The sequence below is a fragment of the Lissotriton vulgaris genome, chromosome 9 (genome assembly GCF_964263255.1).
Source record: "Lissotriton vulgaris chromosome 9, aLisVul1.2, whole genome shotgun sequence".
Taxonomy (NCBI): domain Eukaryota; kingdom Metazoa; phylum Chordata; class Amphibia; order Caudata; family Salamandridae; genus Lissotriton; species Lissotriton vulgaris.
Window position 1 is genome coordinate 914,533,918 of NC_141697.1, and position 144,179 is coordinate 914,678,096.

At 45.2% G+C, this 144,179-nt stretch overlaps 1 protein-coding gene across 1 annotated transcript; it reads left to right on the forward strand.

The window, feature by feature from the left end:
- The first annotated feature begins 45,817 nt into the window (after nt 1–45,817).
- LOC147692507 (uncharacterized) lies at nt 45,818–109,195 on the forward strand. The gene is made up of 2 exons (XM_086939533.1): nt 45,818–47,047; nt 109,103–109,195. Exons 1-2 carry the CDS (start codon nt 45,818–45,820, stop codon nt 109,193–109,195), a joined length of 1,323 nt encoding a protein of 440 aa, XP_086795659.1.
- Nucleotides 109,196–144,179: the final 34,984 nt, after the last annotated feature.

Sequence of the window (144,179 nt, forward strand, 5' to 3'; positions counted from 1 at the left end):
GGGTTGGTCCTCGCACCATTCTAGGTACATTTAATCTGTGTGGTATGTCCTTGTGCCGATTCCCTTTCTCACCCTTCCTAGGTACCAATGTCTAAAGGTATTCTCTTAAAGTCCTGCAAGATTTATGCTTTAATAGTTAATTTCATACTTGCAAAGTCCCTAATCTCACTATTGTGGCACCTGACTCACAAAATATTGCATAGATAAATTGTTTAAAAACGTACCCGAGTCTGTGGTTATTTTATGAAGGTAAATGTCAAACGCTACCTTATTTAAAAGGTGAATAAAATTCTGATAGGCAGGAAGCATAGTTGGATTACCGCTTCAAGGTGTGAATGTTTTATGGGCTCAGGTGAGTATGGTAAACTGAGCTGGTAATCCTGCGCCATTAGCACCTACATTTTGTTTGTCATTTTCAGTGAACACATTATAACATGAGATAAAATGTTTGCAACTTTTCACATGAAAATGTATCTACTACACATTCATTTTCTTTAGTGTAGCTACTATCATATTTATAATCATAAGAATTATACCCATTAGTTCTTGGTTAAGAGTCATATCTAATGAATTTAGCACAGTATATGTTTCAAACTATTTTCCCATCTGCATGCTTTTATGATGCAGTCTCTGAATTATAATTGTATGCCATTTTCAGAAACGTAAAACTCGACACACGTTTGTCATCATTTGTGTAAAGGTTGTTATAATTATCTCTTTTGTCATTTAATTCGTCAGAGGTAATCTCTGCTCCATCAACACCTAGCATACTTCTTTGTGTTATCTGCATACTGGTGGGAGGAAATGTCAGAATCGTGAAATTGTTCACTGGGTGTTTCCATGTACAGGCTGAATAGATTCCGTGCAAAGAGAGAGTCTTCAAGCTTCACTTTTTTAGGAGGAGGTTTCAGTTAGAGCAGAAAAGTGCACTTTCACACAGCACAGTTTTTCTGGTGCTGAATAACACATGTTTATTGTTACCCAACTCAATGGTACTCATTTTATCGACCTCAGAAAGATGAAAGACTGAGTGAACCCGCCAGGCTTTTAACCTATGACCATGAGGTTGAACACAGTCCCCTACAGTAAACGCATTCATCCACTAAGCCACCAGACTCACCATTACTTGTCTTTCGGTGTCCAAGAGGGATTGATCAAAGGGTATTAGGAGGAATCTGATGTTCAACAGTACTGAAAGCTGGACACAAGTAAAGTAGATCAGAAGGCAAAGATTACACTCCTCAGTGAAAAGAAGTGAATCATTACGAGCCTGTAACATGGCAGCCTCTGTAATACTCTTTACATACTGCAATATCTAAATAGTCAGACCTCTCTAACAAGGTTCAGGCTGAGACCAACCTATCTGTGAGAAATTGGAGTGTTAGTTGGGGTGAGAACGAAGTGCAGCTTGATGACGACGGGTTGATGAAGAGCGGGGTCCTGGTGCAGTTGTTGACAGAGGCATCGAAGCTGTGAGTGTGTGGACTCTAAGTATGTGCCCAGGAAGGCTTGACATTGACGGGTTGCTGCTCGGCATGTTCCCGATGGAGCCCCCTACATTTGGACTTAGAAACATTTCTGGGAGTCATATATCCTTCAGTGGAGCAAACCAGCAAGCCGAGACTGACCAGCAATTCGTCATCGACAGCTGTGGCTTTGGCCATGACCTCGGTTTCCATTGGTTCTCCAGGCAGAAAGTTTGCAAAAAGTTTATAACTCCTACTTCTTGCAGTTTTGGGGCAGGAGGAGTACACTCCAACACCAGCTGAGACAGGAATTGGGGGACAGTGCACCACTTGGCATTAGGACTCACTTGAACAAAGCCCAGCAGCAGGGTCCAGGGCTGATCCAGTTGGTACTGGTCAGCTGGGAAGTTGCAGGAAATCGTCCTCTGGAAGGATGGTGTGTCCTTGTTGCTCAAACAGAAGGTCAACCAACTGACCCTCGGAGTCACTTCTGGAGTCCTGGGTTGAAGGCAAGCTATTCGAGCTTTCCTTTAGGTTCTTCAGACAGCAAGGAAGTCCTTCTCCTGATTCTCTACAGATCCATTACTGTTCTTAGGAAAAGTCTGTGGTGTGCGCTTTTCTGCTCACTGCCGGTCTGTGGGGGGAAGTCAAATCTTTGATCACCCCCTAAACCACTTTTGGTCAGTCCCTTTACCCTCATTGAGTTTGGTGCCTGCCTAACTAGAGCGACATGAGGGAGGCAGTCCTAGGTGTGAGCTTCATCTGCCAGTGTCAATGTAGCCATCTTTGAGGCTCAAGAATGGGGTGAGAATAGCACAAGTAATCCTGTCAAGGGTTGATTCCCCTGCATAACTCCCAGGGACCTTTGGCCCCTGTCTGGGAGTAATACATGTTTCACCACAGGGGGGCCGTCAGGTGACAGATGCACACATTGTGGGAGAAGCAGAGGACCAGGGTAGGTGCGACAAGTGGCTCACACTCTGGGATCTTGAGCATGCCAGAGAGCGACACCTCTGTCTCATCCAAGGGGGCACCTCGTTTCACAGTCTGAGGTTGGACAGCCAACACCAAGGCAAGTAGGCACTACTCATAGGGTACTTGTATCAACACTTTTGTGGGGTAGGAAAATTCACACATTATTTTTGTCCTGAAGAAGCGGCACAGATCCTTATTTGACCACTTGGGGCGCAGAACATGTTGACCGGTGCTTGTCCCTGGCAAGGGTGCAAACGTCAAGCTACTAGGGTATAATATTACCCCATTAGTAGCACCAACCTATGAAGGTTTTTAACCTGACAAGGGAATCAAGGTATTAAAAGTTTCTGTGATATCCCCAATCAGTTTTAACTCACATCACAGCACACTCAACACCACCTCACTTAGACATCACTTGCACACATCAAACGGCTAAAGTGACCCTTTGGGGGACCGCTAGGGCATTGAAGTGAAAAAAACACCTATGAAGCATGACATCCCTCGGGATGTGTGAGGGCAACATGAAACAGTCTTGTTGACTGTTCCTCTCAACCTGTCCAGCCTTGATAGAACTCTTTTTCCCCTTTCCTATTTAGGAACAATGACCCCTAGTTTTTGTATTTATGACAGATGGTCACTGCCAGAAAAGCCTTTTGGGTTTAGGCCAGAAAATGACAACTTTCTAAAATTGTAATTTCCAAAATAGTGATATAAAATCTGACTTGACCATTAATTTAGATTTTAAATTACTATTAAATTAGTGCTTAAATAATTTTTCTAGCTGCCCCCAAACTGACTTTAGCACATACTAAATTGGTTAGTGTAAACCACTGTTAGCTTATGGGAAAGCCTGCCTTTGCACAGTGAAAAACAGCTTTGGAGGTTTTTCGCTGCCAGGACAGGTGAAACATTAAACATACATGTCTTACTTCTTAAAGACTATGCACCCTGCCCTATGGGCATTTAAAATAGCACAGGTGCCTCCAGAAGCCCTAGAGGTCTCTCAGTGCATGCACCCCTGGGAATAGACCATACATTACAGAGTCTGCTGTGATGTTTATCAAGGGTTTGATGGCCTAAAGCTTCATACTTAGATCCTTCAACAGGTCCTAGTCATAGGCGGATCTCCCGACGAGGTCGTAGACCATCTTGTCTGCAGTGCATCCTCTCAGGCAGGATTTGAAATTGTTGAGCCCTCTTGCATGCATAAACGCTCTGACTGGTAGTCGAACTTGAATTGCCATCCAGGTGATATCCTTGTGTTTGTTGATCAGGTTTCTGGAAGCTACCTTCTGCCATATGTGGTCCACTGTTGTTGTTGGATGCCCTTTGGAGTCCACTAGTCTGGGGTTGCTGTTTCCAGTATTAACACCTCCATGGGCTTCTCTACTTCGTCATAATACCAAGGAATGGTTCAATTGTAGGGAACAGCGTTCACCCACTCTATCTGTCTGAGGTGCCTTCATGGGGGTAGTCGGATGAAGCGTGCCAGCAGGAAGCTGGCATGGCTTTCATCTTCATTCAGTGGCACATGAAGATCCACCTCAGAATTGAGGCAATGTCTGGCACTCCTTTGTCTACCTTCATGTGAGTATTGAACATCACCTCTGTCTTTACACTTAGAGTTCCAGATGAAGTAACAGATTATTCATATGATGGCCTTTACTGATCATTGCTGCAACTGCCAAGCTTATGATATAAACCGAAACACACCAGCAAGGGCTGGTTCTGGTGAAGCAGTGTCTTCCCCTTGATTGTCAGGCACCAGTGTCTCAGTTTTTTCAATGTATTTGCCAGTTGTCCATCCCATGTCTTCTCTCCCACCCCATCACCTCCAATCCAGACTCCTGCTTTATGGGGAATGGCATGGTGTCTCAGGTGAGAGTCTAGGGGCCGAAGATCAGGATTTCCAATTGGGCACTGTTGATCTTTGCTCCAAATATTTTTTCCTAAATTCGATGCATGTCTTTTGTGGCGCCTTCACCGTGTGCACAACCACACATAATCCAAGACATTGTCCATCACTGGTAACATGGTGTCCTGCCAAATGGTGAGATCCAGCACCCCTACCTGCCAAATGCAAGCAAAGCTTTCACCAGGTGCAGCAGTGTCTGCGTGGACCCCAGTCTGAAGAGTCATATTTTCTTATGGCACCCATGCCACCCGAAACACAGGTGTGCCTCTCATAACGGTCTGCAGGCTGAGGCAAACACCTGCTGTGAGAAGGTGAGCTAAGCCCAAGCTGCCAGATACCAACCCATGGAACCTTCCAACTTCCCAAATGAAAAGTCATAAATGTATATTGGTTTATTTAAGTTTTGTGTATAGTATTTGTGGTCTTTTTGTATCTATAATGGAACGTACTGCCAATTTATGATTATTTATTCATATTTGTTTATTAGTTTATGTATTTGTTTATGAATTAATTATAATACAAATGGGAACTTGCAATCACCTAATGAGCATTATATGATTGTACTGATTTTAGGTTTAAAGCATTTTATTCAACATAACACATTGGGACAAGACATATCATCAAAGAGCAATACGGTAGGGCGGAAAGGACCCACAAAGTGCAAATGCATCTCCAGCCAAGATCATCCTAACGGGTCATGCCCCCATGGAATTGTACATCATGTTTCGCCACAATATGAAATTACTTTCCCCACACCCCCCACCCCGAACCCCAACTACCCAACTCCCTCCCTTTCCACCAACTCCCTTCCCCCCTCCCCTCCCACCCCACGTCCAGTGCACTGTCCCAAAGCAAAAGGAAAATACAGCAAGCTATGCCTCACGTGGGAAAAGGGACCAATAGCAAAGCATTAGGCAGGCTCCATTGGGCCCAGGAGCCGCAGAAGGCGGAGGTACCTAGGGCAGGTGAGTTCTCTAAATTCCGTGAGCAATAGGGAATGGAATGGCCGCCAAAGCTCCCTGAATTGGTTCACATTCCCCGCTACAGTGAGTGACATCCTCTCCATCCCTAACACATGCCACAGCCTATGGAGCCAACCTGTTGTGGACGGAAGCGTAGCCGTGTGCCAGTGTATTAGAATGTTCTGGACTGCAGAGCCCAGGGCTATCGCAATCTGTCTGCCCTTACTGGATCTGAGGGGGTACATCAGGCCGTTCGGAAGACCCAATAAGGTGTAAGCAGGGAAGCGTGGTAATTCGATGTCGAAGTGTGCGTCAATATTATCCAGCACTTCTTTCCAGTAAGGGTCCAGCAGCGGGCATTCCCATAAAATGTGTGTGAGTGTCCCCCGGTGCCCGCACCCCCTCCAACATGTGTCTTCCTTGTTATGATCAAATTCGTGGACTCGTTCAGGTGTGTAATACCAGTAGGTGGAGCCCTTGGTCAGATTAACAGAGAGCCCCATGTGGTATGCCGAGTGCCGTGCCCTGTAAGATATGTGTTCCCATTCCTTAGGGCTTAGGGTCCTCCCCAATTCCCTTTCCCAGCGCTCCCTCCCGGGGTGATAACTGTGTGTTGCAGGTGGTTGCAGAAGCTTGTAGAGATCTGTGATCAATTTGGCATCTGATGTGCGGGATAACAGCCATTTTTCGTAAGGAAGGAAAAGCCAATCAGCCGACTCTCGTACTTGCGGCTGGAGGGCCCAGTGGCGGGCCTGCATATGATGGTATCTGCCGCTCTCCGGTAATGAAAACTCCTGGCGAAATTGGGAGAAGGGGACCACCCCCTCCGGACCATACAAATGACATAGGGCTCGACACCCCGCCTGTCTCCAATGTGTGAACGCCCCTCTTTCTAGCCCTGGCGTGAAATCTGGATTGTCTACTAGCGGCGTGAGCGGGGACGGGAACGTGGTGAGACCGTATAGGATGTTAGTAGCGTCCCATACCCGTAGGGGAACTCTCGTAATAAAAGAAGCGTAGAGATTTTTAGGCCTATGAGGACGGCGCAAGAAAGGAATCTCTTGTAGGGGTCTCCCCGCCACCGCCTGGTCCTGGAAGAGCCAATGTTTATCGGACTCCCACCTACTCCACTCCACTAGATAACGGAGCTGCGCAGCCTGAAAATATTTGCGGAAATCCGGTACCCCCAAACCGCCTGCCTTGGGGGCCAGCAGCGAGAGGGCTCTGCGCATTCTGGGGTTCTTGCCTTGCCAAACAAAGTGTGAGACATCCGCCTGTAGTTGCGGTATCCACCCAACCGGCGGTTGGAGCGGCAGGGCCCTGAAAAGATAAAGTACTTGTGGCAAAATCGTAATTTTGACAGCAGCTATCCTGCCAAGCCAGGAGAGCGTCCTGCGATTCCACCGCCCTAATTCGTCCCTGATTTTTGTTCCTAGTGCTTGGTAGTTGGCTGAAACCATGGCCGGCAGAGTGGGCGCAATCTGAATCCCCAGATAAGGTACCGCACCCAAGGACCAAAGCATAGGAAACCTATGTTGTAGGTGGGCTCTGGTAGCCGGCCTGAGGTAGACATCTAAGGCCACCGACTTGCCCATATTCATTTTAAACCCTGCTACCGCTCCGAAGGAGTCCAATTCCGCTATACACGCCGGTAGAGCCGTCCGGGGTTTATCAATGGACAATATGACATCATCCGCGTAGAGGCTAATAGCGTGTGTGAAGCCCCCCATCCGGATTCCGGCCATCGCAGGATTATCACGCACCCGTTGAGCGAATGGCTCCATATATAAAGCAAAGAGTAAAGGTGAGAGCGGGCAGCCCTGCCGGGTAACGCATTCAATGTCAAATGTCGCAGACGTAAACCCGTTGACCCGAACTACCGCTGAAGGTTGCCTGTAACAGTTAAGAATCATGGATCTGAACTTGTCCCCTATCCCGGCTTTCATTAAAACTTGCTCCAGGAAAGGCCAGTGGACTCGATCAAAAGCCTTCTCGGCGTCTACCGCCAGCATCATTCACTCACCCGGGATCCGGGAAGCTTTCTCTAAAAGGTGGACAATCCGTTTCGTATTGTCCACTGTCTGTCTCCCAGGGACAAACCCTGCCTGGTCGGGGTCGATGAGACCGGGCAAGTGAAGAGCAAGGCGTGCGGCCAAAATCCCTGTGTATAGCTTCAAATCGATGTTCAAAAGAGAAATCGGTCGATAGGACCCACAATATTTTGGATCCTTCCCAGGCTTAGGGATAACTGTGACTGAGGCCCGGAGTAAATCAGGTGGAATAGCTCCGGGGTCAGCGAAGGAGTTAAAGAGATGTGTGAGTATCGGGGCCAGAGATGTGCAGAAGGTTTTATAATAAAGGGCCGTGAAGCCATCTGGGCCAGGCGCTTTGCCATGTTTAAGTCTGGCAATAGCAGAGATCACCTCTTCTATCCGGATGTCTCTATCCAAATACTCCGACTGCGAAGACACCAGGGATGGCAGCGTAACCGAATCTAGATAAGCAGTCGTAGCTGCCTCATCCGGTGGGTCTCCAGTGTAAAGATCCCTATAAAAATCACGGAAGACGGCTGCGATCCGAGCGTCCTCCGTCTCTAGGTTCCCTGCTGGATCCAAGATTTCCTTGACTAGCTGATTCTGGCGTGTCACCCGAAGCTTGTGAGCCAGCAATTTGCCACAGCGATCACCTCCAGTATAGAAGGTGTGACGCAGCCGAAGTGCCGCATACTCCGCCCGATCGAGATCCAAGGCCGCCAAAAGCTTCCTCGTTTCCTTAAGCTGCCTCCAAATCCGAGGAGCCCCAGTCCTACGATGTATCTGTTTCAATTCTCTGACCTCCGGGTCTCTGAGACCCATTCCTGAACTGGTGGCTCATCGAGGACCTCTCCCATCTTAATATCAGAAGAATTTAAAGAAACAGAATCCAGGATTACCTAGAAGCAAAATCTGTCAGACTGGTCCAACAAAGAAAAGTAAACAATATTTACTTCTTGAGGTCAGATAACAATGTCATTCTAAAGACAGACCTGCACAGCGTTATGGGCAATCGGATATCAAAACAGACTATAACTGAAAAAGGCAGTATACTTGACGGATCAATCTAACTAGATAAAGGAAGTGACGTTTGTACCTAGAACTCTCCATTGGATAATATAGAGGTAGTGTTGTCACTTTGGACACAAGACGGGGATATACTGTTCCACGGTCAATGACAACCGACTAGAGATAAAAAAGCCCAGTTCCATGCCAAATCTTGCATAATTGCTACAAAGAAATTGATTGGAAGCCAAGAAGACCTTATAATAAAGCCACGGGTATAGCAAAGAACAAAGGCAGATTTCCTGAGGAAGGCGACCGCCGAAGCGCGTTGAAGGAACTATTTCTGCGTTTATATTAAGTTTCAAACAGGAATGATGTGGTTTTAAAGAATATAGATTTTATGTGAAATTATCCTATTGTTTTGTATGTAAAAATGTGGTTTGTAAACTAAAAAAGTGAAAGTACATATAAGAAAAAGATAAAATAGAAAAGAAAAAAAGAAAGAAAATAAGAAAAACTATAAATATAACTAAAAAGAAGAGATATCAAAAGATGCATAAAGAATAAATAACATCAATCAGATCTTTATGAGTGGAAAATGAGTTATTATAAAATACATGTCTAATTTATTCATGATTTACCAGTACACATAACCCGGTGTGCTCATTTCATTTTCCAAGAAACCCATGATGCATTGGGCCAGGGACAGACTAATTTGCATGTAGCCAGGTTCTGAGCTGGGATGGTGCAGTGAGCTAAAAAACGGTGATGGATCAAGCCCTGATCTGTTGACTGGGTACGAGTGTTCTGCTTAATTCAGATACTCTGTCCATCACCACCCCCTTTTCTGAATCGTTTTGTCCACCATAAGCGTGGAAGGGTATGCTCAGATGTGAGTCCCTTGCTCACTGCACCATCAGGATTCAAGCAAGCCGGGCCGAAGACGGCTGTAATGCCAGAAACCGGTCCCCGGAAGCTTGTTTCCTTTCCAGTAAAAGAATTGGCTTGGTAGTTTGGTCTGCCCTGTTCCCATGATGCATTGGGCCAGGGACAGACTAATTTGCGTGTAGCCAGGTTCTGAGCTGGGATGGTGCAGTGAGCTAAAAAACGGTGATGGATCAAGCCCTGATCTGTTGACTGGGTAAGAGTGTTCTGCTTAATTCAGATACTCTGTCTATCACCACCCCCTTTTCTGAATCGTTTTGTCCACCATAAGCGTGGAAGGGTATGCTCAGATGTGAGTCCCTTGCTCACTGCACCATCAGGATTCAAGCAAGCCGGGCCGAAGACGGCTGTAATGCCAGAAACCGGTCCCCGGAAGCTTGTTTCCTTTCCAGTAAAAGAATTGGCTTGGTAGTTTGGTCTGCCCTGTTCCCATGATGCATTGGGCCAGGGACAGACTAATTTGCATGTAGCCAGGTTCTGAGCTGGGATGGTGCAGTGAGCTAAAATACGGTGATGGATCAAGCCCTGATCTGTTGACTGGGTACGAGTGTTCTGCTTAATTCAGATACTCTGTCCATCACCACCCCCTTTTCTGAATCGTTTTGTCCACCATAAGCGTGGAAGGGTATGCTCAGATGTGAGTCCCTTGCTCACTGCACCATCAGGATTCAAGCAAGCCGAGCCGAAGACGGCTGTAATGCCAGAAAACGGTCCCCGGAAGCTTGTTTCCTTTTCAGTAAAAGAATTGGCTTGGTAGTTTGGTCTGCCCTGTTCCCATGATGCATTGGGCCAGGGACAGACTAATTTGCATGTAGCCAGGTTCTGAGCTGGGATGGTGCAGTGAGCTAAAAAACGGTGATGGATCAAGCAAGCCCTGATCTGTTGACTGGGTACGAGTGTTCTGCTTAATTCAGATACTCTGTCCATCACCACCCCCTTTTCTGAATCGTTTTGTCCACCATAAGCGTGGAAGGGTATGCTCAGATGTGAGTCCCTTGCTCACTGCACCATCAGGATTCAAGCAAGCTGGGCCGAAGACGGCTGTAATGCCAGAAACCGGTCCCCGGAAGCTTGTTTCCTTTCCAGTAAAAGAATTGGCTTGGTAGTTTGGTCTGCCCTGTTCCCATGATGCATTGGGCCAGGGACAGACTAATTTGTATGTAGCCAGGTTCTGAGCTGGGATGGTGCAGTGAGCTAAAAAACGGTGATGGATCAAGCCCTGATCTGTTGACTGGGTACGAGTGTTCTGCTTAATTCAGATACTCTGTCCATCACCACCCCCTTTTCTGAATCGTTTTGTCCACCATAAGCGTGGAAGGGTATGCTCAGATGTGAGTCCCTTGCTCACTGCACCATCAGGATTCAAGCAAGCCGGGCCGAAGACGGCTGTAATGCCAGAAACCGGTCCCCGGAAGCTTGTTTCCTTTCCAGTAAAAGAATTGGCTTGGTAGTTTGGTCTGCCCTGTTCCCATGATGCATTGGGCCAGGGACAGACTAATTTGCATGTAGCCAGGTTCTGAGCTGGGATGGTGCAGTGAGCTAAAAAACGGTGATGGATCAAGCCCTGATCTGTTGACTGGGTAAGAGTGTTCTGCTTAATTCAGATACTCTGTCTATCACCACCCCCTTTTCTGAATCGTTTTGTCCACCATAAGCGTGGAAGGGTATGCTCAGATGTGAGTCCCTTGCTCACTGCACCATCAGGATTCAAGCAAGCCGGGCCGAAGACGGCTGTAATGCCAGAAACTGGTCCCCGGAAGCTTGTTTCCTTTCCAGTAAAAGAATTGGCTTGGTAGTTTGGTCTGCCCTGTTCCCATGATGCATTGGGCCAGGGACAGACTAATTTGCATGTAGCCAGGTTCTGAGCTGGGATGGTGCAGTGAGCTAAAATATGGTGATGGATCAAGCCCTGATCTGTTGACTGGGTACGAGTGTTCTGCTTAATTCAGATACTCTGTCCATCACCACCCCCTTTTCTGAATCGTTTTGTCCACCATAAGCGTGGAAGGGTATGCTCAGATGTGAGTCCCTTGCTCACTGTACCATCAGGATTCAAGCAAGCCGAGCCGAAGACGGCTGTAATGCCAGAAAACGGTCCCCGGAAGCTTGTTTCCTTTTCAGTAAAAGAATTGGCTTGGTAGTTTGGTCTGCCCTGTTCCCATGATGCATTGGGCCAGGGACAGACTAATTTGCATGTAGCCAGGTTCTGAGCTGGGATGGTGCAGTGAGCTAAAAAACGGTGATGGATCAAGCAAGCCCTGATCTGTTGACTGGGTATGAGTGTTCTGCTTAATTCAGATACTCTGTCCATCACCACCCCCTTTTCTGATTCGTTTTGTCCACCATAAGCGTGGAAGGGTATGCTCAGATGTGAGTCCCTTGCTCACTGCACCATCAGGATTCAAGCAAGCCGGGCCGAAGACGGCTGTAATGCCAGAAACCGGTCCCCGGAAGCTTGTTTCCTTTCCAGTAAAAGAATTGGCTTGGTAGTTTGGTCTGCCCTGTTCCCATGATGCATTGGGCCAGGGACAGACTAATTTGCATGTAGCCAGGTTCTGAGCTGGGATGGTGCAGTGAGCTAAAAAACGGTGATGGATCAAGCCCTGATCTGTTGACTGGGTATGAGTGTTCTGCTTAATTCAGATACTCTGTCCATCACCACCCCCTTTTCTGAATCGTTTTGTCCACCATAAGCGTGGAAGGGTATGCTCAGATGTGAGTCCCTTGCTCACTGCACCATCAGGATTCAAGCAAGCCGGGCCGAAGACGGCTGTAATGCCAGAAACCGGTCCCCGGAAGCTTGTTTCCTTTCCAGTAAAAGAATTGGCTTGGTAGTTTGGTCTGCCCTGTTCCCATGATGCATTGGGCCAGGGACAGACTAATTTGCATGTAGCCAGGTTCTGAGCTGGGATGGTGTAGTGAGCTAAAAAACGGTGATGGATCAAACCCTGATCTGTTGACTGGGTACGAGTGTTCTGCTTAATTCAGATACTCTGTCCATCACCACCCCCTTTTCTGAATCGTTTTGTCCACCATAAGCGTGGAAGGGTATGCTCAGATGTGAGTCCCTTGCTCACTGCACCATCAGGATTCAAGCAAGCCGGGCCGAAGACGGCTGTAAAGCCAGAAACCGGTCCCCGGAAGCTTGTTTCCTTTCCAGTAAAAGAATTGGCTTGGTAGTTTGGTCTGCCCTGTCCCCATGATGCATTGGGCCAGGGACAGACTAATTTGCATGTAGCCAGGTTCTGAGCTGGGATGGTGCAGTGAGCTAAAAAACGGTGATGGATCAAGCCCTGATCTGTTGACTTGGTACGAGTGTTCTGCTTAATTCAGATACTCTGTCCATCACCACCCCCTTTTCTGAATCATGCTGTGTGGTGGCCATTCTAAAATCACTAACATTTTTGGGGCTTATTCATAAGCTCCTTGCGCCGCTAGTGCGTCACTTTTTGTAACGCTCCGATGGCGCAGGAGCTTGCTCCATATTTACCAGGCAGCATCAAGCCACTTTTCTTGGCTTAATGCTGCCTCGTAAATATTGTTCCTTATAACACAGTTTTCTGCGTTAAAGGGGCTTGCAATGGGTGTTGCTGGGGGCGTTCCCAGCAACATCCATGGCTTTCTGACACTGCCCCAGATTAACAAAAAATCGTAACTCTAAAGGCAGCGCCAGAAACCTATGCCGCCCCTGGGGACACAACAAGGAGAATTATCTTTAGGCATTCTGCAGCACACAGAAATCGAAAAAAGCCTCTTGTGAGTGTTTTTGTGCAGGAAGGTTTCCCTTCTTACACAAAAATATTCATCCCCGCAACGCAGGCACCCTTGCACCATGGTGCAAAGGAGCCTGCGTTGGCGCACGGCAACCCATTGTGCGCCAGTGCAGGGGAAAAGGAAAGGAATGTGGCGTATCTGATAGATACCGTGCATTCTTGCCCTTTTCTTTTGCCATAAGGCAGCGCAACAGGAAGGTCTGCACACTGCCCTTAGCAAAAACTCATAAATTAGGTGCTTTGCTCCTATCACGCTTCAGGTTTAAGAAACTAGGGGCAAGATTATTATTTTGAAACAACAGTGGATGGATGCAGTGTGGTGCTGACATACTAAATGATTTTAGACCCTATCAAATGAAGGGCATATAGGAACCCTGTGAGATATCATTCAGGCCTAAGTAGGAAGCATTATACCGACATTGTAGGTTATCCCCTAGTGGTGCTAGAGATTTCACGACGAAAAAAGGACAATGAGGCTAGCTGTTATTCAAATTTGCATTTCGTATTGATCCTTATACAAGGTTTTAAAAAAAATATTTTCTGGTGTTTTGGAGAAGCATTTAATATTCCCTAACATGGAGTTTCAGGATAGAAGTGAATTCTGCACTTTGGTCAAGCTACTTTTTAAGATATCATCAGAGACTAATATCTTTAGTCTTGATAAAGATGGTTTAAATCAAGATACTACCATTGAAATGTATCGCCGCATTAGAACCATAATCCGCACAGTGGGCTGCCAGACTAGATAATGATTGTCTTTTGAAAATCAGGGTCCAGCACCAACGTTACCTCATACAAATATGGTCCCTTTAGGAGAAAGTGTAGTGTCTTTTTAATACTTTCGCCTAATTGTCTTTGTTATTCAGTCTGTTCATTTATTTATTTAAAGTGTGATGTTTTTTGATTTTGAACATAAATATACTATGTATGATTAACTGTTTTTTAATTTGCTACAATTGTTTTATATACTTTTAATAAATTGATACATAACATTTCTAATATTTTTCTTGTGTACTGGCACACTGCTTTTTCAATTGGTACTGTATCCGCCATGATCGAATGTGTGTGATTTAGGTGAGTGAATGAGTAAGAGTTCTCTCAGTATTTGCCACCAAAGGATATATTGTTATTTTTCGCATATCTGATAGATTCCTGCCCTTTTCATTTGCCATAAGGCAGCGCAACAGGAAGGCCTGCAGCGCTGCCCTACTTGCAGAAACTCATAAATTAGGTGCTTTGCTTCAGGTTTAAGAAACTAGGGGCCAGATTTTCAAAGTTTTTTGTTTGCAAACAGCACAATGCATACAGCTTTTTTCGTCTGCAAACAGCACATTTTTCAATGTACAAAGGTATTAGGAAGGGGCGTGTTTAGGGCGTCCCTTCTTATTTGTGAATCGCAGTGGTGTGTGTGAATGTTTAGCGATCGAAATGTTGTCGCAAAATATTTGCATTTTACCACCTTCTTCTAGTAGGTGGTAACCCATTCACAAATGGGGATCCCTTCCCCTTTGTGAATGTTTGTAAAAACATTTTTTAAGAGCAAGTAGTGGTCCCATGGACCACTGGCTACTATTAAAAAATGTAAAGAAACATTTTCATTTTTCTTTTTTGAAAAGCATCCCGTTGTCCTTTAAGGAAAACGGGCTGCATTGGAAAAAAATTGCTTTACTGTAAAGCAATCACCAACATGGTGGTCTGCACACCCCAGCAGGCCACCATCCCTGTGATTTTTGGAGTTCCCAATGGGTCGCACACCGAGACCTTCCTCTTGAATATAAATAAGGTAGGTCTATTTGCAACCCACTAGGAATCGCAAAATGTGTTGAACACACATTTGTACTTACCTGTTTGTGATTACTAAATAGTGAATTGAAAAAAAGTGCTATTTGAGAATCGCATTTACGAAACACAACAAGGGCACCCAATCGAGTCAGTACAGGACCTCGGGGAACATATTAATGTGAACAACAGTGGTCCCATGCATGGAGGAATTTCAAACCAAGGTTAAATATAGACACAATGGAAACTATATTGTATATTGACTTGTCCAGCTGGGCAGCGGTCCAATATTTAATTTTCAACAACAATTTTCAGAAAGAATACCTTCAACAATTTCTTAGAGACGGGCACAAGCCTGTACCCAAACATTTACAAATTGTTATAGTTAGCAGAGTGGACAGAAGATAGAGCGAGATTCTTAGGCAAGAGCTATTGTATTCTGTGAATATAACAATAACAGAATTTTCAATCACACCATTACTGAAATTATAGTAATTAATACACAACACAGTATATGGTGTAGTAATTGTCGACGGCGTTTCGATCCCATTAAAAGGTTACAGGGATCATCATCAGGACTGAATAAAGCCTAATTATTCCTAGCCATGGTAGCCTAAAGGAAAGGGGAAAAGTAAAGAGATTTGTCCAAGGGAGGACGCATATTAGGGAAAGCTTCAAGCTTACACTGTACATGGTCTTAAGATTAGGACAGGAGTGACATTCCGTGTCGCCTTATGGGCCTGTATCGACGGTGTTGTGCACAGGACATGAAGTGCAGTTTATATACAATTTAAAGAGAGTTAAAAACTGCCACTGTGAAGCATACCCGTCAAGTATCATAAAAATTGAGGAAATACTGTTTCTCTTACAGGACTAAACACATAGCATTGCTGGTGAATTTTATATAGCAACAACGTTCATGCGGTACCCGCGCTTTTCCAAATGGACACAGTGAAAACACGGAGTCTCATACAGGGAATACATAATGCCCTACGGGCCTACATGCAAAATGTCAGCCATAAATTAAGCAATTCCTACATATTGAAGATCCTGATGTGGTTGTGAAAAGCCCCATGATAGAGACTAAGGGATGAACAGCAATTGTGCAAGATGCGGCGTGGGGAGTACCCAATGGTGCATGAGGGGTGATTGAGACCGGAAAACGGCGCGTCAAGATATTGAATAGTGCCTGGGGAGCCCGTGAAAGCATGCCGCCCGAATTACAATCTTACCGCGATAGTCAGCTTGCACGCTGTTGGTGCCGGCCGGTACAGGGTAAATAAATTATGGTTGCAGTCATGACCTACAGGAGACCAATGTGGTCTGTTAGCAATGTATAATCGCTAGGAAAGAAAGAAAGCCAGCGGGGTCGCGAGCGCGGATTCTTACCCGTGAAGGAACTCGTCGTTCCGTTTTAATCCGGGCAATGTTTTCAACAATGGGACGGAGAACAATCTCCTAAATATAAAACAGCAAGTCAGTGTCGGGGATTACGGAGGGCCATGCAAAATGGGAAGGAATTGCGCTGTAAGTGGGCTTACCCCGTTTTTTGATAAGACGCGCCAGCAGTAGGCTTGGTCGTGTCACTTGGAGCCTGGGGGGAAAAAGGAAGGCGTTTTAAGGATATCATTTTGTTCTTTATATTCCTTTCTCACCTCTTTCCCTTTCTATTTGTGAAGGCTAACATTTTGCATGCAGGCCCGTAGGGCATTATGTATTCCCTGTATGAGACTCCGTGTTTTCACTGTATCCATTTGGAAAAGCGCGGGTACCGCATGAACGTTGTTGCTATATAAAATTCACCATCAATGCTATGTGTTTAGTCCTGTAAGAGAAACAGTATTTCCTCAATTTCCTCAATTTTTATGATACTTGACGGGTATGCTTCACAGTGGTAGTTTTTAACTCTCTTTAAATTGTATATAAACTGCACTTCACGTCCTGTGCACAACACCGTCGATATAGGCCCATAAGGCGACACGGAATGTCACTCATGTCCTAATCTTAAGACCATGTACAGTGTAAGCTTGAAGCTTTCCCTAATATGCGTCCTCCCTTGGACAAATCTCTTTATTTTTCTCCTTTCCTTTAGGCTATCATGGCTAGGAATAATTAGGCTTTATTCAGTCCTGATGATGATCCCTGTAACCTTTTAATGGGATCGAAACGCTGTTGACAATTACTACACCATATACTGTGTTGTGTATTAATTACTATAATTTCAGTAATGCTGTGATTGAAAATTCTGTTATTGTTATATTCACAGAATACAATAGCTCTTGCCTAAGAATCTCGCTCTATCTTCTGTCCACTCTGCTAACTATGACAATTTGTAAATGTTTGGGTACAGGCTTGTGCCCGTCTCTAAGAAATTGTTGAAGGTATTCTTTCTGAAAATTGTTGTTGAAAATTAAATATTGGACCGCTGCCCGGCTGGGCAAGTCAATATACAATATAGTTTCCATTGTGTCTATATTTAACCTTGGTTTGAAATTCCTCCATGCATGGGACCACTGTTGTTCACATTAATTTGGTAATCGCAAACACTTTCCTATGTACATCTGGCTCATTATGCTTCATTTATATTTCCCACGTACTGATCCATATTTTGAAATATTTGTACTTTAGTTTGTAAAGCAAACTTCCACCTTTATTTACTAGTGTGTTGGAAAAGCATTTCACATGCTGGAGTGTCTCTAGAACCATTTTACATAATGCCTCTAATGTGTAGTACAAGAAAGGAAATTAAAATTCAGATTTCCATGTTAAAACGCTCCGAACTTGATGTAGCTTGCCTAGTACATTTAAGGCACTATGGGCCAGGTGTTCCGTTTTGTGATATACCAAAACATAAATTGCGACTTATACAAGCTCACAAATTGCAATTTGGTAAATGAAATGTACTTCAGCTTACATATCACAAATACTGATTTCTTAGGAGTTGCTTCACTAAAATACAGATTCTGTAAAAGTGTATAGTTTGCAAAATGCGAACGCTGCCCAGACATACCCTGAAACCGGTCGCAGGATGCTTGTTTCCGGTCCAGGGAGGACCTGGCCTGGCAGTTCGGTCTGGACTGTTACCATGGGGCACAGGGTCAAGACTGATTTGCATATGGCTGGGTCCAAACTGGGGTGGCGTAGTGGGCAAAAGAACGATGGATTTAACCCGGATCTTTTGACTGGGGAGAATGCTTGTATTGTCAGCATTCCGTCCATCATTTGTTTGCTGTAACACAGACACAGACTGATGACATCACAATCAGGAAGTACATTGTAGCACTGCCATTCAGAAGCACAGAAGCTTGCACTAAGAACCCGTTTGGACTCACAGGTACAGCTTTCCGGTGCAGTGGCAAGTCAGGATGAGCAGGTCGAGGAAGGAGACTGCAGAAGTTCTCAAATGAGGACATTACTATACTAGTAGAGGTGTGTTTAGCAAATAATTATTACATTTTTTGCAAAGCCTCCCAAACCATCTTAGAAGCCTCCACAATAGGATATGGAGCCATATTCAAGATGGTTGTTGAAATCTGTATAAGGTGGTACCACAGTCGCGATCGAGGGAGAAGCTGGCAAGTAGGAGAATGGAAGCTTCTGTCACTAGAGGGGGGGCACTACACTGCCAGCATCTACAGCGATGGATGAGGCCATCAAAAGCACTCTGACCACTAAGGTAATATGTGGCCTTACCAATATTGACTTCTCAGCAAAATCCAAGTTAGTGTATTTTGTTTTAATCAATACAATAGTAATGTAAACGTTTTAAAGATCTTTTTTATAACTCTGTCATGTAATTATATGCAGACAGATTACATTTCACTGTGGCTTCTTTCACATTCCAATGATTTTTTTTCTTAAATAATGCATAATGGGAGTTGTAGTCGAATAAAAGTACAGCAGATTTTCAGAGTGAAAATGAATGTACAGCATTCAATTGCATTAGAAGAGAATTACTTTTCAAATTAAAATAACAATAATATGTTAATCCTCAGTAGAAGAAACCTGGAAGTATATATAGGCCCAGGAAAATAAAAGTGTCTTACTCCAGCAGCTTTCGTGTACGTGTCTTCTTCTCTGGGAGCAGGACTGTTTGGTTATGTGTATATGTATACCTTCATTGAAAACTGTGGAACTATAACGTAACCAAAGAAATATATCAGCAATGCCCAAAGATCACCACAGTGAAAACAATTATTGTTTAGATTAATGTTGATCAGTTTTAACACATTCTTTTGCACTATGAGGTTCATTCAGCACTTGCACTGTTATAAAATATCAGTATTGCACTTTTTTAGCCCAATACAACACAGCTACTCGGGCAACAAATATTGCCAGTCATAGTACAGTAACAATGCAAAATAGACATATCTAAGAAAATAGCAGCGAAACTTATGATCTAGTTACAAACTGCTCTTTTTGCGCATTTTTGATAAATAATTATTTATTGATTTTAAAACTGCGCAATGAGAATCTATTGTTTTAGCACAACAGACTCATATTTGATTTTATGATGTTATTTAATCGTATTGGCAAAAGGTATTTAAACCATGATATGAATAAGGTATGCTATTAATGCTATTTTGAACAAAGAGATTATGTGAGGTATTGACACCAATATGTGAAATCCGTACATTGCTAAAGTTATTTTGCACAATGTGAGTATACAAAAACAAACAATTCTGGTTCTGTTCAAAGAATGCACAAATTTAGATCGTAAACATTGTTCACAGGTACATAAAAGAATTGGGCGGCATATGTTTGCATTTGGGCTTATGAATTTACCAGCACTGTCACTTTATATGTGGTGTAAAAAAACGATTAAAAAACGGTATAAAAATCACGTGGTCAACAGAGAGCGCGTCATGCGATCAAGACCCTTCGGGATTGAAACGCCTTATGGCTGCCTTATAATTTGTGGGTAATAAATAAGTATTGAAACGCGCCTGTGAAATCTTAACCATTTATTAAAAGGACACCAGCAGCTTCAGTCCGGTATTTTGGATCCATTTCTTTTTTACTTTTCCTCATTTGGATCCATCTCTTTGCTCTCTTCCTGACGCGTTTCGAGGCTTCAGCCTCTTAATCATAGGAAACTTGGGAACTGCACGGCAGGACTCTTGATGCTATACTTATTTGCATACTTTTAAACCCTCACTGGGCAGTGTCATTAGTCCCTGTGTTGCATGTCGGGACTTGTAGTCCATTCCAGCCAATTTTCATCTTTTAGTAAGTTCTGTTTTGTTCCCAAGAATTGCAGCATGTACTTTACCCTTCGTGGGCCCCCAGAGTGAGTTGCTGGTAATTAAAGTCCCATCTCCTGCGCTGAAGTCAGGCTTAGATAGATTTCATCAACTGGGAGTGCGTCCTCGTGCTTCTGGGCCTTTGTTTCACATAAACTTACACAGTAGTTCTGCCGTGGAGGGCAGCACCATCGATGAGAAGTGAATAGCGAAGCTGTGGCTGGAACTACATCCAAGCCTGTCCAAATGAGGAAAAGCAAAAAAGAAATGGATCCAAAATACCGGACTGAAGCCGCTGGTGTCCTTTTAATAAATCGTTAAGATTTCATCGACTGGGAGTGCGTCCTCATGCTTCTGGGCCTTTGTTTCACACACACACACACACACACACACACACACACACACACGCACACACACACGCACACACACACACAACTCCACACACACACACACACACACACACGCACACACAACCACACACACACACACACACACACAGAGACACACACACATATATATATATATATATATATATATATATATATATATATATATATATATATGTATATATATATTACGCTCGACTCTCCCAAATCCAAAAGAAAGAGGCAGCACTCGCGTACCAAGGTCATACCAGGTTTTAATTAAAGGGAAAAAGAAAAGCACAGACGCGTTTCGGCGTGAGCCTTCGTCAGTGTGTCTATATATATGTATATTAATGTGGGGCCTCCCTCCTGAGACTCATTTAAGCCCCGGGGACCACCACCTCCTCAGGCTTTTATAATATAACAGATGGGGGGCACACAGTCCCCCCCCATGGACTCTTTTGAGTCACAGGGACCACCACCTCCCCGGGGCTTTATTCTAAATTTGGAAGGGGGCCTTACAATACCCCCTCCTGGGACAGGTTCAAGTCCCAGGGACCACCACCTCCCCGAGGCCCACCTGTGAAGTCAATGCTGACTCTTGCAGGAGGCGGCGAGCAGGCAGGGAGCATGGAGGCTTGAGGCTTCCTCCGCAGTCCCGGGGGAAAGAGGCAAAATGAAGGTGAGAAATGATCAGCAAGAGGCAGGCTAAAGGTCAGAAACTAGCAGAAAGAAGCATAAAAAAGGGGAGAAACTAGCAGAAAGAGGCACCATAAAGATCAGCAACGAACAGAGAGAGGCAAAAAAAGGTTAGAAATGAGCAGAAAGAGCCTGAATAAAAGTCAGAAAAGAGGAAGAAAGAGGCAGATTAAAGTTCAGAAATGATCAGAGAGAGGCAAAATAGTGGTCAGCAATGAGCAGAAAGAGGAAAAAGTGAGAAACATCCAGGAAGAAGCTGAATAAAAGTGTGAAACACGCAGAAAGAGGCAAGAAAGATGTCAGAAAAGAGCAGCAAGAGGCAGAATAAAGGTCAGAAACGAGCAGCAAGAGGCAGAATAAATGTCAGAAACTAGCAGAGAGAGGCAAAATAATTGTGAAAAACGAACAGAAAGATGCACCATAACGGTCAGCAACAAGCAGAAAGAGGCAAAAAAGTTGAGAAACGAGAAGAAAGAGCCTAAATAAAGGTCAGAAACTAGCAAAAAGAGGCAAATTAAAGTTCAGAAATGATCAGAAAGAGGCAAAATAAAGGTCAGCAATGAGCAGAAAGAGGCAAAAAGTCAGAAACAAGTAGGAAGAGGCTGAATAAAGGTGAGAAACAAGCAGAAAGAGGCAAAAAAGAGGTCAGAAGTGAGCAGCATGAAGCAGAAAGAAAGGTGAGAAACAAGCAAAAAGAGGCACAATAAAGGTCAGCAACGAGCAGAAAGAGGCAAGATAAAGGTTAGAAACAAACATAAAGAGGCAGAATAAAGGTCAGAAAACAGCAGAAAGAGGCAAAATAAGGAAAGAAACAAGCTCAAAATAAAGGTCAACAACTAGCAGAAAGAGGCTAAATAAAGGCCAGCAAAGAGTGGAGGGAAGCAAGATAGAGGTCAGCAACGAGCAGAAAGAGGGAAAATAAAGGCCAGCAATTAGCTGAAAGAGACAAAAAAGAGGTGAGAAATGAGCAGAAAGAGGCAAAATAAAGATCAGAAATTATCAGAAAGAGGCAAAATAAATGTCAGAAATGTACAGAAAGAGAAAAAACAGATCAGAAACGAGCAGAAAGATGAAAAATTTAGGTCAGGAAGGAGCAGAAAGAGGCAAGTTAAAGGTTAGAAATGAGCAGAAAGAGGCAAGATAAAGGACATGGGATTTTTGGAAGGCTAGGCCGTGGCCCAAAGCCAGGCAAAAACCACCACTCTAGTCAAGATAAGGGAGTTACACTTCTAAAATAACCCCTGCTCACCCCCTTGGTAGCTTGGCACGAGCAGCCAGGCTTATCTTAGAGGCAGTGTATAAAGCATTTGCACATAACCAACAGTAATACAGTGTACACACTACAAAAGGACACCACACCAGTTTAGAAAAATATCCAATATTTTTATATAATTAAGACAAGACCAAAAATGATAAAAATCCACACTACTATACTTAAAAGTCCAGAGTTCCAAAAGTACTCGGATTAAAAAGAGTTCCTTGTAGGAATAGCTCCGTCCGGGCTACCACGGCGTAGTGAACAACAAAATCCAACAGCTCTGGCTGGTCGCAGGCCAGCTACGGTGTCAGGAAGACCTGCAAAACAGTACCTGTTAGAAATGCAGGGCGTTGAGGCCCTGGAATTCACTCGCGTTGCAGGTCAAGCTCCTTTTTGCTGGAATTAGGAGCGCTGGCGTCGGCAGGCATTGTGTGCTGCGGTGCAAAGTGCAGTGGTGCGGCGTGTGGTGCCCTCAGGTCGCAGTGCGAGCAGCTGCGTCAGATGGTGTCATCGGTGAGACCAGGGTCACTGTGCAAGATGAAGGCGGTGCTTGTCACATTGCTAACAGGTCACGGTGCAAGCAGCTGCGTCGTCGTTGCTGGAGCGATGCCGTCGGCTGACAAATTTGAGTTTATGGCACCGGCGTCGGTAGGCCGAGGCTGCAGTATGGGATGAGGGCAGTGCATCGTGTGACTTATGAGCAGGCCCTTGAACCACGGTGCAAGCAGCGGTGTCGATTTTGACGGGAAGAGGAGGATCAGGCCGGCCAGGGCGTCCTCATGAAGCAAGGCGGTGCAGAGTGCGGTGTCCACAGGTCGCTGTGCGAGCAGTGGCTCGGTGGCGGTGTTAACAGGTGTCGTCTGGAAGACCAGGGTCACGGAGAGGCGTTGCGGCGGTGCCGTCTGGGGTGCCAATGCTTTGGCATGAACCGAGGTGGTGCGGAGTGCGTTGCCCACAGGTCGTGGTGCAAGCAGCGGCTTAGTGGCTGCGTCAACAGGCGTTGTCGTGAGACTGGGGTCGCGGTGCGGCATTGGGGCAGTGCCCTCTGCGGTGCCAATGCTTCGGCGTGAAGCAAGGTGGTGGGGAGTGCGTTGCCCATAGGTCGTGGTGCAAGCAGCGGCCCGGTGGTGGTGTCAACAGGCGTTGTCGGTGAGACCAGGGTTGCGGTGTGGCGCTGCGGCAAAGCCTTCTGTGGGGCCTTCAGGACACAGAGTCGGCAGTGGCGTTGTAGACGTCGTCTAGTTGGTGTTCTTCGGGTTGCAGCACAAAACACCCAGTCCCCCATGCTGCGGGTCGAAGAACTTGAAGTCTTTGCTGTTCCTGAGACTTCGTGAAAAGGTGGCAAGCTCTACCTCAAGCCCTTGGAGAGACTCACAAGTTAGGTTGTAGAAAGTCCAGTCCAGGCCTTTCCCTGCCCTAGACAGAAGCAGCCACTGCAGGTCAGCCCAGCAAAGCAGTCCTTCCTTTTTGCAGCTTCTCCGGCTCTTCTTTTTGGCAGTCTTCTTGATCCAGATGAGTTCTAAAGTTCATGGTCTGGGATCTAGTATTTATGTCCAAAAATCCTTTGATCTTTCAGGCAGAGGGTGTCGGTGCCCGGCCACATCCAGTTGGTCCTTCTCTGGTATGAATTCCTGGCAGGAGGTAGAGACAGCATTTGTCAGAGGCAGACCAGGCTCTTTGAGGTGCAAGGAAATCTCCTCCCCCTTTCGCCCTCGTAGCCCAGGTCTGTTCAGCCTTTTCCTGGCCTACTTAGACTATATGGAGCCCCATCAGCCCCCCAGCCTTCTTTCATCCAAAACCCAGACAGGCAATCAACTTTAGAGCAGAGGTACACGGGATGACTGAGCAAGAAAATACACACTTTCTAAAAGTGGTATTTTCAAACGCAGAATGTAAAATTCACCTCCACTAAAGATGCAGGCATACTAAATTTTATTTTCTTACCAAATTCCCTGGGCCAGTTATGTTTATAAGATGTTATAAACAAAACTTCCCATTTTGTCCTATGGGGAACAGGTAGCCTTGCAATAGTGAAAAACGAAATTGTCTGTAATTCACTATTAGAACATGCCACACACACCAGGACATGCCCTACCTTTCACATACACTACACCCTTTCCACAGGGCTACCTCGGGCCTACCGTAGGGGTGCCTGATATGTAAGAAAAGGGAAGGTTGGGGACTGGCAAGTGTTTGCACTGGCCAAGTGGACATGGCAGTTATAAACTGCACGCAGATTCTGCAAAGGCAGGCCCGAGGTACTTTTTCAGGGCTACTTAGATGGGGGTCACACAGTCCCCCCCATGGACTCTTTTGAGTTACAGGGACCACCACCTCCCCGGGGCTTTATTCTAAATTTGGAAGGGGGCCATACAATACCCCCTCCTGGGACAGGTTCAAGTCCCAGGGACCACCACCTCCCCGAGGCCCACCTGTGAAGTCAAAGGAAGGGAATCATGCATGGCCCTGGGGATCACCACCCCTCAGGGCCAACGACTGCTATGTCCTGGGGTGCCCACTCCCAGACATAACTGTTTGCTGTGACTTGGCAGGAGCTTTGACAGCTCCCACCAAGTCGGAGCAAACACTGCGCTTCCAGCTAGCGGGAGCTGACAAAATGCCCTTGCTTACTGGAAGTGGAGATTTTGCCTGTTTCCATGCCCGATGTCAAGCGGGTAGGAAAACAGCTAAAACAATTGCTCTCACAGACAGTGAGGTGCATGTTTAGCAATTTCCTGTCTGTGAGAGCAATGCTGACTCTTGCAGGAGGCGGCGAGCAGGCAGGGAACATGGAGGCTTGAGTCTTCCTCCGCAGTCCACAGGTGTTGTCTGGAAGACCAGGGTCACGGAGAGGCGTTGCGGCGGTGCCCTCTGGGGTGCCAATGCTTTGGCATGAACCGAGGTGGTGCGGAGTGCGTTGCCCACAGGTCGTGGTGCAAGCAGCGGCTCAGTGGCGGCATCAACAGGCGTTGTCGTGAGACTGGGGTCGCGGTGCAGCATTGCGGCAGTGCCCTCTGCGGTGCCAACGCTTCGGCGTGAAGCAAGGTGGTGGGGAGTGCGTTGCCCACAGGTCGTGGTGCAAGCAGCGGCCCGGTGGTGGTGTCAACAGGCGTTGTCGGTGAGACCAGGGTTGCGGTGTGGCGCTGCGGCAAAGCCTTCTGTGGGGCCTTCAGGACTCAGAGTCGGCAGTGGCGTTGTAGACGTCGTCTAGTTGGTGTTCTTCGGGTTGCAGCACAAAACACCCAGTCCCCCATGCTGCGGGTCGAAGAACTTGAAGTCTTTGCTGTTCCTGAGACTTCGTGAAAGGGGGCAAGCTCTACCTCAAGCCCTTGGAGAGACTCACTAGTTAGGTTGTAGAAAGTCCAGTCCAGGCCTTTCCCTGCCCTAGACAGAAGCAGCCACTGCAGGTCAGCCCAGCAAAGCAGTCCTTCCTTTTTGCAGCTTCTCCGGCTCTTCTTTTTGGCAGTCTTCTTGATCCAGATGAGTTTTAAAGTTCATGGTCTGGGATCTAGTATTTATGTCCAAAAATCCTTTTATCTTTCAGGCACAGGGTGTCGGTGCCCGGCCACATCCAGTTGGTCCTTCTCTGGTGTGAATTCCTGGCAGGAGGTAGAGACAGCATTTGTCAGAGGCAGACCAGGCTCTTTGAGGTGCAAGGAAATCTCCTCCCCCTTTCGCCCTCGTAGCCCAGGTCTGTTCAGCCTTTTCCTGGCCTACTTAGACTATATGGAGCCCCATCAGCCCCCCAGCCTTCTTTCATCCAAAACCCAGACAGGCAATCAACTTTAGAGCAGAGGCACACGGGATGACTGAGCAAGAAAATACACACTTTCTAAAAGTGTTTTTTTCAAACGCAGAATGTAAAATTCACCTCCACTAAAGATGCAGGCATACTAAAGTTTATTTTCTTACCAAATTCCCTGGGCCAGTTATGTTTATAAGATGTTATAAACAAAACTTCCCATTCTGTCCTATGGGGAACAGGTAGCCTTTCAATAGTGAAAAACAAAATTGTCTGTAATTCACTATTAGAACATGCCACACACACCAGGACATGCCCTACCTTTCACATACACTACACCCTTTCCACAGGGCTACCTTGGGCCTACCGTAGGGGTGCCTGATATGTAAGAAAAGGGAAGGTTGGGGACTGGCAAGTGTTTGCACTGGCCAAGTGGACATGGCAGTTATAAACTGCACGCAGATTCTGCAAAGGCAGGCCTGAGGTACTTTTTCAGGGCTACTTACATGGGGGGCATAATCAGTGCTGCAGGCCCACACGTAGCATTTGATTCACAGGCCCTGGCATGATCAGTGCACTTTACTAGGGACTTACAAGTAAATCAAATATCCAATCATGGAAAAAACAATCCAGGGTACAATTTACACAGAGCACCTGCACTTTACCACTGATCAGCATTGCAAAAAGTGCGCAGAAACGTTGCACCAGCAAAAACAGAGCCAAAATCCGGAGGTCAGAAAGCAAAAAAGTCAGGGAGAACACGCCAAAAGATGCCAAGTCTAACAGGTCTCACCAATCTTACTGTGGGGGACTTACTGGTGACAACAATGGGGGTTCTTGGTCTCCAAGGATTCTCAGCAGCCAAGGGGATTTCATCCCCCAACCAGTAGGGCACCAGGATGCATGTTTGCAGATTAGTTGAGAAATGGGCGGGCCTCTGACAAGGTCTAAACAATCGCACTATAAGGGACATACTGGTGACAACAATATGATTTATTGTCCCCCAAGGACCCTCAGAAGCAAGGGGACTTAATTTCCTAACCAGCAGTAGCAAAAAAGTCAGGGGAACACACCAAAAGATGCCAAGTCTAACAGGTCTCAGCAATCCTACAATGGGGGACTTACTAGTGGCAACAATGGAAATTATTGGCCCCCAAGGACCCTCAGCAGCAAGGGGACTTTGGCCTCCAACCAGTAGTGCACCAGAAGGCACGTTTGCAGATTGGTTGAGAAAGGAGGCAGTGCCTCCAATGAGGTCTAAGCAATCCCGCTATGGTGGATTTACTGGTGGCAACAATAGGGGTTGTTGGCCCCCAATGGTTCTCAGCAGCCAAAGGGTCTTCATCCCCCAACCACTAGTGCGCCAGGAGGTGCGTTTGAAGAGTGGTTAAAAAAGGTGGTGGGGCCTCCAAAGAGGTCTCAACAATCCTGTTCTAGGGGACTTACTGATGATAACAGGATGGGTAATTAGCCCCTAATCACTCTCAGCATCCAAGGGAACTTTAGGGGTGTCGGAGCAATACGCCGCCTGCTTACAGAATGCTACAGAATTTGGCAGAGTTTTTTGGTAACTCACAGAATGAACCTCTGCGAGCTCTGCCCAGGCCTAGCAGAAAGAGGGAAATTAAAGGTCAGCAATGAGCACGAAGAGGCAGAAAAAAAGATCATAAGTGATCAGAAAAAAGGCAGATAATGAGCAGAAAACAAGCAGAACCCACTCAGGCATTCATTGACCAACTCACAGAACAACTCAGACACTCACACACCTACTCAGATGTCCAGGGACATTATAGTTAGGCTCAGATTTCACTTGTACAAAACCATTTAAATTCAGCAGTTATAAGTATCTGAGCTAACTATAACTAAGGCCCTGCAATGCACTACTTATGACCTCACATATTACAACACTCATGACATGGTCAATGACATTACTGATGACATCACTGATGGACTCACCGATGACATCATCCACAGAACCTCTCACACACCCACTCACCCTCATGCAACATCTTTTACACCCCCTCACAGTCCTACACTACCATTCACATGCCCATTCACAAGCCCAAACTTGAGTATAGAAATAGAGCCACTGTCATACCCACTCACTCACTTGTACAGGCATTCACACAACAAGTCACTCACCCATACCAATACTCATACATCCACTCACTGACAGAGATACTAACATATTATCATCTGTACTCAGTCACCTAAACAGTCACTGAGAGACAACCACAAGTCTATATAGAGCCCCTCGCACACTCACTTACATACCCATACAGACACTAACACACCCACTCACCCATATAGCCTCTCACATACCCACTCACCCATCTATACACCCACTTACACACACAGTCACTCACCCATACAGCTACTCATGTAATCATGTACCCGCATACTCACCCATACAGACAGTTGTGTGCCTGCTCACTCACACATACAGCCATTCATGCACACTCTCTATCACCATTTACAGCCATGTAGACATCCACTCACTCACTCTACAGCCACTGGCACAACCACTCATTTACTCATACAGCCACTGACACATCAACTCACTCACCTATAGAAAAAACTCACATAACCACTCCCTTATCCATACAGTCTCTCATACACTCACTCACTCATCCATACACTACCTACACACCTTCTCACCTACTCACTCACCTATACACACACTCACACAGCTCACACGCCCATTCAACTACTCGCACACCCACTTATTCATCTATACAGCCACACACACGCACAGAGATACACAGTTACCCAGACACTCACATAATCTATGTTTTTCAAATAGAATCACTTAGCAGTACATAAAGTAAACTAATGTAACTTTTGTGATACCTTAGTATATATGTTTTACCCTCATAAACCTTTAGAAAACACTGGATAATGTTATCACTGATGTCATCAGTGAAGTTATTTGAGAGGTTATTTTGCCTCTATCTCTTCTTTTCACCCCAGGACCATGGGGAGAGGTTCAATTCCCCTGCAGTCCCAGACGGTTCCCCACCTCCTGCGGGGGCCAGCATTGCTCTCACAGACAGGGAGCTGCTAAACATGCAGCTCCCTGTCTGTGAGAGCAATCCTTTTGTCTGTTTCCTTGCCCACATGACAGCAGGCTGGTGTCCTGCCACCACTCACTGATTGTACCAACACTGCAGTAGCGAAGAATGTCCCAATCCTCTGCCCATACCTCAATCACAATTGCCTGGATAGAAAGCCGCAACTACTGAAGAAGACAACGGTAGAAGGTGGGGGGAAAAATAATACGAGAAAATATGATCAGGTGGACAGTCTGTCTAGGCTCTCCTTCTCTGTTTGTAGAAGGAACTACGAAAGTAGAACAGGGAGCATTGATAGAAAAGAGAAAATGAAGATAGTATTAAACAGTGTGCTAAGAACAATTCACCATTCATACATCAAATATATCCATCCATGAACCAGGAGACATATCTTTCTTACCCCTGCTCAGGACAGTCTAGGTCCCTAAGTAATAACACCACCTCTGTTCCAGTTTCTTCAAATGCGGTGATGTCTTGATCCAAAAAATAACTTGGGAATCCCAAAATAACTGTCCCGAGAGGTTAACCTCAAGGCCACCTTCTATACAGGAGAAACATGCTGTAAGAGGCAAAAAACTTGTTTATTAAAAAACGTAACTAAAGGGATCCCTTTTTTGTTTTGTGGTTTCCTGGTGCTTCGTAAATGCACCCGAACACACCCACAATGAAAACGATAGTTACAAAAGGGAAACTACACTAAATGTGGCAACGAAAAAACAGGAAGGTCCCCAAGGAGCTACTTGTGACTCTCTCGCTACAGTGTCCTGCTCAATATTACTGATTCCAAGAAACAGATCCAAACAGAGATTCCAAAACACAGGAAAAAGGTCCCAAGAGTTGAAGGTACCAGAGTTTGTGGGAAGCCATATAGCCTCTCACATACCCACTCACTCATCTATACACCCACTTACACACACAGTCATTCACCCATACAGCTACTCATGTACTCATGTACCCGCATACTCACCCATACAGACACTTGTGTGCCTGCTCACTCACACATACAGCCATTCATGCACACTCTCTATCACCATTTACAGCCATGTAAACACCCACTCACTCTACAGACAGCCACTCATTTACTCATGCAGCCACTGACACATCAACTCACTCACCTATACAAAAACTCACATAACCACTCCCTTATCTACACAGTCTCTCACACACTCACCTACTCATTAATACACTACCTACACACCTACTCACTCACCCATGCACACACTCACACAGCTACTTACTCACCCGTACAGCTACTCGCACACCCACTTATTCACCTATACAGCCACACACACATGCACACAGATATACACAGTTACCCAGACACTCACATAATCTATGTTTTCAAATAGAATCACTCAGCAGTACACAAAGTAAACTACTGGAACTTTTGTGATACCTTAGTATATATGTATTACACTCAGAAACCTTTAGAAAACACTCACAATCACTGGATGATGTTATCACTGAAGTCATCAGTGAAGTTATTTGAGATGTCATGAGTGACGTCATTTGAGATGTAATCAATGATGTCATCAGTGATGTTACTGACCATGTTATGAGTGATGTAATATGTGAGGTCATAAGCAGTGCATTGCGGGTGCAAGTTATAGTTAGGTTAGGTAACTATAACTGCTGAATTTCAATAGTGAGCCTAACTATAACATCCTTGTAACCTTTGTTTTTTTCTGAGAATTTCCAAGGTTTTTAAAATTCTATTTCCTAACTATAACATTCCTGTAAGCAGTGTTTTTTTAGTGAATGTCTACGTTTTTTTTATTCTATTCCCTAAATATAACGTCCTTGAAACCGTTTCTTTTGTATGAATTTCTATGGTTTTCTAATGGCATTTTCTAACTATAAGTCACTGTAATCTTTGGTATTGTAAGTGAATTTCCAAGGTTTTTTAAATTGTATTTCCTAAATGTAACCACTAACCTTTGACAGTGAGTATGTGAGTGAGTGCATAAGGGTGTCATATGTTTGTGAATGGGTGTGTGAGTCTCTGAGTGGGTCTTTGACTCAGTGCGAGAGTATCTGAGTGGCTCTGTGAGTGGGTGTGGGTGTGTCTGAGTACTCTCTGTTTTGCCCTCTTCTGCTCGTTCTCTGCACGTTTTCTGCCTTCTTCTGCTCACTCCCAACTTTTATTTTGCCTCACCTGCTCATTGCTGACCTTTATTCTGCCTCTTCGGCTCATTTCTCACCTTTATTTTATTTTGCCTCTTTCTACTTGTTCCTGATTTTTATTATGCCTATTTCTGCTAGTTTCTCACCTTTATTTGACCTCTTTCTGCTAGTTTCTGATCTCTATTTTCTTTCTTTCTGCCTGTTGCTGACCTATATTTTCCCTCTTTCTGCTCGTTTCTGATCTCTATTTTGCCTCTTTCTGCTCATTGTTGACCTTTATTTTGCATCTTACTGCTCATCTCTGATCTCTATTTTGCTTCTTTTTGCTCATTGCTGACCTTTATTTTGCCCAAAACGGAAGATAACCGATTGATGCAACAGTTATAGCATAAACTTGTTTAATCATACTGCATAAGGTGGTGAATGAAGGAACCTTAAATGGAATTGTCATTATTTCCAAAACCCAAATCATCTAAGAGTGTGAAGATAAACTTAATAACATGTCTCGCCACTGTTCTTTTAAATCATTTGTTTCAAAATCAAGGGAGGACAAAAACGGTGTACTGTATTGGCCCCCAACCGCAAGGCCATATAAGCTTATAGTTGCTGTATCTTGTACCTCCCTCTCCCCATATTTGGAACTATTCTCAGCCTCAACAAAACTCTTTATTTTACTGATAATGGGGGAAAAAACTATCAAATCAGGAACATCAGAAAGGTGACAGCATCCTGTCGAAAACAACTGTACCGTTCAATATTAAATCAATCCACTTTAAGTTTACGGCCCACAGCCACTCCCACATGTGCAGTTTATGTAAAAAACATTTTAATTATTCAAAACACCCTTAACCCTTTAACTATTACAACAGGAAACATAGTTATTCAATGCATACTGTTCTTTTGCATTTGAATGCAACCAAAACAGTAACTAAAAACGACACAATGTTCTTTCTAAATTATCCCTAGCGAGTGCACTGCATCAAAATGCATTATAGCACACCCGCTCTCAATCTAAGCCTTTAGAAGAAGTATTGCCAACCAGCCAGTTGTCCCTAAAAAGGAAAGCATTAATATGCACACATATGTATCTATGTGTAACGTTTTAGCACTAATACGTTAAAATCTTTAAAATCACTGGTGCTAGCCGTGGTATGTGTGCAATTCTGAAATACATTTTATCTATTGTACAGTCCTCTGTATTTCTTTCTTGTATATTATTTAGTACCACTCTTGTATTGCATTTCTACAACTGGTAACAACTGTCACAGTGCATAGACACAAATGATAACGAGGGGCAAGAGCAGAGCTTAAAGAATAACCTGTTTTATTAACTCAAAAAGGCCCTCTGGTGCACAACTTTCCATGCTCAGGTCTCCCGTTTATTGTGTACTGTCTTAAAGGCACTCAGTAACAACAAGAGAGGGAGGAATATAATGGAGCTTGTCCCTTTCCCCAAAAATATATATTAGAACAACGAGGACAAGACCTCAAGCAGGTATAGGTCAGGGATATTACCCTGGTGCCTGGTCAGTCAGCTGATATTAACAACAAGCTCTTGTTGTTAAGAAACCCCTCACCCACCTACCTGGTAGGTGGCATGCTTCATCATCGGGGCCCAGCTGGATCACCGAGTGCGATCCAGCTGTGCTGCAACGCCTGTCTACAGCGGAGCGGGATTTCGTGTATTAGTGAACAAGTGCTATGTGTGGTGAGTTATGTGCTAAAAATGCCTAGAGGAAATACCCTTATAAAAGTTTTAATGGAAAGGTCCTATGGCATGGGTAAAAACATAGATAGGATATAATTGAGGTAAAAATTGTACCTCTATATCGCAGTCAAAACAGTGTAGGTCTACTAGTTTCAGCCTTCTACGATAATCGTGAGGCTTTCTTCAGGACCTCTGGTGAGCTGAGCCAAACAAGGGCACAGCCGTGTGTGTATATATCTTCTCAACGCGCACCTTAAAGCGCGTTGTGTATGTAGTGGATCAATATACTCACAGATCCGGTTCATAAAGTATCTGAAAAAGAAGCAGAACAATGCGAGGCATATATAGTCATAGTCCTTAAAATGATTAATATTGTGCCTATGGTGAGCGGAAGTTGCCCAGGTGGAGATACCTGCTATGTACATACTTCATGCATATCTGGAGCTTGTGCAGCATGCACGGGAACACTAAAAATAATAAACCTTGCGTGGTTACGATGTGCCAGGTGGGCTTTTGTTAACTATTACAGCGAAATTGTAATTGTGCTTAGAAATATAACTATGGCACATCCTGTGTAGCTATATCTCTAAGTTAAAAATAGCGCGTGGTATGGGGTATTGAGAATCAATTATGCATGTGCAAGGAAACCACGAGACATTACAACATGTAACATAAAGAAGGAACGTAGGCCACGTTGTCTTTACGGGTACGAGGCTACATGGATCACGCCTCACGTTGGAGTGCTAGGGGACCCTGTAAATAGAAGAGGATGCCATAAAGTTCTGGATATAGGCGTTAAACTGTCTACAGGGAATTCACACTGCTGTTCGAGGGGAGAATGGATCGTAACTCACGTTTGTCACCACTAGCTTAGCTTCCAAACCTAGTACGTGGAGCTCATCCGATAATGCAGCGGTTCAGGGAGTTGGTTGTATACGGAAGTCGGCAGAACCACATGATCGCGGGTGCGAGTTGCGTGGTTACAAAAGACTAGAATGCTAACTGAAAGCAGCGTGGTGGCTGCACAGGAATGTACAGCGCATGCGTAGGCGATTGCTAATGGAAACAGCGTGGTGGGAGTGTACAGCGCCTGCGTAGGCGTTGCTACTTTATTGAGATGCACACAAAAAATCTTTTTAATAGTGATGCACCTAAAACGGTAACAAAGTAATAAACAATGCCTGTGTATGCATAAGAACTAGTTATATGAGGGAATTGAAATATCATCATGATTGCCAGTGTAGATCATATGATAGCAGGGAACTTGTATGGTAACTAGGTCCGCTACAAAACTAATGAAATGGTGAATGTGATGCCTACAACGTGCTGGTTTGAATAAATCATACACGCCTGGTTATTTGAGGCAGGTGGGTGTATGTTTTAATAGTGGAACTACGAATGTGACGCAAGGGTGAAGCGTTTCAATATCGGTGACAGAAATAGGATAGTCTGGTATGACGGCCTTAAAACACTAGGTATAAAGTATTACATTACGCATAGAATAACTAGCGTGCAAACTATATAGCTCTGTATCGGGTAAATGGGCATCATGCTGCTAAGTGGATGTGGGAGCAGCATAAATGTACAGTGCTGATACTGTACTGGGCCCCCTATACGTTAAACATGGCATGCCACACGGGGTTTGCCATACCGACAGGACAGGTGGACTAAGGTGTCAACAATAAGAATAGGAGTGTCTGATCTGATCTTAGTGGTAGATCAATGTCCAGTTCATGGTTTTAATATCGAGTTCCAGGGCACATTATCATTGAGGCCAGTAATGTGGGTCTGAAGTCTATACACCCAACGCTGTTCCTTCTCCAAGAGCGCATTCTGCAGGTTGTGTCTGTTACTCTCTAGTTGTTCAATGACTAACCATGTCATATCGTTCGTGTTGTGTCCTGCAGTCAGGAAGTGGTCAGTTACTTTGGTAGTGTTGCGCTTGCACCGGATATTGCTTCTGTGCTCACAGATTCTGGTTTTGACTTTCCTGGAAGTCATGCCAATGTACCTTAAGCTGCATGGACATGTAATCATGTAAACAACGTTAGCTGAATTACAGTTCGTGTGTTTACGGAACCTTGAATCAGACAAAATATGGCAAATCCGTAAATTCAGCCTCACGATTATCGTAGAAGGCTGAAACTAGTAGACCTACACTGTTTTGACTGCGATATAAAGGGACAATTTTTACCTCAATTATATCCTATCTATGTTTTTACCCATGCCATAGGATCCTTCCATTAAAACTTTTATAAGGGTATTTCCTATAGGCATTTTTAGCACATAACTCACCACACATAGCACTTGTTCACTAATACACAAAATCCCGCTCCGCTGTAGACAGGCGTTGCAGCACAGCTGGATCGCACTCAGTGATCCAGCTGGGCCCTGATGATGAAGCATGCCACCTAGCAGGTAGGTGGGTGAGGGGTTTCTTAACAACAAGAGCTTGTTGTTAATATCAACTGACTGAACAGGCACCAGGGTGCTATCCCTGAACTATACCTGCTTGAGGTCCTGTCTTTAAGGCAGTCTGGCAAAGCCTATTGACATGTCCTATATAAAATACGCTGTCACATAGTTACTGCTTACTTATATACCGTGTTAAGTTAGCATGAGCTTATTAAATGTTTAAACGCCATTTTACCTTTTTGCTGCTTCTGCACACGACACATAAATGTTGCTTTAGCTTTCAGCCTAGAAGAGCGTTGTGATTTATACGAGAATAATATGTTATTGCTCTGATAACAATGTTTAGTAGACGGTGTCTGTACAGTGAGTGCTGAAGCCTTGAAGTATGAGTAAACACGGTGTTATTGTAAGGTCTGATCTTCGCACTTTCCTAGACATAATATAAATGCAGCTGCTGGCAAATCTGGCTTTAGGCGCGTTTTATATTGCTTTGCACAAGAACAGATAAACACACTTGATGGTGCTTCGCATGCAGAGAGCTGGTGGAAGACAATGTGATCCTCTGCCACTGAGAGATTGAGGTATGGGGTCGCCCTGCTAAAGCCCAAAGAGACCTTCTTAGATATAATATAATATGCTAGATAGGAAGGGTGAGAATTAGGTGTTGTTAACTCCTATTCATTTCAACATGTTAGCATGTTGTCACCTTTTGCATTTTATGGACTAGTAACTATGTTGATAACATTGCTTCTTATAATATGTTTGCTTGTATTATTTAAGATTCTGCGTTTGAGAACCCGGCATTAGTAAATAAATATTTCAAATATGCACGTGTTCTTTTTTACTCCACGTTCTGGTTTGAAATTACTGTATAACGAAATAGTGACTATGTGTTCCACATGACCTGAGGTATTCTAAGATCATGTTCTGGTTTGTCTAAACAGTGGGAGTTTGTTATGACCAATGAGACACTGTAGCTAGCTCGGTAAGGGGATTTTGGGTACTAAGGTGAGTTTTGGGTCATACTAATTCACTGAGGTTCCAAATCTCTATGCACAGTTCTGTAGGAGAACGGAATCCCTGCTACATGGCGCCCTTACGTTGATGGTCTTATATCATGGCACTTGAGTAGTAAGTCGTTTAATCCTTAACCCCCTCACTGTCGTTTCCGGAAAACGGTGGTGTCGGAAAAACCTACCTGTTTGTGAAATAGGTCCTTTTCAAGCTTGAATCTTACTAAACGGTTTCCTTGAATTACTATCCAGTTGTGCTATAAAGGTTACTTTGTCCTTCTGTATTTCTGAGCCGTCATGGCTGCCATGGACATTCTGCAGCATAGTCGCATTCATTTGCTGAATTACAATGTCACAGTGGATGTCATGGCCCTGATAATGATGGTGAGTTTGGAGACAGCTTACCCATACGAAATCTTTTATTCGTGGGTGACGTTTCCGGCTGTGGACGGAACTACTGGTGTGTTCCACACTTACACTCCCTCTACTGTACCAAATGAATATACGCCGTACAGGGCACAGGAAATACCTATTGATGTTTGGCAGCATGGAGTTTGGCTTGGTGGAGCCCTCCCCCATTCTTTGACTGCTCTGAGGTTAGGTCCTTTGTCCATTCCAGGCGCTAATTGGCCTGTTCTGGCTGGATTTACCCCTCATCCTCTGCACGGAGCCCGTAACGTGGCAGAGTTGAGACGACTACATGTTGTCTCCATTAGCGTTATTCGAGCTTTGGTGCAATGCATAACCGCAATCTTCCGGGTGGGCCCCGGGTGGTGCGGCGCTTTCGGCTGGACAGGGCGGTATGAAGCTCAGTCCCGTAATGGTCAACGCTGTGATGGGCAAGCATCCCCAGGATAAGGATGATTTTCCTTTCTGGCTTGCCGAGAAGTTTGACCAGCTGGAAGCAGTGTTTCCTAATACGTCTCTTGGTGAGAAACACATGATTATGATGATTAGTTTGCCCAAAGACTTGACCCCTGAAATCGCTGACTGTGAATCCTGGGGTAAGAAATTTGCGGTGGTCTATGCGAGGTGTTACGGCACTCCGTCTATGGCTGTCCTGCCTACAGTCATTAAGCGTGTTCAAGATGACCACGGACCTGAGGCTGTGGTTGAATTGGGTATGCGCCTGTGTGGCACCTTTGATGTGGTTTGCGATCTCATTCTTGCGAATGTCAAGGGGGATGCAGTGAACTGTCAGGTGGCCAATGCTTTGGCGGCGATTCCTGATGGCGACAAACCCCGTCAGTTAGCGAGGATTATTGTGGCGGCTTATAAGACCGTGGGTCGCCATAGTAGGGGACTAAAACCTTTTTCGACTAAAGAAAAAACGCAACCCCAAGGGCAGAAGTCTGAAACGGACGTTCAGCCCAAGTCCAAAAAACAAAATTGGCCTGAAAAACAGAAACAGGGAAAGCAACAGCAACAGAAACAGGAGTCACGTCCTGCATCTCCATTGCCTGCGCCTACAGAACGTGTATATGACTTGCGCGATCGCTCGACGATTAAGACACCTGATCAATTTCAGGTTTCTGACCAACGCTCTCCTCGTTCCTTTCAGGACTCATCGGCCTCAGCGACCGGTGGAGGAGGAGGCGGACGGGGCCGGGGTGCTCAGCAAGGACGTGACCGAAGGAAGGTGCAGGAAAGCAGGACGGCTCTACGCCAAAAAGACCGCAGTTTCAGAAGAAGAGAGTCATCGCCTTAACAGCGAAATATGCCACAGATAGTGAGAACGCGGCTTCGGAATCTGACATGGGCTCTGACCTTGCTGGACAGCGCGGCGGAGATTACCATAGTACGGGAGGCCCTGCGTCCACTACTGAAGGTGACAGCGACTGATCGTTATGTTGTGATCGAAACAGCTGATACTAGAGTTTCTCCCCCTGACAGACTTTATGAAATAGTCCTGTGTGAAGGGGCGGGTGTCGCAGGCTGAAATAGCAGGCAAGGAGGCCGTATATAGTGAGCTATGGTGGTTTATTTAAGTATACAAGTAAGTCCCAGAACAACAGGTGGTGTGACTTCCGGGACGTCGGGTCTTGTACTTCCGCGAGGAGGGTCTTTGTCCGGTCCTTCTTTCCTTGTCCCGGATCCCGTCTTGTTGACCTTCGCGTTGGATCAGATGTCGGGGAGGTACCTCGGAGGGCAATAAGAGAAAGAAGGGACCGTTAGACCAGTACTGTGGAACAGCAGTTCTTCCGACACCACCACCGGATACGTGTGGGACCAAGAAACGAAGATAAGTGCGGAAAAGGGGAGGAAGGAGGGCGAAGGAGGAGGAAGGGAATAGAGAGGGTGTCCGAAGGGTGAGTGAGGGGAGCGGGCAATGCAGTGTACGTGCTTTACAAAAATATACAGTGAGTGTATCTCTAGCGTGCTCCGTGTCTAAATAGGAGAGACTTTACACTATATACACTGAGCACCTAGGGTGTTCCGAATGGGGTACTAGGTACTCACGCGGTCCGCCGTAGCCCTCCGATGGACTACGGCCGCTCTTCAGCCACCTCCTCAAGGACTCCACCAATCTTCTGACCATACGTCTTCTTCCGCTCTCTCTGCTCCGTCGTCCTCTCCGTCTGCCTGAGAATCCTGCCACGATACTCCGACCGGGTCCTGGGCGCTGGGGTTGCTTTTCACTGTTGTAGGGGCGGGACTTCCGGGGTCACATTCAATTGCATCCTGTTGGCGGCGTCCGGGGATTGGTTCCTGCATGGAAGAGAGGGGCGGGATACTTCGAGTCACTGTTGCCGCCCCGTCATGGTGGTGTGTTACGGGCTTTCGGTAGCGGGGATTGTTGTGGGGTCCCCTGGATACCGGTGAGTCGGGAGAGGTGTGTAGTCCCGGCGGGGTTGGACGCGGGACAGGATCACATACCCTTCCCCTAGCTGTCCTACTAGTACGGGTCGGAGAGGAAGGGTAGCGGGATAGAAAGTCAGCGTTGCCTTGCTCTGTGCCTTTCCGGTGGCGAGTTTTGAAGTGGTAGGGTTGGAGGGACAGGAACCAGCGGAGGACTCTGTCATTATGCCCTTTGTTCCGAGCCATCCACTCCAGGGGGGCGTGATCGGTGTAAATTGTGAATTCCCGTCCCTCCAGGTAATACCTAAGGCTTTCGATGGCCCATTTGATTGCTAAGGCCTCTTTCTCAACGACCGCATAATTCTTTTCCCTGGGAAATAGTTTGCGGCTGAGAAAGAGGATGGGCCTTTCGTTCCCTGTTTCGTCTTCTTGGGAGAGGACAGCGCCTAATCCTTGTTCAGAGGCATCAGTCTGTAATATAAATGGCAAGGTATAGTCAGGGCTAACCAGGACCGGGCTGGAGGTTAGTGCTCTCTTCAAGTCAGTGAATGCCTGCCATAACTCAGGAGTGGGTTCCTTAAGGGCGAGGTCTGTGTGCGTGGTTTTCTTCAGGAGATCAGTGAGGGGTGCCGCCCTCTGGGAAAAATTAGGAACAAACCTCCGGTAATACCCCAGGAGACCTAGGAACGCCCGTAGGTCTTTCTTTGTTCGTGGGAAAGGCAGGGTCTGGATCGCCTCGGTTTTGGCCTTCTGGGGTCGGATAAGCCCCTCGCCGAGAAGGAAACCGAGGTATTGGACGGTTTGGGTGGCCAGGGTGGTTTTTGCGGGATTAATGGCGAACCCAAAGGAACCCAGGGAGGACACCACCTCAAAAACGTGTCTTAGATGTTGTTCCCAGCTGTTACTGTAAATGACGATATCGTCCAAATAGGCTCCTGCGTATTGGGAATGCGGCCGCAGGACCTGGTTCATGGCCCGCTGGAAGGTGGCAGGGGCCCCGTGAAGCCCAAAAGGCATAACAAGAAACTGGAACAGCCCCTCAGGAGTAGAGAAGGCGGTTTTCTTTTTGTCCTGGTCTCTGAGGGGTATCTGCCAGTACCCCTTGCAGAGGTCGAGGGTGGAAATGTATTTGGCCTTCCCTATTTTTTCCACCATTTCATCGACTCTCGGCAGGGGATAGGTGTCAAAGGTAGACACCTTGTTGACCTCCCGAAAGTCGATACAAAACCTGACCGACCCGTCGGGTTTGGGAACAAGGACGATCGGGGAGTTCCAGTCGCTGACTGATGGTTCGATGATCCCCATCGTGAGCATGTCCTCGATCTCCTTTCGGATAACTGCTCTGCGGGACTCTGGGACTCGATAGGGTCTCAATCGTACCACCTTTCCGGGTTCTGTCTCAATGCAATGAGCGGTGACCGAGGTCCTTCCTGGACAGGAAGAGAAGACCTTGCTGACGGGTGCCAGAGCGACACGGAGGGCCCTTGTCTGTTCAGGGGATAGGGAGGGATCTAGGCAGGAATCAAAGGGACAACCAGAGGGAAGGGCTGACCCGGTAAGGACAGGACGGGGTCCTTCCCATTTTTTTAGAAGGTTGACGTGGTATATTTGGGTTGTGCCCCTTGTGGGATCCAGCTCCACCTCATACGTGACAGGGGTCACCTGACGCCGTACGACGTAGGGACCCTGCCATTGTCCTAGGAGCTTCTGGTCCGAGGAGGGCATCATTAGAAGGACCAAATCGCCTATGGCGAATACCCGGGTTCGGCTTCCTTTATCGTATTGTCTTTTTTGTGCATCTTGTGCTTTCTCCAGGTTCTGTTGGACTATTTCGCGTATCTCGGCCAAATGAGTTTTCAGGTTCTCTACATACTCGGGTAAGGGTCGAGTGCGGTCGGGCTCTGCCTCCCAGGCTTCTTGTGCCATGTCCAGGAGAGTGCGAGGAGGCCGACCATATAACAGTTCATAGGGCGAGTACCCCGTACTACTTTGTGTTTTGCAGCGTATCGCAAACAGGGCAAGTGGCAACATCTCTTCCCAGCGTCGGGCTTCCAACCCTATCAGTTTTTTTAACGTCTGCTTCAAGGTAGCGTTGTAACGCTCCACCAGACCGTCAGTTTGCGGGTGGTATGCTGATGTCCTGATCTGTTTGATGCCCAGTTGCGCACAGACCTGTCTGAGAAGAGAGGACACAAAAGGTGTGCCCTGATCAGTTAAAATCTCCCGGGGAAACCCCACCCGGGTAAACATCGTGATCAGGGCTTTGGCTATATGTTGTGCTGTGGGTTGCCGTAACGGGAATGCCTCAGGGAAACGGGTGGCATAGTCCACTATGACCAGTGCATAGCGACATCCGCTGCGGGAGGGAAGGAGGGGTCCTATTATGTCCATAGCTATCCTGCTGAATGGGACGTCAATGAGTGGGAGTGGCCTGAGAGGAACCCTGGGTGGTCGATATCGACTGGTTTTCTGACATATGGCGCATTCGCGGCAATAGGTTTTTACCCGCTGATGTACCCCAGGCCAATAGAATTTGTCCAGTATCGCTTGACTAGTCTTTTCATCCCCGAAGTGCCCTCCCAACAGGTGGCTATGTGCTAGGAAAAGGACCTTGTCCTGGAAGGGGCCCGGGATCAATAACTGTGGCTTCAGAAGAGGCCCTCCCTTCCGATATAACAACCCCTTTTGTTTGAAGAAGTAGGGACCTACTTGTGTCGGGTCTTCTTGGTCCAGGGCCCTTCCCCACGCCTCTTGAAGAAGGGGGTCCTCCTGTTGGGCCGCCCTGAACTCTTGGTCGGTTTGCCATGGGTGTTCTGCGACGGTCACAGGGTAGGCATAGGCCGGGTTGTTCTTCTCCTTCCTTTTCTGGGTCTTGGTTTTCCGTGGTTTGATCTCCTTAAGGGTCGTAGGCAAACCTTGGGAATATGGTGCCTCTTTCCACCACTGGACAAGGGAGTCGGTGGTATCCTGAAGGAGCTGGGGTAGGCCAGGATAATCGCTTCCCAGGATGGCTTGTTCGGGCAAGGCCGGCACAAGACCGACTGTGAGGTCAGTACCAGGGTCTCCGTGGTGTTGCACCCGTACCTGGGCGGTGGGGTACTGTTTTGTGTCCCCGTGGACGCACTGTATAGCCACCATTCCGGTAGGTTTCCCAAGGGATAGAGTCAGATCTTGAGGGCGGAGGACACTCTGTCGGCAGCCAGTGTCGGCAAGGGCGAGGACCTCCTGGCCTTCAATAGACACGGGGCAATGGAAGGCAGGGGGTGTGTCCCCTGGTACATGACATACGTAGTTCCTAGCAAAGCCTATCTCCATCGGCACCTCCTTCTGGGGGCACACCCGTGCAATGTGTCCAAAGTTGCCGCAGTTGTAGCACTGAGGGCCTGGATTGAGAGGCCTGTACTGGATCGGAGAGGGCGTTAGAGGGGTTGGTTCTTGTCTTCGGGGTAACAGGGGACGGGGAGGACGGATGGATTGCAGGGGATGTGGTCGGTGGACGGGCTCTTCCTTGTGACGCTGCATGTCCTGGGCCCGTCCATATGCACAGGCTATTTCAACCGCCGTCTCGAGGTTGAGCCTGGTGTGTTGGCGCACCCACCTCTGGGTGGGTGGGTGTAGGGAGTTCAAGAACTGTTCTAAGTAGATTTTTTCGAGGATATCTTCTTTGGTGGAGGTCTCTGGTCTCAGCCACCGGTTAGTGAGGTCCTTAATCCGGAAGGAGAGAGCCCGGGGATTTTCTTGGGGTCCTTCTTTGGCCTGTCGTAACCTTATCCTGTATGTGTCGTCATCAACACCAAGACGTTCCAGGATACAGCGTTTAATGTCGGCGTAGGGATTGTTGCCCTGGATATTGGCCTGCTGGTAGGCGGCCTGTAAATCCCCCGTCAGAAGAGGACCGAGGTATTGGCCCCATCGATCTGCGGGCCAGTTTGCTGCCTGTGCGAGTCTTTCAAAGTTCGTAAAGAAGTAGTCCGGGTCTTCCCCCGGGACGTACTTCTGTAGCACTACGGAAGGCAGGGAGGCTGTTGGTCTTGGTTGTCCGATAGCGTCGGCTAGCTTGCCCAGGGCCTGTTCCTGTACGGTTCCTTGACCCTTGAGCACGTCATGGAGCTGGCCCCGGTCGTCCTCTGCGGTCTTTAGGAATTGTTCCATTAACTTCCCGAGTTGTTCCTGGGAGTCGGCCATGCGTTTCATGACGGCCTCCATGCTTTCAGCGAATCCCACTTCTGACACCAACTGTGAAGGGGCGGGTGTCGCAGGCTGAAATAGCAGGCAAGGAGGCCGTATATAGTGAGCTATGGTGGTTTATTTAAGTATACAAGTAAGTCCCAGAACAACAGGTGGTGTGACTTCCGGGACGTCGGGTCTTGTACTTCCGCGAGGAGGGTCTTTGTCCGGTCCTTCTTTCCTTGTCCCGGATCCCGTCTTGTTGACCTTCGCGTTGGATCAGATGTCGGGGAGGTACCTCGGAGGGCAATAAGAGAAAGAAGGGACCGTTAGACCAGTACTGTGGAACAGCAGTTCTTCCGACACCACCACCGGATACGTGTGGGACCAAGAAACGAAGATAAGTGCGGAAAAGGGGAGGAAGGAGGGCGAAGGAGGAGGAAGGGAATAGAGAGGGTGTCCGAAGGGTGAGTGAGGGGAGCGGGCAATGCAGTGTACGTGCTTTACAAAAATATACAGTGAGTGTATCTCTAGCGTGCTCCGTGTCTAAATAGGAGAGACTTTACACTATATACACTGAGCACCTAGGGTGTTCAGAATGGGGTACTAGGTACTCACGCGGTCCGCCGTAGCCCTCCGATGGACTACGGCCGCTCTTCAGCCACCTCCTCAAGGACTCCACCAATCTTCTGACCATACGCCTTCTTCCGCTCTCTCTGCTCCGTCGTCCTCTCCGTCTGCCTGAGAATCCTGCCACGATACTCCGACCGGGTCCTGGGCGCTGGGGTTGCTTTTCACTGTTGTAGGGGCGGGACTTCCGGGGTCACATTCAATTGCATCCTGTTGGCGGCGTCCGGGGATTGGTTCCTGCATGGAAGAGAGGGGCGGGATACTTCGAGTCACTGTTGCCGCCCCGTCATGGTGGTGTGTTACGGGCTTTCGGTAGCGGGGATTGTTGTGGGGTCCCCTGGATACCGGTGAGTCGGGAGAGGTGTGTAGTCCCGGCGGGGTTGGACGCGGGACAGGATCACATCCTGCTTATTGAAGGTGACATACAACGTACCATAAAAGGGGTATTTTGGGAAAATCTTTCGTCTACGTATGACATTTTGCTTTCAGAGGCTGACTGGCCCCCACCTTTTGTTCTCGCAGCTCCGCGAGGGGAGGAGGTGATCCTCCCTAGTTTCGCGCACACAGTCTCTAAAGAGCATACGCTGAATTTTACAGAAGAGTGGGCTAAGGCATTGGCGCCGGCTCTGTACCGTACACACTGTGGTTGGGATACATTTTCCCCAAACCACAAAATTCCTCTACGGTCTCAGCTGCAGTCTCAACCACAATATCCCATTTGACGTGAAGCAAAAGCTTCTGTCGCGGCAATCCTTGACCAATTGGAATACCAAGGTGTAATTGAAACATGTGTGTCACCTATGAATAACCCTCTTTTTACTGTGACCAAACCAGGCGGTTCATATTGTTTGATATTGGATTACCGGCATTTAAACTCGCATTGCCGTACCTGTGCAGTACAGAATACTCACAGCTCTGCTTTGGTGGATAGTCTTGTGCGTAAGCGTTGTAAGACCACTCTTGACATTTCCAATGGTTTTTATGCCCATCGATTGGATGGTCTGAGTTCCCAATGGACCTCCTTTACTTGCGGCGGTGTGCAAGAACAGTTTCGACGTTTGCCTATGGGCTATAAGAATAGTCCTGGGATTTTTACTGCCCGCATGGTCTCTCTTCTAGAGAGAGTAGACCCAGATGCATGCTCGTATGTGGATGACATTTATCTCACAGACGACGAACTTTGGGAGCATCTGTGTCGCGTTGACCGCTTAATTTGTAGCTTTGCAGACATGGGTTACAAATTCAATTTTGCGAAATCGCACATTGCAGAATATACAGTGTTGTTCTTGGGCTACGAGCTCAATGATGAAGGTAGAGGTTTGGCTCCTCACTTCCTGGAGAAATGCGCACAACTGCGTGCTCCGTCAACTCTGAAAAAATTACAGTCTTTACTGGGGTTTCTAAATTTCGGGAAAACATACATTCCGGAATATGCCCAGCGTATCAAGCCTTTGTATGCTTTGATACAACCAACTTTTTCCAAATCATGCTGGCTGCCTGAGCACTCCGCTATTCTGCAATCTTTGCAGGCTGATTTGCTTGCTTCTAAATTCTCACAGACTTGTGACAACCACACCAACCTGGTGATAAGAATCATCCCTGGGATGGTGGGTTTCATGTACCTTACTTTTAACGAAGGAGACACAGTAACTATTGCTTACAAGTCACACTTGTACACTTCGGCTGAAATGCGATTTTCCACTGTGGAGAAAGTTTTGACTGCTGTACAGATGGAGATTCTCAAGGAACGTGCTCTGTCACAGGGAAAACGCATGTTGGTTGTTACCCCGTGTCCTGCCTTGGAGGCAGTTACGAAAGCCAGTGTACCGAATTCGAAAGCTTTGCACCCTCGGTGGATACAATGGGCTGCTTCCTTGACGTCCTCAGATGTCACGTTTATTTTTGACGCCTCATTACGGTCGCAGGAGTATTTACAGTATGAATTCATTCATCCGGCTCCTTTAGCTATGCAGCCTTTGGAGGATTTCCATTGCATCATTTACACTGATGGTTCGGCGCAGGTTGCGCATGGCTCTAAACATGCCTACATTTCCGCATGTGCCATTGTGGTCGGTGCCATGGTGAACGATGAGTTCAAGTCCAGAGTTGTGCACACGCAGACTCTAGGGGACTGCACTGCACAATTAGCAGAGATTCGGACCCTTTTGCTTGCATTGGAGTACGCAGATCCTAGTGTGACGACTCCTATCGTAAGTGATTCTTACTACTGTGTCCAGTCTTACAATGAAAACTTGTTCTTTTGGATGCAAAATGACTTTCGCGATTCCAAAGGTAGCACAATAAAACATAAAATGATCTGGGTTCGAGTGGCTGAGCTTAAAGAGCGGTTGCCACTTGTGTTTGTAATTCATACTCTTGGCCACCAGCGTGTTGGAGTTCACACTGTGGGTAACTCGCTTGCTGATGAAGCGGCGAAATCAGCGGTATCTACATATTTAGTTGCAGCAGTTACACGGTCCAAAAGTAAGATAGATGATGACATCTTGGCGGCGGTTGCTGCCACTGAGAAGGGAGGTAAAATTCCTACGGGTTTCCCTTCGAAGTACACATACCACTTAAGTCCCGATAAGGTTCCTTATGTGAAACTTCCTGGAGTCGGGGATCAGTTGATTCCTAACTCAGACCGCAGGAATACCTTGATTACAGCGGCACATGAAGGTGTGGCGTCTGCGTATGCGGGTGTCTTGGCCACTGTTTCACAGCTACACCAACGTTTCTGCTGGCGGGGACTGTACAAACAGACGCGCGATTATGTCCTTCAATGTGACATTTGCCAGCAGATCAAGCCTTCGACTGCTGCGCGTCCGCCACAGACACAGTTGTACATATCTAATAAGCCGCTAGGTTGCGTTTATTTAGATCACTGCAGTCCTTTTTCTTCTGATACTGCTTACAAGTACATCTTAGTAGCAGTTGATTCATGCACACGCTTTGTGTGGGTCTGGCCCCAACGCAGCGCTGATTCACGGACTGTCATAAGAGATTTGCGTGTCTTTGTAGGGATTTTTGCCTGTGGTACGTTCCATTCGGATCAGGGTCCGGCTTTCGCCTCTAAGGCGTATAAGGATGCCATGATTTTGATGGGGGTCCAAGTCAAGTTTGCGTCTCCGTGCAGACCTGAGGGTAACAGTGTAGTGGAATGAATGAACCGTGACTTAAAGCAATCATTGACAGCTCGAGTTATAGGCACTGGCTGGCCCATCTCAATGGTGTGCAGCGTGCTCCTAATAATCTCCCTAAAAGGTCTCTGGGTGAGCGGACCCCATACGAAATGCTCTTTGGGGCCAAGCAAAGCGGTCAGAGAAGGGGGAACCCACCTGCAGACCAGTCGCTCGCCTGCTTGCTCCTGGGGCCCAAACGCTGTAAGTTTCGCCGCCACTGAACTCCAACTCGCGGCTAGAGACTACAGCTCCCAGGGAGCCTAGCGGTCACTTCCTGCATCCGGCCACAGCGCGCCGGGAGGCGCTACATCAACAGTACGCTCCCTCGGTGGAGCGGGGGCCAAGCAAAGCGGTCAGAGAAGGGGGAGTCCACCTGCAGACCAGTCGCTCGCCTGCTCGCTCCTGGGGCCCAAACGCTGTAAGTCTCGCCGCCACTGCACTCCAACTCGCGGCTAGAGACTACAGCTCCCAGGGAGCCTAGCGGTCACTTCCTGCATCCGGCCACAGCACGCCCGGAGGCGCTACATCAACAGGACACTCCCTCCGCGTCACGGGACGCGCGCGGGCATGCGCCGATCTAAGCCCGGGCAAAGGGCGGGCCCTCTGTGGCCCTCAGAGGCCTGAGGAGGCCGGGACGGGCCACGGACCTTGGATTTATTATATGACCTACTTCATTCACGTGAGACTTTGGATTTTCATTCTGGTTTAATCTGTGTTTTAATAATTATTTTCCTGTAAAAATTGTCCTTCACTAATGGTGGCTTGATCCACTAACTTAAACACAAGGATATAGTTGGTAGTACTAGTACTATGTCTAGAGTGACCAAAGACAGACCAGCTGCTGGGCTGAATACTATGGATAATTTTTGGGTCAAAAAGGTTAACCAAATTAATAATGAGCGCAGGGCTTCTCTAGGTCGCAGTAACCCTCCTGTATTGTCTGCAATTCCGCACACTCAAGTGATAGAAGGGATAGATGGGACAGAGGGATTTACAGAAGGGAATCCTATTTCAGGCAGTGAAGGGGCCCTTAGAACTGTGGTACAGGTACATGCAGAGGTACATTCAGATCTGCATAATTCCTCTAGTGAAGAACTAGACTCAACCCTTCTAACACCAAGACCGATTAGACAGTGTAGAAAGTACCCGGCTAAACGAGGGGGTAAAATTACAAAAAAGAGAGCTGTTAGTTCACGTCCAAAAAATATTATGGTTGATAATCCCACGACAGGTGTTAGTAATTTGGAGGGTAACAGCGAAGGTGGCCTTAGCTTAACTTCAATCCATTATGAGAACTTGATTAGTACATTACTAAGCAAGATGGAGGAGAAAATTACTGAGCTGGTTAATCCTTTGCTAACTAGATTAGATGCTGTAGCCGCTGAGGTAGAAAGGCTGGAGGTATGCTGGCGGCACACCTGGCTCCTGTCATAGGTCCGAAAGCAAATGTAACAAACACTAATTCTAATAAAGCCAAGAAGGGAAAGACAGATAGGCCAGAGAGTGCGCAGCAGCAGTGTTCTAAAGGCCTGGCAGAAACTAGGGCCGCTAATAACTTATCACCAGTAACCCAGACAAAAAAACAAGCACCAGCTACTGTGGGCAGTGGACCAGGGCCAATTCAGAGAATAAGACCTAGGAATGTAAATTTACCGCCTGACTGTGTGCCCTATGTGGTGATGTTGACAAATGTCCCACGGTTTGATGAACATTCTGTTTCGCCATTTGGGGAGTCGAAAGACTCATTGAAAAATAGAACAGTGGCCTGGTTAAACAAAAATGTGGTTTTCCAACTCACTTTTATGATCAAATTATCTCTACTGAAAGGGTTAACTGGGTTGGGCCCTCGAGGAAATCAACAACTGGGGATTGTGTGGTTATTCATTTTAAACACCCACAACATGTTGCTACAGTACTATTGCGTGCATCTTCACTAGTATATAGCCCAAATAGCGTCTGTGTGCGCCCACTGGGGTATTTTTATGCGCCCGGGCCAACTACCCACAAAGACTTTCGAAATTTTAGGCCAAAGTCCCAAACTCGATCACCCATACCGGCAGCTCCATACATGTATAATACTGCTAGCTGTGGGGTAAACAGCTGGCAGCTGCCTACACAGAATAATAATGCTGCCAATCAGTGTGGGAGGGGGGTTCAATGTGGCCACACAGAACATATTTGAGTTGTTTTCGGGCCTGGATGCCTGTGATTGACTTGAGGAGCATGAGGGTCAAAGCACAACACGAAATCCTGCAGATCAGCCTATAGAGGCAAAACTGCCCACAATTTATACAAATAATGTTCTTTGTTGGAATATTGCCGGTTTGGCCACTAAACTGCAAGATGAGAATTGAGTCAAATACATTAAACGTTTCCAGATTATATGTTTACAAGAGACTTGGTCAGTAGAGTGTGACCTTTTTATTGAAGGATACAAGTCATATTCTGTACCTGCTAGAGCAGCTAGCAGGGGTAGGCCAATGGGGGGGCTGGTCACGTTTATTTCTATAGCTATGACATGTACAATACAAAGAAGGGCATCAAGTAACCCTGGCATTTTAGGTTTAGTCTTAGCAAAAGATAATTGTATGGTTGGTTTGATCAATTTTTATAACTCTATCAATATATGCACAGCTCCAAACAATCTAAAAACCTTAAATGATTATGTAAGCTCTTCTATGAAGGATTGTTCACATAACCTAATGATTTTGGGAGATTTTAATGTACACCCATGTGGGGATCCTCTAATGAAAACTTTACAGGAAATGCGTTGTGACAGGCATGAGGGACTACATTTGTGACATACGCTTGAAGGGGATTCTTTTAATGAACTTCTAAATGACCATGATCTCACATTAGCTATGGCACTGTGTGACCCCTTGAGGCGTTTTGACACTCCGAGGGCATGGGAAAGGAACATTTATAGATTACATGCTAGTTACTTTGCCCATGCAGGTTTTCACAGATTCATTTACCATTGAAAATAATGAATTCAGTGATCACAACCCGTTGACTATCCACCTTATGGGTCCTTGGGGGGCTAACACAAGTCGCAGTCAGACCATGGGAGGGGTAAAATCAACGGATGACAGACGCCGCCTAAAATGGGCTATGTGCACTCTTGATCTTATATATAAAAGTATGAAAGATACCTGTAGTGATGAAATTAATAGTTGCACTCAGGTTGATTCTAACCCTATGAGGGTTTTGTCTGCATTTCAATGTCTAACAGACAAAGTCTCAATATTAATGATAGAGCCAGCTAAGAAATCTGGGAAAGAGGGGCCTCGCTGGTTTAATCAGGAATGCTCTAAAGCTGCACGAAATCTGAGATCTGCCCTGGCAGCAAACCCACGAAACAAAGAGACAGTCAAAGGGTGCCGTAAAGAGTTTAAACTAGCTACTGCCCTTCGCAAAGAATCCTTGAAGAACGAGGCGTGGAATGAGATCTTGGATCCACAAACCTTGAAATATAGTTCCAGATTCTGGGCGGTAGTAAAGAAACCATTTCTGGAGCAAGATCCAGGAGATGGTTTAGAAAGTGTCATAACTAAGGAGGAGTGGGTGGCACATTTTAAGCAATTATATGGAGGACTGGTGGACAATGATATGTATATTGACTCCGATAATGGGACAATACCCTTTAGAGTAAATAGAGGTGAGGTAATGGAAGGGATAGAGGGGCTTACTGCTGGTAAAGCACCAGGACCGGATGGGATACCCCCAGATCTTTTTAAGTCTGACCCTAAGTTCTGGGCACCGATTGTCGAGGCTGTTATCAATGCAGCCGCAAGAGTCGGGTGTCCATTTTCCTGGGGGGTCTCCACCATTGTCCCGATCTTTAAAAAAGGGGACAGGGATAGCCCACTCTGTTACAGGCCTATCTCCCTAATTAATACCATGGTTAAAATAGTGGGGAGAATAGTACTGCAGAGACTTTCTGACTGGGTCTCGGACAATAACATCATGTCTATCTCCCAGTATGGCTTCTGCAGCGGCCGATCAACCATAACACAATGTATAAACCTCTTCTCAATACTCAGTAAATATTGTATTGCCCAAAAAGGCACTGTCCACCTAGCCTTCATGGACCTATCCTCAGCCTTCGACTGTGTGCACAGAGGAAGGCTCTGGGGGTCCATGAGGGAGAAGGGAGTGGACAGTGGGATTGTCAATTTTCTAGTAGACTTAAACAGTAATACAAATGCGAATGTTAGATACTCCCAAGAGCTGAGCACAACTGAGAATTTTAGAACAGGGAAGGGGGTGCGTCAAGGTTGTATACTAGCCCCTTTCCTTTTTAATTTTTATATAAACGATCTTGATAGCGTTTTGCAGGAAGTGAAAGCCGACTGCCCGAGGGTGGGGAGAAGGAGTATCCCCGTTCTTTTATACGCAGACGATGCGGTTTTAATATCTAGAACTGAAAAGGGCCTTCAATTGTTACTCAATGCTTTTAAACAGTTCATGGAAGAAAGAGATTTGGTGGTTAACAACTCCAAATCTTATATTATGCAAGTTGGTAACCGACCAAGAAGACATTATACATTTAAACTACATAATGAAGTAATTCCTTTTTCTAACACATTCTCTTATCTAGGAGTTCTTTTTGATTCTAAATTGTCATGGGGTCCACAACTTGCAAAGAAAAAAGGTGATGTGGTAAGGGTTAACGCTTCCATTTTCAAATTTGCTTCAAAATTGTATTGGCATTTATATAGCGCACTACTTACCCGTAGGGTCCCAAGGCGCTTCGACCGCTGCGAAACCCTTCCTGGCTTCCCTGAGAGATGGTCCCTTAATGGGTATCTCCAGGGTGAGACCAGGCATCTCCGGCGGTCTGGTGGGGCCGTTAGTGAAGATGAGGCAAGCTAATGCCCAGAGTTGCCGAGTGTGATCACTGATCAGAGTGGGCACCGAGGCGAGAGAATTATCGAGTCCGCTGACCCTGGTCCAGAAACCTGCCGCGCCGGGAATCGAACCCTGGTCCCAGCCGTCCTCTGCTCTCGGGTCTGCCGCCTCTAACCAGTGAGCCACACTACTTCACAAAATTGGGGAAAAAGCCAACGCTTGCAATGATGAAACTATATGAAGCTAAATCAGTAGCAACTGCAGCCTACGGCAGTGAACTCTGGGGGTACATGGCTTGTGAACAATTACAGATAGCAGAAAATGCATTCTTAAATGCCTTTTGTGTGTCCCGGGCGCCACTTCTAACTTTGCAGTCCATGAGGAGCTGGGAGTAGAGTATTTGAGCGATACTCTCTCCCTACGCCCATTGACCTGCTGGTTGAAATTATGGCTAAGCCAAGCCATTCCCCTAACACACCTAATTGTAAGCGATTTTATCTATCATGATAGGGCACTAGGTACCCCATGGCTGAAGTACTTAAAACTAGTTTCAGTGAACTGGGTAGACCTGAATTATTTGATCGCCCGACTGAAATCGTAAAAGGGGATGTTGAAGCAATTAAGCAATCTTTTTTCTTGAGACGGAAGGCCGTGAGGGAGGGTGCTGAGTTACAGAAAACAAATGTAAGGAAATACATTATGGTTAAAACTTGTATGACAATGGAGCCTTACCTACTCGCCACATTTAGCACCCACGAAAAGTTCTTGTTAACAAGATTCAGAATGAATTTGTTCCATCATCTGCTTATAAGACCAAAAAATACTGCTTATAGTAAACTTCCTGTATCCTGTGGCTGAGACGGAAAGTCTCCACAGGATATGTTGCATTTTATGTTTTTATGTAGATTTTATGATTATCCACGCAAACGCTATTTACTTGATCTTTTAAAGAAACTTAATTTTAATCAGATACGACCAGCCTTTTTATACTTACAATTGTTGCATAGTGATAGTATTCTCCAAGTCATTGAATTTTTAAAATTGTCTCTTAGAATGAGAATATGTCTGGATAAATGAATGTTAACATACCAATGAACTTTAGCCTTGTGTAAAAGGGATATTTATTTATTTCAGTAATTATGTACTACCAATGTTTTATGTTTGTACAGTATGAAATGTGTACTTTTATGGTTGAATCAAACCGAAATAAAGTCTCTTTTGAATTGAATTTAATTTGAATATGTCCCGGACCTTGACAGTCTAGACTGCGTGGCCCAAGCCACAGCCTTTGACGTAGATGAACATTGCAATGTTTTACAGGATCTACAAAAGACGAGAGACAGTCTTGCAAAGGAACATTTGCCCTCCACATCGGATGATGCGTTGCAGATCCCGGTAGTTGGCTGGCTACCCAAAGTTGGAGAACTGGTTCCAGAAAAGATTGATAACAAGAAAGAATTTGGTCCTTCCTATCGAGCTCCGGTTCCAGTGCTTGGCGTGAAGGGCACAAGAACAGTCATTTTACCACCACTTCCAGGTCATAAGGAAAACAGGTTTATCTCAATTGACAATGTCAAGATACACAGAGTGGCAATACTTCTTAGCATGACACCGGCTGTCTCCTGGCCTTCGATTGTGAGAAATTCTGTTTTGGCCAACTGCTTCTAATCCTGAGCCAGAGGTGGTCATCGAGATGCCTACAATTTCCAGTCCTTTATTAAGTACTTTGCCTGGTACTAACGTTGATGAGCTTGATTACACTTACCCAACCAACTTATCTATGCCTGATTTGCAAACACGTTTGGCCACAGAATCCAGATTTTCATTTGAAACTGTTTCACATAATTCGAACACGCCCTCACATTTTGCGATTTATGCCACCCTATTTAAAAAACATTTTTTAATCCCCCCTTGGACATATATTTGGCTGGTGCTTTTTTCAATTTACCTTTTTATGTCAATTGGTTTTGTGTTTTATTTTTTTCGAATTGTCAATGGACACTATTTTGAGGAGAGAACATGCATTCGGCATCTGAATGGAACTTTGGCCCCCCTTTCCTCATCACATTCAGCACACAGACTGAAGAGAGACTTAACTTTTGTTAACATCACTGCTTGGCCTGTCCTTGATGGGATTGTGTGGGATGCGGTTAAATTTCAAATCCATGGCCCAACTGAAGTCGTTAATGTTCCTAATGTGCTCAGAGTAAACATGGGGGATGTAGTTAAACAAAACATACGTTCTGATGATTGGGATATTCAGGCCGTAGAGGCATTGTTTTCTGATTTGAAATATTATGCTGCCTTTGATGCTGAAGATTTGTACTTAGAATCTGCTAATTATGGTGAATTATTTTGCTTCCAACATTTTGGCAACCATTTTCTGCATAAAACAAGTTCGAGAAGGAGTGCTGTAAATTATACAAAGTGGGAGCATTGCCCGGCTTATTTACAAGGCAGTTCGGGTACTTTTTTGAAGAAGTACACTTATTTTACCGACTTTAATCAGTCCAATCCTGAGTCTTTTTATTATAAATTAACACAGAAGTCCATGTCCAAGGTTAGACTTACCGATACTAAATTATTATATTCGAAGTCCTTTCTAGACAAGTTGGCTGTAGAAGGCTACGAATTATGGAGGGAAAAAATCGACCTTAAGTCCGTTTGGGGTTCTAAAAGTTGGTAGGTACAAGGCACTGAGGCTTTGCACTGTGCATGTCTCATCCCAAATCATATGTTGTTTTTAAATTCTACCATTTTTCAAACCACATGCTTTGGATTGGCTACTTCTAAAAAATTAAATTCTCCTGCCATACCTGCTTTGGAAAAATATTCTGGTTGGAGTAACAATGCTGAATTTTCTATTAGAGAGTTACAAACTTTGTTGCAAAACTCGCCATATAATATATCCAGTTTGGATCCTATGGGTTGGCTAGTGTGGCACAGAAGTGCAGATTCTTGCCAACGTCATTTTATGGGGTTAGCTGATGGCTTTACCCAGATAAGGCCCGATCCTCGTTTTGTAACTGACCATTCTGTCACCACTTATTCGGTAGGCAAATTATGTCAGACCTGGCTCAAACATTCTACTTTGGCATCGGTTAAACTGCATCTATCCAAGTTGACAGATGAAGTGGATTTGAATGATTTCATAAAAGGTCCGGCTAGTGGCAGATCAAAAAGATGGATATATGCGATTTATAACAAAATTTGGAAAACCTCACAGATTGAGGGGGCTAAACGCCTTAGGGCCATTGATCAGGCTAATCTAGAAAAAGTGCTTGCAGTTGTAGATAATAGCATTAATATGCTTTCTTCCCGCATTCATACTTTGTATAATATTGTGTCTTCTGTTGTTGATATTGTGCAAGATGAATTATCTGTGTTATACCATGGTCAAAATCAATTGCGTTCAATTATGCAATTTGCTTGGACCCTGCAGACACTTAAATCTGGAAAAGTGCCTTGGAATCACATGAACGTGTCCTCCCTATTTGCCCCGTTTAATCTAACTGATAAGCAACGCTTACTTTCAATGAGGGATGCGTCTTTTTCTATGTTACATATTGAAAGGCTGGAGTCCTTACCATTTTCTGTGGCTGAGGATACTGCTGCCACGTGGCTTATCCACGGATTAATCACACTCCCATTTGCCTTATTTAAATTTACAAATTGTATGCGATATATTGCAATAGGCCGATATGAACCCCTTGGTAGTGCATTTTTGCACGAGGCCTGGTCCCTCCCCATTACATACAGATGTCTTAAAGATGGGCAGGAGGTTTATTTAAAAGGTGAGGAATGCGCCGAAACGCCAGACCACTCATTAATGTGTAGACATATCCAATTACATGGTTCCTTAAATCAGGATCGTCCAAATTTAGCCTGTGCTTTGAATGGTACTCCGGTTCCCGCAATTGTCCCTACTTTCACTTTACTGGCGAAAGGAAGTTATTTACTTTTGAATAATGAAGATTGTTGTGGGTTAATTCGAGGCATCGCTTGTGTGATAACTGTATCTGAACGTGTGGTGTGTTGCAAAAATGTTCTGTATCCTCCTCCGCACGGGAATTCAGATGTTTCCATCTGGCCGCGAAGCCCAACCTTGAAGGCAGAGTTCAATGGAATGAGTAGTATAAGAGCCCTTTTGTCTCAAAAACAAGAGGCCCTGAGTTCGGCTCGTGAAACATTTGTCCTTCACATCGCCAACACCCGCACAGAGGTGCAGGCCCTTTTGAATACTAACTTACCATTGCATTTCAGCGAATTGATACATTCAATCTTTAATGCGTCCTCCACTTCTGACCTTGCACACTTTTTTAAAATAGTTAGCAGTGGTCTTGTGACTTCATTTGAGAAGATATTTGGAGTCATTCCTGCTTTCTTCCATTCCATATTCTCGAGCTTATTTGGTGGATTTCCTGTTTTACTGGCGCAGGCTGCAGGCGTTTTTGGTTATATTTTGTTTTATTAAAAATGGATGCCCATCCAGTATTACACGCCGCACAGCCCCGCCTGGCACTGTTCCGCAACCGGAGGCTTGAATACTATGGCACGTTGCCGCTTGCGACTTTAAGCACGGCTAATGGATTATCGTTTCGATTTTCCTATTTCACATGTGTCCAGCCTGTGTTTCATTGCCTGAGCTGCGATTTCGACTGGGCCCTTGATTTGTGTCTCTGCAAGACGGTGTCTCCTGACGTCGATTTTAATCATCTGATGAGTCCCATAGTTGCTCACGAGGTGGTTTGTTTTGGCGGAGGGATTATGGCCATGGCAGTGATGCATGGACTAATGGGTCGTTGGAACATACTCGCAGCAGCGCAAGATTTCTTGGCACACAGCTTTATTGAGGACCCACCAAGTTGTCCTCTGTTGATGCTAGAGGCTCCGGTGCTTGAAGAACACATATGTTCTTTCCCACTATTAGATTGGATGGCTGAACTGTTTTCGGATGACGACAGTGGCTTCATGCTGGAGGCTGGGGCTGCTAAATTTGCATATTCAGTCCTGTCCTGAAAGCTTCTGACTTTTTTGGATGCTAGTCCGTTCTTACTTGCAATATTTTTGGGGAATTATGCGTGATTTTTTCATTACCCAGACCAATTGACTTGAGCAAAAATGAATTTTTTTTAAATTGACTAACAAATGCGTTTTTTTGATCAATATCTATAAATTTGACTTGGCTCATGGTTCTTGAACTCTGTCTTCTCGATGTGCCCCGTGCCTTATCATATCTTATCTTAGCCGAGCTCCGATCATGGGGGGATGTCATATAGTTACTGCTTACCTATATACTGTGTTAAGTTAGCATGAGCTTATTAAATGTTTAAACGCCATTTTACCTTTTTGCTACTTCTGCACACGACACATAATTGTTGCTTTAGATTTCAGCCTAGAAGAGCGTTGTGATTTATACGAGAATAATATGTTATTGCTCTGATAACATTGCTTAGTAGACGGTGTCTGTACAGTGAGTGCTGAAGCCTTGAAGGATGAGTAAACACAGTGTTATTGTAAGGTCTGATCTTCGCACTTTCCTAGACATAACATAAATGCAGCTGCTGGCAAATCTGGATTTAGGCGCGTTTTATATTGCTTTGCACAAGAACAGATAAAAACACTTGATGGTGCTTCGCATGCAGAGAGCTGGTGGAAGACGATGTGATCCTCTGCCACTGAGAGATTGAGGTATAGGGTCGCCCTGCTAAAGCCCAAAGAGACCTTCTTAGATATAATATAATATGCTAGATAGGGAGGGTGAGAATTAGGTGTTGTTAACTCCTATTCATTTCAACATGTTAGCATGTTGTCACCTTTTGCATTTTATGGACTAGTAACTATGTTGATAACATTGCTTCTTATAATATGTTTGCTTGTATTATCTAAGATACTGCGTTTGAGAACCCGACATTAGTAAATAAATATTTCAAATATGCACGTGTCCTCATTTACTCCAAGTTCTGGTTTGAAATGACTGTATAACGAAGAGTGTCTATGTGTTCCACGTGACCTGAGGTATTCTAAGATCATGTTCTGGTTTGTCTAAACATTGGGAGTTTGTTATGACCAATGAGACACTGTAGCTAGCTCGGTAAGGGGATTTTGGGTACTAAGGTGAGTTTTGGGTCATCCTAATTCACTGAGGTTCCAAATCTCTATGCACAGTTCTGTAGGAGAACGGAATCCCTGCTAGAACGCAAACCCAAATGAGAGTATAAGTTTGATCTTTGGTAAGGGAGCTTCTATTCTTCTGATGTGCTGCAATATATTGAATAAGGGATGCATGCTTCTCGTGAAAAATAATAAGTGCACCATAGCTGTGCTAGTCTCTCATCAAACATACTGGATGGAGGGAAATTGTCCCCATGTACATCAAAAAGAGCTGTATAAAGGTCGGATCTCCAGTGGCATCACTATGGGTTCTGAACTCCTACTCTACATCTCAGACAATCTCTTTTGGAAGAGGAAGCTATAACTTGAAAGCAAAACACCATCAATGTTACAAACCAATCATTATCGCATAATCAGTGTCTAGTTAAGATTAATATTATTGATGCACTGCGCTGTATCTGCGTTCATTTCCCAAATTAAAATCCTTTTTTTCCTACTGTTCCTTTGCTAAACCTACGCTCCTATATCACTTACTACACATCCTACAAAACCTTTGTTATCCCTTCCTGAAAGTCCCTAGTGCACAAGTCTGTCTCTTACTTAAACAATAGACCCATCTTATCCTGTCTGCATTAGCATTCAAGTATTGTTGTTCTCATTAACACATTTAATGAAGTTTATGTTCTGATAAACAAAAGAATAGTAAATAGGCACTTCGAAAAAGAAAGGCGATCTAAATATAGGTATTCTCAATACTAAAAACCATTACAGACAATATGCAGTTGTTACCTGCTGACACAATCCCACAGAGTCATGCCTCTCATTTCTGAACCTTATATTGTCTCTTTCTTCTCATTGTTGACCTTTAGTTTGCCTCTTTTCTGCTCACTGTTGACCCTTATTCTGCCTCTTTCTGCTCATTTCTCTCCTTTATTTTGCCTCTTTCAGCTCGTTGCTGACCTTAATTCTGCCTCTTTCTGTTTCTTACCTTTATCTTGCCTCTTTCTGCTTGTTGCTGTCCTTTCTTCTGCCTCTTTCTGTTAGTTTCTGACATTTTTTTGCCTCTTTCTACAAATTTCTGACCTCTATTTTGCCTCTTTCGGCTTGTTTCTCACCTTTATTTTGCCTCATTCTGCTAGTTTCTCACACTTATGTTGCCTCTTTCTGCTCATTTCTCACCTTTATTCTTGCACTTGCAGCTCATTTATGACCTTGAGTTTGCCTCTTGCTGCTTGGTGCTGACCTTTTTATTGCCACTTGCTGCTGATCTCTATTTGCCTCTTTGTTCGTGTTGCTGACCTTTAGTTGTCCTCTTTCTGTTTGTTTCTCACCTTTATCTTGCCTCTTTCCGCTCATTGCTGTCCTTTCTTCTGCCTCTTTCTGCTTGTTTATGACTTTTATTCTGCTTCTTTCACTTCTTTTTTGACCTTTATTCTGCCTTTTGCTTCTGATTTCTGACCTTTATTTTGCCTCTCTCTGATCATTGCTGACCTTTATTTTTTTGGGGGGGGGGGGGAAACCTTTATTTTAGCATTCAATAAAAATACAAGCATGGGCCTACAACCGCAGGGGCCGGCCGCTAAACAAATTAAGACCGCCTATATCACAGTACGACACAGCTCATCAGACGACAACCCTGAGGTCCGGCAGCGATTAAGGATAACTTGTATTAGAATGCACAATTGGGTCCCAGGATGAGACAGGGGTTCCATTTTATATTATATAAGAAAGGATCAGGTGCCATACAATCAAACAGAAGAATGCGGGGGACAGGGCAAGAGACAGGATATGCATGTAATAACCGCTATAATGAAGCATTGGCGCCAAAGCATATGGATCGGTACAAACGGCAACACAATATACATTCAATGTTGCGCGCCAGTTCTCAGGGCCTGCCCACCCGGGAATCAGGATATCATAAAAGCATAGGCACTAAATACAAGTACACGATAAGAATCCGAATGATTCGTAGCTATACTGATCCTTTAAGGAAGAGAAAGGGAAGGAAGAAAATGGCCATAGAAATAAAAAAAGGCAAAATAAAAAACCCTTTCCATGCCCCCCACCCTGCACCCCTGCAAATGGCTACAGCCTGACCCCACTAGCAGCGTGCCTGTCGCCCCTAATACCTAAAACCCTAAAAGTTGGAAAAAGAATGGAGGAGGGCTTATCAGTTTGGGCTCCCAGCCCCTTTAGTTCCCCCGCAAGAAACAGACACCCCCTATCACTAAAAGACAAACTTATGACAACACTTATAGAAGAAATTAGGGGGTACCGTGATACACCGCCCAGCCTCTTAGATCAAACAGTTGCAGGTCGAACACTCATGAAAGCCACTCCAACCCTTCCTGACCTAGTTGATCTTAACCGTGGCCCTTCCGAACCAGTACACGAACTCCCCCCCAGCGAGACCCAAAGGCACACAAGGAAGTGATAAAGGAGAAGGGAGTCATCAAGAATCAATCCATGGTGACTCGAAGGCAGTGAGTCCACAAGAACATCAGACGTAGAAGAACATTCCCTCCTAGATGAACAGTCCCAATGTATCTTGCACAGGATTCGTAAAGTCACCAAGAAAGGAGAAAACGACCACAAAATAAATGGAAAGTCACAAACAAAAGTCTCCAGGAGGGGAAAGCCATTCGATATCTCCAAAGTCGATAGTGGTGGAAGGTTCGGCAATACACTGACAACCCCGGGAACACCGTCTTCCAGGGCACCACCCGATGGTTTCAATACTTGTTTCCTCACGGGGTTCTTGCACGGAGTCAAAATGGCCGCGGTTTGAATGGCTGCAGATTGCTGTTCCAACAGTAAGGCTGGGTCCGGTTCCACCAGGAGCATCTCAGATAGGCGCATGTCCAATTTGCTCAATAAGACATCCACATGTGAGCGAAACGCCCAAATTACTGCCAGTATTGACCTCAGCGATGGCTCATGCACCGTTCGATACATAGTCTCATGCCCGACACCAATCACAATCACCTCCCCGGGTGAAACTGGCATCCTCGGGGGGGACAAACAGGATCACGAATGTGCAGATGCGGAGGGTGACCAGTCTTTATTTGCAGCCACGGTCAACCCGGTTAAGGCCGCAGGCCAGAGACCCCGACCCACCCAACCCCGGCGGGCCCAATGCCGGGTCCGCGGGATGGGGACCCCCACCCACAGCCAACAGAAAGCAGAATCACTCCTCCATCAATGCTGAGCAATAGAAACGATCACCGCCAAATTAGGGCTTAAACAAAGTCTCCACTCCGATTGACCAGACCCAGCCTGGGTCTCCCGGCCAATGTTGCTGCACTGCAGCCCGGCTGTGAAAGTACTCGAGGCCCCGGCTTCACCGCTGGAGTAGGCCGCATACTTCAACTCGATGGAACTTCGTCAAACAAGCCGATAAAAGTTTCCGGATTTCACCATCGGAGTGCGGAACAGTTCATGCACACAGAGACTAGGCGTAAAATCAGGATAATGTACAGGATATTGTGGCGGGTTACGGAGGTCGGCGGAGCCGGGAGTCTAAGCAGCCATCTTGTTTGCTGACGTAGCTCCTCCCACTGACCTTTATTTTGCCTCTCTCTCTGCTCATTGCTGACTTTTATTTTGCCTCTTTCTTCTTGTTTCTGAACTTCATTCTACCTCTTTATGCTTGTTTCTCACCTTTATCTTGCCTCTTTCTGCTCATTGCTACCTTTATTGTGCTACTTTCTGACCTTTATCCTCCCACTTTCTGTTTGTTTCTCACCTTTATCTGGCCTCTTTCTGATTGTTGCTGAACTTCATTCTGCCTCTTTCTGCTCATTTCTCTCCTTTATTTTGCCTATTTCTCTTTTTTCACCCCTGGACCAAGGGTGGAGGTTCAATTCCCCTGCAGTCCCAGCCGGTTCCCCGCCTCCACCGGGAGCCAGCATTGCTCTCACAGACAGGGAGCTGCTAAACATGCAGCTCCCTGTCTGTGAGAGCAATCGTTTTGTCTGTTTCCTTGCCCACTTGACAGTGGGCAGGTGTCCTGCCACCACTCACTGGTTGTACCAACACTGCAGGAGCGAAGAATGTCCCAATCTTCTGCCCATACCTCAATCACAATTGCCTGGATAGAAAACCACAACTGTTGAAGAAGGCAACCGGAGAAGGTGGGGGGGGGGAATAATAAGAGAAAATATGACCAGGTGGACAGCCTGTCTAGGCTCTCCTTCTCTGTTTGTAGAAGGAACCCCGAAAGTAGAACAGGTAGCATTGATAGAAAAGAGAAATGAAGATAGTATTAAACAGTGTGCTAAGAACAATTCACCATTCATACATCAATTATATCCATCCATGAACCAGGATACATATCTTTATTACCCCTGTTCAGGACGGGGTCCCCAATAATAACAACACCACCTCTGTTCCAGATTCTTCAAATGAAGTGATGTCTTGAACCAAAAAAATAACTTGTGAATCCCAAAATAACTGTCCAGAGAGGTTAACCTCAAGGCCACCTTCTATACAGGAGAAAAACGCCTTAAGAGGCAAAAAACCTGTTTATTAAAAAACGTAACTAAAGGGATCCCTTTTTTGTTTTGTGGTTTCGTGGTGCTTCTTAAATGCACCCGTACACACCCACAGCAAAAACGATAGTTTCAAAAGGGAAACTGCACTAACTGCGGCAGCGAAAAAAACGGGAAGGTCACCAAGGAGCTACTCATGACTCCCTCTTACTATAGTGTCCCTCATAATATTATCTATTCCAAAAAACAGATCCAAACAGGGAGTCCAAAACACAGGAAAAAGGTCCCAAGAGTTACAGGTACCAGAGTTTGTGGGAAGCCAAAATGCAGGTGGAGCAACTACAGGCAAAATAGCGTGAATCCAACAAAAGCTGTTGGCAGAGTCCTTCCGGCGGCATGAACCGGAAACAAAACCAAGCAAGGAAGGAAAGGCAAGCAGCGATTTAAATACCCGATGCCTTCCCACAGCAATCCTGTAACTGCATGAAATGGTGATGCTCAGCACACGGTAAAGTAAAGATAATAGCAGAATAAAGAAAACTCAAAAGCCCCAAGCCCTGTAAGACCTGCACCAAACACGCGACCTAACAGCAGGGAAACAGATGAAACCTCTGCTTCCAGCAAGCAGGAGCATTTTGTCAACTCTCACTTGCTGGAAGCGGAGTGGTGCTCTGACTTGGCTGAAGCAGTCATAGCACCCGCAAAGACACATTAAACAGCTATGTCCCGGGACATAGCAGGAACCGGCACTGGAGGGTAGCAATCATTGGCTCCAAATTTGCAGTGGGGGGCCCTGCGACGGGGTCGTACGGCTCCCAGGCATTTTATTCTAAGGCCCGGGGAGGTGGTGGTTCCAGGGGCTCAGGGGGGATCCACAAGGCCTCACCATACATCAAATATGTAACCCTGGGGAAGTGGTGGTCCCAGGGGCTCTATGGGCCTAAAGAGGGGGACAACGCAGCCTGCCTTCAAAATGTAAATAAAGCCTTGGGAAAGTGGTGGTCCCTGGGTTTCAAAGAGCCTCGGGGTGTGTACCCCTCCTATTTTAATATACCGCCCTCCCCCGGGACCCGGTCCTTCCGGGGTCCCTTTCAAAACAGGCCCAGGAGTCCGAGCTTGCTTTTTAATTTTTTTTTAATCTGTGTGAATTTCACGATTTCATATCAACATTTTTTTAATGCATTTTTGGCCTGGCGGGACCCCAAGACAAAGTTTAGGGGGCCAGGGTATTCCTACGTTGCCCACTTTTTTTTTTTTGCATTTTTGGGGGAAAGTCACATCCCAAGATGGTTGTCAACCCTTCCTGGTTGAAATGTTGGCAGCCAATCAGAGCTCTGTATTTCCAAGCAAACCCTTTTTCTGTGAAACATAGTTCTAACTATAACAACCTACTGCTATACACATGCAAAAAAGAAGGAAAGTACCCTGGGTAGTTCCCAAGTTTAGGTGGAGAGCTGCTCCTGTATAGAGCACCCTACAACAAAGAAGACATTCTATATTTGCTTACCTTAAACAGCAGCTTTTCTAGCAAAATGTTTGAGGACAGGATTAGCATAGTGCCATCCACATTGAGATAGAAAGGAAAAAAGTATTTTGCCATTTCTACAGCAAAGTCTTTAAGCATAGGATGTCATTTGAGATTTCATCAGTGATGTCACTGACCATGTCATGAGTGATGCAATATGTGAGGTCATAAGCAGTGCATTGCTGGGGCGCGAATTATAGTTAGCTCAGCTAATTAGTACTGTTGAATTTCACTGGTTCTGTACGAGTGAAACCTGAGCCTAACTATAATTTCCCTGTATATATATATAGCCAGTAGCTGTCATCCCAAATCTCTTAAGAACAGCATTCCGTACAGGGAACTGCTCCGTATCAAAAGAAATTGCACAAGATCTACTGATTTTGAAACAGCAGCTCACGAATCAATGGCAAGGTTTCAAGTAAGAGGGTACTCAGACCAAATACTAGAAAAGGCATATGATAAAGTTTGAATAATTCCTAGAACTAATCTTCTTAAAGACAAGCAAAAGACACTTGCGAAGGAAGATAATACACCTAGATTCATTACAACTTTCTCAAGAGAGTCGAAAGAAATACATAATATCATGAACCAGAACTGACAGATTCTAAAATCAGACATGATTACAGGTAAAGAGTTAGCCTGTTATCCAAAATCACGTATAGAAAGAATTGTTTACTGAGGGATCTCTTAGTGCATAGTCAATTTGACTCAGTTCCGCATACACCGAGACTGGGAAATTTAACGGGATTCTTTCCTTTCCAAAATTGCAAAGCATGCAAGGCAAGTACCAAACAAACAAGTTACTCAGTCCCAGGGAAACCATTAGTCAGAAAAATCTCCAAATTTCTAACGTGTACCACCCCATTCTGTGTTTACTGCCTCATATGTCCATGTCATTTGCAATACACAGGCAGCAAAATTCACCCAGTAAAGAGGAGAATTTTAGAACATGCCATGGCAATACAACATCATGACCCAAACTATCCAGTGGCAAGGCACTTTGCGAAAGAACACAGAATTTATCGGAATCTTCTACGCTTTTTCTGCCTTGACCAAGTCCCTATCAAGGAAAGAGGCGGAGATAGGGAAATCCAGCTACGCCGTCTTGAGTCGAGATACATTATTGATCTCAATACAAGAACTCCCTTTGGGTTAAACACAGAAGAAGAATTAGCCATACATTTAGGCAAGTGAGTCCCAGCCTGTGTGTGTATATATTCTTTGATTCATCTGAAAGCAGTACTTGCAAAGCCGAACTCATGATTAACTTTGAATGAATGAATTGCTTGATCATGCATCATGAATAATGGTTTAAAAGAGTGAAGAATGAATACTTCTTTTTAATTTTAAAATGTACTTGTAAATATGATGATTTGGGGAGAGATACCTTTTCTTTATGATTACAAAATGACAAAAAATCTCGTGAAGAATGAATTATTAGCATGTTTCAGTGAAATGAATTATCATGTTTGACTATGCCCATCCAGGGCTCGATATTTTCTTTTCACCTTATTTTACGTGTTTAAAAAGCCACTTGTTTAAAGTAGTGGTATTGATACACTCCAATATGGCCGCATCATTAGCATGAAATTGAGTCCATCGTAGGTGTTTACCAGAGGAAATGATGTTATTCAATCAAAACTTTATTTAAATGTGAATTATTGTGCTGGAAAGTAACAGCTAGAGGAAGGCGCGAAGCCGAAACACGTCCTGTTGCTACAATTTTGAAAAAAGAATAAAGAATAACTGACCTTATCCACTGAGTGCGGTCCGTTCTCTTGCTTGAGAGGTGATATATATATATATATATATATTACCTACTGGCGGTCGCCAGTAGGTAGTTATAGTTAGGACCTAGTTTCCATAGGAAATCCGCAACATTCTATTGGGAATAACTTTGGCGCCGGTTGATGAATCTCTCGCAAATTTTTCAAAGAAGATGGCCCGCTCCTCTCCGCTCCTTCCCTGAAAGTTTTGGGGGGATTTGTCAAGTGGGGTCTGAGAAAAAAGGGGGGTCTCAAAACGTGTTTTCCCCATGTTATTTTCCAGAGAACGATTAGACACGGCTACAGCCCGAACGGCTGAACGGAATTACAAGAAATTTGGCAAAATGGTAGAGTCTGATTCGCAGATCGCCCTTTTGTTTAAATGGTGTAAATCCCTCCAGTAGTTGTTGAGAAAATCAAATGTGAAAAAATGTATATATCTGGGCGGAGCCTAACCACACATCTTATTGTGAGATCTGATTGGCTGTCAGCACTTTATCCAAGAAGTGTTGGCAGCCATCTTGGGGCCAATATACATGATAGCACCTCAATTAAAAGCATTGCAGTTAATAGAAGGTTTTAGGACTTTCGTTACATTATAAATCATTTGTTGATGGTACCATACTCATTTTAGGAATTGTGGTGTGTTCTAAGGTGACTGTACCATGTGAAAAAGCCTTGTGCTGGGATATCATGAATCATGTTTGAAAGAAAACTATTATCTCATGCTTTTCCCACAGTGGTTTGGAAGGGGATCTATAAGCTAAACTGAAAGCATATTTTCTGTAAATTCACATTATCTTTCTCAGTTATATTAGAATGAAATCTAACGTTCTCAGTAAAATATGGACATCCAACAAGGACAGAGACTGTCAGTTGATTCCTTTGTGTTCTACTGCAGCTTCCCAGAGTGTTCTAAAGAACAACTAGAGCGCTAACAGTCCTACTTATTACAAAGGTTTGGCACACCTGAAGCCATCTTGATTGGAATAAAGTAGTAACTCTTAAAATATTTAATTTAAAAAGGAACAAAATGAGGGGGTATATTTTGCCATAGAAAGTATGATTAGTGCTGCAGAAAGAAAAATTAGGGCACATTTTGAGTGACTTCTCAAATCCTCTTCTATTTCATAAAAAAATTCTGACATGCAGTCTCCCAAGATGGCCACCAGAGACCAAAGAGCCAAAATGTAGCCCAAATATCACCCAGATGTAGCCCAAGTATAGCCCAATGACAGAATGTCCCAGAGTGTTCTAAAGAACAACTAGAGCGCTAACAGTCTAACTTATGACAAAATTATGGCACACCAGAAGCCATCTTGATTGGAATGAAGTGGTAAGTCTGAAAACATTTAATTTAAAAAGGAACAAAATGAGGGGGTTCATTTTGCCATAGAAAGTATGATTAATGCTTCAGAAAGAAAAATTAGGGCACATTTTTAGTGACTTCTCAAATCCTCTTCTATTTCATAAAAAAATTCTGACATGCAGACTGAAACATGCACTTTGAATACCAGCAGCAGACTTCCCTGGTGAGCAGTAGCTTTACTACAGTGATCTAATGAGCAACTAGAGTGCTAATATTTAGAATTTATGGCAAATGTGTGACACATCTGAATGCCTTCTTGATGGAACCAAAGTAAACAAGCATTGAAAATGCAATAGATCTCGCCCTCGTTTAAGTTAAAGCCATTCTGTTTGTAATGAGGTGGCTTTTTAGCTTTGCTTTTTTTAGTGTTTTTCAAACTTTCATGTAAATAACATGCCTATGTATGCATATATGTATATGTATGCATGCATTTATATTTGTATTTATATAGATATGCAGATATGTGTTTATATATGTGTATATATATATATATATATATATATATATATATATATATATATAAATATATATATATATATATATACACATACATATATACGAAATAATGGAGAGACAGACCGTCGTGAATCTCTCAAAGAGGAATCTCACCAACTATGAGGTAGAACTTTTATCTTTGGGGTTAAGTTTTTGTCCATCTAGAACCTTTAACTTTACACAAAGCCGAATAGACCTATTTTTCTTTACGAGAAAACTTAGAATTAGAAAGTGGTTTGCCTGCAAAGTCACAGATAAATCTATAGCACCTAGAGAAGAAGCCAGTAGCATAAGTATGGCGGAGGCAGAATTGGAACACTCACTAAGAATTCTAGCTGAGGAAGTGGAGGACACAAGTTGCCCTTACGAAAGATACAGATCTGAAAGCATAGCCTTAGATATGAGTGCCAATAGTGGCTTTAAGCCAAAGTCAACTTTCCTCCCCCAACTAAAGAATGATGCCATAGATGTGTTTGAGCGGGGCATGTGCCAAGAACTACAACATATTTCTAATAAAAAATTAAAATGCTGGAGCAACATAAATAACCAACAGCGGAAAGCCTTGCTTAGTTTGAAAAATGACCCCAGCATAGTGATAAAAAAATCAGACAAGGGGGGCAATGTAGTAGTGCAGGCCAAAATTGACTACATTAAAGAAGGATTACGGCAGCTTTCAGATGAGACTAAATATTGCAGAAGTAACCGCATGGAATATGAGACATCAATCAGGTTATTCCATAGTTTACTCCAAGAGTGGAAAGGGAAAGGACTGATAGAGACAGAAGAGTTCAAATTCCTTGAATGCAAGTCCCCTAGACTACCAGCCTTATATCTTCTACCGAAGATCCATAAGGACAGAAATAACCCACCAGGGAGGCCAATAGTCTCATCAATAGGAAGCTGCCTTGAACATGCCTCACAATACGTAGATTTCTTTCTACAGAGTTGGGTACAGAGTCTGCCATCCTTTGTTAAGGATTCAGGGGCTTTTCTTAAGCTCATGGAGACACTGAAATGGGAAGAGAACTACACATTGTTATCACTTGATGTAGTGGGGCTATACACCTGTATCCCACACACACTGGGGCTTTCGGCGTGCAAACATTTCCTATCCAGAAGATCAATCTCTTATCTCTGCCACACACAAATGCTTCTAAAAATAATGGAACTGTGTCTGACTCAAAACTACTTCCTCTTTGATTCTAAAATCTATAGACAAATCCTGGGGACTTCCATGGGGACTTGTTTCGCGCCGAGCTTTGCGGGTCTCTTCATGGGGTACTGGGAAGAAGAAGTGGTATACAGGTCATCGGTGTATAAGAAGAGTGTCATCAAATGGGTCAGATACATCGATGACATTTTCGTGGTTTGGTCAGGCTCAGAGACAGAAGCAAAAAACTTTGTGAAGGAACTTAACTCCAATGATTTCAATTTAAAATTCACCAGCCAATGGGCAGAGAAAAGTCTAGATTTCCTTGATTTAAGATTAAAGGTGGAAAACAACAGACTAGAAAGCTCCTTGTACAGAAAAACAACAGCAGGAAATAGTCTGCTACATGCACGCAGTTGCCATCAGAGCTCATTAATACAGAGCATTCCAATAGGAGAATTATTAAGAGCGAAAAGAAACTGCAGCACACTTGCAAGCTTTAAGGAAGAAGAAAACACAATGATTGAAAGATTCAGAGCAAGAGGATACACTGAAAAAACCATCAACAGGGCCAAAGGTCTCGTGGAGGAAAGAAGCAGAGAAAGTTTACTAAGGGAAAATGACAAGGATAAAACATTGGATGATAATGTAAATCCAAAAACGCGCTTCATCACGTCATACAGCAGCCAAGCGTTTATGATTAAACGAGGCCTAAAGAAATTTTGGCCTGTATTACAAACAGACCCTGAAATTGCAGGATATGTAGAATCATATCCACAGATAACTTTCAAGAAAACTAAGTCCTTAAAAGATGAACTATGTAGTGCTGTAATTCCAGTAAAGGAAAAACCAATGGGGATACAAGGATTTTTTCCTTGCAGAAACTGCAAAGCATGCAAGCATAGTAAAAACTGTAAAGAAGTTAAACTCTCACCACACACAGAACCCTTTGTGATACAAGATCATACATCATGCAACACGGAGTTTGCAGTTTATGCTTTGTTCTGCCCTTGTGATAAGGCCTATATCGGCAGCACGATACACAAAGCCAAAATCAGGATTTTGGAGCACTTAAGGGCCATAAAGAACTGTGATAAAGCTTACCCCATCGCAAGGCATTTTCAAACAGAACATAACCAGAATACAAACTTATTGAGATTCTGTGTGTTAGACATGATCAAACATGATGACAGAGGGGGAAATAAGATCCAAAAACTACGGAGACTAGAATCCAGACTGATTATTAAATACCAAACAACAGTACCGATTGGACATAATTGCGATGAGGAACTGGAAACTCATCTAGGCTAATAAAACGATGATATTGCAACTTAAGTCCAGGACTAATGACTGCCAACTCAATCTTTTAATAATATGAGACATTGGGGGTGTGAGAAGTTGTTCTGTAATGAAAACGAAGATGATATTTTGATAGTTAGGAGCTAATGGTGATATGACCTAGTCTGGCTTTAAGTAATATTATGTTGTGTCACTTTGAATATGCGATCCCAGTGTTTGACCCATTCCGGTCTATAGGACTGAAAAAATGAGTTCTGTTTGTCTCAGACAAGTATAATAACCATTTTTTGGTTTTTTAATTCACAGGGTATAAGTTGGAATATATGTGTGGTTAATATAATTTTTGTCTATGTATTTTCATAGATACTAATGAATAATGGAAGAGGAATGAATTGAAGTACATGTCAGCCGAGTAATAAGAGGACGAAAGGAGTGAAAATGGGGACTTGAAATTGACTACGTGGAAATGATAATGTGTTGCCCGGAAGGACAAAATGTATGCCCACTGGGGCAAAATGATTCTCTATGGTTTACCAAAAACTGATACCAATCAAAGAGTTTTGTAAATTGTATACTATATAAATAGCATTACAATTATGAGTATTGATTACAAAAGTACAGGAAGGAACTGTCATATAATTTGATTTGATTTGGAACCATACATCTGATGAAGATATGGATATAAGCCCACTAGGGCAAAATATCTCAGAGACATTTAATGAAAATTCAACATAAGGGCAAGTGAAGTAGCAAATATACAAAATATAAGCTATGCTAAACATTTCATCCTAGTGGAGAATAAAGCATGGAATATGTATATGCTAATGTTACTAGTTAAGTCAAAAGCCCCAAAGAGTAATATGTAATTTAAAAACACTGTCAAGACTACACTCGGCACTATCATTAGTATCTTCACAATTTTTATTTACTTTTTCAGCTATGGTCTGTTGTTTATGTTTATGCACTGCAAAGTCACATGTCTGTTTAAAACCCTATCGTATACACAATAATGTCACTCGTGAGCAAGGGAGGTGAGCTCCTGAAACGCGTAGAGTTTACTGCCAGAAACCTGCAATAAAGCGTTTCTAGAAGATATAAGGTGTTCGTGTGTTTTTTGACGTGGAAAGTGTCATAAAGTTCGACTTTATATACACATACATATATATAAATGCATATTCATATACATGCATATATATGTGTGTAAACTTGCAAATCTACCTGAATGGGTCCGGTTCGTTTCTTATCCTGGCTGTAATGGATGATGTAACGGACTTCTTGGAATATATATGTGTATATGTGTGCGTGTAGAGAGAGGTAGGGAAGTAGAGGTGTAGAGGTAGAGAGGTAGAGGTAGAGAGGTAGAGGTAGAGACTAGTAGAGAGAGAAGTAGAGAGAGGTAGAGAGTAGAGAGTGAGTAATAGAGAGTAGAGAGTGAGTAGTAGAGAGTAGTAGAGAGCAGTAAAGAGAGTAGCAGAGAGTGAGTAGTCAAGAGTAGTAGAGTGAATAGTAGAGTGAGTAGTAGAGAGTAGTAGAGAGTGAGTAGTAGAGAGTGAGTAGTAGAGAGTAAGTGGTAGATTGAGTAGTAAAGAGCAGTAGAGAGTGAGTAGTAGAGAGTAGTAAAGAGTGAGTAGTAGAGAGTAGTAGAGAGTGAGAAGTAGAGAGTGAGTAGTAGAGAGTGAGAAGTAGAGAGTGAGTAGTAGAGAGTAGTAAAGAGTGAGTAGTAGAGAGAGAGTAGTAGAGAGTGCTTAGTAGAGAGTAGAGAGTAGTAGATAGTGAGTAGTAGGGAGTGAGTAGTATAGAGAGAGTAGTAGAGAATGAGTAGTAGAGAGTGAGTATTAGAGAGTAGTGGAGTAGTAGAGAGTGAGTAGTAGAGAGTAGTGGAGAATATTCCAAAGTTTGGCACAGCACCACTTGCACAACAAGTCCAATCAAATCATATCACTTAGAGTCCTTATTGAAGTGCCGAATCTTGGTGTATATTCAAATGCTTTTATTTTCCTTAAGTTTATGTACCACAGCCAGCCGACGCATTTCGTCTGTACAACAGAACTTCTTCAGGGCGTTCTTATTTCCTTCAAGTTATGTCGGTATCCTGTTGTCATATAACTAGATATTTCTTCCAAATGTTAGACGAGTCGTAAGTACATTCTTATTCAAAGTGACTAGGTATCAATTTTACCCACACAATTCGAGCAGACTTGAGTAATTTATAGCATCCCCAAAGTCAGTCTTTCCAAAATTCCAAAGTATAGGACATGATAATCCAAATCCAAATGTTTCTCTGGAAAAGTCCTTTTCAATCGTTCGGAATATCGGCGTTTGGGCAGATATGTCCCACGGACACGGTTTATGACTTTTCTTGAGAAACATTTGGATTTGGATTATCATGTCCTATACTTTGGAATTTTTGAAAGACTGACTTTGAGAATGCTATAAATTACTCAAGTCCATGGATGCTGCTGGAAACGCCACCAGCAACACCTATTGCACGCCCCTTTAACGCAGGACACTGCGTTAAAGGGACTGATATTTATCAGGCAGGATTACGCAACAAAAAGTGGCTTAGTCCTGCCTGATAAATATCACTCAGTCTTCTGCGCCACCGGAAAGTCACAAAAAGTGACGTTCCGGAGGCGCAAGGGGCTCGTAAATAAGGCCCCATAGGTTACACACTCATTATAGTTAGAAATTAGCATTTAAAAAACCTTAGACATTCACTGAAAAAAACATAGGTTTCACACACGTTATAGTTAGGAATTAGCATTTAAAAAACCTTAGAAATTCACTGAAAAAAACATAGGTTTTACACCAGTTAGAGTCAGCTGGACATTTTACTCATACAAAACCATTGAAATTCCCCCGTTATAGTTAGTTGTACTCACTATAACTCGCGCGCCCGCAATCCACTGCTGATGATGTCACATATTACATCATTCATGACATGGTCAGTGACAACACTGATGACATCACTGATGACATCTCAAATGACATCACTGATGACATCATACAGTGAATGTGGTTTCCTTTGATATTTAAATATGTGTTATAAATACACTACTTTGCATTGAAGAATGAGTGGATATATAAATATAAATGTATGAATGATAGATTTAGTAACAGTGTCATTGATTTTTTCCTTGACTAATTTGGAGAGTCTCACTATATATAATATGTAGTTATTTAACTGTGTTAAAGTCTTTATTGCTTTGACTTAATTGGTATATTAAAGACTATATTTGTTATTGGTTTCTTAACTGAGTATTTGTATGGGTAAATGAATGTCTATGTGGTTTGGTGGGGGTATGTAATTGCCTAAAAATGTGTGAATAGTTCATTCAGTAGGTAAATGAGGTTAAGACCACATGTTATAACACTTGTTTCAGTGAGTGTATATGTTTATGGGTGTGGTGGTGATTAAATATGTCTCTCAATAGTATATCTCCATTAAATTTGCATAAAAAAGCAGTGTATGTTACAGTTATATCTAATTAAGTGAGCCTAAGACTTAGTGATTGTATGAGTCACTGTATGGAGAACTGAAGATTTCTAATAGTCATTTTATAACACACTAAGTGTATAGATGAATAGATGAAGTGGTGTTTGTAGAAGTGTGTGGGTGAGTAAATGTAAGTATGATCCATTGTTTGCATAAGTCAATAAGATATCTTTATAAGTGAATACAATGTGTGCTGGTGTGTAATGTTAAAATTAAGCATGGGCGAAATTTGCGAATTCGCGTTCTACGAATTTGCGCATTTTCCCGCAAAATAATCTGCGAATTTGTGAATTTTCCCGCAAAATCGCAGATTTTTCTGCGATTTGACCTGGAATACTTTCTACTGGCTAATCCAGTAAGTGCTCCCTCATTGGGTAAATGTATAGTACTTTTACTACACTGCAGCTGCGTAAAGGGCCAGAAGATGTGTCTCCAGTGACCATGTGTGCCTGTAACACAGGCACAGGCACACATGGTCACTGGTGACACATCTTCTGGCCCTTTACGCAGCTACAGTGTAGTAAAAGCACTATGGGGCAGATTTACAAGCCGCTTGCGCCTCTTTTGCGCCAAAGTTGCGTCACTTTTGTGACGCAGCGGCAGCCCAAAAGATGCGCCATGGTGCTGGGTATTAACAACGTGACGCATCTGAGAGATGCGTCACGTTGTAAAGCCGTGCGCCATCAGGAGGCGTTCCGGCGCAGGGGAGGGCGTTCCTGCGCAGGAACGCCTCCTAAAAGTGGCTGAGTGAAATCTACAAGATTTAACTCAGTTACTTTTAGGCCAATGCTGCGTCAAAACCTTGCGCCTGCTTGAAGCAGGCGCAAGGCTTGATGCAGCAATGGGGAGATAGGGCCCCCCAGAGCATTGCTTGAGGTGCGTCGCGCTTGCGACGCCGCTCCAACAATGCGCTGCTTTTATGGCACAGATGCGTGACGTGATGCATCTGTGCTGTTTTTGCCGCATGGTGCTCCGCATTGTAACTGCGGCGCACCATGGGTGGTGGAGCTGCAGCGCACAATAACTGGCGCATCCCTGGGGATGCGCCAGTAACTCATGACATCACTCATGACATCACATCAGTGATAATGTAAATAACAAGGACCCCCTGTTAGACAAATCAATACGTGGTACAGGGAAATAAACAGTGTAAACAAAATAGCGAATTACTAACATATGTAAAGGGAGAAATCGCAAGAAAGACACAACTAGGTAATTAAAAAACTAGATTTCATTTAATATATTCATAGTTTTGACGTTAAAAACAATTAATTAAAACATATAATATAAATCAATAACACAGACAGTAAATTGCTAAATCATCATATAAAAATTTTTTTTTGCTTATAAAGAAACCTATACTGGTGGCAAACAATGTTATTCTATTCAAAAGTGATGTCATGAGTGATGTCAGTGACCATGTCATGAGTTATGTAATATGTGACGTCATCAGCAGTGCATTGTGGGCGCGCGAGTTATAGTTAGCTGAACTAACTATAACGGGGGAATTTCAATGGTTTTATATGAGTGAAATGTCCAGCTAACTATAACGTGTGAAACCTACGGTTTTTTCATTGAATTTCAAAGGTTTTGTAAATGCTACTTCCTAACTATAGCGTGTGTAAAACCTACGTTTTTTTAAGTGAATTTCAAAGGTTTTTAAAAATGCTAATTCCTAACTATACCGTGTGTTGTACAATTGTGGTTGAATGTGTGCATGGTTTTATCTCTCTTGATATACGATGGACGTCGGTTGTTTGATGTACAACAATTTTTTAACCCCTCCCACGCTTATGACGGAACCGCTCCGTCATAGCCCTCGGGTGGGCTGCGCTGGTGACGGAGCGGTTCTGTAATGGCCCGCCCGGCACACCTGCGCGGCGCTGATTTCGCGCCTGCTCAGACGTTCTGAAGAACGGGCGGGGCCATGACGGAACCAGATGCGTCACGTTGTAAATAGCCCGCACCATGGCGCATCTTTTGCACCGCCGCTGCGTCACGAAAGTGACGCAACGGCGGCGCAAAACAGGTGTAAGGGGCTTGTAAATCTGCCCCAAGGTGTCTAAAGATAGGGTAGTGAGTTAAGGGAAATTAAAAATTATGGGAAGAGCAGTATGGAAAAGAAAGTACAGGAGGAGGAGTGACAGAAGGGGAGTGAGGATAGACATATGGAAGGATAGTAAGGGACAAAGAGAGATACATAGAGTATGGTAAGGGGAGTGAAGGTAAAAGAAATGGAAAGATGGTGAGGGAAGGGGATTGGAGGATGATAAAAGGGAGGTAAGTGACCCCCAAGGCCCCCAAAAAAATTTTTGGGGCGGGAAAATCACTGGGTGCATGCACGGTGCACGCACCCCACGATTCCCCCCCCCAAATTTTTTTTTGCCTTGGGGGTCCCTGTGGGAACCCCTGAGCAGACCTAGGGGGTCAGGGTGCTTCTACCCTGCCCCCTTTTTGAGTTCTACACGTTTGTTTTTCTCCTTTCCTGTGTCTCAGTCTACCGAGGCACAAGATGGCTGCCAACAATTTCTGTTTTAGAGTGTTGACAGACAGTGGCAGCCAATCAGCATGAAGCTTGTGCACGGCAAGGTGCGCGCACGGTGCGCGCTTATAGATATATAATTGATTTCAACTTTCATTTTCTCAGCAACTACTGGAGGGATTTACACCATTTAAACAAAAGCGTGATCTGCGTACCAGACCCAACCATTTTCCCAAATTTGGTGTAATTCCGGTCAGCGGTTCGGGCTGTAGCTGTGTCTAAACGTCCTATGAAAATTAACATTGGGGAAAACACGTTTTGGGACCCCCCTTTTTTTTTCTCGGCCCCCGCTTGACTAATCTTCCCGTGACTTTCAGGGAAGGAGCGGAGCGTAGCGGGCCATCTTCTTTGAGAAATTTGCGGAGATTCACCAACCGGCGCCAAAGTTACTCCCAATAGAATGTTGCAGATTTCCTATGGAAACTAGGTCCTAACTATAACTAGGTAATATATATATATATATATATATATTCACTGAAAAAACCATAGGTTATAGACCATATATAGTTAGGGATTAGCATTTACAAAACCTTAATTTACTCGCACAAAACCATTGAAATTCGCATATATAGTTAGTTGAACTAACTATATATCGCGCACCCGCAATCCACTGCTGATGATGTCACATATTACATCATTCATGACATGGTCAGTGACATCACTGATGACATCACTGATGACATCATCCAGTGACTGTATTTTTCTGTAAATTAAAAATATGTCTTACATATTTAAGAATGAGTGGATGTATAAGTGTCTGGATGAAGGATTTTGTAGGTGCATGACTGAGTGTATGAGAGAGTGATTAAATGTGTCTCACTGAGTGCATGGGTTAGTGACTAAACTGTCTTAATTTGTGCATCATTATATCTGTTGTTCTGTAAACTGCTGCATGTGTTGATCAGTAGCTATATGAGTAACTATATGGGTTATTGATTGGTTGCCCAAGTATTTGTATGGGAGACTGAGTGTGTGTGTGGGTGGCTGGGAGGTGTATGACTCTGTGCATAGATGTGTGAGCAGTTGATTCACTAGATGTATGGGTTCAAAAGTGCATGTGGAAACAGCTGTATGGGCGGTTGACTGTGTGCATGAGTGTATTGGTGAGTGAATGGATATCTCAGTGCTATATGTCAAAGTAAGTACATATGTAAAACACAGTACATGTGAGAGTTGACATATATAAATAACTGTGCATAAGAGCCAGTGAATGTGTGAGTGGCTGTATGGATCATTGTGAACTTGTATCAGGGATTGTATAAGAGAGTAAATATGTGTTAGTATATGTTTGAATAAGTAAGGTGTGTATAACTGTATAGTTGAGGAAATGGAGGTGTGATTGATTCTTTGCATGACTGACTAGGTGTGTGAGTAACTCCATGGATGAGTGACAGTCTGTGAGTGTCTGTTTACACTGATTGTATCTAAGGTTATATTAGAGTCTGAAGAGGTTCATCGTATTATCACATGAATGATATCATCAGTGATGTGATCAGTAATGTCAAATTAGATGTTATCAGTGATGCCATCAGTGATGTCATTTGAGATGTCATCAGTGATGTCATCAGTGATGTCATTTGAGGTGTCATCAGTGATGTCATCAGTGATGTCATTTGAGATGTCATCAGTGATGTCATCAGTGATGTCACTGACCATGTCATGAATGATGTAATATGTGACATCATCAGCAGTGGATTGCGGGTGCCCGATATATAGTTAGTGCAACTAACTATATATGCGAATTTCAATGGTTTTGTGCGAGTAAATTAAGGTTTTGTAAATGCTAATCCCTAACTATATATGGTCTATAACCTATGGTTTTTTTCAGTGAATTTTCAAGGTTTTGTAAATGCTAATTCCTAACTATATATGGTCTATAACCTATGGTTTTTTCAGTGAATTTCAATGGTTTTTTAATAGCAAATATCAAAAGCTGTAAAACGTATTCTTAATCTAATTCAAAAATATATTTTATATATTTTTGTATTATATTTTTTTATTTAAAATTATATTATCTTTTTAATTATTTTTTCTTGTTTCGCTGCCGGTCCGCGAACCAGTAAACGTTCCGTTAGTGCAAGTACCGCGTTAGAAAGCCACATCGTGACGCGTCACGTAATCGCAACGTATCGCGTTACTGCGTAATGCGCCTTATGACGCGCCGCGTAAGCGCACCCGGAAGCGTTCTGGAACGCGAACCATAGCGCGAAACGCAGAGCCCCGGAAACGATCCGAGGCGCGGCGCGGAGCGCGTAACGTAAGCATAACAGGTCATGTGACTAGTTCATAAAACTTTTCATTGGTTCATTTTACTTTTAGTTTCCTAATGATGGAACGCTTGATCATATGACGTAAAATAAACACTTTTCATTGGTTTAGAACATTTTTTTTTCCCAAATGATGAAAGTCCCACCTTTTTTCCTCACTCCGACTTTCATTTTTATGAGAGAAAGACCTGTTTTTGCTTGTTTAGTCATGGCATCTGTAGTAGCTGCAGCTGGTGGATCCCCACCACCACCATCACCACCAAGGAAGAGAGGACCAACTCCACAGGTCATCTTCCAACAAGAGGAGGAAGAAGAGGAAGACGAGGAACAGGAGCAAGGGACAAGGGTGTTTTTGAAAGAAATGCCAAGGACGTCCCATGTTAAAGAAAATTTTATTTGGCAATTTTTTTCTTTTCCTCCACATGAAAAAAAAGTAAATGCCAGGTACGTTACCTGCCTCATCTGCCACGATGTACTCTCCAGAGGGACCGAAAAAAAATATAGTTATGGTAATCATACCATGCATCGACACATGGAGAGGTGGCACCCGATTAATTATAGTGCTGCACAAATTCGAGATTTGGTGGATAACCCCCGACCTGCCAGTACATCCACCAATGAACTAGCAATAACAGAATCAGAGGCAAGGGAAACGGTCCCAAATCTTCAGAAGAACTTTGGACAGATGAAAAAGACATGTATAGCTTGTGGCAAATTAATTTCATGTGGAGAGAGGAGTGTTACTCTAATAAATAGAGCATATGAACATCATCAATGTCCAAAACGTCCCAGAAAGTAAATTTTCTTTTTTTTTTGTTGCTCCTGTTGAGCCCTTTGTAATGAATCATTTTTGTTTCCCCTTCCTCCAAAAAAACACAAAAAATATAAAACAACAAAAATAATTTAAAAAAAGTTATTTTCAGAACTACCTTCCCTTTTAAAAAAAATTGCTAGAATGTTTAGCACTCTAGCATCTTCTATTTCTTTTGATTCGCTTCCCGGTTAGCGCTCCGGTACGCGAACCGGGAGCGAACTAAAAAAATTTTTTTTAAAAAAAGACGTGTAAATAAACAGAGAGTAATGTGAAAAGAAAGACAAATAGAGGGAGTAACACACAGTTACTGTTGAAAGAGGGACTGATAAAAGGAGTGAAAAGAGTAGTATAAATAAGTAATAGAAAAAGAAATGAAAGAAGTAGCAAAGGCAGGAAACTAAGTGTTAAAGAAATGAAGCAGTGGAACTACTAAAAGTTAAATCTGATAGACATGTAACGTAAAGAGTACTAAACACTTGCCTTATAATTGTCATTAACATAGTCAATTATCATTTTTATACTTTTAATCTGTGTAAGAAAGAACAAAAAAAATTAAATTAATACAAGGTAGTAAAAAAAGAGTGAGCATGAGACAAAATGAATACATATTATAAATCACAATTCAAAGTACAAAATTAATTATACATATTTAATGGTTTATTTTTGCTGTTATCAGAAAATATCAAATTTCACTGAAAACAGTGAGTTGAAGGTATTCATCATATAACAGCGGGGAAAAAAAACACAATCAAAATGATTGTGTTTAAAAAACCCAAATAATATAACTAAGCAGAAATCAGAACTCCTCAAAAGTAACTTACTTTCTATGACGTCAAAGGATGTCCTATGAACAGCTTATACTCTGTTGTGCTGTTACTATTTTCTGCCCGCCACTTTCTGAAAGATAAACTCCATTGTTTTAAGGAAAATGAGATATACAAAGCAATTTAAAACAGCACACTAAATTACAGCAACACCTAGAATCATTATAGTCCAATTACCTACCCTAAATTCTCACTTCAGTAAACAAGTCAAAAGGCAACATTGCTTCATTCTCAATTGGTAATGTTTGCTGAAAGACTAGCCTTTTGTTATATTTCAAATAAACTGTGTAATATCCAGATGTTGTCAAAAGACCATCATAATATATAATAGCTGCAGTTGCAAATGTTCTACCTGAAATCGATTTTTAATTAGACTTTACAACTTTTTTTCATCCACTTTATGTAGTTGAAATTGTAAAATGACATTTCACCCATAAGTTTCCATAAAAAATATGGACAGCATTGCAGACTTACATTTCCTCTACTCCTTATTTTGATCTGCTGCTTGACTTAGCTTATAAACACAAACAGTTTTCGCTCTGGACTACAATTATCCACAAGGCCATATAGAGTAGGAGCCATTAGAACCTCTGGAAATTCCTCTAAACAAATCCCAAGATTCCTTTCCTAAAATTTTGGTTGTAAGAACACCAGGTAAGAATTTTGAAGGTGGAAAGGCAATCTTTTTTTTAAAGTTAAAAAAGAATCATTGCAGAATGACCAGTCGTTTCCAGATTTTAAATAAGCTGCATAATGTCCTGAATTAGTTGAAGGACCGTCATGATATATAATTGCATTAGTTATAAAAGTCCTTCCTGATATTGACAACTGCGAAGCCGCAAAATTATTAATTAAAGTTGTCAATTTAGTTCCATCAGGCCTACATCGTTGAAACATTAAAATGACATACTGGCCATAACTTCGTAAAATTAACGTGGACAGCATTGCAGACTTACATTGGCTACACTCCATGTTTTGATCGGCTGCCTTTACTAGCTTATTGAAGTATACTGATTTACTGTCAGGCAAAGTTAAATATATAAATCTTTCTGAGTCTACACTAGTAGTACTTGATAGCCTACAGTTCTCGCAGTCATGCTGCCATAGATAAGAAAGGCCAAACAGATAATCTACATCTACACCCTCATCTTGCAATACATCAAGCAACTACATTAAAAACTCCTGACAATCCTGCTGAATATTTTCAGAGAATTCTGTTTGACCTGAACATTCGTCTAACAAAAAACAAATTTCAGACACACTTTCTACTCTCGTTCTATCAGCACTACATTTCTCTAACACAGAATTCAACAAACAGCATAAACTTTGTTCCGAATTGATCACAATCTGTTCTTTTAAAGTCTCTAGTGAAAAGAGAACATTAACAATTACATTAGCATAGCAGTTGACACCAGAATTATTTTCAAATTGAAAACCAATAATATTTTCAACAGTATTCATTTTATTCCTGCTTACAATTTTTGGTTCATCGACTTTTGTTCTTTTTGCTTCAACCTCCCTACTATTACTGATATTTCTTCGTTTCCGGCCTACCACACGTTTCTCAAACAAAGGATATTGAGGCAAATGTGGCGCATACTCTCTTCTTAACCTATTGTATTCCTTAACAGAATCTAGATCTGCACAAATGTTTGTGACATCACAGTCAATCAAGTACAATCCCGATAAAGTTCTGACTCGTGACAATGCTACATAAGCCATACCCTCTTTGAACACAGAACTGCCAATATTCACTAAAGCAGTGTCTACACTTAAACCTTGCGATTTATGAATTGTCACCGCATATGCCAAGCAAACAGGAAACTGCTTACGCCAAACATATAAGTCTTTTACAAGCAAAAACCCTGCTGTGCAACGACCAATTAGCTGTACTTCTTCAATACCATCAAATTTAATTTTTAAAAATTCAATTCCATCTCTACTTCTGTATTTCTCAAAATCAACAACATTACCCATTGATCCATTTACCAGAGCTCTTTCAACATGTAAATTCCTTCTCAAAATGATACGGCAATTTAAGCACACATTCAAAGTCTTTTCAAAACCCGCAGTTTTAGATATAGTCTTTTCTAATGAATCCAATTTAGATTTCAAATTCTCAGACAAAATAATTGTTGCTCCCATATGCTCTATTTTGTCAATAACTTCCAGTTTCACAATCACTTGTTTTTCTAAATTCAACATTTTGTTGTTGAAGATGGAACATTCTGCAAGAGTTGGCATCAAACATATTCCAGATTTCTTCACAGTAATTTTCTGAAAAATATCCTCTGGCAAAACGTCTTCTTCTGGATATAAATTTGACAGTAATCGTGCATGTAAAGCTTCTTTCCCACGCTCAGTCCCTTTCCCGATTCTAACATTTTGTAGAATATTCTTGTAATCTCCGTCCTTCGCCTGACGCATATTTTCACGCAGCTCAGCATAACTGAAGTTTAACCATATGTTAACGTTGCCAATGCTCCCTAGGCACTTCTTGGTATCTTCATGTGTAAGCAGTTTAAACACTGGTTGTCCTTTCACTGGTGTCAGCTGCAGAAGATCACCAAAAACAATGATGTGTTTGCCACCGAATAACACATCATACTCTGTTTTAAGAACTTCCTGCATTCTCAAATGCACAAAGGCAAGCATGACATTGGAAACCATGCTTACTTCGTCAATGATAAGAAGTTTCATCTTCTTCAACACTCTAAATACTTCACAACAAGCATCCCCAGATAACTTGTGGTATTGTAATTTGTTATCATGCTCCACTGGCAGCATCAGTAACCGATGCAAAGTAATCCCTTTAATGTTATGAGGTGCCAGTCCAGTTGGAGCGGTCACAACACAAGACAGCGATGACTCAGTCCTTTTCTGCAGATAACATGAAATTGCTTTAATAAGGAAACTTTTTCCAGTTCCTGCTTCTCCACTCACGTATAGTCGGACAGGCTTCAACGACGTACATGAGCACTCTTTCTTCTCATGACTTAATCCATGCTCAATTTGGTTGGTAACTTCGTCATATATTTTCCTCTGCTCAACGTTGAGTTGTCTTTCCAAATCTTCTAAGTTAACCGCATCCTCCTGAGCATGTGCCATGGCTCTTTCCACTTCCATCATGGCAGTGGCAGCTTCATTTTCGATAACTGGTTCTCCTAGTGGATCCTGACTCAATGAAACAGAACTCTGACTGTCCTGAGAACTGTCTCTAGCAATCTCGGCTGCAATTGTTGCTTCCTGCTCGATTTCTGCATTCAACATTTCTAGATATTTTGGAAAAACAGGACATTCTATGGACTCCTTGGCTGCATTGAAAGAGTCTTCGTAACAGAGGAAATCCCCAAGCAGTTCCTCTTCTGCACGCCAAGGCTTGAAAAGTTGCAAAAGAGCTAAATAGAAAAACTCTTTTCTATCTGGAGATTCGCAATCCAATTTTCGATGATTTATCAATTGACATTTTTTTTGCTTGACCAGACATCCCTCACTTCCAATTACAGCATACACTCCTTTATCAATATCTTCTTTGATGTTCCTCTTGAAAATGTAATTTTGAAGAACATCATACAGACAAACATTCTCCAGGTGACTGCTTCTATTTGGATAATATGTATCCAACATGTTGGTCTTCAAAATATCTGTACTGTTTGGCTCCTTCTCCGCCAAATACTCAATTTCCCGTACAGGTTTCAGAACTCGATTACGCGTTGCAGCAAGACCAAGACTCGCCCAAATGATACTCCTTGATTTGGCATAGAGACTTGCTGAAGATAACCGGTCAGAACATTCGTAAGCTCCGATTTCTCGATGCGACAACATCTTCAGACTGAAACTGTACAACTTCTTACTGAGGCTCTTTTCATGGGAAATATCCTCCTACATATCCTTCAGTTCTGTCTTTTCTTTTTTGGTGATGTAAGACGTCACATACCGAGCCACAGCCATACAGTTGTCAGCCACAAACTGTATATCCATGTTAGCATTCCACATGGACAAAATCACTGGGTTGTAGTCGTTAATATACTTGGACTCTTCGTTTCTTTTCAAATTGTATGTGTTTTTGGGTGATTTCCTCGTCACATTATGTCGCAGCGAAGACATCAAATTGTTCACTCTTCCTTTTGATATCACCGACCGTGGAAATGCAAAACGACATTTGGTGTAGTACTTGTCCTTGTTTGTGAATTTACGACTACAGTACTTTCCACAACGATGGCTTTGAAACCGTAAAACTTGTTCTCTTAGACATTTGTCTTCGTTTGTCTTTGGAACAGCACATGTAGCATACTGTTCTATGATACTCATCACTAAGTCATTAGGATCTGTTCCAAATTTGGGTGCATCTTTGATCCATAGCAGCATATGTATATGAGGAGCTCCTCTTGCTTGATATTCCTTTCTCCAGAAGAAATCCAACACCTCTCCAAGAGGTGGATTTTTCTTGTTCGTGATGAAAGACATCATAGCTTCAAATCTATGATTGAAGTACCTGCATACATTCACAGGATCCAAAGAGCACAGTTCTCCGGGTGTTTTGAATTCAATATTTTCAATGTTTCCATTTGCCTCTCGTAGAAATTCAAGTAAGTCTTACCAGCCATACTCAGCACAGCTGAGAGTGAGGAACCATGTGGGAGTTCCTAAGTTCCTCAGCATACATTTTAAGTCACCATGACGACGGTACCAATAATCATTAGTACCACGCTGACATGCCATCAGATTAATCAGGTGAGAATCCAAAATACTGTCTTGCACATTGACTTTATCCATAAAGTCCCTTGCCGAGATATTTCGCAGTTGTACACCACTTTTCAAGATGTGGTTCACTGCATAAGACAATCCAGAGAGATCACTTTCAAACAGTAGATGAAATAAATAGGGAATGCATTGACGAAACCGAGGATCTTCTGCATACAATCGTAAAGTCCGGTATTCTGAAGCAGGGATTTGAACAGGTCGCTCATCATATTGTCCTCCTCGACCTGTGGGAAATAACTGTGGGAAACACCGAGCTTCCAAACTTTCCTCGCAAACACTAATGGGACTCCCTTTGGCTTGTTTCATTTGAAACAAATCAATAGCATTCCCCATGACTTCCTTGGAATGCAAAGGATGAACACTATAATGTTCATATATTTCTTCCTTTTTAGAGGCTTCTACTTTCTCAATTTGTCCAGGACACAAATCGCTGTCCTCTTCTTCACTTACTTCCTCTTCTGCAACACATACATTCTTGTAGTACTCATTATTTTTTATCAAATACAATGTTGCCTTTCTGACTTTCCTAACATCCACTAAATCTTGCCAGATTTTCTTACTCTTTGTCGGAACACCATTAACTATGATAACCAGAGGTTCCTCTTCCACTTTCTCTACTCCAATTGTATTAATGTTTTTCTTCAAATCCAAAGGCAAATAAACAACCCTTCCCTTTAATCCTCTCTGTAAATCTGATGGAGGCAACTTCCCTGTCTATGGCTCCATTCGTACAATAGCCTGAAAGGGATGGACGCTTTGAATCAAAATAGATTCATAAGTATTTAAATCCTTCAATTCAGAAGGAATGTCATCTAATTCCAGATTATTATAAACCGCTCTAGCAGGCATCTGGTTTTGATTTAATTTGTTATAGCAATAAGTACAAATATGTTGGTCTGTTCCTAAATCAAAACAATTTTCTACCATCAAGTATGTGACAAAATCCTTCCATTCACTATTGTTTTCCATATCACTTTTTGCATATAAATCCACTAACTTAGTCTGATTCTTATAATAAGTCCGTCGACAACACACACAAGTGAAATTAGGCCTCTCACATGTTTTCACCATAAACGTGGAAATTTCCTTGTGAAACTTATGTGTACTGAAAATCTGTACACTGTCTTCCACATTACCTTCTTCTAGTGGTTCAATATCAACATTGTTCTCTTTACCAGCAAAGTAACAGAACTCAATTTCTTGACAAATATTCTTCACATCTACTTCAGAACCATGCAAAAGAGCTCTGCTTAATTTTTTAAGCATAATTGCTGGACTCCTAGCATAATACAGCATTCTAACTAATTTCCTCACTTTATTATGATGCACTGCTAGCATCCTGAAATGATGAAAAACACTCTGGCATACTCTTCTAGAAAGACAAGCCAGTGAATGACCATGCAAACCTGTCACTTCTCTCACTCTGCAAGGATCTAATTCTTGCAACAACTTTATTTTTTGTTTTAAACTTTTGTTATTAAATGTCCGTATAAAATCACAAAGCAAATTGATGGAATCCTGTCGCACACTGCAAATTGAACTACACTTTCAGGTGTACACTGGTCCCTTAGGACGTCTCCCTAAAACCTCATCACTTAACACCTCTTCTGCATCTGCAGACACAAGTATTTCTTTTTCAACCGGACGACCATCTTTTACCTCATATGCTCGACCACTGCTGTCAACTGCATGCACCAAATCATTGTCCTGAAAATAACTCTCCTCATTAAAAAATGCCTCACTATTTGAACTATGCATCCATTCTCCTAAGAAAACTTCACAAAAATTACTTCGATTAACTTCTCTCTTCCACCTACTATTTGATTTGAAAACATAGATTACCTTGTTTAGTTTCCTAATTCTATTAATTACCAAAATAAATCATTTTCGCTTAATTTCGAAAGCCTGATCAATAATTTTCTCTACATTTTTCTTTTTCTTATAAAATGTCACTTTCTGTTGGCCTTTCTTAAATTGTTTTAGCAAATTGACAATTACCCTGTTGCGGAACATTCGCCTACGAATGTCCCTGAATGTATTTTCCCTTCTACTGCCATGCACAGAGTTATCTCCTGATAAAGCAGAAACTTTTTTGACGGGCCTTTTCTTTCCATTTAAATTTGCTCTCTTTTTCTGGACTAAAACTTGTTCTGTAGTTATACTTTTGTTTCTACAAATGTTTCTAAGGAATGATTTTGTTCTCTTACCCGGAGCTTTCTTCGTGCGTTGGGCTGATTTTAATGTAGAGGACTGCTGCAAGCCTTAAGTAATCTGCTGTCTTTGACGTTTCGTAGCCTTTCGGATTTTATCCTTAGACAGCATTGTCTATTTTCTAAATAATCTGCAGTTGAATCTGTGGTAAAATATAATAAAAAATGTTATTAACCACTATTACCAAACAGTAAATCAATAACAGTAAGAATTTGATTCAGCAATGCTATAAAGATAATTCAGTAAAATGTTCTTAATTTTACTGTGATGGTGATAGTATTACAGGGCTTTCATGCAAATGACTGCCCACCCTGCAACAAAAAGCCCACATGAAACTTTACGCACATTAAATTGTGTAATTACCTGCAATAATCCATATGCCAGTGTTTAGGTCCCTCCACCCTGCCCCTCCCCCTCCCTGCCTGCCTGCCCCACCGTAACTCCCTCCACGACCCGCGGCTGCTATCTTGCAACATGGTGCATCTTGTAAATCTCTCCTGCATTATAAAAGTGACGCAACAGCAGCACAAAAGAGGCGCACAACCATCATAAATCTGCCCCTAAGAATTTAAGGGCCATATGTACGTCGGTCGGTAACGGCCGAAAATCGGTATTTTCGGCCGTTACCGACCGGTTTACAAAATTTGGCATGTAGGGGGCAATATTTTACCGAATCGGTAAAATTACCGAATCGGTAATTTTACCGATTCGGTAAAAAAAAAACATCGGTAAATATACCGATTTGAAGCCACCCATATGTAGGTGGGACTCTTCAGAGTCCCAGGAGCCTTAACAAATCGGTATTTTACCATCAAAACCAATTTGATGGTAAAATTCCGATTCTGGTGTGCATGCAATTGATTTCAAAAAACGTTTTTAAACCTTTTATGTAAACAATTATATACCTACATTCATGGGGAACTGACTTAAAATGCCCTAATACACATGAAAACGTTTTTTTAAGGTACTTGCACCTTTTTTCAATAACTTTTAACATGGCTATGTAACTCAAACAATCAAAATCAAAATTTTTCAAGCACACATGGGGGCGTATTTACAAGGGCCTTGCAACACGGGGAAAGTGACTACAAATGACCAAACACACATGGGGACGTATTTACAAGGCCCTTGAACCAGGGGGAAGTGACTTGAAATGGCTAAGCACACATAGGAGAGTATTTACAATGCCCGTGCAACACTTATGCATCATTTTTTACATATACACTGTAGAGCAGCATGGGGCAATAACAACACAGATGCATCATGCATCTGTTCCGCAAAAGCGACGCATTGCAGGAGTCACATCACAAGTAAATAAATTCTCATAATTTTTTAAAGCATGCCTTTTCCTTAAAAACGATTTTCTGATCATAATTTGAAAACACAGCACAGCTCCTATGTACATACACACCTTGTCAGTACTAATACTTTACATTATCTACAATTACAATTGGTTAAAGAATGCAAAATCGTCTTTGAAAGCATAATGCAAACACTTGACGCAAAACATCATTTTAAATACACAGCTGGCTTTCTTATTTACGCAAAAAAAGCATACTAGTCTTTATCTAAAATATAGAAACGATAACTCACCTTTACAAATTCTTTTTGAATTTCAAAACAGTCTCAGAAACACACCAATTTTTCTTTAGCAGAATTAAAGGTATGCACTCCAGAGGCTGGAACCAACAAAGGCACTGAAACGCTGATATTCATCACACATATCTCTCATGTCAGCCAATCAAAACTCTTCCCTCACTATTTTCAAATCAACACCCTTCCCCCTTCTGCCCTTTCTGCCCTTTTTCCATAGCAACTACCGCCTGCCAGACCTCTCATGTTTACAAGTTCACACAACAATGTTTCAAATGAACTCTGAACTCTCGGTACACCTGCTAATCCACTGCAATGTTTCATAACAATATTTTTAAATAACCATTCAAATTACATCTTTCAAAGAACACATCCATGCACCCTAACTTTCTGTTTTCAGCAATGGAAATACACCAATCACTGCTAATGAATCATTTGCACTCAAACTCCACAGTTTTTTTTCATTACAAACTTCACTATTTCAACTGCCATTTCATTCCCACACTTCATCTGACTGCAGCAAAAACTCCTCTAGCCATGTTTTCAGTCTGGATTCTTGGACATAGCTACATCCACTGGGCTCACAGGTATGCTGATAACAGAAATTTACACAACCTCAATTTACAAAATATGGAAATCAAATGGATTGGCCGAAGAGGATTGAAATGTCACCAATTGATACCATTGGTGAAAACCTTTTTACATTTGCCAAACCCTGACCTCATAATAGTGCACTGTGGAGGAAATGATTTGGGCACTTTGACTGGGGTAGGCCTGGAAATGCTCCTAAAAGACACCTTTGAGCAATTGATGACACTTTTTCCTCAAACTGCCTTGGTATATTCTAATATATGCCAAAGACAAAAATGGAGGTGGTCCAATCAATTTTGTCCACAAATTGAGAAATCGAGGAAGCATGTAAATAAGTCTGTTTCAGCTTACATGAGAGACCATGGAATGGGTGCTATCTACAACAATAACTTGCGTTACTATATGCAAGATATCTACAGAGGAGATGGCGTGCATTTCTCAGATGAGGGGAACAGAATTTTCATACTAAATTTAAGAATGTGTATTGGTTCCTACTTATAAGTACCTAGAACTTACACAGAACCCAAAAGCTCTTTTCAGAGCTACCTTAACTTTATTTACTCTTTTGAAATTTCGAATTTACCTTTTTTCACTAATTTTCACTTATGTTCGCTTCCCGGTTCGCTACCCAGTTCGCGTACCGGCAGCTAACCGCGCGAAAAATTCAATTTTTTTTCTGGACATATATGAGCCTCCTCAGCCACCCTCAGAAAACCTAGGGGGTCAGGAAACATCTAAAGTACCCCCTTCTACCCATTCTGAACATTATTTACCCTCCATCTTGTATCTCAATTCTACGAAACACAAAATGGAGGACTCCCGTAACGCTGCAGGTTCGCGTACCGGGACAAGCACTGACAAGCACTCGCTCAAAAAAGGTGGGAAAGTAATTTACATAAAAACCACTGGAGACACTTTCACCAATTAAACATTAGCTCATCCTACATACCAATCCCTACCATTTTCACAAATTTCGTTGGAATTCCATTTAGCCATTTAGCATGTAGAACTCTCTAAAATCCCTAAGGTAAATTAATTCACAAAAACATATCGGAAGTGTTGGAATTCACAACCAATTAAAATATTACTTTCAATTTCTACTATTTTATCATGACATTTGATTGGTTATGTACCTGAATATATATAAACAAAGAGAGAGAAACACAGCCATTTTGACTACTACTTCTTGAAGTGTATATCCACTACATTTCAACTGATAACTTCAAGTTGTATTTAAAAGGTAAGATATTATTTTAAAAACTGAAGTATGTTCTGTACTGTAAGCTAATTAGGAAAACATTTTCTGATAGTTATATTCTATCACTCTGTAATACTTATAGAATAAAATAGACTTCTCTGTTTTAGTTATGGATGGAGTTAGACTTGTCTTGTATAATTCAGAATTGACTAAGAGTTTATTTGATAATTTTTTTCATATTTCTACTTCCAGTTTGATACCATACACTGCCCAACGAAAAAATCACTGTTTAAAAAACCAAACTACCTGTCTGTACTTAAACCCAACAGTGCCCTATCTGTACTGATATATTTTTTAAAAATTCATTTTTCAGCATACAAAATGGAAGGACAACAGAAAAATAACTTGGAAATTAAAGCAGGAACAAAAAAAGAGTCAGAAATTGACCATGAATTCAATGATGGTTCACGGAACAATGATCTTCTGCAATGTGTGGAAGCAGTAGATTTCCTACTGGAAAATGAAAAAAAAATGATAATGAATTTTTAGAATTTCTTTTAAATTTTGAAAAAGAATCAGAATAATAAATTTTTATTTCATAATTCAAAAATTGTTTGACACATTATTCATTTTTAGGTCTCGCCTGTCGATGCGCATGCGCATCGAGCATGCGAGACTATGGGGGCTTAACCACTCTTTAACTAACTTGCAAGGAATCGTGGCGATTCCTTGCAGTGCCCGTGACTTTTAAGCTCAATGCGCATGCGCATTGAGCCTAAAAGCGCGTGCACATGCCCCCAGCCGTATTTTCCCTCAGGCGCACTCCTCCCACACCCCCGCTCCGCCCCCTCCCCTGCCCGCCGTGTCGCATTTCTCCTCCCCCCTCCCCTTCTCTGCCTTCCCTCCGTTTTGTCTCTTCACTTCGCCGTGCCTCCCCTACTCTCCTCCCCCCTCCTCCTCCTTATATTGTTTATTTAAAACAAAGAAGCTTACACATTAAAAGCAACTACAACCTCATCCAAACGAGGGCGAGGAGCACAGGAACCCATGTCCTCAAACGTGGAAGGTTTCACTCCAACCAGGAGTGCTGACATTTTCTGTTGCACTCTACCGAATGCGCACTAACATTCTACAGAGGCCGAGACACCGCAGCAGATATCGATTAGGTCAGATTCCAACTGCTTACCGTTCCAATATCCATTCGACCCAAAATGATCCTTCACATTACTCCGATTTTAGCAATCAACCTTTCCATACTAAGATTTTTTCCTAGCATATTCTAGAACGTTGACTGTGTAACCATAATCCTTAATTATTTCCAAACCTGTAATCGTACAGGACCATTCTATCAAGTGCGTAGCAGCCTTTTTAGTCTTTCTAAAAACCTTTTCTTTCCAGCAAATTTCTCAAACCCCAAACAAATTGCAACATGCTTAATCGCGGTTCCTGTCTGTGCCCCTTGAACACCAACACAGCCCCCTCCCCTGCCCGCCGTGTCGCATTTCTCCTCCCCCCTCCCCTTCTCTGCCTTCCCTCCGTCTTGTCTCTTCACTTCGCCGTGCCTCCCCTACTCTCCTCCCCCCTCCTCCTCCTTATATTGTTTATTTAAAACAAAGAAGCTTACACATTAAAAGCAACTACAACCTCATCCAAACGAGGGCGAGGAGCACAGGAACCCATGTCCTCAAACGTGGAAGGTTTCACTCCAACCAGGAGTGCTGACATTTTCTGTTGCACTCTACCGAATGCGCACTAACATTCTACAGAGGCCGAGACACCGCAGCAGAGATCGATTAGGTCAGATTCCAACTGCTTACCGTTCCAATATCCATTCGACCCAAAATGATCCTTCACATTACTCCGATTTTAGCAATCAACCTTTCCATACTAAGATTTTTTCCTAGCATATTCTAGAACGTTGACTGTGTAACCATAATCCTTAATTATTTCCAAACCTGTAATCGTACAGGACCATTCTATCAAGTGCGTAGCAGCCTTTTTAGTCTTTCTAAAAACCTTTTCTTTCCAGCAAATTTCTCAAACCCCAAACAAATTGCAACATGCTTAATCGCGGTTCCTGTCTGTGCCCCTTGAACACCAACACAGCCCCCTCCCCTGCCCGCCGTGTCGCATTTCTCCTCCCCCCTCCCCTTCTCTGCCTTCCCTCCGTCTTGTCTCTTCACTTCGCCGTGCCTCCCCTACTCTCCTCCCCCCTCCTCTTCCTTATATTGTTTATTTAAAACAAAGAAGCTTACACATTAAAAGCAACTACAACCTCATCCAAACGAGGGCGAGGAGCACAGGAACCCATGTCCTCAAACGTGGAAGGTTTCACTCCAACCAGGAGTGCTGACATTTTCTGTTGCACTCTACCGAATGCACACTAACATTCTACAGAGGCCGAGACACCGCAGCAGAGATCGATTAGGTCAGATTCCAACTGCTTACCGTTCCAATATCCATTCAACCCAAAATGATCCTTCACATTACTCCGATTTTAGCAATCAACCTTTCCATACTAAGATTTTTTCCTAGCATATTCTAGAACGTTGACTGTGTAACCATAATCCTTAATTATTTCCAAACCTGTAATCGTACAGGACCATTCTATCAAGTGCGTAGCAGCCTTTTTAGTCTTTCTAAAAACCTTTTCTTTCCAGCAAATTTCTCAAACCCCAAACAAATTGCAACATGCTTAATCGCGGTTCCTGTCTGTGCCCCTTGAACACCAACACAGCCCCCTCCCCTGCCCGCCGTGTCGCATTTCTCCTTCCCCCTCCCCTTCTCTGCCTTCCCTCCGTCTTGTCTCTTCACTTCGCCATGCCTCCCCTACTCTCCTCCCCCCTCCTCCTCCTACTCTCCTCCTTATATCTTTCTAGCCATAGTTGATTATTGCATGTTTGCTTCTACAGCCCCTCACCCTCACACCATCTCACCCTCACACCATCTCACCCTCACTCACCCTCACACCCTCTCACACCCTCACCCCATCACCCTCACACCTCCTCACCCTCACACCTCCTCACCCTCATCCCCCTCAATCCCACACACCCTCACCCACACTCACACACCCTCACTCATCCTCACCCCCTCATCCTCACACACCCTCACTCACCCTCACACCCCTCACAACCCTCTCACCCTCACTCAGCCTCACTCAGCCTCACACCCCCTCACCCACCCTCACCCACCCTCACCCTCGCACCCTCTCACCATCACCCCCTCTCCCTCACACACCCTTACCCTCATCCCCTCACCCTCACACACACTCAGTCACCCTCTCACCCTCACCCTCACACCCCCTAACCCTCACCCTCACCACCTCACACACCCTCACTCACCCTCACACACCCTCACACACCCTCAAACACCCTCACTCACCCTCACACACCCACACCCTCACCCACCCTCACCCTCACTCACCCTCACACACCCACTCACCCTCACACCACTCAGTGCTACAACACATATTGTGTTGCAATAGGTGTCACATTTGCGAAAGATAAAACTATTGGCATTGTAAATAACAAAGCTATTAATTTCGCAATTTTCAAAACAAGCACATAGATGAAAAATGTGTCCTTTACAATACCAATAGCTCAAACTTTCCTAATGCGAGACCTATTGCATTGCTGTGCTTCTCCCCCCTGCTGCACTCTCCTGCTCTCTAGAGATGTGGCCTAACGACCAGAGCTGCCATCTATGTCACGTAAATACAAAACATGTTGCATTCCAAATGCTATAGGTGTCACATTCGCAAAAGTTATAACTATTGGCGTTGTAAATGACAAAGCTATCAATTTAGCTATTTTAAAAACCAACAAATAAATAAAATATTTGTCATTTACAAGACCAATAGCTCCAACTTTTCTAATGCGAGACCTATTGCATTTCCAATGCTTGTTATATGTATATTGTAAACTAGTAGCAAATTGATTATAATGTGAAGTCAGACTTTAAATATACTGTGCAACTTTTTTGTGTTACATACTAAGTTTGCTCATAGTTACTTCCTTTCTTCCACTATATTATCTCCAATGTGTATTTAACATCTCTTTATCATCTCCTACCTCCATATTGTTTCGGCTTTCCAGACAGACTATGGTATGAATTCCATATACCACAAAAACTTCAGAAACAACTTGCAAGATATCTACAAAGGAGACGGCGTTTATTGATTTTTAGACTCTGCATTGGTACCTACATGTTGCTACGTAAATAAAAAAAAACAAAAAAAAAACAACAAAATGAACAATCAATAAACAGACAATAAGTTAAAAGTCAATCATTCTTGTTTCCTTATAGTACGCTCCCCGGACCGCTTTCCGGTGCGAGTACCGGGCGCACCCCATGAAAAAAAAGATTTTTATTTTTTTTATTTTTTTGCCCCGAGGGCCCTTTTAAAGCCTCCACATCAAACATAAGGGGTCAGGGAGGATCTACTATGCCCCCTTATGGTCATTTGCCCCTTCGTTTTGGCCTCCTCTTGTCTCTCGATCCTACCGAGAGACAAGATGGCGGCCGCTACGGACTGTTTAGAATGTTGACAGACACCGGAGAGCCAATCAGCTTCGCTTCGCAAAGCTCCGTTACGCGAAAAGTACGCGAACTGGTGCGCTACCCAGGACGCTGTCACAGATATATCTGTTTTTTAAAACGTTAATTTCTCAAAATCCACTGGAGCACATATATTGAGACCCAGCAAAGGCACATTGGGCTAACAGTCCCCACAATTTTCCCAAGTTTTGTGCAAATCCATTCAGCCGTTCGAGCTAAAAGTGAGGCCAAACGCCCTATGGAAAACTCAATGTTAAAAAAGCGTTTTGGGACCCCCCTTTTTTCTCGGCCCCCCTTGACAAAACCCCCCCAAATTTTCAGGGGCTGCTCAGAAACAAAATGTGCCATTTTCCTGAAAATGTCAGCCGATTCCGTCCACAAACGCCAAAGTTATTAGACATAGAATTTTCAAAAGTTCCATAGAGAAAAAATCCTAACTATATATACCTACTGGTGACCGCCAGTAGGTTATATATATATATATATATATATATATATATATATATATATATATATATATATATATATTCAATCAAAACAGGTAGCCTTAACAGAAGCTCTGCCACACGAAGTTTTTCAATAAGCACGTTGATTTGAATCCATTTCACTGCTCGCTTCCCAGCAGATCTCAGAATCTCCTTCAAACATGAAAGCCTGACGCATTTCAGGGATGACCCTTTCCTCAGAGGCAATGTTTGTGAAGGTCAATCAAACAGTTCCTGGTAGTGTCTACTCAAATAGCTCTCACCTGCCTCTATGGGCGTGTCTCAGGCGCACTGCATCCTGGGCTTTGTAGTACAATGTCCTTTAACCCACAGTGGGGCTGCTTCTTCAACCTTGCAATTTGAAACCAATGTTCTACCAGTGGAGTGAGGAGGGCACTGGAACCTGACTGGAAGCGCACTTGCAGCAGTGAATTCGTGTCCAAGGCAGCACCACCTGCGTTGGCGCTGCGCCTGCCTTCGTTCCATGACTGCAAGCTCCTACCAAAAGCCTGCATGGACCCTCATTCAAGGTGGGACTTGCTTCCCGACTGGGCAACAGCCGAAAATATTCAATCAAAACAGGTAGCCTTAACAGAAGGTCTGCCACACGAAGTTTTTCAATGAGCACGTATTCACTGCTGCAAGTGCGCTTCCAGTCAGGTTCCAGTGCCCTCCTCGCTCCACTGGGAGAACATTGGTTTCAAATTGCAAGGTTGAAGAAGCAGCCCCACTGTGGGTTAAAGAACAGTGTACTACAAAGCCCAGGATGCAGTGCGCCTGAGACACGCCCATAGTGGCAGGTGAGAGCTATTTGAGTAGACACTATCAGGAACTGTTTGATTGACCTTCACGAACATTGCCTCTGAGGAAAGGGTCATCCCTGAAACACGTCAGGCTTTTATGTTCGAAGGAGACTCTGAAATCTGCTGGGAAGCGAGCAGTAAAATGGATTCAAATAAATGTGCTCATTGAAAAACTTTGTGTGGCAGAGCTTCTGTTAAGTGTTAAGGCTACCTCTTTTGATTGAATATATATATATATATATATATATATATATATATATATATATATATATATATATATATATATATACATATATATATATATATATATATATATATATATATATGTACGAGAATTCGTCACCGCCCAAGGCAGCTGCCTCAGCCCAACACTCAACGCTGACGAAAGAACGGACCCAGATTTCAGTGCTTAAACCTTCGTGTTTATTTCAGCAAGCCTGCCGCCGCCATAACGCGTTTCGCCTTTACAGCTTGATCACATATATATATACAAACTGCGTTTACCAAGGAATACCAGATCCCCCGGTCAAACAAAAGAAGCCGCCACTCCAGTCACTCGATTTGTGTGAGACAACTTAATTTATTCTTAAATCCTCTGCAGCATTATTCACAGCACAAAACCAACGCGTTTCGTTAGCTCCCCACTAACTTGATCACGGTTGTTTCAAACACTGTTTGCTGGTTGTGTTTTAAAAAGGGAGTTCCCGCCCACCTCGGTCACATGGTTACACCAATCTGTTTGCATTCACAATGGTATTCTGGGATTTGTAGTTTACATTGCCAATTCATGTAAACAGCCTACATTTAACACCAACTTAATGCTTCACGTTATAATTCCCTCGCCCTGCTGTCCTTAGTTTTAACACCCTTTAATGTTTAGTGAGGTAATACCTCCACAAGCAATTATAAAACAGTTTTTAAACAAAAGCAATGAAAAAAATCCTTTGAACGCAGGGTCACATTCCCAAGTCTTATTCCTTAGACATATTTGGAGCCCTCTAGTGGGCTGACATTACTGAGGGTTTGTAAAGTTTTTGGAAAATGTTTTTGGGTCTCTATGTTTTATTATCCCAGATGCTCAACGAAACGCGTTGGTTTTGTGCTGTGAATAATGCTGCAGAGGATTTAAGAATAAATTAAGTTGTCTCACACAAATCGAGTGACTGGAGTGGCGGCTTCTTTTGTTTGACCGGGGATCTGGTATTCCTTGGTAAACGCAGTTTGAATATATAGCGGTTTGGTTCCACGGCAAGAAGCCACGCACCTGCAAGCAGCGCCTAACACGAAAGGAGACTTGAACAAACCCAGGTCTAATATATATATATAAAACTCACAAACACACAAAGTTCACCACTTTTGAGGACGCCCACTAAGCATGGGCGTAAAATCCGTTCAGCTTGCGGATTTTGCGGATTTTCGGTACATTCGCGATCCGCGAACACTCGCGAACTTACCGAAAATCCGCAAATTCGCACGCAGCGGATTTTTTTTTACCTGGTGATACAATTTTGCGGCGTGTGGCGTAAGTTCGCAATTGCGAACATGTAGGTGCGGCGGTCAGCAACAATCTTGCACTCGCGAAATTACAACATTTGCAATTCTGCACAAGAAATCCACTAGCAAGCAGCATAGACCTTCTGAAAATGATGATGTTTATCAGAATAACTCCTCAGGTTGACATTTGCCTGCCCTTTTTTGGATTTGAGGCCTTTTGACTTTCTTTGGATCACTTTTGGATTAGAAATCAACTTTCACAAGTAAGTTTGTTTGGGGCATTACATTTGCTGTTCTGCAGAAAAACGAATTTTGCTAAACTGAAAGCACTCAGCAGGTGCAAAAGTTCAAATTCATCATTAGAAACCATTCCCAGTTGTGCTTCCTGACTGGGGCCCCTCCAGAGTTCAGTTGCTAGTTGCAACAATTGTATGACCCTGCTCTGACCCTCACAGCCGGATCATAGAATATCTACAAGTAGGCCACAAAGGTCCTGGAAAAAAAATTTGCACTGCAACAGAAAGCAAATTACAGATAAGGAAGCAGGTGCCAGACTGGAATTTTAAAACAGTGACACATTAATAAATCAACCCCAAATTAATTCATGTCAGTTGAAGCAGGGCAGGTGTGCTTGCTTTTTTCCCCCATAATCTGCAGTGATGATGATGAACCAGAGGGTGGCATTGATGTACCAGAGGGTGGCATGGGTGAAACAGAGGGTGGCAGTGTTGAAACAGAGGGTGCTGTGAACCTGTGATGATGAACCAGACGTAGAAACAACATAGTCGCGACCGTTGCATGCCGACAAGTAAGTTCGCAATTGCGAACTGGTACAAAATCCTCGCGAACTGGCAGAAACCCTTGCGAACACTATAAAAACAAAAAAATCCGCAAATTTGTGAGAATTCGGGGATTTTGCGGATTGAGAGTTCGCAAATACGCAATTTCGCGAACGCAAGATTCGCAAAATTTGCCCATGCTTAACGCCCACACAAAGAGTATGCTCTTCCAGGTAAGTGATGGCACCAAGGCACGTTCAATGCCGTGGAGACAGCCGCTACTATGCAAGGCGGATCCTGGAAGCTTAGCAGCAAGCAGAGCTGGAGCCTCACGTCACCCCACTTGGGTTTGTATGCTGCGAGACAATATAAACACACATGCAACATCCACTGTGACTTTTTAATTCATGCGTGAACACTCCAACTACCACAATGCTTATCGGCAAAAAAGACACGCCCACTGGGGCCGTATCAAGAATAAAATGGAATGGTGTTCCGCATGCGAGTTGAGGTGTGTTTTTAGCAAGGCTCTTGACAAAGAATGCAAATTCGAAACGCGTTGAACCGGCGATAGAAGACTGGAGGCCTCGAACGTGCCTTGGTGCCATCACTTACCTGGAAGAGCATACTCTTTGTGTGGGCGTCCTCAAAAGTGGTTAACTTTGTGTGTTTGGATAGTAGCGGCTGTCTCCACGGTCGCGAGGACGAACCGCCGCTACAAGGCGGATCCTGGAAGCTTAGAAGCCTGAGCACCGGATGGGAACAAAGGGGCTCAAGAGTGAGTGTGTTAGAATTGGCAGCAAGCAGAGCTGGAGCCTCACGTCACCCTACTTGGGTTTGTATACTGCGAGACAATTTAAACACACATGCAACATCCACTGTGACTTTTTAATTCATGCGTGAACACTTCAACTACCACAATGCTTATCGGCAAAAAAAGACACACCCACTGGGGCCGTATCAAGAATAAAATGGAATGGTGTTCCGCATGCGAGTTGAGGTGTGTTTTTAGCAAGGCTCCTGACAAAGAATGCAAATTCGAAACGCGTTGAGCCGGCGATAGAAGGCTGGAGGCAACGAACATGTCTTGGTGCCATCACTTACCTGGAAGAGCATACTCTTTGTGTGGGCGTCCTCAAAAGTGGTGAACTTTGTGTGTATATATATATATATATATATATATATATATATATATATATCAAAACATAAGTTACAGGGACATTTCAGCCGTATAAATCCAGAGAAATTCAGCAGCTATAGTTAGCTGAGCTAACTATGACTTACACACCGTAATGCACTGCTTGTGACCTCACATATTACATCACTCATGACATTGTCAGTGACATCACTCGACATCACTGATAACATCTCAAATGACATCACGGATGACATCATCCACATAACCACTCACACACCCACTTATACCCCATACAAGATCTCATACACTGACTCCCACACAACCACTGACATACCCATTCATAGACTTTCTTGCAAACCACTGGAGGGAAATATTGGAGTGCTCCCCCCTATTGTGAAAGTAACAAAACCTCAACGTAAGCACCCCAGGCATCTAGTCTATAACTGCCCTTGTTTGTTTGTGAGCAATATTGTACCACCGTTTTCTCCTTGTAGTAGCTTCGACGTATAAGGTCTTTATCCAAGTGTATAGTGCATAGATTCTATTATCTAACACAAATATAACATATATATAGGGACAAAAATATATATTATGTATTAATAAAAGTTAATATAGATGATTACACTAATTATAAGAACGTAGTCCCAATACTGTCTCTTTGCAAGCCAGTTGCATAGGGTAGAGTGCCCAAAGATATAGAAATCATGGGTGGAATTCGGAACTTTAGCAACCAGATCAGTTATTTAAGAGCCAGCATTACAAACTATCTGTATGTTTAAGGAGTGCTGGCTCTTCCTCTTCCTATATAACAAATCAGTAGCACTTGGAAGGCAAATTAATGTAGCATCAAAACAGCCTGTAACTTGTTGAAAATGTGCCAAACGAAAAAATCTAATTTAGTTTGCTGTTACTCTTTTTGAGCACTTGGAAATGAATTATATCTATGAATATTTAGCTGATTGCAAAAAAAACTGTGAAAACAAATTAGCATCAAAACCTTGCATTAAGCAGCCCAAAAGTCTGTTCTATTACAGCCCTTGATCATTTGTGGGCAATGTTGTTCCGGCGCTGACTCCTTGTAGTAGCATTGTGGTATGTGGCTATTATCCAAGCGTGTAGTGCATCAGCATTGTCGTCTAACACAAACAAAACATGTATTTAGAGACAAAATATACACTATGTATTAATAAAAGTTCACGTAGATGTTAAAGAGGCAGCATTACAAACGATCTGTATGTTTAAGGAGTGCTTACACTTTGTCTTCCTATATAAAAACTCAGTAGCTCTTGGAGGGCAAATTAATATATTTGCCCCATCAACACAACCTGTGAAAAATGTACTAAACGGAAATTCTAATTTTATGTGCTCCAACTCTTCTTGAATACTTGGAAATGAATTATATCTATGAATATTTAGCAGGGTTGCAGCCAAAAAATTGTGGAAAAATGAGAAAAAATTGAGCTTTGCGAAACCCCACCTTATGTGGCAACAGGCCCTCATAGCTCACTGTGGCTAAAATGCAGCCAAGTACCTGAATGTGTGTGGCTAGAGAAAAACTCCTGTGTGTGTCCCTAGATAACGCAGGTTTGATTTCGGAAATGAAATAAAAAATAAAATTCTTAGCATGCAGAGCATACATTTTGGGGAAAAAAGAAAACGTGTTTAGCACTTTCATAGATTGCATCTGAAAACCACCTGCGTCACTTGATGCTAATTTGTGAGGGCTGAATCCTGTTTTATGCAACTATTTGCAATTTGCAATTAAATAGTACATCCCAAAATGAGTAACACAAATTGAGAATCGCTAATCAGTAATCACTAATTCCAGTCGCAAAAATAAAGAGTCATTAAGATTTGGTTCGCTTCACTATTTTTGCGATTGGAACTGAAAGATGCATTAATTTAATACATCTCAAATTTACCTTTTACAAGTCACTAACCTATTTGCAAACAATTTCCAATCTGCGAATGGTTTTTACATCTGGCACTATGTCATGTGTACCCAATGGCAATTCATGGCTAAGTGACTCATGAAGACTTTACGTCAGTGTAGTGCAATGATAATACTGTAACAGATATTTCTGACTCCTTCAATAGCCAATCACTCCATAAATTAGGTTGGTAGTTTTCTCTTGCAGAACATAGGGGCCTATTCACAGAACCAATCTGAGACAAAATCCTAAACTTACTACTTTTGGTATTCACAGAAGGCATATAGTAGTAGTAAAGTTAGTATTTTGTCTTAAGTTAATATTCTGTCTTAAGTTAGGATTTTTTCTTAAGTTAGTATTTTGTCTTAACCCCTTCCATGCTCATGATGGAACGGTTCCGTCATGAGCATAAGGTGGCCTGTGCTTATGACGGAACCGTTCCGTCATGGTTCCATTGGCCCAATGGAACGTTCAGCACCGGGGCAAAATTCGCGCAGCACAGAAGGGGTTAAGTTAGTATTTTGTCTTAAGTTTTAGTCTTAAGACAAAATCTTAACTTAAGACAAAATCCTAACTTAAGACAAAATACTAATTTAAGACAAACTACTAATTTAAGACAAAATACTAACTTAAGACAAAATACTAACTTTACTACTACTAAATGCCTTCTGTGAATACCAAAAGTAGTAAGTTTAGGATTTTGTCTCAGATTAGTTCTGTGAATCAGCCCCATAATCTTTTTCTTTCTTGATAGTATTTGTTAAAAATTCACTCCACTTGTGGTTACTTTCAATAGTATCCATTTCAGACATTGTGGAGAGTGCTGGGGTTTATGAATGTCTAACCCGTTTACTGAAATTCTCCTCTTCTTCAAACACTAATAGCGTCCCTCAAAGGTCTTCAAGCAGCTTCATTCTTGTAGGCTCTGTATTGCATGAAAGTTATTTTGTCTAAAAGTCTGGGTTAACTTATCTGTTTTACAGCTTCCGAAAAATAAATCCCATGATATCCAATGGTACTGTTGTGACTGAGTAACCCATCTGCCAAGATCATAATCATATTAATTATCAAAAAGCTGGCCCCTATGGGGGAAGTGTAGCCTTAGACTTCCACTGCAACAGTGACATAAAGAATTCTTCTGTAGATTTTTTTCAATTATATATAAGTGCATTCATTTCATTAGTTATAATCATAAATTAAACAGAATTAATTTATTTCAAAATATAAGGTGCTCCTAGAGAGTGACAGTGCAGTAAGAGTTGGCAAAGGGCTTAAAAGTGCGCTTGTATTCTATACAAAATATATACAAAATATATACATGTGATATTATGTTGCTACAAATGGCACTCATAGTATGAGTGTCACAAAACACAATAAAAATTTTAAAACCAGTCAACAGGTTTTAGTCGACCATTCGACCCCTTGGCACAAATATTTAGAATGCCGTCACAGAAAGGCTGTGGAAACCGATATCGTAATCCCGACTGCAGAACGCCATCCATAGGGGAATCTGTCTCGGTTCCAACTGGGTGGATGACTCAGAGAGCCAGTCATAACCAAGTTGGAATGACTGCCCAGTTTAAGTTCCAAACCACTGACATTTTAATCAGCCCCCAAGTGTACATACCAGGCTATTGGGGCAAAGAGACCCACAGTTGTAGATGTGTCACAAGCAGTCTCTAGGAAAAATCGCAGTGAAATGTATCAAAGTAGCTGCAATGAAATAAAATGTTTAAAAAAAAAAACAGCTGCACCCAGCCCCTATATGCAAACGGTTGAAGTATTCAATTTAGGCCTACCCGGGGACTGTACCATAGTTCCCTATCTACACAGCTGTTCCTCATGCCTGATGGCTATAAAGGACTAGGTATTATTAAGGATATAATTTCTAAAAAAAAGTGGTGATATGAGCCAACGTGGAGCAACACATACCCAAAGAAATTCAGGTTCAGTAGGTAACTATTTTCTGATGCACCCCTACGGCATCAGAAAATATCACCTGCATCTATATCAGAAATTAAGCCTGTATGACTGCGTAGGACGGTAGAATGTAACACGTTAGGCCAGTTTCTGTTTACTTAGGCAGTGGATAGTTAAATAAAATTTCGAAATCAGGCCTTAGTCAATTACTTTTCAATTTGTGCCAGTGTTATTCATGCGCCTATTTATGATTATTACACTGCATATACATCTATCTGTTCGAATGAGTCTTTTCATTCAAAATGTCTTTATGTATAATTGTTCAAGAGCATGTAGAAGAAAGAAAAGGCAATTTTCTGAGTATTCCCTTCTTATTATGTAAAACGCCATATGTATTCAGTAAGCAGATAAAAGAAAACTACTAGTGTTATTCAGTGACAATAAGATCAGTTTTTGGCAAAGATGTTGCTTGTCTGGGATGATGGGTCAAGTATGGCTTTTGGGGACTGCAGATCTTTCTACTGGGGGCTTTTTAAGTGAGATTAAAAGCCTCCTTTTCGGGTATAAGTTTATAAAGCTCAATCAAGATAGGATTTTGAAGATCTATGACTTTTTTTTATAAATCTTTTTATTAAAACATGGCATCAATAAAAAACATATGTACAGAAAATTGCATAGCATTTTAGCAGCACATCATGAAATGAGGGGGGGGAGGCGAAAACAAAAGCCCATAATCAAAAGACATTTTCATGGGGATGAAGGAACATCAATTACAACATCTCTAGGTGGTGTACAAATCCCGCCCCTATGTGCATTCCACTGGTTCCAGATTAAGGCCCATTTCCGGGGACGCCCTCTCGCAACATACACAGTTTTTTCACGGAACATGGACCAGTCCATATCTCTTTCCCACTCTCCAAGGGTAGGTGGTGTGTCCGAGCCCCACCGTTGGGCAATATTCCTTTTGGCTATCATGTTACCCAATGTAACCCATTGTGTCTGCGCCGCCGTACAATCAGTGGGTTCCCAAATGTTTAGGAGACATCTACGCGCCTCCGGCTGTAGGGATATCCCCGTGACCACATTCATAATGGTGTGAACCTCCCTCCAATACTGGGCAATCTCTCGACACTCCCAGATAATGTGGAAGAATGTGCCTAAGAGGCCACATTTGCCTCTACGCAATCCCTCCAGTGTCAACTCCATCTGAACCAGCTGGGGGCCTGTGATATATACCCTATGTAGAATCTTCAATTGAACGAGTCGAAGCCTGGCAGGAATGGCAACCACCTTCGGGGAAGAGACAGCCGCCTGCCAGTCCTCGTCATCCAATTCTATTCCGTCACCTATCCACTTCTCCCTCAAATCGCCCAACAGGTCCGCTCCGTTGTTGATTAATTTTTTGTAGATGAGGGAAATCGTTTTGTCAGGGAGGTGGCCATCCAATATCCTATCTTCCAGGGGAGATGCTTCAAGTAATTCCTCATCCACGGCAAGAGTCGCCTGTAGCGCATGTCGGATCTGCATACCTTAAATACTCCGAACTGGAAAGCTCAAATTCCTTCTGCATTTCTTCAAAGGATTTATACTTCCCTTTCTCCATACATCCCTAAGGGCAGAAATACCTATCATCTCCCATTTGTCGAAGCCTTTAGTGTTCCACAGGTTGCCCAGCCTTTCAGAGTCAAAAAGGGGGGCAACCAGTGTTAGTTTACCCTTCCATCCCAATGAACTCGTCGCATCACACCAGATTTTCACTGTGTGTTTGGTGGGGCCCTTCAAATTCTGCCTTGCAGATCCCAAATACAGCGCTCTATAGTAATTACCCCCCCCGGGAGCAGCCATCTATCCATCGCATATCCAGGATCCGCAACGGGCCCATATGTAGCGTGGTTGATAGCGGCGAGCTGGGAAGACCAATAGTATCTTTTAATGTCTGGTAGAGCGATTCCACCGTCAAATAAAGGAAGTGTCAGTTTTGCCAACGCAATACGAGATCTTCCTTCCCACAAGAGACTACCCTGCAATCCTTCTATTTCTCGAAAATAACTGGCCAGCACAAAATCTAGGGTATTTTGGAGAGCATAGAGGAAACTGGGCAAAGCCATCATTTTAAAAAGTGCCGCTCTTCCCAGTAAGGAGAGCGGGACCTTACGCCAGTGTGCCGAGTCGCTTCTAAGTCTCTGGAGTGGAGGCAGGAGATTTTCTTTATATCTGATTGCTGGATCGAGTGTGATAAAAATACCCAGATATCGGAATCCAGTCGTAGCAATCTGAATAGGGCAGTTATTAGGCGGAACTGGAGCAAACTCACTGAGAACATATGACAAAGATTTTTCCCAATTAATGGAAAGACCAGAATTATTACCAAAGGAGGCTAAAACGTCACACACCACCATAAGGGATTTCCGGGGGGCAGTCAAATAAAGCAAAATATCATCTGCATATAAGGAAATCCTGTCTTCCCAGTCAGGGGTCCATTGTATACCCCGGATCAATGGTTCCCATCAAATCCAAGCCACTAGGGGCTCCAGGGACAGCGAAAAAAGTAGCGGGGAGAGGGGGCAACCCTGCTTGGTGCCCCAACTCAAACGGAACAAGGCTGAAACCCTACCATTAACCACGACCTGGGCGAGTGGCTCAGAATATAACAATCATACCCATTCAATAAAATCAGAGCCAAATCCAAATTTGGCGAGGACCGCCCAGAGGTAGGGCCATTCAACGGTATCAAAGGCCCTAGTCGCGTCAAGCGAGGCGACCACAGACGATTATATATCAACAACAAGAGAGTGAGGATAAACAAGAGGTCACTCCTATATCCCCAATCATAAATGCAAAAAACAACTAAAGAGTGACTTGTCGGTGCTGTGGTCAGAAAAATAAAGCCAGAGACACCAAAGGAAACAACCTCCCAACAATAGTGACGAGGCAATATTGGAACAGAAAATGGAGAAAGGAGTGAAAACACATACAAAAAGGGGGGAACAATAACTCATATTTGGTTAGGAAGAACCCTCACTCACCCTAGTGATGGCATGCTTCATCATGGGGTTCCCACTGGAGGAACCGAATGTCCCTCCAGTGTGCTTCAACGCCTGATTTGCAGCGGAGCAGGTTATTGTGAAACAGATTTAATAGGTATGTGTTATGTGCAAGTGATAGTGAGGTTTAAAAATATTAGTTGTACCAAAAACAACTTTATTTGGTGGTCAGCTAATATTATTAAAAACAGTGTTTTGGATATTAGTAGTGGTAATATTCTTGACCACTTATATCCCTTCAAAAGTAGGTCGACATGTTTCAGCTGTGTGGGATAGTTAATGCATCTTTCTTCAGGACCAAAAGAGTGAATATCCCTGGTGGTCCGCGCTCGCTAAGGCGTGTCCAACCAGTGGATATATAGTATGTGAAAAATTATTTTATAAAAAATACCGGAATTATTCGGTTTCTGAAACCCTAGTATTTCCAGGGGCCCAAAATCTGTAATTATAAAGCACAACATTAATGCGTTTCAAAATCATTCTTTCTATCATGTACAATATATCTTCTCATACATATATCCCATTCAGTTCCAGCATTTATAGTCACTCCTTAGTGAGACTACTACTTAAGTACCCAAATTTGGGGTAAGTAAAAGGAGGGACTCGGGGTTGTTACTTCCCAGTCTTTACATTTGCTGTCTTCAGTTTTACTTATTTAGGAAAACCTTCATAATGATTTAAACTCATCAAAATAAATCGCCATAAGAGGTATATTCTCAATACACTTGGCTATGACAAGTTTCAAAAAACAGTCTGTTGAAAATACCATAGTGCAAATAAATTGACCCGATTTCACTGAAAGATATTAAAAATGAGTCCATGTTCCTCTCACGCAAAACGTGAGCCAAGAAATCAAAACGGGACTCATTTAAGATATGAATAAACATTTTACGGTAAACTCTTGGTTTGTTGTACTCACAGCGCGATACTATGGTGCTGTCATCAATAGGCTTAGCGGGGGAGGCTTTCTTCACGCTACGGCCACTGTGTAAGAAATTATTAAATAATAACGTCAAACTGGGTTTTTAAAAAAAGTATAGGTCCCAAGAGGCTTCAAGTTAAACGCGCAGCACTTACTTTGCTCGTAGTGGCTCGCCGCCATGAACCTACTCGATCCACTACCGCCGCCCGAAAAGTAGAATTACCAACGCGGTGCGTCAGTAAAAAGAGAGAGGTCAGGGGTAGGTCACGTGTTCAACGTGAGCTGAGCCTTAGAGATATATCGTTCATAGTTTGTAATTATATCAGACGCTGAAGGTTTTAACATTAGGAAACAGTAAATAAATGGGTTTTGAAAGCCCTGACATAGTTATTTCATGCGGTTTCCTAGAGGCACAGAGAAAACCATTATGAAGGGTATTATGGGCATAATGTAAACGTTCCATAATCCCCAAACAAAACGCTTTTTTTCTTTATTTCTCTTTATTTCTTGAACAAAAACTTTACTGACAATACCACTATGTCAAACTACGAGTCCGTTTTTCTTAACAACTTTCTATGTGGGTAATTGGTTGTCAAAGCTACTATTAGGTTCGAATTTTAGAAAAATTCTAGCATTTAAACCCTCAATCATGCCACAATCGCCGTATTATGACAGTAATATTAGCTAGTGTCCTTAAGTTAAAGTTAATATCCTAGGGTTACTCCTGGTATGGAACCGAAGTGTTTTATTTTAACCACTCAAAGGAGAAAGGCATAGATGCCTATGTTGTTTGCTATTGAGGCAGCACTGTCAGTTAATATCTACATCATAAAAAGCCATAGGGGACGAGGTTACCATGATTTGATGTCATCGGTTAATTACTAGGTCATTGCTAACAGTAGGAAGTCTCTCTGATTTTTTGATGTACCCAAAAATAGGGTCCACAGAAGTCGTTAATTTTAGGCGGTGGCAAAGTCTAGAAGGACCTGAACTGTGGAAAGGGGCAGGGAATAATGTTACAAATTCATGACAAAACTTTCATCTCTTCATTACTGTGCCCCAGGGAATATCATCATTAAGGCCCGTTTGGTGGCTTGAAAGGCGATATATCCACCTCTGTTCTTTTTCAAGCAAACTGGCCTCAGAGCCCTGGGCCAGTTGTTCGATCACAGTCCATTTTAGTTAATCCGGTGTATGATTCTGCTGTAAGTAATGGGATGTTAGTTTTGTGTTGCTTTTGCGACACCGGATGTTACTCCGATGCTCACCGATCCTTAATTTCACTCGTCTTGTTGTCATTCCGATGTATTTTAACCCGCAAGGGCAGGTAATTAGATAGATAACATAGCACGAGTTACAATTGGTGTGATTTCTTTGTTGCCACACTTTTCCCTCTTCTAGATTCAGAATTTTCGTGGCACTTGTCAGTGGGCACACAGCACATCCACCACATGGGTAATGACCAGTTATCGGAGGCAAACCCCATGCATTTAGAACCCCCTCAGTGTTGGTGACGTCTTGACATAAGGGGCTTCTACCAATCATGATTAGTACTAGTAAGTACTCGCCAATGTTTGTTTATACAACAAGTGACTGCATTAGATAAAGGATTGAATGTAGTCACGCATGAGAGTGGGACTTCAGAAGGAGCTTCTTTCGGATGGTTCTCCAATAAGGCATCTCTATGTTGGTTGCGGGCCCGTTTACAACTTTTCTCCAAAAGACGATTTGGATAACCCCGTATTGTAGTTTGCCTGTCAGATCTTGGGTTTGCTGTTTGAAATCACTCAGGTCACTACAGTTGCGTCGTATCCGCAAATACTGCCCGAAAGGGAGATTTTCCCTAAGTGATTGAGGATGGAAACTGGAGTAATGCAGTAGGTTATTGTTTGACGTTGGTTTGTAGTAAGTTGTTGTTCGTATTTCATTGCCAGTGCGAGAGATTGTCACATCTAGGAACACAATCTTATCCTCAGCATAGTCGTGGGTGAACTTAAGATGACGATTCAGACCGTTTAACCAGTCAAAAAACGATGTTAAGGAGGTACTAGCACCTCTCCAGATCAACAGAACGTCATCTATGTACCGTTGCCATAGTAACACATTTGACGAGAAAGGGTTAGATTGGTCCAATATGTGCTCGCACTCAAAATGGTACACATATAACCCTGCCACACTTGGCGCAAACGTGCTTCCCATTGAAGTCCCCGTTGATTGTAAAAACAACTTCCCATTGCATTCAAAGAAGTTGCGTTTTAGGGCTAAAGTCGCAATTTCCACGACAAATGATCTTGTGGTGTTATATTCCCAAGTTGTCTGTTGTAACATCTCTGCCAATACCTCAATCGTCGCATCCTGTGGTATACAGGTATATAAACTCTCGATATCGAGAGTTACAAGAAGACAAGGGTCGTCTGGTAACGTGATTGTTTGTAGCATTGCCAGAAGGCTCTTCGTGTCCTTGATGTAAGTGCTTGTGGCTTCAATAATTGGTCTCAAAAAGAAATCGCAGTATTTTGAGAGGGGTTCGAGTATTGAACCCAAACCCGACACGATTGGACGACCAGGTGGTGGTAGGACGCCTTTATGAGTTTTTGGGAGGGTGTAGAAATATGGAATTTTACCCTCTGTAGTAGTAAGGGAATCCGCCTCATGCTTACTAATAATGCCATCATGTTCCGCAGTGGTCACTAGTTCCAGAATTTCTATTTTTAAACTCTCAGACGGGTCTTCATGTAAGGGGATGTAGTTGGTCTGGTTATTCAGAAGACGACAACATTCTGTGTCGTAATCTGTCCAATCCTGTATCACAATCCCACCCCCCTTATCTGCACTTTTAATTACGATTTTGTTGTTGTTCTGTAGAGACTGAATTGCTTGGAATTCGGCTCCTGTCATGTTTTTAAAGGGAGTTGGCTCAGTGAGTAACTCTACCTCAGTGATAACCGCTTTCTCGAATGCCAATATTTCCGGTGGTACCATATTCGGAGGGGGGGGGTGAAGTTAGATTTCAATCTAAACATTGTGTCATTCAGGGAGTCTTGAGAAGTCAAAGAAGCTTTTTAATCTTATTTTCCTGAAAAACTCCGTTAATTCACAACGTAGTTTAAAACGATCTAATCTCGGAGTTGGCACAAAACCGAGACCTTTCTCCAAAGTGTTCATCTCAGTGGGAGTCAACGTTATTGAAGATAGATTGGTAACTAAAGTCTCTGGTTGCTTGTGCCCGCCCTCTGGTCTTGTGTTTTGCTGCGGGTGTTGTCGCCCATAGTCTCCGTCTGGTCCCAGTGGACCTGGTTGGCACCTTTTCGTTTGCCCCCCTCTGCCCCGGCCTCTCCCTAAAAAACGTTGTTGGGGAAATGCATTTGGGTAGTATTGTGGGTGCGGGGGTGGGCCATACGGTGAATTCCAACCCATCATAGGCGGGAACTGTTGTGGTTGATGAAACCTATTGGGGTGAAAATTTGGCCCTTGTGGATAAGGCTGCCATATCGGGGGTTGAAAAACCTCGGCCTCGCCCCCTGCCTCATCCTCCTCTTTTGTTCCCGGTGCTCCCTGTAGAGGACCCACTAGTGTTGGACTCCCCTGATGTATCAGAGTTATCGTCAGTCATGTTTGGGGGTGTATAATCAGGACTGGAATAGGGATAGACCTTAACATAGGACCATCGTTTCAGATCTTTTTTTAATTTTTGGGCTTTTGATTGAGACAAATTCTCCTTATACTCATTGACTTCTTTATTTAGATCATCAAGACGTTTTTAATAACCAGTCAAGGTAGCTTTAAAATGACTTTCTGTCTGCTGTATCTCGACCATCAATGCTTCTGACAAACGCAGGGCGTGGAGAAGTGTAGCTCACTGGTTAGAACAGGCATACCCTGAAGCAGAGGTCAGACCCGGGACCAGGGTTCAATTCCCGACGCGGCAGAGTCTTGAGCCCAATTGTCCACTCGATAATTCTCGCTTCGGTGCCCACTCTAATCACGGGTTCACACTCTGCATCTCTGGGCATTAGCTTGCTTAATCTCCACAACGGCCCCCCCCGCGGCGGGATGCCTGACTTTCACCTTGGGGATGCCCAGTACGGGTTATCTCACAGGGAAAAGCCAGGACGGGTTCCCAAGGCAAGCGCCGAGATGCCCTAGGGTAAGTCGAGCGCTATATAAGAACACACATACATACATACATACATACATACATAGGGCAGTTTTTATAATTAATATTGCCCAATCCTGCGTACAGTGCCAGGCAATTTGGGCCCATTCCTTCCTGAACACTGCATCGTCCAGGAAGATTCTCGGGGCGTTGGTAACTAAAAGTCCCTTTGGGGCAAGATTGTTATTTAGATATTCTTTTAGCATGGTCCCATGCAAGATGGCTCTTATGCGACTACGTTTTTGTTCCCCAAGCTTGTCCCATTCAGTGGTTTGGGCAATTGTCTGGGATATTAGGGGGTCTGAAAACAATGAATTGTCATTCATCATAGCATCAACCTCTTCTCTAGTGTAAGACAAACCAAGGTTTTCCATGTTGTGAAAGGGTCTGCACCAAAAGGTAAACCAACCAACAAACAAACTCTCACAGCTGCACGCTGCAAAGTATATATCAACAACAAGAGAGTGAGGATAAACAAGAGGTCACTCCTATATCCCCAATCATAAATGCAAAAAACAACTAAAGAGTGACTTGTCGGTGCTGTGGTCAAAAAATAAAGCCAGAGACACCAAAGGAAACAACCTCCCAACAATAGTGACGAGGCAATATTTGAACAGAAAATGGAGAAAGGAGTGAAAACACAAACAAAATAGGGGGGAACAATAACTCATATTTGGTTAGGAAGAACCCTCACTCACCCTAGTGATGACATGCTTCATCATGGGGTTCCCACTGGAGAATTGACCACAGACGATTCCCGCAAAGTATGCGCTCTAGCTATGACGCCGTGTAATCGACGTAGGTTCAGGGCCGTGTTCCTATGGGGGATAAAACCTGATTGGTCTGAATGAACCAGACCATCAATGAATTTTACTAGTCTATTTGCTAGGAGCTTTGCCAAAATCTTAGGTTCAGCGTTCAGTAAGGAGATAGGTCGGTATGAAGCACATTTATTTTTCGGTTTGCCCTATTTAGGTATCACCACTATCGATGCCACTCTCTGGTCTATCGGCAAAACCCCCTCTTCACGGACTTCCTCATACATAGATTTTAGATATTGAGCTAACTTGTCCGGCCTAAGTTTGTAAAGCTCGATCGGGAGTCCGTTGGGCCCCAATGCTTGCCCGAGTTCGGATGGCTTGAGCAATCTCCTCCACTGTAAGTTCACTATTCATAAACTCCCTGTCTTCTTTGGACAGACAGGGGAGCCGTATATCACGAAGCAACAGGTGGGAGTCCTCCTCAGGTCTATCCGAGACCGAGGTGTAAACCGTTTGAAAATAGTTCGCAAAATTGTCAACTATCTCCTGCGGGTCAGTAATCAGCTGTCCTGTCTCCGAAACGAGTTCCAGAACAATGCGTCCGGCTCACTCCCTTTTGTCCAGCCAGGCAATGAGCTTCCCAGCCTTGTCCCCTAAATCATAGATTTGTTCCCTACCGAGCGACTTAGCCATATCAGTGACCAATGATTTATAGTCACGTTGTTTGAGGTTCAGGGTATGTAAATTAGCCTGCGTCACCCCATGCTCCAACTCCCCCTCAAGATTACTAATTTCCATTTCAGCTTCAACAATCTCCTTATTACGTTCCTTTTTAACTCCTGCTATCAATGACAAGGCTTGTCCCCTGATAACTGTTACCATAGAGATAGTGATGAAGGCACAGAGCCCACATTATCTGTAAAATAATCATCAAGTGCTTTTATAAGATCTTTTCGTACTTTGGGGTTACGCATATACCAGGGGTTAATAGGCCGAGTTCGGGGCAAAAGAAAACCTGATCCATAGCGTAGAGTGATTGGAGATCCCTCTAGCAAGGTAAATTGCCTCAACTATATGAGATGCCTGAACCGCCGGGATCAGGCAATAATCCAGCCTGGAAAGGCTGCCGTGTGCCCCCGAATTAAATGTATACTGCCTCGCCTCTGGGTGAAACAGTCGCCAACCGTCTACAAAACCCATAGCGTCAAGGAAGTCCAGCATCCACCTCTGGGCACGTCCTATCTCTCTTGAAGGGTATCTGTCTAAGAGCCCAGAAACAACAGCGTTAAAATCACCACCAAGGATCAGAAGCCCTTCGGGCAATTACATCAGCATTTTCCCCAGATCAAAAAAGGAAGTAGACTGCAGCCCAGGGGGAATATAAACCGAAACTTGAGTGAGCACACGCCCCTCCCAGCGACCCGAAACCCCAATGTATCTACCCTTGTCGTCCTCCCACACAGTGTCAATAACCAATGGGAGTGCTCGCCGGACCAGGATACTGTGGTATCCTCATGTTGTATGTATGTTCTTGTATCTAGCTGCTCAGCCCTGTGGGAGTATTCTCATTGGAATCTTAGTGTGGTGGAATGTTGGATGCATGATGGCGTCAGTTAAGGATGGGCTGAGCGGCTAGTAGGCTGCTCCTGATGGGGCTGTTATCTTGACCATGATACCTACATCTGAAGAACTAATAAACATCTTCTACGTGTACCTGATTTGGTCTATGGTGTCTTCATATCTACACCAGTACCTGTGGGACCAGCCCACTACAGATACCCACCCCTCTGGAGCCGGAAGTGAACCCTGCGTGCGCCACCATCTTGTAGCTCATTCTGTGCATCGCCATACAGGAGTTTCCAACTAAGTGTGTTTCTTGCAGCAAGACAACATCCGGAGCTCGACTTTTAAGATATTGAAGCACCACACTGCGTTTTATTTTGTCCCGCAACCCATTAACATTCCAGCTTAAAACCTTGAGTGCACTACCCCCCATCGTCATAAGAAAAAGACAAATGTTCCTCATGTGTCGACTGCATGCTTATCAGATACATTACATTGATGCTGTTAACCATTACCTCAAACCAAACACAAAAATGAATCGCCAACATTATGACAATCGATGATACAAAAATGAAACCGAAAACTGGCAAGTTGTCATTCCAAATTCCAGGATAGGTTTTGGCCCCCCTCTTCCCACCCCCCATCCTCACCCCTGCATATCGCTTACGTGCATCCCCAACTAGCAGTGTGCCTGTCTCCCCAAACACTCTATACTAATCTACAACTAAAAGAGGTAGAAAATTGAGGGAGTGCACAGACCCGCCTGCCGCTTTACCACTCCCATGAATACCAACCCTCCGTACCGAAACCAAATAAATATACACAAAATATGATACAACACAACAAATCAGCAAAGGATGAATTGCACTTTTCCCCTTCTCCCTCCATAGATCCACACCCCAGAGTCATCGCAATCAAATACAATCCTTATACATTACTCTCGGTCCTCCACCTCTCCCTGGTCCCGGCCCTCCACCTCAGAGGCCATCACACTGTCCAACCAGTCAGATGCCATCTCCGGGTTATCAAAAAACCAGGTCATCCATTGAATTCAATTCGTAACCGGGCCGGGAACAGCATTGCATATTTCAATCCTTTGTCCCTCAGTCTTCTCTTCACGGCAAGAAAACTTCGACGTTGTCTCTGAACCATCTGAGTATAGTCCGGAAAAAAGGAGAGGGAAGCATTTTCATACTTCAACGGGGGACCATTACGTGCAGCTTGTAAGATTGCATCACGATCCCGAAAGTTCAGCATCTGTGCAATCATGGGACGAGGGGGCGCACCCGGTTTCGACCTTCCTCCCGGGACTCTGTGTGCACGCTCAACTGTGAACATGTTGCTGAGACCTTTAGGGGCAAGATGATTAAGAATCAGAGTCTCGATAAACAAATCCGTTGTCTGCCCTTCTGAATTTTCTGGAAGTCCAAGAATACGAATATTGTTACGCTGAACCCTTCCTTTATACTCATCCAGCTTACGATCCATAAAAGTTCTTAATTTCTCGAGGTTCTTCACCTCCTGCTGCAACTGGCTGACGTCATTCGTTAGTGCATTCGCTTTGATTTCAAGCGATTTAACCTTTTCATTAGTTTTGGCAAGGTCCATCTGAATCAGCCCTATTTCAATGGTGACAGTCTCCAGTTTAGTATCCAGCGCCTCCATCTTCTGGCGAAGTGATGTTCGTACGCCAGTAATGGCCGCCATTAAATCCACTAGTGTGGGTTCAGTTGGGTCCTCTTGGTTCACCGACGGCTTCTTTTTAGTCTCGCCCGGGGATTCTTTGAGGATAGTATAGCATTCCATTTTGTTAACTTGTACGGTCTTGGGCCCCCTGGTGGATCGTGAGGCGGGCTTGTCCTGCTCCGGTCGCGCCGCCATGACACCTCCTCACTCGATCCCGATCGGAGACGAAACCCACACTAGATCCACTGCTACCTCATTGTCAGGGCGTCCGTGTATGACAATAAATTAGTGCAGTACCGCCAATTGAATCGCACCCAGGGCGAAGTTGTCAACGTTGAACACGCACATAAGCATAAGGATGAAAAATTAGGTAGATTGCACCATTCGTCACAATATGCGAGGTGTATGTCTCCTCTGAAGCATCAAGTTCATCAAGTTCATCAGCACACGCCGACGATCATTTTTGGGTTCCGGGACATCATCCCACTCGACCCCGATGTTGTTCACTTTGGGTCCGGTCTCCACATTGACGTGAGGTTCGGGTTTCAGTCTCGACCGGGCACCAGTCGTCCGGGCGAGATAACTTCGGATTCCGGGCGTGTAGAGGGATCAGGAGAGGAGGTTTATTCGTCTCTCAACTGCATCGGTCCAGAGGTGGCATTTTAAGACAGGATAAATTACAGGATATCGTAGTTAGGAGCGAAGATCAGCGGAGCCGAGCCTTCACACGACCATCTTGGTCGCCTGCTTGGCTCCTCCCCTCAAGAACTATGGCTTTTGATTAGCCTGAAATGTTCTTCAGCCATGAACTAGTTGACAGTGCCAATTGCAGTGTTGTCTGTTCCAACATGGGTGTGGTCACTACCACTTAAGCACCCAGTCCTCCATTGGCCCCTTCCCAAGGAGCAGCTCAGAGGTAAGATAGCTACAGCAGTAGCTGCTTCAAACTCCTACACTGCTGTATTTATTAAACATATGCACAAACATCATTTTCAAAATAATATTGCACAATAACCCACATTAATTAATTTCGTATTTACATAGTTGAGAACTTGCCTTAACAGAGACGCTAGTACATGGAAGCTACCTAACCATATACTAAGTTTTTTCTTGTGGAACTAAGAGAGAACATAAGCATTCCGAGTGAGATCCTGCTTTAGGGAATCTTCCTCTTAGAACTCCCTGCAGAAGAACAAATGAATGGATCCCTCCTTATGGGAGGACCTCACCAACCGCCCTTCCACACTGGGAGTGCCTGTGCACGGGGCTCGGCTGTCTTTAGGATACATACCTCGGGCACCCCCTACACCAACATTCCTTGTCACCCAAGGGCCTGTGCCAACTTATGGCAATTGCACATGCGGGGTGGTTACAAGGTAAGGACCATGTGTCAGCAACTGGCCTCGCACCCCTGTAACCTTCTTTCGACCTGCCGTAGGCCACCCTTGGAGTGTGGTGTAATGCCGCTGTTACCTTTGGTCAAAAGCAATGCTGTGCATGGACTCTAAATGTCTCCACCAATCATGACCTCACCCGCCACAGGCCAGCATAGTTTGCCTTCTATCTACAACCCCCCCCACCTAACTGTGGATGCTGTACTAGCCACGTCAACAAATTCTCCAAGTACACAAGAAATATTGCATTATCTTCTTTGGACAAATTGACTCCATCCCTCCATCCTGTAAGAAAAAATGATCTCCTTTGAGGCACCCATGTGGTATGATTGACAACCTGACAGACCTGAACAACTTACCAATCTTACTGTGCAACCGTTTAGGCGAGTCATTGAGGGCTCTGATAGACTTCCCACCCCTCCAGTTCAACCTGGGCACCATGTTGGACCACAGTCTCTGGCAAAGGTTTTGCGAGCCACCCAACCTTTGAAATAGTTAGATCCCGGGGTCCTCCTTGACCACAGAAAGTCAGCTAATAATCTGCTTCCTTTGCACTGCCTGCATAGCCACCTGCAAAATAGAACAGTTATGCCAATCTCATGAATGAGTGGCCCAACACCAGAACCTCTGTAACACTCCCTGCTCCTTCGTGTACAAGAGGCAATGAAGGTACCAGTGGCTGCCTCCATTCGACACAACTTCCACCTGCGTCAACAGAAGAAACTGGAGAAAAGGGAAAGAGATTAGTAACGTAACCTACAAAAGATGAAATCTCAAGTAGCGCTTGTAACAGTCGGGCTTTCACCTCTTCAACTCTTTGTACTGCTGGTCCTGCTAGTCCCATACCTGCCGCAGCAGTGGCTGCCCTTTTCAGAAAGAATGAGAACTGTAGTTTGTGGGATCCAACCTTGCAGCCCTCAGTGCACTGCTTAAGACTCCTGAAAATTGAAACTAGTGAGTGGCGTCCCGGCCTTGTGAACCAACAGAGGGCCCAATGTTTGCAGCCTGTGGGCCAGGAAAGCTTCCAACACACATTGTCTGTGGCCCTGTAGAGTAATACATGGTCGCCCAAACCCTTTTGCCCAGTGTTTGAGTGAGCAATGAGATGAGCAGGAAGCCGTTAGGAGATTGAATATACACCTGCTGGATACCCCCACTGGTGTCCCTTTTGTTCTTGTCCACCAGCTCCCCCACCCGAAATGCTCCATAGAATACCAAGAAAAAGGCTGCTCTGAACTGACGAACTTTGTCATGTGACCTACAAATGCCATTCAAGCTGGCCATGATCGCTGCCAACTTTTCGACATCTATGGGACGCCTGGAGTTCGAATTGTTCACTTCTAAATGCTGCCAACCCATCAGTGCCCTTTCAGTGCTGAGTTTTAGTACCATCTGTGTAACTCACTATTTTAGCAAAGAATGAAATAGCCATGATGTGGTTCTCGGCATAAGACACTGTTCACCCATCCTCCCTCCAGGACCCCAGGAACACCATCACTGACTCGGTTGAAAACAATACCTCGACCCCAGCGCATGCATAAAACTTGCAATATGAGTCATATGCCCTCTCATAGGCCCGCATTGTTCCTGGCACTAAACTGGCTGCTACGAGAACTGGTAAGATGGGGCAACAAGCCACCACAAATGTTCCAGTAATAGCGTCTGGAACTCTGCTTCTTTTGGGGGGTAGGACCTGAAGGCCTGCAACTTAAAATGAGACAAAGAATCCACTGCACTGTTCAAAACACCCAGCACATGCTTGACTTTAAAAATGATATTCAATCTCAAGCATGTGAGCACAATGTCTTTTAGGAGCCTCAGGATCATCCTGCATTTGGCTGCCTGCTGGTTAATGCACCCAACTACCGTCATCTTATCTGACTAAAACACTACTGACTGATTGAGAAACTGCCCAGGCAAGATCGTGAGGGCCACCAGGATGGGAAAAAGCTTGAGGAAAGCAATGTTCACCCCCAAACCAGATTACACCTACTCCTCAGGCCAATGCTCAGCACACCAGGAGGGACCCAGAATGGAGCTGAAACCCACACTGCCTTCAGAGTCCGTAAACAGTGCCATCTTCTCATTAGTCTTGGTTGAGCTTGAAAATGGGTGACCCATAGAAATGATATGGAGAGCAACATTTTGCTGCCCCACCTCCAACTGCAACTGATGCAACATCACCATCTTGGCTGCCCGGCAGTTTGTCAACGCCAACGAAGAGGCCTTGACTTTCTCGTGGAGGAGAATAAGATGCATCCCAGGGGGTCCAATTCAATCCCCAGAACGCAATAGTTGGAGGTGGATCACAGGTCTTGGTGCACAACAGGGGTACCCCAAAAATCCCTGTCAATTCCTGGAAAGACTGAAAGGCGCCACCGCACACCATCATACCAGAAAAAGGAAGTCATCCAAATAGTGCAACACCAGCAGTGCTGTGACCTTTGTCTCTATATCCACTCAAGGAAGGTGAAAAACTGCTTGACATTAGCACAGGAGACAGAACAGCCCATGGGCATGCGCTTGTCAAAGTAGAAAGAGCCCTCAAACTGGAAACCCAGCATATGAAAATCGTCCAGATGCACAGGTAGCATCCGGAAAGCAGATTAAATATCCGTCTTTGCTAGCCACGCCTCTGGGCCTAGTTCTTGGAGCATCCGGATTGCCTGATCCAGCGAGGAATATTTAACGGACCCCGATGCTTCATCAATAGCTTCATTAACAGATTGACCCCTAGGTACCGAGAGGTTGTTCATCAAGCAGTACTCATCAGAGTCCTTTTTCTGGTCTACCCCAATAGAGAACAGGCAAAATGATCAAGTGGGACCGGCTCAAAGAGATATTCCACCCTCCCCAGGTTCCTTTCTTTTCCTTTAGCCTTAAGGAACTGTTGGTTCTTGCAGGATGGGACTGCAACACATCCTGCTGCAAGGATCCTAAAGTAATTCCTAAAACCTTCATACAAGGACTGTGCTGCAGCTGCATTGCTTTAAACATTAAATCATAACCCCATCGCCTGCCAGTTAACCGAGGTAAGGGCCCTCACTGGAAGGGAGTGAGCAATCCCGTTTCTTAGGGCCTTTGTCTCTTGACAGTTTAAAACATTTTGACTCTGGGTGGGAGGAGAAACTGCAGAAGAAACAGTGTTTGAACTTGCAAGTCCCTGGGGGTCTGAAACTAGATGTCTTATGGAAATACCAACAAGACTCATTCTTTGCCCCCCCTCCCGGACTACTTCTCACCCCTGTCCCTGACTGAAAGGGCTGCCTAGGGGCAGCATCCAGCCTTTGCATTTTCATAAAGCACAGCTAGGTGTTAACATCAATCTGGTCTCATGCCTGGAGGAGCTTCGCGGGCAACCAAGATGGCCGCGTAAGCTCGGAGCTCCGCGGACCTTCCGATCCTCCGCAACTATCCTGCCTGAAATCCTGATCCACGAGGGTGGATTTTTGTTGCTGATGGTCTACTGAGGCGAGAACCGTTTTCAGATCACGAATCGGTGTTTCCTACGCTGAGCTACATCGAGTGGGAGTCCGTGCCAGTGTAGTGCCATTGTCTCTCCGGACTCCGTCACTACGCACGACCGACCTGCGGAGTGCCTGCCTGTCGTCTTCACCGGTGGGGTGTTATTGCTCGCAGTGCGTTCCTGAGACGGCCTCTTACTGTCCGGCCCGGACAAGGTCTCCGGCTCACTGGGCTCGGGCTTGCCTGGCATAGCCCTTTGTTCTCGTCGGACCTAACATGGCGGGCAGAGGGGACCCCGACAAGACCTCGGGCAAAGGCGTCCGCGGCAAAGCACAGTCGCAGCAGAACAGAATTGAGCGCTATACTCAGCCGAAGACGCCACCTGTTACCGGACCCTCTGCCAAGACCCTCCCGCCCTCGGGCTCGCCGGACGGCTCGGAGCCTACCCTGAGCGACATCATGGGAGCCATCACTAGTTTCCAGGCGGACATGCAGCAACAGCATGAAGTCCTTACACATAAAGTGGACACTATGGCCGTCGACCTGACTCTCATTAGAGCCGATTTGGGCAAGACCAACGATCGAGTCAAGAATCTGGACATTAAGACATCCAGCCTGACGGTCGACGTCTCGGACCTACAAACAGAGGTCCGGAACTTGCAGAGGACCGCGGAACAATTCTCAAGGCGACTGGAGGACTTTGAGAGCCGTGCCAGGCGGCAGAACGTCCGCATTGTCGGTGTCCCGGAGGGCTCAGAGGAGGCGGCGACGGACCTCCTCGTTGAAGACCTGATCAAGACCCATCTGGCACCGCCTGGCCTTAGCAACTTTTTCTCGGTGGAGCGAGCTCACCGAGTACCGGGTGGCCCGCCGAAGACGGGCGTGGCGCCTAGACCCATCGTGGCTCGGTTGCTCAATTTCCGAGACAGAGACGCGGTCCTGCAGGCTTCCAGACGGCATGGACCGCTTAAATTTCAGAACGCCGACATCCATTTCTATCCGGACTTTACCAGGACGGTGCAGCGCCAGAGCTACGCCGGGGTGAAGCGGAGACTACGTGACTTGGGATACAAATATTCCATGATGTTCCCTTCCCTGCCAAGCTCCGGATCGATTATGAGGGCCGTGCCCTCTTCTTTGACTTCGCTGAAAATGTGAGTGACTGGCTGGACACTTTATCGCCGCGCCGAGACGCTCAGGATGAACATGAAGGTGGTGCTGCTGGTGGCCCGGACCTATGAGACTTGGCTCTATAGTGGGTGATCCATCGCTTGTTATTTCTGCCTCATATGACTGTCGGATATTGTTTTATTTTACCCTGTTGACTTTCCTGTCTGTACATGGAGGGTGGCGGGGGGTGTTCGCGGAGATTCCTTACTCCTCTGGGTCTCTTCTTGTAGAGTAGTTATGGGGCGACAGGCACACTGCTGGTTGGGGGGGCTTTTCAGTCATATGCAGGGGTGCAGGGTGGGGGGTGCAACTATGCAAGTTTATTTGTTTGTCTGTTCTTTTTCTTCCTTTTTCTTGAGGCAATGGATTGTGTTTTTTAATGTATACTTGATGATTGAGTTGGCTGGGGTCGGGTGGGGCGGGTTGTTGGACGATGGGGGGTAGGAATTTAAAAGTGCTTAGCTGGAATGTTAATGGGTTGGGTGACCGAGTTAAGAGAGGGGTGGTAATCCAATTGATAAAGAGACATATGCCCGATGTTGTACTTCTGCAGGAGACGCATTTGGTAGGGAACTCCTGCAAGGCCTTAAACCGTAAAGGCTACAAAATGGTTGCCCACTCTGGGTTCTCCTCGGGTTCCCGGGGGGCGGGCATCCTTGTGCGTGCGTCCCTTCCCCTTGAAATCGACGTCACAGTGCTTGATGACAGGGGACGCTACGCCGCTGTAGCGGGAAGGTGGGAGGGACGTTCCCTAGCGCTACTTTCGGTTTATGTCCCCCCAATCCAGCACCTTTCAAGATCTTGGTGGCGCCATCTTGTCCCTGCCTGCGGGCTTATTGATACTGGGGGGTGATCTCAACTCAGTCTGCTCTGGCACCCTTGATCGCCAACCGCCGAGGGACCTCCGGAGTTCCCAAATGTGGCTGCCGGCCTTCCTCGAATCCATGGGTTTGGTGGATAGCTGGCGACTGCGGCATCCCGCGCTCCGCCAATTTTCCTTCCTCTCTAGTGCCCATGGGAGTCTGTCCCGTATAGATTATGTCCTTACCCTGGCGGCACATTCACCTGCCGTGTCTGAGGCCCGATTTCTGGCACGGGGTGTTTCTGATCACTCCCCGTTGTGGGTCTCGTTCGACTTTGGCATCGTCCTGTCCAGCCGTCCGGTGGCGGTGAACCCTTGGTATTTTCGCAACCTCAAGACGCGCGCACTCCTAGCCAAGGCCATCGACTTGTATTTCTCCCAAAATGCTGGCTCGGTTGGCTCGGCGGTCACACTGTGGGAGGCATTCAAGACTGTGTTGCGGGGTGAGGCCCTAGCTCTCATTGCGGAGGCTAAGCGAGTTCGTGATGCCGACCTTGCGCATATTGAGGAAGAGGTCCTGGACCTCGAGTCCCGTTTGGGGCCTGAGCCAGACCCCTCTCTTTTACACGATCTCTCCCTTAAACAGTCGGAGTACCATGAACTTGCTACGAATGCCGCCCTAGTTTTGGCCAAGGAACAGCAGGGCCGCATTTATGACGTTGGGGATAAGGCCGGCAAATTGCTGGCCTGGTTGGACAGACGCGAGATGGCAAGCCGGGTGGTGCCGGAGATCCTGGGTGAGGACGGAGTGGCGGTCACGGACCCAAGTGCTATTGCCGAGTCCTTTGCAGACTACTTCCGGGGTGTCTATACTTCTGGTTCAGACCGCTCCGAGGCTGATTCAGCCGAGTTTCTCTCGACGATTGACCTCCCCTGTCTTTCTGACGAGGAACGTGCTGACATGGATCGAGATATAACCGCGGACGAGATTGCCTTGGCGATCCGCGCCCTGCGGTCGGGTAAAGCTACCGGCCCCAATGGCATACCGGTCGAGTTATACAAGATTCGGCCGGATGTGGTCTCTCCTCATCTGAGAGCTATGTTCCTGCGGGCTCGGGAGGAGGGTGTCCTCCCTTTGGATCAACGGCTGGCCACCATAGTGGTCATTCACAAGGAGGGCAAGCCGAGGGACGTCTGTAGATCCTACCGTCCTATCTCTCTCCTCAACGTGGAACCCAAGATCCTAGCTAAACTGCTTGCAAATCGGCTGATCGGAGTCATCAGCGACTTGGTACATCCGGACCAATCAGGTTTTATTCCCCGCCGCAACACTGCCCTCAACCTGCGACGGCTGCATGGTGTCATGGCCAGAGCTCATACCCTGGAGGAACCGGCGGTACTTGCATCCCTAGATGCCACGATGGCCTTTGACTCCCTGGAGTGGAGTTACCTTTCGGCGGTGTTAGCAAAGCTTGGATTTGGACCGGGCTTCCTGGGCTGGGTGCAACCTCTTTATGCGGGCCCACTGGCTGCCGTCACAGTTAACGGTCGCATGTCAGCTTCCTTCGCGCTTCATCGTGGCACTAGACAGGGCTGCCCCCTGTCGCCACTCCTGTTTGCGCTGGCCCTGGAGCCACTTGCGGCCATGTTACGCTCGCACCCTGACCTTCATGGAATCACCTGGGCCCCGGGTTTTGAAGACAGGGTCTCCCTGTATGCGGACGACATCCTGCTTTACCTTACCTCTCCCTGTAAATCGCTTATTGTGGCTTGTGACGTTCTCCGGCTGTTTGGGCGCTACTCGGGCCTGATCATCAACTGGGCCAAGTCCTCCCTTTACATTCTCAAAGGAGACACGCCGCGCCTCCCTAGGGGCTGTAATATACAACTGGCCGGGCAAGGTTTCAAGTACCTGGGAATCTACATATCGGGTAGTCCTAAGGCGCGATATGACTACAACCTCCTCCCTCCTCTCCAACGACTACGGAGGGATGTGGACAGTTGGCGCAAGCTTCCGCTTTCACTTCTGGGCCGGGCGGCATTGTTCAAAATGATGTCCCTGCCCAGGTTTCTATATGCCTTGCAAAATACCCAGGACCTGGTTCCGGCTCGCTACTTCAGAGAGGTTGAGAGCCTGCAACGTGCCCTGCTCTGGGAGGGTCGTCCTTGTGTCGCCATCCAGAAGCTTACTTTACCATGGTACGACAGGGGCATCGCTCTACCGGACGTGCGGAGGTACTACTGGTCCTCTCAGCTTACTGCCATCAACCATGGCCTTTATGGCCCCGCGCACAGTCCGGGTTACGCTATGGACAGATGGCTTTTGCGTGGAGGCAACTACTACCGCGCCCTGTATTCCAGGTCCTTTGACCGGCGCCTCACGGGCCCGACCAGGGCAGCGGTTCACACGTGGCGGACGATTACTAAGATACAGGGCTGGCAGGGCAGACTGACGAGATTCACCCCTCTGTATGATTCAGATATCCTAGGCAAGCTCTGGCACACCAAGGGTTTTGATAAATGGGACCTTATAGGTATCTCAAGGGTGGAAGACATGGTTGCTAAAGGAGAGGTCAAGACTTTCCCCCAACTACAGGCCGAATATCACTTGGGTGGTTCGGAATTTTTCCGTTACGCCCAACTAAAGCACGCGTTAAACGTCGCTAGGCCGGAGGAGGGCGAAATCCCTGAAAGCTCCCCCTTGGAGGACAGGATTCTGGACGGCCATATGCCTGATAGTGCCATTTCTTTGTCCTACAAGAAACTGATCAATGTTAGAGTTGACCTCCTCCAGCGCCTGCGAGAACAGTGGGTAGCTGACGGCCTGGAACTGGACGACGAGGACTGGCAGAGTGCGGTGTCTTCCCATAAGGAGGTCGCCATTTCCTCGCGACTGCGCCTAGTGCAATTTAAGATCCTCCACCGGGTGTATGTCACCGGCCCCCGGCTTGTGCACATGGGCGCCTCGCCTGATGGCATTTGTCGTCGCGGCTGTGGAGCCCTTGCTACCTTCATGCATATCTTGTGGGAGTGCCCTGTCATTGCCCCCTACTGGGAGAGAGTGCACCGTGTAATGAGGGAAGTGACTGGAGTTGAGTTGACAGCAGAGGCGCGGAGGTGCCTCCTCAACATTTGGGAGCCGAATGACTATAACACGGCGCAGACTCGTTGGGCTACACTAGGCAACATGATTGCTAAGCGAGATATAGCGCAGAAGTGGGGTTCTCCCTCGGCCCCCCTGGTGGTGCAATGGAAGGCCAATATGGATTGGTGTATGCTACGGGAGAAGACGGTGTACGCTGCCAGGGGGAGGCCTCAGACGTGGAACAAGGTGTGGGGGGCGTGGAATGCTTACAGGGGTGATCTGTGCCTACCACCGGAGCCTATTCCCCGAGAGGAACATCTGTCACCGTAACCAATGACACCAGCTATTTTACACCTGCTGTAATTCTCCTGCTTTCCTTCCCCTCCCCCCTTCCTACATCCTACTTTCCGTTCTTTTCTAGAATCTTACCTGGCCTCCGATGCCTCCGACTGACTCATACGCATTTCCTTTTCCTCCATTGCCTTTCTAATGCGCCCTTTGGCGTTTCTTTCTTGGTTTTGGTTATTCTATAAAAATAAAAAACAACCTGCAATGTCCTGATGTGATTCGTTCTGCACTTTACTCCTCCTGACATTATGCTGCCTTGCCTCCGGGATGTTAGGCTGAATAGCTGTGTGCTTTGATGCAATGAAGGTTTTAAAAATTAAAAAAAAAAAAAAATCTGGTCTTATGCCAGCATGGGCTTACTGGCTTTAATCCTCCTAAATTCCTTGTCATAATCCCTCCAGGTTGTGCTTCCGAACTCATCATGGCTGCATACAATTCTCTTCTGGTAGCATGCCAACTGTGCATCCAAGGTCAGGAAACGTTCTGCCATGATTGCCTGGAAGATTGTGAAACCTTTGATCCAATTCAACAACTTCTCATCTACCCTCTTTTTGTATGGCCATTGGCCACAGCCCCAAGAATGGGATCACTCCTTGCACTGCCTGCTCTACTCCCACTGCGGTCTATCATCAATCAGCTCACTCATATCAATATCAGTATCCTTCCAAATCTTATCTTTCACTTCCATAGGCACATGCCTGCCCAACTGATCATGCTTGGAATGCACATCCTCCAACTCGATGTTTGCCAAAGACACCTCCATACCTGTTGGCGATGTATCCTGAGGAGGGAATGCGGCCCTCGCTGGTGCTGGAATTACTTGCTGAACACTGTTTGACTTTTGGAAACTAACCACTATTGCCTGTGCTTCAGTTGTCCAGCCACGACCATCTCACTGACCACCCCACATGGGTGTGCCAGCAGCCTGTGCTTGACCACCCTGCCTCCGATACCTTCACAGTTGGCCACCAGCCTCCTGGTCCATTCCACATTGTCACCTTCAGCTACACCGGCTAAAGTGCCCCCATCAAAGGCGCAGATATCATCCTATCATGGAAAACCAAGGCAAAACACTGACTAAATTCGTGACCAAGTCTGGCTGCCCAGTGCCCTCGGCACGCGTGACCCCAATCGCCAGACATCTGTTGCCGTTCTACAGAATGCAAGTACTAGCTGCAAGGAATGTCACAGCACAAGCACCACCCTGTGCCCTACCCTCACACATATCGGCCACAGGTGGGGTGCCGATGCAACCCCTGTGCTCGGACACCTTCCTTCCTAGGTCCCTGTCCCTGAGCACACTTCTTTACCGAGGGAACAGCTGCCTGGGGTGCCACCCGTGGGATTCTCCACAGGCACCCTGTCTCCCTAGACTGTCAACCTGCAGGGCCTGCAGGAGCAGAAAGGTCAGGGTCTCATCCATCATGTCCATTCTACACATCAAAGCCTCCATATCAACCCCATTGCAAGCAAGCTTGGAACCCCTCTTCGCACCCCTGGCCATGTGAAAGTGGCCCCAAATCAAAAAGCACACTGCCACGTGGCCCCTCCACACAAGGTACTCAACAACTCCCCGTACCAGGGAGCAATCAGGAATATCCCAACCTAAAGTCCAGAATAAGTACTAGAGGCTGCACTATTGCTCACTACTAATGTTGGTAAAATAGCACCCTCTGCCCTGTAGCCCACACAAAAATTATTTGCCAGTACCCATTCCGAGCGCTAAATTGTCAGGCCATCAAAAACAAAAGCTACACTAAGGATACAAACACCCAAAATTGAGCCCTACTCTATCCCAAGGCACTCATGCCTGTTGCTGCTGATCAGGGCCAAAAAACAAAACACCGCCCCAAAAAAGCTCCTTAAAATTGAAAGCCCGCCAACTAGGCCAAAAAACAAGAAGGACCCCCTACTCGGCCCCCGCACCACTCCTAATGCTGCCCAAAAGATACACAGACTGCACTGTAACAGCCAAGTAATGCCCCAGGAATACAAAGGACACATCCACTGCATCAATTCAAGAAAAAGCAGAAGAGTGCCAAACCAGCAGCCTCCCAACTCCCCCATTTCTTTGCGGCCTGCTGTGGCCCCCCACATGCCCAACAGAGCGATCAACAACTCAGTTCGGGCGAGTAAAATCTCGAGTCTGTATGGCTCCTGGTGATGTTGTCTGAGCTCCAAACAGGGCCAGTGATGCAAAGCTGCAGCAAGAAACATCCTGTAGAAAATCCCACAAAACAATCAGGAAAAGAAATCAGGGGCTAAGTCTGGCAACTTGAGCCTGAGTGGGAACCAAAGAGGCCTGCTCACTGCTCACGACGCCTTTTACAGGACGGGTCAGACCTCCCACTTTGGTACTCTGGAAGCACTTTTGCACTTCTGGAGGTTGCCCCAGCCTGCCAATCCAGCCCGGCTGGCTTCAGAACCCACATCGCTTCTGTGCCGCGAAACCGTGATGGTGGCCAGGGCTCCGTGCCATGGTAGGAGGCCCCCCGAGTTGGGGGAGTCTCTGAAATTCTATATAGCTTAATTTCTCTTTTTCCCATCTCGTAAGTCCATTATTGCAAATGTCTAATCTTACAAAGTATGGTTTAATTCCATTACATTTTCTTCTTTCGGTTATCTTTGGCGACCAATTAGACTTTTACAAGTTAAACCCCATCCCATGTTTTTCTCTTGTAAAAAAGTTGTCTAAGTAAACCAAGAGTTGGAGGGAATTCTCAAATGGGAGAGATTCCTCAATACCTCTTCTTCATACAGAAAAGCAAAAGGGTCCATGCCCATTAAAATAAAAATCTATAAGCTTGTGACCAGGCAGTAATATGTCTGTACTTCGAAAAGAAGGAGATACCCCTACTGTGAAAGATACCTTCAACTTAGTGGTAGGATGGGATGACGTTATAGAACCAACTTCTCAATCTTCCTGGTGCTAATCACTTGTAATCAAAGTGCAAGTGTATCAATGAGGTCCTTTGACCCAGATTCTTGGACTCAAGGGGGAGATCATCCATGTGATCCTGTATTTCTTTGGGTAACTGCTGGCCCCACCATTATCTCAAGCCTGATGTCTGCAAGCAGAGACATACTTCATTGGAGGGTTCATCCCCCCAAAACATTCTGTCCTAATGAACCCCTGGTGCCTACATTAGCCCTGAAGGGATCGAAACATAGACATCATACCTTAACCGCTTGATTGGTACCACTGATGAATTGGCAATACTTTGAGTGGACAGTTTGCCATATGAACATTCTGTGTGAAGTGTCAAAAACAAGCTTTTTTATTCTTATAGACATATACATTGTATCACTTCACCTTCAAGTGAATAGTGAGCAGATAACACTCACCTGTAGGAATACCCTGTTGTTTTGTATTATCTTTTGATTGCAGGAATAGATATTACTATAACTGTCTCTTTTAGTATATATATTACCCATATTCTGTGCCTAAGAAGACTCAGCCCCTTCAGAAGCAACAATGTGTCTTCTAAAATAGATTCAAGAGAGTATCACGAGGAAATAGGCAACTTCCTAATCCCAGCCTTTGAAGGATGCCAGAAGTAAATAAAATTCCAATGCAGGGACATGATGTGGAAATTAAGCTGCCCCCATTCAGTCTTTCATCTTTCCCTTGGTACATCACCATGGGTAAGAGAGTATATAACCAAGGGTTGGAGAGTGTACATAACCAATCTTTTAATCTAGATAACATTTTTTTCCTATACCAGTGGCCTGTGAAAGTTTCTCATCTGATCACCACTAATGACTGCCTTCTCAACCTCAGTTTCCTAGTAAAACCAAGAAATCCTTGTGTTCCCCAGCTCAGTTCTTGGTCTTCTTTTGTTTCACAGCAGACATATTTTCTTGTATCATCAAGCTTAAGAAGAGGTATGTCGCTCACATCAATGTAGAGTTGTTCTTGACACAGTTCTCTTCCACTAAAGAGCAAAGCTTGGCCTCATTACGCAGTCCTAGGATGGAAAATACCTAGGGGTGGGCGGAATTTTTAATTACTCTGGTGGAGTTGGAGGAATTTGGTAATTTCAACATGGGATTACTAATACATTCTGCAGCTCCACTGACAGAATGAATCTGCCCAGTTTGGTTTTAAACAGGGGTAGACGTTTAAAAACCACTGTATCCTAAACTTAAACCTGCATTGATTCTTAAACATAGAGGGACAGTTTCCTCTTCTGGCCCTTTTTAAAAACCACGGCCTGCACTGCTGTGCATACCCCTCGGCATCCTTACATACCCTGCAGTAATCCCCTTAGAGGATGTAAGGGTCCAAAGTGAGAAGATACATTTGGGGTGTGAATAGTAAAATGTCTGGGGTTAGTCCCTAGCAGAAACATCTTCACATCAATTTGCTAAAACCTTTACTTTTTCCTTCGCTATGAAAAGCTTGGTCAGGCAGGAGTTCCACCAATGGCTTCTCCTCAGGATGGTCATACATGAAAAAAAGCTCTGCAGCTCAAAGGTCACACCAAATCTTAGGTGAATTCTGATACCACTTCCTAGGAAAGAATTTTATATGATAAGCTGACTACCTTCCTGGGCATAACACAACAAAGCAAATGAGATAAACTAGGGTCAAAGTGGGGACCATCTGTCCATTTTTAGAAGACCTTAGTTTTTTTTGTTAGTTTGTATTAGTCACTGGAAGGACCTTAACATGTGAACATCCCTGTTATACTCTGGGAGTCAATTAAAAAAATTGAAAGGTATGGCCTCAGACACCCCTGGTGTCACTCTTCATTATCAGCCATCCTTGCTTGCCAGAGTATACTGTAGTTGCACGCCAGCTCACTTGTGAGTGTCCAGGCAGCACATATAGATGAGGGGTAGGAATGTAGAGACAAATAAGAATAAAAATCCAGGTAACCTCCAAGTCAGGAACTACCTTTAATTTATTTTAGAGGTGATGAGATGATTAAAAGACACAGCGATTGCTAAGAGTTATGATTACTCCTGCACATGTGGGTCGACATTTTTCAGCGTAAGGCCCTGTCCAAGGTCGATGGGGTTTTCAGTACCTAGGATCCCTAATCTCTATCTGGGTATTTACACACCAAATTAACATACAACTGGCATACACACAAATTCCCAATGGTAATTGTTTTCATATTCTTGATAGATGTAGAGACGCTTCTTCAGTGTATTTCTCTGGAGGACCTGCAGCCACATATAAATAATAAAAAAGTAAATCAAATAACAAACAGAAACTAACACAAAATCAACTCCTAGGGGACAATGACTCTAGAAGTAAGGTGATTTTAAGCCGAATGCTAAATGTTCATGCTACGCCCATGATAGGCTGATTTGCATTCCACTGTAGTGAGATAAAAACAGTGTTGAAGAATCCAAGTGAACGTTCCTTGGTTCACTGCATAATAGTACACAGAACACGTGGATAGTGATCACACACAAACATGCGTGGTTTATCACACATAGTTTATTCACGTACCCTCAGCTAAGCTAGGAAACACCTCATGGAGGAGTGCAACGAGGGTGGCTTTGTAGTCACACACTAACAAAGTAAAACAAGCATTGGAAATGCAATAGGGCTCGCATTAGGAAAGTTTGAGCTATTGGTCTTATAAATGAATTTTTTTTTATTTATGTGTTTTTTTTTAAATAGCTAAATTAATAGCTTTGTCATTTACAATGCCAATAGTTATAACTTTCGCAAATGTGACACCTATAGCATTTGTAATGCAACATGTTTTGTATTTACGTGACTTAGATGTATTGATATTACAAATAACAATGGCTTTTAATTTTTGAAAATAATTAATACTTAAATAATTTATTTAATTTGTAATGGCAATAGCTTAAACTTTTGTAAATAACTTTTGTGAAGATTATGTTCAGTGTTTTTTATTGTGACGAAAATTCAAGAACAGAAGTGAAATATTAACATCTTTTTGTGATTTGTAATAAAGCATGAAAGCTTGAAAACAGCTTGAAACATTATAAGAACATATTTGAACCAGTGATGCTGTGGTTGCGCTGAGTGATACTGTGGTTGCGCTGAGAGATGCTGTGGTTGCACTGAGTGATGTTGTGGTTGCGCTGAGTGGTGTGTGCATCGGTGGAGCTTAGCGGGTGCATCAGTGGAGCTGTTTGGGGGGTGCATTGGTGGAGCTTAGTTGGAGCATCGGCGGAGCTGTGTGGTGGGTGCATCGGTGGAGCTGTGGTGGGTGCCTCGGCGGAGCTGTGTGGTGGGTGCATCCGCGGAGCTGTGTGGTGGGTGCATCGGCGGAGCTGTGTGGTGGGTGCATCGGTGGAGCTGTGTGGTGGGTGCATCGGTGGAGCTGTGTGGTAGGTGCATCGGTGTAAATAATTTATTTAATTTGTAATGGCAATAGCTTAAACTTTTGTAAATAACTTTTGTGAAGATTATGTTCAGTGTTTTTTATTGTGACGAAAATTCAAGAACAGAAGTGAAATATTAACATCTTTTTGTGATTTGTAATAAAGCGTGAAAGTTTGAAAACAGCTTGAAACATTGAAAGAACATATTTGAACCAGTGATGCTGTGGTTGCGCTGAGTGATACTGTGGTTGCGCTGAGAGATGCTGTGGTTGCGCTGAGTGATGCTGTGGTTGCGCTGAGTGGTGTGTGCATCGGTGGAGCTTAGCGGGTGCATCAGTGGAGCTGTTTGGGGGTGCATTGGTGGAGCTTAGTTGGAGCATCGGCGGAGCTGTGTGGTGGGTGCATCGGTGGAGCTGTGGAGGGTGCCTCGGCGGAGCTGTGTGGTGGGTGCATCCGCGGAGCTGTGTGGTGGGTGCATCAGTGGAGCTGTGTGGTGGGTGCATCGGTGGAGCTGTGGTGGGTGCATCTGCGAAGCTGTGTGGTGGGTGCATCGGTGGAGCTGTGTGGTGGGTGCATCGGTGGAGCTGTGTGCTGGGTGCCTCGGTGGAGCTGTGTGGTGGGTGCCTCGGTGGAGCTGTGTGGTGGGTGCCTTGGTGGAGCTGTGTGGTGGGTGCCTTGGTGGAGCTGTGTGGTGGGTGCATCGGTGGAGCTGTGTGGTGGGTGCATCGGTGGAGCTGTGTCGGTGGAGCTGTGTGGTGGGTGCATCAGTGGAGCTGGGTGGTGGGTGCATTGGTGGAGATGTGTGGTGGTTGCATCGGTGGAGCTGTGTGGTGGGTGCATTGGTGGAGCTGTGTGGTGGGTGCATCGGTGGAGCTGGGTGGTGGGTGCATCGGTGGAGCTGTGTCGGTGGAGCTGTGTGGTGGCTGCATCGGTGGAGCTGTGTGGTGGGTGCATCGGTGGAGCTGTGTGGTGGGTGCATCGGTGAAGCTGTGTGGTGGGTGCATCGGTGAAGCTGTGTGGTGGGTGCATCGGTGGAGCTGTGTGGTGGGGGCATCTGTGGAGCTCTGTGGTGGGGGCATCTGTGGAGCTCTGTGGTGGGGGCATCGGTGGAGCTGTGTCGGTGGAGCTGTATGGTGGTTGCATCAGTGGAGCTGTGTGGTGGGTGCATCGGTGGAGCTGTGTGGTGGGTGCCTCGGCGGAGCAGTGTGGTGGGTGCATCAGCGGAGCTGTGTGGTGGGTGCATCGGCGGAGCTGTGTGGTGGGTGCATCGGCGGAGCTGTGTGGTGGGTGCATCGGCGGAGCTGTGTGGTGGGTGCATCGGTGGAGCTGTGTGGTGGGTGCATCTGTGGAGCTGTGTGGTGGGTGCCTCGGTGGAGCTGTGTGGTGGGTGCCTCGGTGTAGCTGTGTGCTGGGTGCCTCGGCGGAGCTGTGTGGTGGGTGCATCAGTGGAGCTGTGTGGTGGGTGCATCGGCGGAGCTGTGTGGTGGGTGCATCGGCGGAGCTGTGTGGTGGGTGCATCGGTGGAGCTGTGTGGTGGGTGCATTTGTGGAGCTGTGTGGTGGGTGCCTCGGTGGAGATGTGTGGTGGGTGCCTCGGTGTAGCTGTGTGCTGGGTGCATCGGTGGAGCTGTGTGGTGGGTGCCTCGGTGGAGCTGTATGGTGGGTGCCTCGGTGGAGCTGTGTCGGTGGAGCTGTGTGTTGGGTGCGTCGGTGGTTGTGGGTGCATCGGTGGAGCTGTGTGGTGGCTTCATTGGTGGAGCTGTGTGGTGGGTGCATCGGCGGAGCTGTGTGGTGGGTGCATCGGTGGAGCTGTGTGGTGGGGGCATCTGTGGAGCTCTGTGGTGGGGGCATCTGTGGAGCTGTGTCGGTGGAGCTGTATGGTGGTTGCATCAGTGGAGCTGTGTGGTGGGTGCATCGGTGGAGCTGTGTGGTGGTTGGATCAGTGGAGCTCTGTGGTGAGTGCATCGGTGGAGCTGTGTCGGTGGAGCTGTGTGGTGGGTGCATAGGTGGAGATGTGTCGTGGGTGCATCGGTGGAGCTGTGTGGTGCGTGCCTCGGTGGAGCTGTGTGGTGGGTGCCTCGGTGGAGCTGTGTGGTGGGTGCCTCGGTGGAGCTGTGTGGTGGGTGCCTCGGTGGAGCTGTGTGGTGGGTGCCTCGGTGGAGCTGTGTGGTGGGTGCATCGGTGGAACTGTGTGGTGGGTGCATCGGTGGAGCTGTGTAGGTGGAGCTGTGTGGTGGGTGCCTTGGTGGAGCTGTATGGTGGGTGCCTTGGTGGAGCTGTGTGGTGGGTGCATCGGTGGAGCTGTGTGGTGGGTGCCTCTGTGGAGCTGTGTGGTGGGTGCATTGGTGGAGCTGTGTCAGTGGAGCTGTATGGTGGGTGCATCGGTGGAGCTGTGTGGTGGGTGCCTCGGTGGAGCTGTGTGGTGGGTGCCTCTGTGGAGCTGTGTGGTGGGTGCATTGGTGGAGCTGTGTCAGTGGAGCTGTGTGATGGGTGCCTCGGTGGAGCTGTGTGGTGGGTGCCTCGGTGGAGCTGTGTGGTGGGTGCCTCGGTGGAGCTGTGTGGTGGGTGCCTCGGTGGAGCTGTGTGGTGGGTGCCTCGGTGGAGCTGTGTGGTAGTTGCATCAGGGGAGCTGTGTGGTGGGTGCATCAGGGGAGCTGTGTGGTAGGTGCATCGGTGTAAATAATTTATTTAATTTGTAATGGCAATAGCTTAAACTTTTGTAAATAACTTTTGTGAAGATTATGTTCAGTGTTTTTTATTGTGACGAAAATTCAAGAACAGAAGTGAAATATTAACATCTTTTTGTGATTTGTAATAAAGCGTGAAAGTTTGAAAACAGCTTGAAACATTGAAAGAACATATTTGAACCAGTGATGCTGTGGTTGCGCTGAGTGATACTGTGGTTGCGCTGAGAGATGCTGTGGTTGCGCTGAGTGATGCTGTGGTTGCGCTGAGTGGTGTGTGCATCGGTGGAGCTTAGCGGGTGCATCAGTGGAGCTGTTTGGGGGTGCATTGGTGGAGCTTAGTTGGAGCATCGGCGGAGCTGTGTGGTGGGTGCATCGGTGGAGCTGTGGAGGGTGCCTCGGCGGAGCTGTGTGGTGGGTGCATCCGCGGAGCTGTGTGGTGGGTGCATCGGTGGAGCTGTGTGGTGGGTGCATCGGTGGAGCTGCGGTGGGTGCATCCGCGGAGCTGTGTGGTGGGTGCATCGGTGGAGCTGTGTGGTGGGTGCATCGGTGGAGCTGTGTGGTGGGTGCATCGGTGGAGCTGTGTGGTGGGTGCATCGGTGGAGCTGGGTGGTGGGTGCATCGGTGGAGCTGTGTGCTGGGTGCCTCGGTGGAGCTGTGTGGTGGGTGCTGTGTGGTGGGTGCCTTGGTGGAGCTGTGTGGTGGGTGCCTTGGTGGAGCTGTGTGGTGGGTGCATCGGTGGAGCTGTGTCGGTGGAGCTGTGTGGTGGGTGCATCGGTGGAGCTGGGTGGTGGGTGCATTGGTGGAGATGTGTCGGTGGAGCTGTGTGGTGGTTGCATCGGTGGAGCTGTGTGGTGGGTGCATTGGTGGAGCTGTGTGGTGGGTGCATCGGTGGAGCTGGGTGGTGGGTGCATCGGTGGAGCTGTGTCGGTGGGGCTGTGTGGTGGCTGCATCGGTGGAGCTGTGTGGTGGGTGCATCGGTGGAGCTGTGTGGTGGGTGCATCGGTGAAGCTGTGTGGTGGGTGCATCGGTGAAGCTGTGTGGTGGGTGCATCGGTGGAGCTGTGTGGTGGGGGCATCTGTGGAGCTCTGTGGTGGGGGCATCTGTGGAGCTCTGTGGTGGGGGCATCTGTGGAGCTCTGTGGTGGGGGCATCGGTGGAGCTGTGTCGGTGGAGCTGTATGGTGGTTGCATCAGTGGAGCTGTGTGGTGGGTGCATCGGTGGAGCTGTGTGGTGGGTGCCTCGGCGGAGCAGTGTGGTGGGTGCATCAGCGGAGCTGTGTGGTGGGTGCATCGGCGGAGCTGTGTGGTGGGTGCATCGGCGGAGCTGTGTGGTGGGTGCATCGGCGGAGCTGTGTGGTGGGTGCATCGGTGGAGCTGTGTGGTGGGTGCATCTGTGGAGCTGTGTGGTGGGTGCCTCGGTGGAGCTGTGTGGTGGGTGCCTCAGTGTAGCTGTGTGCTGGGTGCCTCGGCGGAGCTGTGTGGTGGGTGCATCAGTGGAGCTGTGTGGTGGGTGCATCGGCGGAGCTGTGTGGTGGGTGCATCGGCGGAGCTGTGTGGTGGGTGCATCGGCGGAGCTGTGTGGTGGGTGCATCGGTGGAGCTGTGTGGTGGGTGCATTTGTGGAGCTGTGTGGTGGGTGCCTCGGTGGAGCTGTGTGGTGGGTGCCTCGGCGTAGCTGTGTGCTGGGTGCATCGGTGGAGCTGTGTGGTGGGTGCCTCGGTGGAGCTGTATGGTGGGTGCCTCGGTGGAGCTGTGTCGGTGGAGCTGTGTGGTGGGTGCATCGGTGGCTGTGGGTGCATCGGTGGAGCTGTGTGGTGGCTTCATCGGTGGAGCTGTGTGGTGGGTGCATCGGCGGAGCTGTGTGGTGGGTGCATCGGTGGAGCTGTGTGGTGGGGGCATCTGTGGAGCTCTGTGGTGGGGGCATCTGTGGAGCTGTGTCGGTGGAGCTGTATGGTGGTTGCATCAGTGGAGCTGTGTGGTGGGTGCATCGATGGAGCTGTGTGGTGGTTGGATCAGTGGAGCTCTGTGGTGAGTGCATCAGTGGAGCTGTGTCAGTGGAGCTGTGTGGTGGGTGCATAGGTGGAGCTGTGTGGTGGGTGCATCGGTGGAGCTGTGTGGTGGGTGCCTCGGTGGAGCTGTGTGGTGGGTGCCTCGGTGGAGCTGTGTGGTGGGTGCCTCGGTGGAGCTGTGTGGTGGGTGCCTCGGTGGAGCTGTGTGGTGGGTGCCTCGGTGGAGCTGTGTGGTGGGTGCATCGGTGGAACTGTGTGGTGGGTGCATCGGTGGAGCTGTGTAGGTGGAGCTGTGTGGTGGGTGCCTTGGTGGAGCTGTATGGTGGGTGCCTTGGTGGAGCTGTGTGGTGGGTGCATCGGTGGAGCTGTGTGGTGGGTGCCTCTGTGGAGCTGTGTGGTGGGTGCATTGGTGGAGCTGTGTCAGTGGAGCTGTGTGGTGGGTGCATCGGTGGAGCTGTGTGGTGGGTGCCTCGGTGGAGCTGTGTGGTGGGTGCCTCTGTGGAGCTGTGTGGTGGGTGCATTGGTGGAGCTGTGTCAGTGGAGCTGTGTGATGGGTGCCTCGGTGGAGCTGTGTGGTGGGTGCATCGGTGGAGCTGTGTGGTGGGTGCCTCGGTGGAGCTGTGTGGTGGGTGCCTCGGTGGAGCTGTGTGGTGGGTGCCTCGGTGGAGCTGTGTGGTGGGTGCCTCGGTGGAGCTGTGTGGTAGTTGCATCAGGGGAGCTGTGTGGTGGGTGCATCAGGGGAGCTGTGTCGGTGGAGCTGTGTGGTGGTTGCATCAGCGGAGCTGTGTCGGTGGAGCTGTGTGGTGGGTGCATCGGTGGAGCTGGGTGGTGGGTGCATCAGTGGAGTTGTGTGGTGGGTGCATCGGTGGAGCTGGGTGGTGGGTGCATCTGTGGAGCTGTGTGGTGGGTGCATCTGTGGAGCTGTGTGGTGGGTGCATCTGTGGAGCTGTGTGGTGGGTGCATCTGTGGAGCTGTGTGGTGGGTGCATCTGTGGAGCAGGGTGGTGGGTGCATCTGTGGAGCTGGGTGGTGGGTGCCTCAGTGGAGATGTGTGGTGGGTGCCTCGGTGGAGCTGTGTGGTGGGTGCTTTAGTGGAGCTGTGTGGTGGGTGCATCGGTCGAGCTGAGTGGTAGGTGCCTCGGTGGAGCTGTGTGGTGGGTGCATAGGTGGAGCTGTGTGGTGGGTGCATAGGTAGAGCTGTGTGGTAGGTGCCTCGGTGGAGCTGTGTGGTGGGTGCCTCGGTGGAGCTGTGTGGTGGGTGCATCGGTGGAGCTGTGTGGTGGAGGCATCTGTGGAGCTCTGTGGTGAGTGCATCAGTGGAGCTGTCGGTGGAGCTGTGTGGTGGTTGCATCAGTGGAGCTGTGTGGTGGGTGCATCTGTTGAGCTGTGTGGTGGGTGCCTCGGTGGAGCTGTGTGGTGGGTGCATAGGTGGAGCATGTGTGGTGGGCGTATTGGTGGAGCTGTGTGGTGGGTGCATCGGTGGAGCTGTGTGGTGGGTGCATCGGTGGAGCTGTGTGGTAGGTGCCTCGGTGGAGCTGTGTGGTAGGTGCCTCGGTGGAGCTGTGTCTTGGGTGCATCAGTGGAGCTGTGTGGTGGGGTCATCTGTGGATCTCTGTGGTGGGTGCATCGGTGGAGCTGTGTCGGAGGAGCTGTGTGGTGGTTGCATCAGTGGAGCTGTATGGTGGTTGCATCAGTGGAGCTGTGTGGTGGGTGCATCAGTGGAGCTGTGTGGTGGGTGCATCAGTGGAGCTGTGTGGTGGGTGCATCAGTGGAGCTGTGTTGGTGGAGCTGTGTGGTGGGTGCATCAGTGGAGCTGTGTCGGTAGAGCTGTGTGGTGGGTGCATCGGTGGAGCTGGGTGGTGGGTGCATCAGTGGAGCTGTGTGGTGGGTGGAGCTGGGTGGTGGGTGCATCTGTGGAGCTGCGTGGTGGGTGCATCTGTGGAGCTGCGTGGTGGGTTCATCTGTGGAGCTGTGTGGTGGGTGCATCTGTGGAGCTGGGTGGTGGGTGCATCTGTGGAGCTGGGTGCATCTGTGGAGCTGTGTGGTGGGTGCATCTGTGGAGCTGTGTGGTGGGTGCCTCGGTGGAGCTGTGTGGTGGGTGCCTCGGTGGAGCTGTGTGGTGGGTGCATCTGTGGAGCTGTGTGGTGGGTGCATCTGTGGAGCTGTGTGGTGGGTGCCTCGGTGGAGCTGTGTGGTGGGTGCTTCAGTGGAGCTGTGTGGTGGGTGCATCGTGGAGCTGTGTGGTGGGTGGCTCTGTGGAGCTGTGTGGTGGGTGCCTCGGTGGAGCTGTGTGGTGGGTGCATAGGTGGTGTCGGTGGAGCTGTGTGGTGGGTGCATCGGTGGAGGTGGGTGCATCAGTGGAGCTGTGTGGTGGGTGCATCTGTGGAGCTGTGTGGTGGGTGCATCTGTGGAGCTGTGTGGTGGGTGCATCGGTGGAGCTGGGTGGTGGGTGCATCTGTGGAGCTGTGTGGTGGGTGCATCTGTGGAGCTGTGTGGTGGGTGCATCTGTGGAGCTGGGTGGTGGGTGTATCTGTGGAGCTGGGTGGTGGGTGCATCTGTGGAGCTGGGTGGTGGGTGCATCTGTGGAGCTGGGTGGTGGGTGCATCTGTGGAACTGTGTGGTGAGTGCATCGGTGGAACTGTGTGGTGGGTGCATCGGTGGAGCTGTGTGGTGGGTGCATCGGTGGAGCTGTGTAGGTGGAGCTGTGTGGTGGGTGGCACTTTTTATAAATCATTAGTTAAAGAGATCAATGAAATTCAACTAAAACCCATATATATAGCAGAAGAGGAGAAAGCTCTAGTAACGGGATTCAGGATGAATGTATATCTTTGAAGCAAATCGCCAGCATGTGAAAGGTGTAAAATAGCAATCAGCATAAAACGAAAATGCCAACAAAAGACTTTATAAAATTCTGTGTGGCCCTGGTAAAATAATTAGAGCATTAATAGCAATCAGCATAAAACGAAAATGCCAGCAAAAGACTTTATAAAATTCTGTGTGGCCCTGATAAAATAATTAGAGCGTTTATTATATCATGACCAACAATGGTTATTGTTTCAAGAGCAGCATGCGAGATGGTTAGGGGCTGCAATATAAACAAGCCCTCTGCATTGCTGTGGTGGGAAGGGGGGCGGGGAGAGGCAAGAAGGGAAGAATAGGGGCCTGGAGCAGCAGCCTTTGATGTGCTGACCGGCCGGCCGTGCATGACTAATTAGGGGAGGAGAAATGCCGGCTGAGGGAAGCTTGAGATGCCCGAGGAGGCTGGTGGCTTTGATGTGCACACGCTCTCGGGCACTCAAAGAAATCGCCGAGTTGGTTTAACTCTGTTTAAGCTGCAATATAGCTCGCCAGCTATGCGCAAGCGCACAGCAGGCGAGCCCTAAAAACTGTTAACCTGTTTACGGCGGCGATCATTCCGCCGTAGTGCGGGCGTTCTGATGAGTGGGCTGGGCAGCATTGGCCAACCGTCGTGTGCAGCACCAGGGAGCTAGTGCTTGCATCGGCCAACGGCCGACGCGAGCACGGAATGGGTGAAAGACGCGCTTACACAAACAATGGTGGAAGTGCCCATGATAAAGCGGACACGAACCTGGTGGTCCATGGCTGACAGACGCGCCACCCTCCACTCGATACTCGGAACCTCCAGACTCAGCAAGGAACTTTACCCGCCGGCCCCCGGTGCCCGTGATGTCGCAATCCTTTTCACAGCGCCCGGTCCTCACCTTCCAACCACCCGTTAGATCGGCTCCCCCTCGGCCTCCGTACAGACTGACTCGCGCAGAGCCTTGCACACCATGTTGCGCTCCTTCCTACAGACGCCGGATTGCCTCCGCCCTCCCAGTGAGGACACTGAACTGTAGAGTACTCAGGCTCCCCGCCGATTACCCCTGGTGACCCTGTCGCACCTCCCCACTTTAGCGCCCCCCTGCCCTGGCACCAGCAACCAGCCTGACCACAGCAAAACAGCAGCCCCGTCCTGAAGATGATCCTGAGTTCATAGGATCGAAACATTGTCGACTCCCCAGCGCAATTGAAGGCGCCCTTGTGAGTGTGGTTCTCTTTAAATTGTTCCACCTATTCCTACGCAACCATTGTGAATCATTTCGTGCTGAACCACACAGCCACTTGTATATATTTTCATCTAATGTCACTGCGCGCCTTTTCACTGTTTTCACTTTGTAACTTGGGTCGCCACTTATATGTGTCACAAGAACATTTGTGCATCAAGTCCAAATTTGGCTGCCTATGCAATTCATACCTACAGTGCTGATACAACTGTACCGTTTCTAAAACTTCTTCCCAAAATATATGATGCCAAGTGCACGTTTGAAAAACTTGAAGTGAGTTTCCCTCTTTCCGTCCTCGTAATGTATTTTACATACTGATTTACCTAACTTCGCCGTTGATACCATTTGAGATAATGTTGCTTTTTGTCATGATAAAGCGAGCACTGTACTTGCTCACATCGTCAAAGGTTATACCCTGCTTTTGCGCCTAATCGGTAATCAGTCTCCTACCGACGATGTGGGAACTCTGGAGACGCCGGTCTATAATGACAAGTCATTAGGGAACACTCACCGTATGTCAGTTCACGTGATTAATGTGACACGAGTGCCCACGATCATATGACATGTGGGACTCATGGGATTTCCTGGGCATTAAGGGGCTTATTCACAAACCCCTTGCGCCGCCGCTACATCACTTTTTCCCATATAAAAAGTAACACACCTGCAGTGAAAGAGGCTTACAAAGAAGCCCCTCAGTCTATACCATGGATTAGTAATCCAAGGATCTGACGGACTGCAGCAACTAGAAGATAGATCCTCCAATACTATGACCACTCAACTTGCTTTGGGGGTGCTCTGGAGCTAGACATCTTTAGGTCTCACGTGAACTGGCAGCTCCCAAAATGTATCAATTGGTCTGAATTTGCAAGCCCCTTAGATATGCCAGTTCCCCTTCCTCATCTACATCAGAGTCCTCTTGAAAGTGAAGAGAATCTACTGCCCCCAGAGAGCATTCTTAAGCTTGTTGGTCTCAGTCAAAATACTGGTGTGCCACAAGGATCTGGGGGTTCCTGTAGATCCATTGGACTAAAGCAAACTGAAGTATCCTCAAAGTCCAATATCTTTGGAACAATGCGCTTTAATGAAAAAAGTATGTCACTGGTGGTCTCTCCTGGTGGACACCTTTTGTCACGTGTTTCAATGCTTCAGCGATAAAGAATCTTAGAGGAATGAATTGGGACCAAGTGGTCTCTGAGTGACTATTAAAATGGATAGAGGAGAATGTGGATTAATGAAGTTGGCACACAATGCCCAGTAAAGCTAATTTGTATATTGCCAATATTATGAGATGTTGAATAGAGACAAACACAGGCTTAAGCACTCACTGCTCAAGGTAGTAACATTTGCAGTGTCAATCAGTTAATAATTAACCAAATAAAGACTAACATGATTGTCTTTGACATTAAAGGTCTGTATGCTCCCAATGGATAGTATGGGGCTTGAGCAAGTGCCATAATATTGCTACTGGGGCAAATTACTGCACAAGATTAATGTATAACCGTACTGGCAGGCCAAGAGGTTCCTTACTAACATATTGCATATCTTGAACTACTTCAATTACAAATATGGGGAATGTTCCATTAAACCCTATCAGCTAGATTCATGAAGCCAAATTGCAATCGCAATAGCTGCGAAAAAGCAATTGCGATCGCAATTTGATGAAAAGGGATTCAACAAAGAATATAGCGAAATCGCACACTTATTATGCGAATTCGCAATTAAATTTGCAGAATCCAGGAAGAAGTCAATCAGCGAATTGGTAATAGCGAGAAACCATGGATTCTGCAAATAAAAGTGCGATATCGCAAAGAAATCGCTATCGCAATTCATGAAAAATCGCAAAAAGCGATAAAAAAACAAATCGCATTTAGCGACGCGCAAATTAAGGAGAACCCAAACCAGGTGGTAACCATTAAAAAAAAAAAAAACACTTCGGAAAAAAAGTCTTGCAAACTACCAACAGGTGCTGGCTTGACCAAACACACTTAAGGACATGCAGCTGGAGCCTGAGGACTCACACAATGCCAGGACTCTACATGGTGGTCAGGCGGCGAAGGCTACAGCGAACAGCACGGAACAGACGACGTATCCAGGAGCGGATATTTCGTCAGCGGGTCATCCTACTGGGCCAAACCAGGGAGCAAATCTACGCAAAGTACCGCCTAAGTGGGGCAATGATAATCAAGCTGATACGGGACCTAGACCCCCTCCTGCAGCACCCAACAAGGAGGACCAATGCCGTCCCCACACATGTGCAGGTATTGTGCAGCCTGCACCTACTGGCCTCCGGAAGCTTCCAGGGTATAGTTGCTGTTGCAGGGGGAATATCCCAGCCCACCATGTCCCGCTGCCTAGGGAGTTTCCTGGAGGCCATGCTGACCCGCCTACACCACTACATATCATTCCCCACCAGCCAACAGGACTTGAACGAAACCAAGCTGCAATTTTACAATGTAGCACAATTTCCACACATCATAGGATGCATTGACTGTACCCACATCCACATCTGCCCACCAGCAGCAACGGAATACATATATCGTAACCGCAAGTCCTACCACTCCCTCAATATACAGATGGTATGCAATGCGAAGACAATCATCACGGACATAGTGGCACAGTACCCCGGAAGCACACATGACTCCTTCATATTCCGGCACAGTGGCATCCACACACGACTGGCCAGGGGAGACTTTGGTGAAGGACACCTACTTGGTAAGTACACATGCCACACAACAGTACAATGTGATAATGACGCTGCACTGCACAGGCACTCACCCTCTGCTCCTATCATGCAGGTGACAGCGGCTACGCTCTCCGTGAGTACCTACTCACACCATACCTCAACCCTGCAACACCACAGCAACGGCGTTACAATGCAGCACACATACGCACAAGAAATTGCATTGAGAGGACATTTGGCCTTTTGAAGAGCAGATTCCGCATACTGCACAAGACTGGTGGGGCCATCAAATACG

Coding starts and splice junctions, on each gene's coding strand:
- LOC147692507 (XM_086939533.1), top strand. CDS start 45,818: ATGGAGATTCTCAAGGAACGTGCTCTGTCACAGGGAAAACGCATGTTG. Junction 47,048..109,102: donor CATGCACACGCTTTGTGTGG/GTCTGGCCCCAA, acceptor TCCCTCTTCTAG/ATTCAGAATTTTCGTGGCAC.